Source organism: Ixodes scapularis, unplaced genomic scaffold (assembly GCF_016920785.2).
Source record: "Ixodes scapularis isolate PalLabHiFi unplaced genomic scaffold, ASM1692078v2 PGA_scaffold4__175_contigs__length_147842914, whole genome shotgun sequence".
In the NCBI taxonomy this organism is placed as follows: Eukaryota; Metazoa; Arthropoda; class Arachnida; order Ixodida; family Ixodidae; genus Ixodes; species Ixodes scapularis.
Genome location: NW_024609879.1, coordinates 65,721,210 through 65,865,388, shown reverse-complemented (window position 1 = coordinate 65,865,388; position 144,179 = coordinate 65,721,210). Strand labels below are relative to the sequence as shown.

At 45.5% G+C, this 144,179-nt stretch overlaps 1 protein-coding gene and 1 pseudogene across 1 annotated transcript; both read right to left on the bottom strand.

The window, feature by feature from the left end:
- Positions 1-8,961: 8,961 nt before the first annotated feature.
- Positions 8,962-10,038, bottom strand: LOC115327704 (annotated as a pseudogene).
- Positions 10,039-41,917: 31,879 nt separating this feature from the next.
- On the bottom strand, positions 41,918-128,102 carry LOC8037272 (medium-chain acyl-CoA ligase ACSF2, mitochondrial-like). Its single transcript, XM_040216690.2, has 15 exons — positions 127,905-128,102; positions 120,086-120,214; positions 119,939-119,992; positions 98,302-98,420; positions 98,110-98,157; positions 95,847-95,964; positions 94,111-94,206; positions 91,297-91,445; positions 90,071-90,162; positions 87,440-87,516; positions 87,237-87,344; positions 76,106-76,251; positions 69,671-69,812; positions 42,647-42,760; positions 41,918-42,199 (listed from the first exon to the last, which is right to left on the bottom strand). The coding sequence occupies exons 1-15, from the start codon at positions 128,100-128,102 to the stop codon at positions 42,080-42,082; spliced, it is 1,710 nt and encodes a 569-aa protein (XP_040072624.2). The 3' UTR covers positions 41,918-42,079.
- Between the last annotated feature and the right edge of the window lie 16,077 nt (positions 128,103-144,179).

Below are 144,179 nucleotides of genomic sequence, written 5' to 3'. Positions count from 1 at the left end.
GGGTGTCACGAACCAGCCGACGTTCGAGTTTGACCAGGTTCGACTTTTTCCAACTTCTTGCGAAAAGTTAGAAAAAGGCTTGACTGCTGTTCGCACGCGCGACATGCTGGCCAGTTGGCTTTGGATTGGATGGTCATGGCTAAGGGATGAATTAACGGGCAGCACCGATTGGTTATTCCAGTTAATACAGTACAAAAAAGTAAGTTATTAACTTCTTCAGTAGTTAGAGTTAGTTTCTTTTATTTGCAACTGTTTATAGAATTAAAATAACCCTTTGAGTGAAAACTTTTTTTTGTAGACCTAGACATGCTTGTATCATGGTCTTGCCACGCTGTCCACAAAGTCGAACAAGTCAAATCTGGTTAAAAGTTTCGAAGGTTTGTCGAACCGGTTTGACAAAGTCGAACCCCAAATGCTCGACCTAAAAATCCGGTTTGCCAAAAGTTTGCGGCACCCCTACTTTCTTGTGGCTGCGGTGTATTGAAGGCGCGAGCATGGAGTGAGTGAAGGCGTCTCCAAATGCCCCGTGGCGAGCCCAAGACTTCGTCGCTTCTACGCCAACGCCTCCTCGAGTAGGACTATGCTTGTGTTTTTGTCATGACTTTGTTTAGTAAAGCTAATGGTGCTTCGCACTAAGCCTATCATGGTGTTACGTCTTCCTCTGCACGTAACAGTGGCGCAGAGTTCTTTTTTTAAAGTAGAAAATGTTGATTTCGATCTGGGACAACTGTGCCACAGTGTGATCGCACAATGTTAGAGTTTCTCAGCAGTGTGGGGCCGCGAACATATTTGGTACGTCCTGCTTGTCGTTTGTGAGTGTGCTCCTTTGTGTGGATCAGTTCGTCGTATAAATCAGCCATCAATGAAGAGCGCTGTTCATTTTGAACTTGATAGAAATTAACTGAGCAGCACCATTTTGTAGAATGGCTAACCCACCTAAATCCCCTTGATGTGTTTGTGTTAGTTTTGGAACTGGCGTGTAAGTGCCAGTGCACGAGGCCCATGCAGCACTTGTAAGAAAATGGCAATATAGCCCTGAAAGGAGAGGTACTTGGAAGTGAATTCTTTGCAGCTCGGCATAAAACTATCTCGCCTCTGCCTCCTTTATAAAGTCGACTATCATTTCCCCGACCTCAAGAACTCTTTGTCATCACCTCCGGAATGAACATCATCTCGCCTCATCATCTCGTATTTCCAGTTCCACAAACGCATTCAATCAGTCTTTCCTTTCTCAAGCCATCTGCGACTGGAACAGCCTACCATCCACCATCGTAATCCCAGAAGTATTTCTAGCAAGCTTACGGATTCATTTTTCTTGTTAGAAGTATTTTATTGCCACTATGTATGATTAATGAGCTTCCTTTTCTTGTTTGTCTTGATTTGTATAACAATGGCATGTAAGTGCCAGTGCACGAGTTGCACACTGCACGAATCCTGACCGGGCCCTGAAGGTGAAAATAAATTAAATTAAATGATTGGCAACACAGCACTCACTCGTGGCACATGTCTCCCGCATTCGCACAATAAAGGCTGAACCGCATGTAAGCGCTTTAGCAAGCAACGAGACGAGCAACTGAGACTTGTCACTGTCGCTCGGTTTTTGGATTTCTAGAAAATGTCGCTCAATGACTTGATTGCTTGCTCCCGTCGCTTTCAAGCGATTTACCTTGTCACGAAACTGACTGAGTGATAGCAAAATGGTTGCCATCGCTTGTCTCGTCGCTTGCTCAATCGTTTACACATAATTTATACTTTATGGCTGTTGGCGCTTGCAAAAATGTAAAGCGTGAATTTTATTAAAGGCTTTGTTCTTGCTGACTCTCAGACTGCTGCGAAAACTTTGGGTTCCAGTGAAATAAGACCACATGATTTCTCACTTTGCTTATGAACCGAGGAGGAAAGCTGAGGAGGCAGTAGCTTGAAAATCAGCTCATGGTCTCCTCAAGTTGTTTGGAACACCTTTTTTTCCGTTGCCTTTGGCACTACTCAATGCGCGTTTTTTTTCTCCCGACCTTCACAATAAAGTATTGCCAGAGGGTTAGTAAATGAGCGCTACATATACAGCACTTTGTTTAAAAAGTCCGTGCCACAGTCCAAAAAATAACTCCTTATACTCTTCGCAAGCAACGTCACCAATACAGACGGTACTTTCAAAGGCGCAGGTCACGCAATATTTCGAGTAGTTTCCGAGGACGAAAATCGAACTTGGATCCGACCTCCCACAGTGGAAACAAACGGGGTGGAAATACGAGCGCTACGACACAAACTGGTACCTTCAGCAGTCATGGGTTCCGCAAAACACACCGCCTAGCTAGGTGGTACCAAGCCGCCACCCGATTTGCAGAACTCAAGCCTTGAACACCGATCTACGAGATAAAGCTCCCCGATCACTCACCAAGAGCCTCGCTCGGCGCCCCACGCCCCCGTGGGACCTTGCCTCTGGGTTCGTTCCCGCCATTTGACTGCTCGCTCAGTGACCAGGTCGGTTCCGGTACTTCCTTGGAAAAAGCTTGAGGGTCATCCAATGCGCAAAAAATGTGTGCGACAAGGAACCGCACACGTCCGCTTTCACGCTGCCTGCACACACAAGAACACGCCATACACGCTCCGAAAAGAAAGGGCTGGAAAAGTACTCACCAAGTAGACTCAAACCCACAGCTGGCTCTATGGGCACCCCGGCACCTGGGACACTTTGTTTCCCCACGAACGTTCTTCGATGTTTTTCCGTAAGCCTAAAGGCCTGAAACCGCCCGAAATACGGTGGCCCGAGAGCCCGAGAGTTTGCAGCTTGGTGGCTCGGTCTTGGTTTGTTTTCGATTTTGGTTACGATGACGATGGCGATGCGGTGACATTCGCTGGTTTGACGACAGGTGTTACGACGAAACTCATTTGACGCAACGTAAATGTTCCTGTTTTAATCGACTTACATTACAACTTTTAAACATAAATAAACTGTTTCTACATTTATATATTTATTTGTAATAAAGTATGTTGGAGTTAATTGTGTTCTAAACTAAAGCTTGGCCTGGCTCAGCCTCGTTTTATTTTAACATGGCGGCGACAATCGTCTCTGTTCGTGCTCTGTGCCGTGCTGAACCTTTTGGCTGTTCATTGGTTGTCCTGTTATCCACCTCCTGCGATCCGCATCAGCCGCAAGCGTGCTGTCTAAGAATTGTGTGCCCGCCGGAGAGAATATCCAGTCTTCTCGGAAGCAAGGCTGCAACTAGGGCTGCTCAAATCGTGGCTCGGACGTCGTCGACACTCACGAACCGCGTCCGCGAGTTTCACGTCGTCTGCTTGGTTCCTGCACGTTTCCGGCGTCGGATCCCCCAGCCCTGGCCTCAGCCCTACATGACCTAGCTGGTGAAAGACAATCTACGACAACCCGGCGTCTTTGGAATGCGATTACTACGATTAGTGGCTCTTAAAAACTCGGTAGCCCCCCTTTAGTGGTGAGCTCTTAGATGTGAATGCTGTTACCTTCACAGTGTCCCGACGCTCCGAACGGTCATTCTACAGGTGACGCTGCGAGACGCGAGCCTTCTGTGTTGCTTCAACTCTCAGTGTGGTTCTCAAAATGGGCACTTGGTCCCGAATAAGCTACTGCACCTTTACTCACTCTCGAGACTCATTCCACGACGGTTCTAGCGGTACGTAAAACGTGGATGCACGATTCGGTTTATGGCGGTCACCTTGTCGATTGAGACAGTGGAGAACACTGCTTACAGAAAGGATCGTTCTAAGAAGCGTAGAGCTGTGCTGGTCCTGGTACCTTTCCGATTACCCTTTTGGCAACGCCGTAACCTGGAATTGGAACCTCCCACAAGCATGGCAAGGTGCTGTTATGCTGCGAATTCTACCCCGCCTTCCGTGAAAGCTGAGTCCTACGGCTTGCCCAGCGAGCCACTGGTGCTCATTAACGCGAATTAAATGTGCGCATACTAGAAGTCTTGAAGTTGAGTCGCTCAGAGTGCGGTACATACCATGAAACTATTTCAGTGGCCCAAGTGCTGGACAGTTCCATGAGACAGTGTGCCCAGTCCAATTGTTCTCAACATATTTATTACTCGTAATAATCCCTCTCTGCAATCGACTCCACTGCTGTTACGGACAACCGGATGTTGGTGCCGCTTATCAGGTGACCCCAGAAACCACGAGGGTTTGCAGAACAACATTGAGAAGGTCTGCAATAAACATTCAGCTACATTTCTTCTCACAGCATGTCAACAATTTTGGCCAAAACGTGTGGAACGCTGAATTTTGTACTTTGCATGCCTAGTGGAACAGGCCATAACACACTTAGGTTCCTTTCACAGCCTTGGTACTGCAACACCTAGAGTACTGCAGCTTCATACAAAACTCCAATGAGGTTTATCTTGTAAGATCAGTTGAAAGTGTTCACCAAAGGGCAACTACGTATGTTAAAATTTCTTTACCTTGTATATTGTATATTGTGCTTGTGTCCTGTGTCGTATCTATATGTGGTATACACTGGATGCCATATTTGAGGTGACTGCTCGTAATGCATGCACGGCAGGGGAAGGAGAAATTATCTTCTCAACGGGGCTCTGTTTTGTGTGTTCCAGACTCGCCCAGACGTTCCTATTCTCCCTCTAGAAGACTAACCTGTCACTCAAAATTAGTACAAGAGCAGCTTTCCGCTCTCAGTCTTCCGTGGTGGTGCGAAATGGATGATGCGACGTCAGTGCAAGGCGTGTAGGCATGTTGGAAGCTTGCCAATAGTGCATGCTCAGCAGTAGCGAGCTCAGCTATGACCGCTAGTGAATAACACTTATTGCATATTATCAGCATCCCTTCTGTCATTCTTATTAGCCTCCTGCCGTCCGTGAACATGCCGAAGTTCCTATGCACTTTGATTTATGCCTTGTGAGTTTTCTGGCTTCCAGTAATTGTGTAATATAATAATTAGCTAAATATTGAATTTCAAAATAAAGCGCATATTTTCATCCACCTTAGACTACTTTTTCTTTTACGAACTCAATTTTGTATATAGGTGCTGATTTGGGATTTTTGATTAAGCTTATTTCTCATTTATATTTACATATATATTTTCCAGCCCTCCAGACAGCAACAGATTCCCAATCCTTAGCCAAAACGTTTGTTTGTAGGCCGATGAAAATATCGATCGGTCGTAGCTTGGGTGGGCGACCTTGTTCTGCTTCTCCTTCCTGGTGAAGTGTTAGCTGCATATTTTGGTTTGCTGTAGGTGTCCTTGTTCCATTGTCGCTAGAAAAATTTAATTGTATTATCCGTCAGCAGCTTATAGCAAAACGTGAACTGCAAGGTGAGAAACGCTACTTAGAATAGAATAAAATGGTATAGTTTATTCCAGGTTTCTTTCAAAAAACATTTTCGAGAATCGTTGCATTTATGCACAAGCCGCACCAAGCCCCAGGTCGCGCGGCGCTCTGCCTCGTACAGCTTCGAAAAGAAGCTGGGAAAGCCATAAAACTTTGTGCCGTGCTAATTTTTGTATCTAGTGTTTCATCTAACCACGCAGCAACTGTTCTGGCTTTTTTAGTGCGGAATAGCCATCTCAGAAACTACACCGCTAATCCACTACTATCGCTGCCGCTGCAATGTACAACCAACACAGCGACTGCAGAAGCTTCCCGATTAAACCGAGCTGTTTGCCGCTAGGGGTTCCCTCTCTGGTGGGGGCTTGTACATATTACGTCTGCTCGGTTCCTTATGTATCCTCCATCCCTAATGTGACAATATTCAAACATATTTTTAAACCTAAAAGTACAGGGAGATTCGCCGGTAAAAGTGATTTAAGCGGCGACATTGCTGCAATTTCTCTCATTCGTAACTGACTGCTTTTGTCAAAACTGCTCTGCTGGTTCCCCAGTCTAAACCTTGCCCACGACATGGCATATTGGTGCGATATTGGTGTTTTAGATGAATGAAAACGTGCCCTTAGTAAACTACCAAGATGCTGCTACTGTAGCCATATGGGTCTTATGGTTCTCTATGGTTTTAATATATAGAGTCCTATGGGTAGATAGAGTTCATACCGGTTATAATGCCACGAGTGTCGCCGACCAAACGCGCTCATGGCCGAATGGTTATTGTCTTTGGCTCCTATGCAAAGGGCTCAAGGTTCAATGCCTGGGAGTGGACGCGCCTTTTCGTTATATCTGTAAATGTTGAGTTCTGGTAAATTCGAGAACCCTGTTGCTTATTGGAGGTTAGAATGTTCTACGCACCGAACCTTTTATGCCAATTTTCCCAGACCGCAAGACATTCTTTTTCAATTGAGTAATTTCTCTCCGCCCTGGACAGTGTCCGACTTGCATAGGCGATGACTCGCTCAGTGCCTTCTTGCACTTAACCCAGTACCGCCCCGAGTCCTGCATTACTAGCTTCTGTGTGAATCTTGGTTTCTGCTTCCTGATCAAAGGGTCTAAGAACAGGAGAAGTCTGGAGTATTCGCTTCAACCTGCGAATGCCTGCTGTTGCTCCTCCGCCCATTCAAACATCTCGGCATCTTCCGTAAGGTTTGTAAGCGGTGCAGAAATTCTTGCGAAATCCCAAACAAACGTCAATGGTAGGCAGAAAGTCCAAAGGATCTTTGCATGGCCTTCTTGTCTGTCGGCGCTGGAAATCCCGCGACTGCACGAGTTTTCTCGGGCCCTGGGCACACGCCTTTGTTACTAACCATGTGGCCTAGGATTATCAACTCGTCAGAGGCGAACCGACAGTCTGACGGCTTGAGTGCGAGTCCGGCGGACTGCATGGCTTGGAGAACAGCTCGGAGTCGTCGCAAGTGCACGTCAAAGTGACTTGAAAATGCTATGACGTCATCGAGGTCGACAAGACAGGTCTGCCACTTCAGTCTCGCCAGTACGGTGTCCATGACACGCTGGAAAGTTGCTGGCGCCGTGCATAGTCCGAAGGGCATTACCTTGAACTCATACAGTTCATACGGCGTGACGAAGGCTATCTTCTCTCGGTCCTGTTTGTCAACTTCGATCTGCTAGTAGCTGCTCTTCAAGTCCATCGATGAAAAATACCGAGTGGCGCAGCCGGTCTAGCGTTTGGTTGATGCAAGGAAGTAGATATCTCTTCGTCACTGTGTTCAGCTGCCGATAGTCCCCGCAAAACCTAAGCGTTCTGTCTTAACCAGTACTACTGGAGAGGCCCACGAACCGCTTGATGGCTGGATTATGTCGTCGTTCAGCATTTCTTGTACTTGCTCCTGAATGACCCCCTTTTCTTTTATGGAGACTTGGTATTGTGACCGATGCACAGGGAGCACGTCATCCTCGGTAATGATGCAGTGCTTCTCAACGGTGGTGGTTTTGCTCACCTTCGACGACGTCGCAAAGCAATCCCGGTATTCGGCGAGGAGGTTAATCAACCGCCGTCGTTTCAGGTCCGAAAGCTCGGGTCAATGTCGAGCTGTGCGGGCGACATACTGTCTTGCTGAGGTGACGAGGACTCTTCAGTTCTTGCGGTGATTTCGGCTTAGTTCCGGAGTTCCTCGACATGGCCCACAGTGATATCTTTCGGGGGGTGTTGCGTTTTTTGTCGGAAGTTCGTCATGAGGACCGCAGTGCGCCCATCCTGAAGTTCACTTATTTCTCTTGTGATGCCTATTAGTTTTCCCCGGAGCAATTGAATGTTGCCTTCCAGAACAACTTCTCCGCGGGTAGCTGAATCTGTTACGACGGGTACAACAACATGATTGTGGCGGCAGGTTCACGTGGTCGGCAGATACTCGGACGGTGGCTGACGCTGTTTGGGGTTTTTCTGAAGGCGGAACAGGTGTCCGCAATGTCAATCTGTTCTCTCCAAGGTCGATGACGGCGCCGTATTCACACAAAGCCCATGCCGAGAATGACGTCTCTGGCACAGTCTTGTAGAACGACGAATTTTACAAGACAAGTCTCGCCGTGAATTTTGACGCGAGCAGTGCATCGCGTAATGTGTCCTTGAGCGGTTCGTATCTGTGACCGATCCCACAGCATCGTCACTTTTTGAAGGCGGTGAGAGAGTCTCCCACTCAAAACTGTGTAGTCTGCTTTTGTGTCCACAAGTGCTGATGCGTCGTGGCCCTCAGTAACGTTTAGGTTGTTGCGCACTGTTGCAGGAGCGTCATTGCGATACGTGGCTTCGGGAGAGTGGATGTGCTCCGGCGTTCTTGGAGGCTCTTGACTTTGGTCGTCTTTGGCAACACCACCTCCAAGCGTTGCCGCAGCTAGTTTTCCTGGTTCCGGAAGTAGATTTTGAGTGGGGGGGCTGAAGTCAAGCATTTTGTTTTTGCATATTTTATTATAGGAGACAAGGGCTGCAGCCGAATTTCTGTCATTTTTTTTTGTCACTTACTGTTTATTAAAATATCAAATATTATTTGCATGAAGTTCCTTACTTAGCATGTGCAATCACTTTTCCTTCCTGCTTTATAACAACAGTAGGGAGTTTTAATGGCTCGTACGCAATACAGTTGTGGGTCAGAAATGCACACGTGTAGAATGCAATACAGTTGAACCTTGATTTAGCGAAGTCACCGGGACCCCCTAATTATTTCGTTAAATCGGGAACTTCAACTTCGTAAAGTCGAGAAAGACATTCTTCGGGATAGGCTGCGCGGGGAATCCGAATTTGTTCGTTAAATTGGGAAACTCGTAAAATCGGGTTTCGTTAAATTGAGGTTCAACTGTACTGCTTTTTTGTGCATGCACTTTCTGACCCTCAAAGCTTTTACGTACGATCCAACAAAACTCACTAATATGGCAAAAACACTTACGCATAGTGCTTCAGACAATTTCAAAATTCCTACGGGGATACACAGCATTGCAAAAATAAGTTTGCGGAGAATCACGTTTATTATTATTAAAATGCTCATTCAAAAAGACATCCATGCTATGAAATGAACAAGTAAACCAAGATAATTACATATATACAATGACATCTTAATACATATTTTGAAAATGTGCACAAAAGCGTGATGAAGGAAACAGATCCATATGTAGGCCCCAAAGCCACGTGCGTTGATCGTCTCGTGGAAGATTAATAAAGGTCGCCAATCGCTCGGCGGTCCTGGAGACAAATTCCTTGATGATGTCATCCAGGTTGAGCTCGACACTCTTCCTTTTTGAATGAGCAAAATGAGCAGGCATGTTAGCCTCCCCTGAATCATGCGGCTGCATAGATGCATTTTAATGCGGCGTAAGGCACTAAACGAGCGCTCCCCCGAAGCGACAGATGCAGGCTCGGAATGAAGAAGTTTCATATATTTTACGACTTGGTCCAGGAGGTCACGAATTTAGTCGGATTTTGCCTGTAGTGTTGTAAACAACACTACAGGCAAAATGTTGTAAACAATATGGAGTCAATTGTGAGGGAATCAAGGTTGCATAAAAGAGTCGGCAAAAGTAAAAACTGCGCAAAGTCGGGCGACGTCAAAATCACATGCATGCAGCTCCTAGGGCTTCTTTCAGGTCATCTGTTGTGAACTGTCTTCCCCCATCAGCGTTAATCAAAATGCTCTCTAGTTTTACTAGCCTGCCTCATACCAGGCTATTCAAACCGCCGTTGAGTTTCACTCGGAATGCAGTCTATAGCCTCAAAGTACTCCTTCCGTAACGCTGCCTCGCAATCGAGTACAACTGGTAAACAAGGTTTGTTGCTCTTTTTAAGCCTTTTTGGCGGTTTTGTCCACTTTGCGCTGCGCAGGTCCTTCAAACCTAGCCGCATTGCAGTTGAGCTCGCGCAGTCCCACAACTCTTCAAACGCGACATATCAGACCGCAAATGGGACATTGCCTCGCAGAGTCTCTGTAGCCTCTTTGATACCTGCGGCGCGAAACGTTGAACGTTGCAGTACCCTCGCAGGCTCTTCGCATGGACCGAGCATAGCTATAGAAATGTTTATTCCTAGCAGTGTTTCAAACATTTTAAGAAGCCTCCCATAACCGTTCAAAATGGCCCTGCTGTTGTCTGCAATCGAATATTTTGTTTGTAGCAGCTCGTTCAGTGCCTCCTGAACTAGGTTTTCAGCGAACCTTTTCATTGACTTCATTCTGACAGTCCACCTTGTTGGGCAAAGCGGAAGAAGGTTATTTGGCGTTGATCCGGCCTCTTCTGCCGCCTCGCTGACTGGAGGAATTACAATAGATGAATAAACAGCTTTGCGTTTCTTCGAAGTCGGAGGGGGGGATCAGCCCCGTTCTGAGAAATCTTGGGGGGAATCTGGACCCCCCCTGCCCCCCCCCCCCCCCCCCCCCCGGTTCTGGAGTCCCTGGGATACAGGCTCTGTCGGCGAGGTCGTGGCACTGGACACGCTGAACGTCTTGGTGATGGTGAGCGGGATTCACAACAGAGAGGCGGTGGATTTACAACAAAGAAAGGTGAGGATGGCTTACATCGGAGGTACTCTTCGATGTTGTGAGGGTGTTCGACGTACCTCGGGCGTGGTCGTCCAGGTCGAACCCACGCAGCCCAAGTCCGCAGCAGGAGCATCCACGATAGATGTGGTTGGCTTCCTTGCAGATGTAGCAGAGCGGGCGTCGGTCGGCTGTTCGCCACGGGTCAGTCTTTCTTGACAAAGCTTGTTCTCGGCGGACGTGCGCCCAATCTTCCTGCTGTCGGGGATACTGCTTGGCGAGGGAGCTTCATGTCGGGGGGCTGCCATGTACGGATGCGGAGGTAGTGGTGTTCGGCGGACCACTGCAGCGTAACTAATTGATCAGTGATCTCCTCCGGTGCTGAAACGGTGACAGGAGCCTCAGGCTGGAAGGCTTGGTGAACCTCCTTTCGCACGACTTCGGTGAGTGAGAGAGAGGACGGGCGATCAGCAGTGGTCTTCCCAGACGATGTCGCAGACAATTTCCCAAAGTCCGTCGGCACCGGCAGTGGTTAGGTCCAGTCGGAAAGATGTTACAATTGGAGGAGCAGTCACGCCAGCAAGTCGATGGTAATGGCTTGCACAAGACGGCAGCGCGCGCTCGATGTTGCTGGCTGCAGTCACAAGACCGTCGACGGCTGTCGGGATTGCGAACGAGGACTTCGAAAATTTCACCCTTCACGCCATCCATAAGGACGCGAAGTTTCTTTCCCTCGGCTGCCTCTGGATCGGCTCGGGTACTGAGGCCCATGACATCTTCAAGAAAGCTGGTCATGGTACTGTTTGGGCCCTGCACCCTTCTTTGGAGAAGGTCCTCCGCTCACTGTCGATGGTGGTGGTTGATGAACGTTTGCTTCAATTCGGTGGGCAGGACTTCCATGTAGTGAAAGAGGCTTCGTGGTTATCAAACCAGTGCCTCGCAGTGCCTTCAAGCGAGAGGTAGAGGTTGTGGAGGCACTGCTCAGTCGTCCATTCGTTGTGGCGGGCCACGCTTTCATAGTGTTGCAGCCAATCCTTGATGTCCTCGTGGACCTCACTGAAGAAAGGCGTTGGAGTCCGGGGTGCGATGGGCACGTATACGACGGCGGGGCAACCGGGGTCTGCAACGACTGGTTGTCCATCGTCGGCCTCGTTGGTTGCGTGTTCTTGAGTGGCAAAAGTCAGAATTCCAGGGTTAGGCCTTGGGTGCAGCGGCTTCCTTGGGTCTTGGTAGTTTGTGCGGATGGTACTCTTGAGTACCATCCGCTTTGGCTTTGGCTTTGGCTGTGAAGCCTCGGAGGGGTACGCTTCATGGGCAGCGTTAGCCCGGACCTCCATCAGAATTTCACGAATGACGATTGATGAGGCGACGAAAACTGAAGCAAACTAAACAATTAATGGGGCGAACTTGTGCCCAAAACAAAATAGAAAAAGACTAGCGTCACAAACGGCGATGACGGAAGAACCGCAGGATCAAACGCGGGTGGGGCTATTTTGCGGCAGCTGGCACAACACCCTGGGAAAAAATGCCGGCAATATCGGACGGCGCGTGTATCACTGGAGGTCGTGTTAACCCCCCGCCTGCGTTCGCGCCGCTTCGCGGCGACAGTCTGCGGCTGCTCATTAGAAAAATATTAACCCAATTGGCCCACCCATACACGCTGCTTCGCGGCGGCCCGCTGGTGGCCCAAGCCCCACCCCCACTGCCCTCCACTTACCCCAAGAAAGGGAGTCCCATACCGTTTAGTTTAGCAAAGTTTCGTAGACAATAGTATTCGTTTTCTTTTTTTTGTGTGTCAATTGTAGAAAAGAAATGTTGTAAACATCGCCAAATGCCTCAGCAAAAAAAAAAAAAAAAAGAAAAAAAAGTTAAGCGTTGCAGGGGACTCCAAACCCCGGCCCGCTGGCCAAATCCGGCCCGCGGCTGGCTATGGTGCTTATATTGAGCTCCGGCCCACGGCCCGCTACCAGTATAGGCCCGCTGCTACCAGTGCGGGCAGAAGCGCGCGTATAGACGCGACGGCGCGACGAGCACCGAACATACCGGAAAGAGAGAACAAACACCTCATCGTATTTCTCGCCCGACGCCAAAGCGAAAAAGGCATTTTGAATGCTCGGTTCACACGAAAACTGGCAGTGCGGTGGAAGCTGCGTGTTCGCCGGACCAATCAACTGCATGTCTCTTATCGCCAGATCTCGCTCTCCACTCGTGAATAATATGCAGAGAGGGTGTGATCACGTGGTAAAAGAACGGGAGTTGACTGGTTCAGCGGGTATGCAGCTTTTAGTGCACTGTCAGCTTAGGGGTGAACGGAGGATAGAAGAATCTCGAACGCGGCTTCAGTCGCACAAGCGGTGCGTTGAGGGGGGAGGGGGGGCTGTATGATTCTTCAGCAGGCACTCTGAGGGAAATATGTGGACATGTCGTGTGTTTTAAAACCTGTGGTTTCAGCCGTGAATTACATAAGGTCGCATGGGCTTAATCATCGCCAGTTTCGTGAATTCCTAAAAGATGGTGAATCGGAGTTTGTAGACGTTTGGAGTGCGATGGCTGAGTTGCGGTAAAGTGCTGTCGTGTTTTTTCAACCTTAGAGAAGAAATAAGGAAATTTCTCGCAGACAAGAAGCGGCCCGAACCGCTGCTTTCGAACAGTAAGTGGCTTTGGAAATTGGCGTTCTGTGTAGACCTGACGGAGCACGTAAATAAGCTGAATGTGAGATTGCAAGGCGAGACACGTCTTATTCATGACGTATACATGGATATTAAAGGATTCAGGGTGAAATTACAGCTCTTCGAAAGACAAGTGTGAAACCAGACCTGGGATCACTTCCCCTGTTGTGCAAAGCTCCGTACAGAGGCCGATGTGGAATTCCCCTCATTCTTCGCAATGGAAATCTTCAGATACCTTCAGAGGCAGTTTTTCGAACGGTTTTCTGACCTCGATAGGAGAGTTAGTTTGTAGTTCGACTTACAGCTTGTAGTTTCCTTCAGAATGTAGTTTGACTTACAGTCAAACTACATTCTGAAGGAAAACTTCAAGGTAGAAAATTTGATACAGTTTTACAAATCCTTGGGCTCTGAGCAATTTCCAAACCTGAAATAAACTGCTTTTTCGCACTACATACCTTTGTGAGCATACATTTTCAAGGATGAAGTACGTAAACTCCAACTAACTTGTCTGTTGAACACCTGAAGTCCTTCCTAATTATTGGCTCATCAAGCTTGAAGCCGCAGTTCAGCGAAATAATAAAGCCGAAGAATCAGCTACATCGCTCACATTAGTCCTGCACTTCATGTCCGGGTAAATATGTCGAAATTGTGATGCATTCCGGCTCAAATACTGCTTAGTGTTTTGCGGCATATAGTCGTATGTTGTCATCATCAGGTTCACCGTGCTTAGTCTCCGGCTTCATATCTGTAACTACGTTAAAATTCCTTTGCGTTCTCGTGTATATCGTGATATGAGTCATGTGTGATTACTATTGCATATTGTCATCATAGTTTTACCGTTCTCGTTAGTTTTTTTATCTGTGCGAATATTCCAAAGTTCATATGCGCTTTGATTTATGCCTGGTGGGTTATCTGGGTCACACTTATCGTATGTCACAATTACCTATATGCTGAATTTCGAAATAAAGTATATGTATTAATCCACCCTTGATTGCTTCTCGTTTTTACTCTAACTTGAGTTTCTCTATTTAAATGCTCATCAGGGCTTATTAATATAGTTTTTAATGATTTAGAACATGTATTTGTTTTCCGGCCATCGAGACTGCGAGAAGTCCCCAATCCGGCCCCTTGGCCAAAAAGTTTGGAGACCCCTGCGTTATAGGGACTTGTCACAGAATTCGACTATTATTATTATTATTTATTTTTTGGAGTTCTCGCGAGGAAGCGCATCCGATCGCCGGACGCTCCCTTGCCCCGCGCGTTGAGCGGCAGGGTGGTTCGGGCCTCGTTCGCCTCACCCGCTTTCTGTTTTATGGCCCCCTGCCCCCCCCCCCCCCCCCCCCTCCCACTCGTCCCGAAGACATTTCTCGCGAGGTTGTTAGTTGGTAGCGATGGGCGACTCGCTTCCCGGAATGTTGGGAATAGCTTCCAGATGTCGGAGTGGGGGTGCGCTTTATGGTTAGCTGGGGTAGGCTCACTGCGGGGCTTGCCAGTGTGACGTTTTTTTGTTTTTTTTATGTATTTTGTTGTTACAACTGCAGAAAAACAATTATTTTTTTTTTGGCGAGGGAGAGTGGTGTCTGCTGCTAGAATTAGGCACAGTGAGGACCTCGGCTTGACTCCGAGCCGAGTCAAGGAATTGTGCGCGAAGACTTGGCCGGGGGGTGAACGCAACGCGAAGTTTGGGCGGGACTGCGGTAGCGACGGAAGGCTGAGCGCGGGAGGTGTTTGGGCTCCCTGGTCCAAGCGCTGCTTTGGGCGCCCAAGTGTGTGTGCGTTCGTGGGTGAGTGCCTGTGCCGAGGAGCCACGCCGACAGTGCACCCAAGCGCACATCGACCTCCAGAGTTCGGTCGACATCGCAAGAGGCCGCGTCACCCCCATCACTCACCGGACTCAGGTTCGCGCCACTCACCCCCATATTACTTTGTATAGTTTATCCCCCTTTTAATTTTTTTTTCTTTCTTTGAGTTTCCAGAAAATGTTCTTTGAACGAGCGCCGTGTTTTCATGATAAGTCGCGCCTGAGCGCTTCCTCTCTGGGGTGGTCCGTTGTGCCTCGCTGTCGGGAGTTTTGTTTGTTTTGTTTTATGTCTATCGAATTTTCAGTAAACCATCCTGTGGTTGAAAAGAAAGGATTCTGTGTTGTTCCTTCTCCCCTCACTGTGAGTCCGTCACCAGGGCGTAGACCTATCGTCCGGTCAGCGGTCCTATCAAAATTATAAATTTGTTTGCATAGGATATCTTTTTTTTCCACCGAACTGTGACAGTATTGAACCAGTGTCGCCAGTTTTCTACTGATTATGAAACAGACACCTTACCACTGCACCACTTTACAACTTCGAATTGCTGTTTTCACAATTTGTTTTATACGAGACCGATATGGGACAACGGCCGGTATTTCTTTTCCCTGGTGTGCCAGCTACCAGCAGAATATCCACTTCCAATCAAATGCTGGGGCGAGACTGACCCCGGCTCGCAACACGGACCTTATGTACACAAGTGGGCTCCTGAAAAAATCAGCGTAGGAGGTTCGGCCCATAGAACATTCAAACATCAAATAAGCAACAGGGTTCTCGAATTTACCAGAACTCAAAATTTACAGAAATAACAAAGGCGCGCCCACTCCAGGGCATCAAACCTCGAGCCCCTTGCGTAGGATTTAAAGATGATAAACATTCGGCCACGAGCGCACTTGGTCGGCGACGCGCGTGACAATAAGGTGGAATTGTTTGCAGTCATATGAACGTAGACGGTTGAGTATATGGTACTGGTGCGACCATATGAATGAATATAGTTTTGTATGGGGCAGACTATACATCCATACGGAACCACATGTGTATAGTATGGCTCGGTATGGTTCAGTCATATCCAACTATACTGAACCATATGTGTATGGTATGGCTCCGTATGGTTCAGCCATATCAAACTATACGGAACCATATGTGTATGGTATGGCTTCGTAGGGTTCAGCCATATCCAACTATACAGAACCATATGTGTATGGTATGGCTCGGTATGGTTGAGCCATATGGAACCGTATAAATCCATACCATCTCATATGGTTTGCCATATGGAACCATATAGATGCATACTATTCCATATGGTTTGCCATATGGGTTCATATAGTTTTTTTCAGTAGAGAAGCGCCGAAAAAATGGAGAAGGTCAAGAAGTTGACGTGAACATTGGCGCACTCGCAACTAACATTTATTGAAAAAACAATCTCTTACATTGCCGTGAAAAATGTCAGTCATGATTACAACCGGTGTAGACCTCTATCATGAAATTCATATTCTTTTGCTGATAAGGTTATGGATGTGTCGCTTGTACAACTCGTGCCTTTGGCTATAATCTCAAACAACTCGTGTAGCTTTCTAGATACTTTATCTGGGTATCTGGCCAAAAATTTGGTGTCATTAAATGACGGGAAGCAAGGGCAGCAGCTGATGTGCGTGGTCGTTGCACCTGCGGCCCTTGGAAAAGACAAATGCAAAATTAAACACTGCAAAAAATTCACAGAATGCACAACCAAAGTTGTGTACGAAATCCCAATGTCATATGGTTCTGTGTACACAGGTCAGACAGGCCTATGTATTAATGATTGCGCCCGCGAACATGAGGTGGCAACACGAGCAACCTCCATCAGGACATCTGGCCACACACTGCAGACGCTGCTTTTGCTCCCAGTCATTTAATGACACCAAATTGTGGTCAGATACCCAGATAAAGAATCTAAAGAGCTACACCAGGCATTTGAGACTACAGCCAAAGACACCAGGTGTACATGTGACATATCCATAACCTTATCGGCAAAAGGATGAGTTTCTTGATAGAGGGTTACACCAGTTGTAATAATGACTGATATTTTTCACAGCTATATAAGAAATTGTGTTTTATTAAATGTTAGTTGCGTGCCAAATTTTGTCTGTATTTTCCGGCGCTTACTACGATCGTGAAATTCGCAGCTTTCCCTGAATGACACTGCCTATCTACGTCAGCTGAGAGACAAATAAAATTCTAAGAGAATGACCACGGTGAGCTTTACCTTGCAAGTCTGTCTGAGTGCTTCAGTCAAAGCGTTGGCTTACGTTTAAAAACGGGTGACGCATTCAGAAATAGATGTGATTATGCCTGCATGCTCGGCGATCGCGGTCCAGCTCCCTCAACCGCAATCCTCGTACAAAAACATGCACTCTAGCAACTGCATGGTTGACACGCCAAAACCCTAACTGAAACCAAGACAAAAAAAAACAAAACTATTTGGTGCGCAAACACAGAGCCATCAGCACTGCCTGCCTCCTCCCTCCTTAGCTTTTCCTTCACTGCCAAAGAAAGTTGTGCCCAAGAAAAGATGGGTTGCATCTTTGTTCTAACTCAAAAGAATAAATTAAAGGCTTTGTAACAAAGACAAGCAAATGCGTAAGCAACCATTTTTTAGAATGTTACTTTGTAATCAAAAAAGAAAAGAAAAATAAACAGACACGTTGTTTTTACGTGTTTCCGCAGTCAACTAGCTTTGCAAATGGCAGCTATACGTAATTTTGCGGTCAGACCAAGGGACCACCCGACCATGTACAACTTTGCTTCATTACCTACCCTATCCTCTCCATGATCATCCCCAATTTAGAGTGGGCGCTTGCTCAGTATATTATAGTTTGTAATGGTGCTATTTGTTTAAAAAAAAACAAAATGTCAGATAAATACCAGTAGGGCTCTGCAGAAGCAGTGCATGGGCCCCGTTTCACCTCTTACAAAGCATCCTGTCTCAAATGGCAGTAGAGAAACGGGTGGGGCTGATTCGCCTGTAGGCCTTTGCTGAGTTGATGGCTACTATCCAGACTGGCAGCTGATCGGCAGCTTCCAGCCACCTGCAGTTTTTTCTTGATGATACAGACTTCCTGCAATACCATGAATACAAACAAGACTGACATTCTGAAACAAAAAAAAAAAACTTGCTTCACAGATCAACAAAATAACAAGTGCCAACATTACGCTTCTCTTGTTGTCGACAGTGCAAAGACCATGTTGGCACCACCATTAAACTCAGCCAAATAAGGAAAATGAGCTTCATGACGTAATTGCATTAAGAACCAGGCACGTAGCCGGGGGGGGGGGGGGGGGGGCATGCCCCCTTCCCCTCCTTGAAATCTTCAATTTTGCTGGGCACTCCTTTTCCCCTCCCCCTAATACAACACTTTGTCATAGGTGCCCCTCCCCCCGAAACAAAATCCTGGCTACGGGCCTGTTAAGAACAGTGTGCATGTAGAGCTTAGATACACCTTAAGAAATCCCGGGAAGCTATAAACAAATTAAGCACCACTTAGAAATAGCACAGCTCGCTTGATAGACACATGCACAGCAATCAACAGCCCTTTTGACGTGTTCTGCAGTGCAGTGATACAGATCAAAAACACTGGGGATGTGATTGAAATCCTTTGGGGCAGTGCAATGTGCAAGTTTATTCTGAAGCTACTGTTTGTGCATGCACCTAAGAGGCTTTAAATCTGGTTCACACTGATGTAACTGACTACGGCCGAGTTGAACAAAGCAGGGTTTTAATTAGAATGCAATTAATTGCAAAGGTGCAAGCGAGCTGGACAAGAATGATGAAAATAATCCCTGGAGAAGGGGAACAAGGGGGACAGAGGACAAACATAAATCTCCAAACAAAGCTAGGTGACTGGTGCGCGACCGAAAAAATTCGCCTGGTCCGGGTATCGAACCCGGGACCTCTCCATTACAAGTTTTAAGCCGCTTACGACTGCCATTACTTCTGGACGGCGCGGCCATAAGCCGTCACAAGAGGCTTAAAGACTGGTTTTGTCGGAGTCAGTCCTAGTCGGTTGCAACAATGTGGACCAGCTTTTAGACTAAAATTGTATCCAGCTTTAGGTCTTTCCACAAATGTTTTAAGAGACTTCCTTCAACTTTACCAGAGCCTCAGGTATTTAAAAGTTGTAGTAAGTAGGAAGCCATCACATTCAAAGCTGGATCTCCTTGATTAGTATGCGTCTCCGCAGTACATGTTAGAGTGCCTGCCAGATGTGTGAGTTTCGATTGCAACCTTTGTACCACTAAACGTTCTATACCAGATCGGAGCAATTTAATCAAATCATTCAATCTCTTTCCTCAGCCATGCAAAACTGTTTGCGCACCCACGAGTTCTACAAGTCACGAATGTAGCCGGGGTAAATTAAAACGTCGCTGAGGCAAGCAATAATAATCTTTATTAGCGACAGTAGTACTATGGGTGGCTCCCAAGGCTAGACATATGTGCAGGGGCGTGTGCGCACGATCGTCTGCTAGCCAATCAACTAGAGCAAGACGATTAAAATAACGAACAGACAACAAGAGAGAAAACAACAAGAACGATGAGAATAACAGGGTTCGGTCCACACTTTTAAGAAACTCTGGGCCCGCGCACCTCAAACCCAACGCCACGCACCGCGGGCTGGCGCGAGGCACACGCTGTACACGAGCGTAACGACGACGCCCAGCTAGGAGCGTGAGCTAACAATCCGTGAAACGCCAGCGCCACACCAGCACTCGAACCGCGCCATCCCGCTGGACGCGGCGCGAAAAGACAGAGAACGCAGGCCCGAAGTTTCAAAATACTGGGCACAAGTCAAGGCTGTCGCTAGTGTGAGAAAGGACGAGACGACACGCGAAAGTAAAAACCACCCAATCCTTCACGAGTGTCGCCCTCCCGAACACACACATGGCGTTCGTTCCAACATCCGTATTCAGGCGTTTGACAACACAGAACAGTTCACCGATAGCAACGCGTACTTTAGAAACGATCTAATCAGCGTCTCTCCAGTGCTCCGGTGTCGCAGAGCATTCACGGGACTCTCAACGGCGCCGCCGCCGCCGGTCAATGCTAAGACGATTTCACTTTTTTCGACTCAAATCGTCGAAACAAGTGAAAAATCATCCGAACTACGGTGGCAACGTGAGCTACGTTGCTCAGAGGATAATCTAGCGTATCTGGATGTTCTTCTAGCATGCATTATGAATATGAAATCGGCAAAACTTACCTAAACTCGGATCGACCGACACACTCCCAGAAACAGGCCCCTTTGCAAGGACGTTTAAACAGACAGGACCCGGCATGACGTCAGCCTGAGTGAAGCCGGAAGAGACGTTTAATCCCAGACTGCCTTGCGCACCCGTTCCGAGGCCGTGGGGTTGCGCACCGGCGGTATGGTGCCTGGATCGCGTTTCCGACTGGTGTGTTTAGCGTCCTATCCCGCCCATACATCAAAAGTGGTCCCGATGTGGCAACAAATGACGCGAATGTCATGCTGTTGCCTGTCGCGATCCTGGCGGTTGGCCGTAGAAATGCTGGCGAAAAGCACAAGCGAACGCGAGTGTCGCTGTCGTCACAGAGTCCCTTTAGGCGTCCCAACTCCGGCTGCACTAGCTTCCGTGAACTGTCACAGTGGAAAGCGACCTGCAGCAGAACAGGCACCTGCCACATACACCACAGCTGTTGGGACGCCGCCAGGGTCGTGACCGGCGACAGCATGACACTTTTATGACGTCACCAGGCGGAAATCGAGGGACCACTTTTTTGGCCGCGGTAAACACACCAGTCGGAGACGCGTTCCAGGCACCATACCGGCGGTTCGTCTGCTTTCTAATCTGCTCCGGCGTGTGCTTCACGAGGCTAGCTTTCGATGCGGTCGGCGTCCGCCGTGGGCGTCCACGATGCAAATGCTTTGCAGCGTGAGTGTTTATACTTAGTTCCACATTATGTGCGAGCGAAGTCAGAACTGGAAGCGCGAGCCCATTGTTCTGTGCGCCCCTGGCTTGCATGCGCGCTCGCGCGATCTGCTGCAGCTGTTTATTAAAAAATGCGTTGCGCACCGCCAAGTCCTTCACGGTGCGTCGTCTAGAGCGTCTCAATTCTAGCCACTTACTTTCTGCTGGGCAACCAGGCGTTCGTTTATAATAATCTCATCCGATTCCGACCTTCAAATAACGGTGGGTGCCGCCATTACTTTCGGTGCACACAGTCGTGTTGCCACGGAAATGTCATGGCAACGCGGTTGTTTGCACCGAAATTAATGACGGCGCCCACTCACTAGGCTTCCCATTGGTCAAGAAATGTTCGTTGCGGCTCGTGGCCACGCCTACTTCCGTTACACTTCGCTCCATGGATTGGGGATAGGGACGCCACCTCCTGGGGTGCTATTCTGGTCGCAAACGGGTACCTTTCGAGTTGTGACGTATCGAGAAAGAAGGGGCGGAGCCTCAAACTATAATGATTCTTGTTTGAGGCTCCGCCCCAACGTTCGGGTTCACGCACGCGGTCAGCTAGAATCTGACGATGCCCTACGTCGCGGTGACGTGTCCACCCAGTTGGGGCGAAGAAATCCCTGCATTTCCCCCTGTTCTTTTTGTTATATTCTTCCTTTCTTCCGGGACTTAGAACGAGCGAATAACGGAGAAAAGGCTACCTTCCGGAAAATGGAAGGAAACAGAGAAAAATAATATTATCCTTTTATAAAATACGAATGATTATTTCAATAATTATGACGTAAAGTAAATTTAGCTAAGATATCTCAGCTTTTTTTCTCGAAGTCTTTCGCTACGGTCTTTGAAAACAAACATGGCGAAAACCGCGGTAACGACCTTGTGGTGTTTGTGTCTCGCTTCCGTGGTTGCTTTCCCTGTTTCTGCACGATACGGATGGCATTACGATAAGAAAATATTATGTGAAGGTACGCTGCGACACCGTTGTCCTTTGTGAAGCCGTCGTGAACATAAGCTGCAAATGAAATTTCCTGTTCGCCTGTGAAGGAGACTCCAAATGGATACAGATCTGACGACGACTCTGTGGTAGTATATGACAAGTCATGAGATCGACGCAGAGTGCAACGGTTGTGAGCATTCTCTGGATGATGCAGGAAAGTTTCTTCGGGCAGTTTTAACAATGCTTTGCTCCTTTGCTCACTGCAGTGATTATGCCGGTATAGTCTCCATAAGCCAGGCTCTTCTCTTTCGGCGCTGAAGAAATGCACTCGACGGCATAATCTCGGGTAGTCTTTTTTACTTATTTTTATTTGCAGAAGAGCTCGTGCAAAAAAAAAACGGCTTTTACGTTTTTACACGTCCCTATATAGGTACCTCTAGAAGACACCCTAGGTACCTCGCTTTCCCAGTGGCTTCATTGCGCGTGACGATTCAACGTCATTTGCCATGGAAACGTTCGTGAAACTAGAAAGCCTCTGTTTGCCGCTAACAGTCATTTTTCGAGTTCGAGTTGTGACGACAAAATGACGTAAGAACAAGAATGCACGGGACTATTTGCATTGTTTTAACTCGACAACCGTACCCTTGGCGAGTTAAACTCGAAAGAACATGGCCGCGATGCTCGTCGGATCGACCGCGGCTGGGGTTTGACATGCGATCGGTCACTTGATCAATGCGCACACGAATACTTTCGTGCTGTTGGAGGAGCTCATTCGGCGACAGGACCGGGTCGAAGGGCACAGTGAGCTGGCGTTTAACGTCTCCGATGTAACGCTTGAAGAGATGCAAGACTTGGCTTCTATTTGTGCCGGTGTTATGAAGCTTCAAAGTGGTGGTGTTGTTGTGGCTCGTATGGTACCGTTGCTGAGATTATGACGACGGTAATAGACCTTTATTCAGCGTTGCCGTGCATTAAAATTCAAAACCTCACCTTGGCACAAAGGGAACGACGTTTCCGCGAGCACGGAGGCAGCAGCCAACGGTCTGAGAAAGAATTGTGCCGCCGCCACGACCGCCAGCGATCGCCCCAACGGCAAGAAAACAAACGACAAGCTCATTGAGGTTTGTGTAGTGCTGACTACTGATTCATCGAACGACAAAGGTGAATGATGTAAAACGCAACGTAAGTTTGCCAGCGTTTTGCAAAACGAATTCGTTTCGTTGAAAATTTAATTTGTGGAATTCGTTAACGCCTTGAAAGTTTGACGGGGACCGCATTGTGAACGCAGGCTTCACACAAGTGTTTTCTACAGTGTGTGCTTTGGCTGCATGCATATAAAGACAAAAACACTGCCTATATTGTGCATAAAATAAAATAAAATTCGTTGATCTTGATAATGTTGACTATCTATTGAGTGCTGTTGATAGTAGTGGCGTAGCCAGGAACTTCTAAGGGGGTGAGGATGGAGGGGGGTTGAGGTGGCTGGGATGTTCATGACTTGGGGTGCGAGGGGGATGGTTTCGGCATTTGTGTGTATATTCTAGGGCCCGCCGATTTGGGGAGGGAAGGAGCGAAGCCCTATAAACCCCCCCCTCGCCCCCCCCCCCCCATTTCCGGCTTTGCCACATAAGGGGAGCATCCTACATTCACAGGCTGCTATAAGCATGTGCATAGCCACTGAGCTCGTACCACAATGGCAAGATAGTTGCTGACATTCTTCACGTTACGTAGCAGTTCTTTCTTTTTTGTACATATGCTCGCTTTTCCTTCACACATCTACTCTGCCTCCGCTTGTCGTTTATGCTTGATGGTGATAGGCCAACAGTGCGTATTTGCTCTGCATCACAGGCAAATTTCAAAAATCCAGCTCACACTACTCTTTAATTTCAATGAGTTACTGCCACTTTTGAAACGACAATCTATTGAATTGCTATCATAACACGTATGTTGACTGTAGGACAATTCTATTTTTATTGTTTTTCTTGGTCACGAAGATGACAACCATCCACAAGACACTGGCTAAATTTCTCGTCTACAGTGGGTAACAATGTTACCATACTCTGTCAGACTAAACTGCTGCTGTATAGACAAGTAACGATTAATTTTAGGACAGACCTGTTCGTAGTTTATTGCAGGACATTGAAAAGTGTTCTTATAACTTTCCGATGACTGACTTGCAATTCCAGCAGCTTGGCGTGAAAAGGTAAAACATCTAATTGATACAACGAAATGCCATCAGCAACCCATCCAGATTTTATTGCGTAATTGACAGTAGCTACAGACCACAACAAATTGTCTACTAAAGACATAGGTACTAAGCGTGCACTAACTTCGAAGCGGTAGAAACCCTGAAGTTTAAACGTCAACTTACCACCATGTTGTTAATGGCAAAATGGTGATTGCGGCAAAGTGTTGGAGTCCTTCAGAATGGTGACGGTCTCGGTTCAGACCGATGATGACGGTGACAAGGGTTTAGTTAGAGTCTAAGTTTAGTCAACGCACCCTACGACGTCGGTGTGCTTGTCATGGTGGCGACGAAAGCCTTCTTTCGCACATGCCTCAGCTGCCTCGGTCCCGGGTTTTGTCGACCCTGCCGTCTCTTCCCAGCCGGTTGACAGCGACACTCACGACGGCCGTCAAGGCTCTGATCACCATCCACTGGGCATTAGCTATGTGATCATCGAAGGCAACCGCGCCCTTGTAGTTCCCCGTTGCGAAAAATCTCAGTGCGATTCAATTAGTAGCTGCTGCTCGACGGTCATCATCTCTCATCGTCGCCGTCTCTCGTTGTCACACTGCGATCACACGGTGCTTTTCGACAAGCGGTATTGTCGTCAGAAACAGTCGTCGTGCATCGCGAAGGCAACTGGGTGCTCGCGGAAAACCGGTCATTGTACGCGTAGCCATCGTTGAGCAACAAGCATCGCCGCCATTTTCTACGCTCTAGAATCCTGCCCAAACCTTGTTCCGCTTCGTGCAATAGAAAGAGAGGTTAAATGCACGAGCGCATCACCCCGAACGATCTTGCACGAACGTTGGCTTGCACTGCGCAAGCGCGCCTGCTCGACAGGGACGTTGAAAGCCCGGAGCACGTTCTTGTAGCTCCTACACCCGCACTAGCTCGCACTCCTAGTGAAACAGAAAGTAGGGTGTGTCGAGTAATACCGCAGTTAATCTAGTGACACGACTTCCGCTATGTGCTACGTAGGTCGGACGTGGTCATACGTCACTTTGTCGTCACGGTCCGAACTCGAAGAGAGACATTTACGGCAAACGGTTGCTTTCGTGTTTCGCGAACGTTCCCATGGGAACCGCGTGGAATTATCACGCGGGCTGTGGCCAATAGGAGCGCGCGGTTCGTAGGGGGGAGGAGTTTTCGAGAAACGCGAACGTGACCGTTTGTGACCAGAATAGCACCCCTGCCCATTATAACCTCCTTGCCCCTTTGTCTCCGTCTCCTCTCCGGCGAACAAGGATCCGGAAGCTTCTTGTGGCTTTGGATTGGCACGAAGCCAAGGAAGCCAAAGATTGAAATACGACTCAATAGTTTCGGTTTCGACCCCACTCTATCACAGTTCATATTTTTGAGGCCGGTGCAACTACTGTGGACATTACCGCTGTTATCGTGCTCTGTACGAACTTTGAAGTCAATCAAAGGCGAGCAGACATAATTTAGCAGCTTCTTCTCCTGTTATACGTTGCTTGATAACCTTTGCTGATTGAAATCTAGATCAACTAATGTCCATCACGTCCTTCATACATACGGTGTTCAATATCTTAATTCATCTTGATTTCTGATTTGTGAAGACACGTAATTGCTTAATCATTCACTGGATATTTATTTAAAGTTTTTATTTTTTGCTAAAAAAATACATATTTATGTTTTCTTTGTTTTGGTCTGATTTACATGCCGCGTTTTGCGGCTCAGTAAAACAGGTTCTTTTGAGAAATTCAAGATCACGTACACCCGACAATATACCAGTAATGTAGGTAGAGGGGAGGCGGGAGACGCTTTCAGAGACGCCCCCCCCCCCCCCCCCCTTGGAAAATATTCCTGGCTGCGTCGCTAAATGGGCATAAGAGAAGAGGCACTGCGTTTCTTGCCTCATAAACATACACACAAATCGAAGGAGACGTGCATTTTGTGCTTCACGTGGGATTTGCAGAGCATGACTTCCAGTTTTGAGATGAAGCAGCTCCTCCCATCTCATTCCAGGTTTTCAGAGCGAACGCTCGAGAGGAGCCGACCCCCTCCCCCCCAGCGTTTACTTTCAACCTGTCACCGAGTATGTTTTTTGTTTTCTTTTTTTTTTTTGTGGACTTTCCGAATCGCTACAGCTCGCAGTGCATACAGCCAGGCATGTAGCCAGGGGGGAAGGGGGACATGGGGCCTGCCCCCCCCCCCCGAAACAAAATCCTGGCTACGTGCCTCCGTACAGCGGCGTAATCCAGTTGCTAACGTTCTGTGAGTGTCTAAACAGAAGACATGCTTCCCTCCGGAGCGGGGTCGGCGGCAGAGCGTTTCACCTTATGTTGCACCGCAGACAAGGCTAGAAGCGTGAGCTCATAGCGCCGGGACTCGGGAGCTACTCTTAACGCACGAGAGCTTGTGCCACCGAGATGTGCCCTAGAGCAAGGAGCTCGTGCTTGTAGCCTTTCCTGCGGTACATAGTATTTACTGGCGGCCATATCAGTGTGCGCTGCTGCTGAGCGCGTGCTGACGGCGAGCTTCCGCAGTCCTTTTTGAGCGTGCATTTAGCACCATCAAGGTTGCCGGTCTCGGCAGGCTATTAATGTGAGCTGGTTCTGAGCATGCATTATAAACATCGCCCTCAAATATGGCGTCCAGTGAATACCTCCTCGGTTTACACACGCGCCAGATTGAGCCGCCATAGCCGCCCTTCTCTTGTCTTACCGAGATGCCGAGCCGCTGAAGCGGGCGTTGACGGGTCTTCACAAGGGCCTATGCTGGTCACAAGAACACAGTAGCATCTAAAATGGCAATAACCTGTCCTGCTGTGGTAATGATGAAGTGAAGCGAACGGAATAAGAGGGAACAAAAACTGAAGGTCAGTTATGGCCGCGCCCATGCACAGCTGCTGCAAAGCGTCCATAGAGCACACTAGCTCGTAGCACGTGGAGCGAAAGCTCGCGCTACAGAACCCAGGGATCCTGGGTTCAATCCGCACCTCCGCCCGTTTCGACCTGGATGAACATCCTACCGGCGAGCTGTCGTGTATGGGAGGCACTCACTGGATCGAATAACGTTTTAGCGAACGCCCACGTTTCATCGAATGACACTTTAGCGAATAGTCGGACGCCGCGAAGCGGCGTTTTCGGGTGGGCCTAATGGGTTCACATTTTTGTAATAAGCCGCCGCAGACTGTCGCCGGCGAAGCGGCGTAAAGCGCAGCGCGGCGGATGGGTTAACGCGCGCCCCCGTTATTCGCTAAAACGTCGATTCGCTCAAATGTCGCTGTTCGCTAAAATGTCATTCGCTCATGTGATATGGACCCGTCGTGTATCATTACTGCGTGATGCACGTTAAAGACCCCGCGCTATCGGTTGTACTGCATTGGCTAAATTTTTCATCTACAGCTGGGGGACTCGTCGGCCGTTGAGGCAGACCAAATTCTAGGCTGTATAAACATACACACACCCCATTTTTTCTCTGGAGCCATAGCTATAGGGAGTATTCACTAGACGCCATATTTGTGGGTGCTGTTTAGAGCGCATGCTCAGAACGAGGTCACATCAATAGGCTGCTAAGACTGACACTTTTGATGGTGCGGAATGTACGCTGCAAAAGAACTGTAGAAGCTCGCCATCAGCACGCGCTCAGCATTCGCGCACACAGCTATGGCCGCCAGTGAATGCTCCGTATAGGCTGTTTTCGGCGCACGCGGTCACCGCATTCTGACAATTAACAAGAGCACGCTCACGAGGCCTTGTGTTTCCTCTAATTTGCACGTGCTCACCCCAGCTTTGACAAAATTGGAGCCCTGCAGAAGTTGCGCTAACCTTGACGACGTAGAACAAATTAGTTCAAAACACGTCGACGCGTGCACGGCCGAAACGTGTCCTACATGTCCTGCACTTCGTTTCACGCTCAGTGCGAGCGAAAGCAATGTGAGATCGATGTTGACACCGTCACGAGCTCTTCTTCGCTCGCATTTGTGGTGAAAGAGAGAATAAAAAGTCATAGAGCAGAGACATGATTGCCACATATTTTCTTTTGTGTAGTAGATGGCAGGGTAAATCTATGTTTTGACTGCCTAAGCTAAGCCTATCGTGGAACTTATCCAAACGCGGATTAAAATACGGCTTGCTTAATTTTGAGATGAAAATAAAAATGTAAATAAATATTTACATTCGCGGTATCCCTTATTTTGTTTCGATTCCTTGCATTGTGCGCGTCAGTGACATTAAAGGGCCCATGAAACGTATTTTGGGTTGGAATAAATCATTTTAGATTGGGGTTCTACTAACAGGACATCGTTCAGTGGGCCAAACGAAAAAAGGTAGAAAGTCAAAAGCCTGACTTTCAGTGCGAAAATTTGAAAACACAGCGGACTATTGCGTACCTCCTCCCTTTCGTAAGCTCTCATCCTTTTCACTCTGATACATCCGCGGTCCCAAAAGCGCATCATCGGGTCCAAACGCCCGTCACACAAAACCGGACCTCACTTATTCCCTTCACCCCTAAGCTGACAGAGTAATGGAAGTTACGCGCTTACCAGACCAATCAGCTGCCTCCCTCTCATCACCTGCCCTCATTCTCTGCGCGTGGGTGTGCGCGAAGGAGCGTGATCACGTGAGAAAAGTGTGGCTGGCCCAACGAGCATGTAGCTTCCACAGCACTGTCAGCTTCGGGGTGAACGGGTTGGGAAAAGCAACTTTTGTCTGAATTTTGAGCGACGGGCTAATCTTCTAGGGGGAGAATGGCTCTGTCCGGGTACAGAAACCAGATTCTGAGCAACAAAGCCCTCCTCTCCTTTTGTCTTTTTGAACTGTTTGGTGGAATGCGCAATTTATGAGTTGCGGAGGAAAGCTAAACAAGAAAAAGTTGAAAACGCGTTTCATGACCCCTTTTTAATGCGATCACTGATCAGTGAATGCGATTTTCCATGGAATAAACTTCTTTTTTTTTGTACTTGATCACTAGCGCCACCTGCACATACAAAGGATTTGCTTTACGCTACGCGTGGCCGAGGCTTTCGTAACTTTCTGGTGCGGTTCGTGCGGACCGCATTCCACATGTGTCGGTGGGGTCAGGTGAGTCAGATGGGTCGTTCCCACTTTAAATAAATCTAAAAATCAGTTTCTCATACTGCGACACTAAGTTTTGACGTAGGTGCAGCAAGAGCAGTCTTGCCTTTTCTTGAACTTAGAAATACCAGCCAACATCTAAGCCTTTCTCGTGTCGAAGTTTTGCTTGTCGCAAGGCTTAGCACATGTCGGTTTTAGAAAGCATTTTTTGCTTGTAGCTTTTGAGGCAAGTTCGATTTTGCGAATAAAACGCACCACCAGGCTGCAATTACATAGCATGTAAAACTGATTTTTGTTATTTATTTAAAGTTGGAACGGTGAGTTTGACTCAAGCACCCGGTCATTTTTTTTTTTTTTAGTCTGAAAAAAAAAAACGCGGGGTTTGAGCGAACGCATAATTGAACACCGCTGCAAGGTATGCAGATTTATTGAGCAACATTTTTTACGTTATTTTTCTTGGAGCGCCGACTGATTTGCAATTAGTTACTTCGTTCTGGAATAAACACCGGCCTCTGGAATCTGATTAAGTGTGTTGTATTGTCTTTTCTAATTTACACATGCAGTGCAACAGTTTCTTGTTTTTGGCGTTTTTGTGAAATCAGACATGGGGTGCTGTTTTGCGGACCCTGCTTGCGGTTGCGACGTACTGTCGGCACGGCCGTGTCAATAAAGCCCGACGATCGCGTCACGCCGACAAGCGCGATATTCTTAAAAAGAAAAGGAGGAAACAGGTCCTGGCCAAAGGTCTAAGCGCAGAACTCGTAGACGAAGCTATGCCTCGGTCTATGTGATAATGAATGAAATTAAAGTAAATGAATATAAGCGCAAGCTAAAAACACATTTTAAGTTTATGTAAGTAAAAGTGGCCGTATCGAGTACTTCAGGGTCCGATGAAAAGCATGCTCCAGCCAAAAATAATGAACGGCGTTAATTGATCGTCGTTCCTTGGCGCGCTGAATCTTGCAAAGATAAACGACACCCGAAACCACTCCCCGGCAGTTCCGTAGAATCTTGGGGCCAGTGAATACAATGAAGCGCCACAAAATCCTTAAATGTTGGTAGCCGCCTGTCTACCCTGGTCGGCTCGGACCAAGACAATACAAGGAACGCCAAGGAAATCACTTCCCTGGCAGTTACATGGAATCCCGAGGCCAATCAACACACTGAAGCGCCAATAAGACTTCAATGTTGGTGGCCGCCTGTCTAGCGTGGTTGGCTCTGGCCAACAAAATACAAGGAACGCCAAGGAAATCACTTCCCTGGCAGTTCCGTAGAATCCTGGGGTCAATGAACACACTGAAGCGCCAATGTTGGCGGCCGCCTGTCTACACTGGTCAGCTCGGACCAAGAAAAGACAAGGAACGCCAAGGAAATCACTTCCCTGGCAGTTCCGTGGCATACCGGTGCCCGGGAAATACGGTGAGACGCCAGGCTGGCAGTTCACCGAATTCCCTGGGCGGTCCCGGTCCAGTCTACTACAGCCAAGGCCCAATCTTGGCTCCAGCTAGCCCAAGCAAGTGTGCTGCCTGGGACTTGTTGCGATTAGTGGTGGGAGCTGTGGGGGGTTATGCGCCATTGCATTTTCATGTTTGTGGGTGCAAACCTATCTTCAGTAAGACTGGTATCATTGGCAATGAAAGGGACAGAGTGAATAGAAAAATTTTAGAGGCAAATGCAATTATCAAATCAGGCGCGAACTGCGTAAGCCAAACATCACTGGGCTTCGGTAGTAAAGATATTTTTTTTTGGACACGTGGTGAATGTATCATGTGACATGGGGGGATTGCTGTTTTCTTTGCTTTGTTTTCATGTGATTAAAATTTAGTCCAGAGTCAGGGCTTGTCCTGTTTGCACAGCCTTTAGTCCCCTTTACTGTGCGCTGTTTGCCTTTCAAATGCTGCCCTTGCCGATGAAATTCCCTTGACAGTGACAGTCAGATGTCATCTGATGGACCATCAGGGCACGTTCCGCCAGGCTGCTGACTGGCAGTGTCCCAAATTACGTCTCTTGATCGAATTTTCAATAGAGACGAAAATGGCGACCCGGAGGAACGCGGATGGCTGAAACTCCAGGTGGCGCAGTAGGTTGCCAGCAGGACAGCAGATAACATGAAGCTCACGAAAGTGTAATGTAGATGGTTGAGCGTGATGGCTTCTAATTTATGATAAGCATCTACATTATACTTCCTCGAGCTTTATGTTATGTGGAGTCCTCCTGGTAACCCACTGAACCACCTGGAGTTTGACCCATCCTCGTTCTTTCGCGCCGCCATCTTCGTGTCAAGGATGTCTCCTCCGCCTGCAACTGCAACCTTTGGGAGTCTGACTTCTGGAGAACGTGGCCCCTCCCTCAGTTCTTCATCTCCTAGGTTTCGAGCCATCAAGTTGGCCTTCCACTAACAGAGTAATACATATAAACAGGAAGGAAATCTCCGCGAAATCCCTGTGATGAGGACTGGGCTGCGCCCTCTGACGACCGCATTCTTCGGCACCTGCTTTGACACGCACCCCGTCTTCGTTTTTCTACAGAAGTTTTCGTACCTCCTCCTTGAGACATCATGGAGACGCTGCTTCAGGTATCCTCGCGGGTTCTGCCTGCCGCCGCAAGGCAGGCCTGGGTTCCTATATCAATCTGTCAGACACCGATTTGTCGGCAGAGGCAACTGCCCGTCTACCAAAAGGCCACAATTTCACGCCGCCTGCGCCCTCATTATTAGTTAACCGCTGGCCTCCGTCTACGAAATTCCGGCGAGGGTCCCGGAGAGTGATCGACATGACTTTTATCGGCGTGGCGGCCGGCGTGGTTCGTCATCACGGTGGCGCAAGTCCCCCGGTGCGCTCGGAGGTCACAAGCGTCGTGGAGGAGCTCCGCCGATCCGATCTGGTGCGTTTGGAGGCGGACAAGCTGGACCGATTCGTCATAATGAACAGGGACGAATTCCGAGAGAAAGGAGATGGGGCGCTAAAAAAAACTTTGTCCGCCTGAAAAAGCGCCCATCTAATGCACTCCAGTCGGAAGTCAAATCTCTTTGTGATTGTCTCAGCCTCTCTTCCTTAAAAATGCTAGTTTCTGTAGCGTCAAAACAGTACCTTTACATCCTTTTCACGACAAAAACCCAGAAGCCAGACATTCCCCTCCGAAGCATAGTCTCTGAGGGGGGATGCTGGCAGAAACCTCTCGCCCTCTTACTACAAAAGCACCTCTCCTCTATTGATCTTTCCCACCCCTTCCGCGTTAAGCGCTCCCTTGAGGTGATTGATTTTATCCGACCTTTGCACGCCGCTCAGGACCACAACATGTTCGTGCTGGATGTCGAGGACATGTATATCAATATCTACTTCGAAATTCTTCTGAGCTCTGTGTCCAAGGCAATCGACCTGGATGAAATGACGAGGTTCGAAAACGCGTCCGTAATCCCAGTCGGAGGCTTCGTCGATCTCCTCCGGCTCTACCTGAGCTCCACTCTTGTGAAGCACGAGGAACGAGTCTTCGCTCAGAGGTCGCGCGTGTGTATCGGTTCTTGCGTGACGCCGATCCTCAGTGAAATTTATCTCTTTTTTGTGGATCGCGCGGTGAAATACTATCTTGCTCGCTCGGGTAATGAATGTAAGATCTTCTGGTACGTTGACGAATACCTCGTTCTTCATCATGTCTCCAACTCAGATCCCCGCAGGGGGCGCCTGTGAAAGCAGGTGTTTGGAGAGTGGCGTCTCCACGGACCCCGAGCCATGCGGGTTCGCCCGCCCACGTCTGGCTGTGCGTGGCTTTCCCGTGTCCGGAGAAAGGGGCATCCCTGTGGTTGATCCGAGCCCGGGGTAGGTTTGGATACTTCGGGGCCCCCCGGGCGAGGCAATACACCACTTCGGCCCCCGCTTCCCGTAGACGGGTGTCCTGGCTTGGCCCGACCAGCATGATTCAGTCAGTCGCCTTTTCTTCTACTATCCCCTCCCTTCTTTCTCCTTTCTCTGCTCTTCTCTTTTTCATTCTCACCTTCTTTGGCGGCAAGGGCTAACCTTGGGTGGAGACAGATACCTTTCTCGAACCACACTTGGTTATAGTTACTTGGTAGCACTGGTAGTGTAGCATACCCAGCCAAGCCATACTTGCTATGGGGTGCTACCTACCCCCTTGTTGGGCTCGGTGGTGGGTAATGCGCCACAGCTTCTGAACATCCTCCGCCTTTCATGGCTTCCGCAAACCCTAAACCCGGTTCGGGACGAACCTCTAAGAGGCAACGTCCAGAACCACAGACCATTGAAAAAGAAACTGTCGAAACATTTTCAAAGTTTTTTGTTATTCTCTCACATGACGAGCAAAAACCTGTAGCAAAGATGTCACCTTTTATTGTTGCCAAAGTACTAGAAAACCTTGGTGGATTTTCTTACACGGCCAAGAAACTGCCCTCGGAAGACCTTCTTGTTGAAGTGAAGACTAAAAAGCAAAGCGAAGCACTTCTCAGACTGACCAACATTGTGGACGTGGAGGTGTGGGTGAGCCCTCACCTTACACTAAACACGGTCCGTGGTGTCCTGTCTGAAGAAGCCTTTCTTTACACCAGTGGATGAACTTCTTGAGGGACTAAAAAGTTCAGGTGTCGTCAATGTCAGACGTATAGTGTTCCGCAAGAATGGTGAAAATATCCCTTCAAAACATGTTATTCTCACTTTTGAAAGACAGGCACTCCCAGAGACGGTCAAAGCCGGTTACCTCAACTGTCGCATCCGCCCATACATCCCCAACCCCCAGCGGTGTTTCCGTTGCCAGCGCTTTGGCCACGGATCACGCAGCTGTCGTGGGAAGGAGACATGTGCCAAGTGTGGAAATGAGGGTCACGTGTCTGATGGTTGCGAGGCAGAGGCACGCTGCGCAAATTGCAGAGGACCACATCCCGCCTACTACCGAAACTGCCCCCTCTGGAAGCAAGAGAAGGACATCCTCGCAATTAAGGTTAAAGAAAACTTGCCGTACGCAGATGCAAAAAAGCGCTTTTGCTTCCTTTCTAAGGGAGGTTATGCCGAGGTGGTGCGCAGGGGCCCTGCACCACGCTCGGAGACAAAGGCCACTCAGGTCTCTCCTGAGATCTTGGTTGCCGACCTAAAGGCCCCATCCCCACAACAGAGGCAGCATGCTGCTCCCCTGGGCAAGGACGGGCCGGCGATAGCCGTGCCCGCCCTCCCTTTCAAGACGGTGGCAAGGGGTCAGCGGGCTCACCCTTCTCGCGGAGAGGGCACTCGAGCTGACTCCTCTGCTCAGGACAGGCCAGCACTAGCTGTACCTATCAACACAGGCCGCACTTCTATGGAGGAGAAAAAGCAAGTTCCTCAGCCTCAGTCTCTGGAGCGACAGCCAGGAACCAAGGAGCTGTGTGGGTCGCATGCAGCTCCCTTGTCGGGAAACGAGGTGGAACAGATGGATGGGGTAGAACCCCTCCCCAGTTCATCAACCACCCTTCCACCCAGTTCTGGTCGTGGCCGTGGATCGGGGCCTCGCGGCACGAACCCTCCCAGGCCGGCAGGCAAGTCTGCCTGCAAGGCTCAGGAAAACACTAGCGCTGCCTTGTCTGCCCCCTCGTCGACTCCGGGTTCTGACCAGGACGAGATGGAGTGGCAGACTACTAAGAAACAAAAATAAAAAAAACCTGTAATTCCTCCAAAGTGAAACAACTGACTCACCTTTCCATCTGCTGCGGTTTTTTGTCCATAAATTGGCTTCAATGCTCGTCCAGTGGAACTGCCGTGGCCTTCTAAGAAACCTGGACGATGTAGAGCATCTTCTGGAGGAGTACAAGCCACGAGCGCTGTGCTTGCAAGAGACTCATTTGAGTCCCAGTCGCTCTAATTTTCTGAGACGTTACCAGGTTTTCCGGAGGGATCGCCCGGGCTCTTGCAATTCTTCTGGTGGAGTTGCGGTGGTCCTCCCGAGAGACGTTCCCTGCACTGAGGTTCCACTGTCCACACCACTTAAAGCAGTGGCAGTTCGGTTCATGCACCATAAAGCTCCGACAGTATGCTCTTTATATTTACCACCTTCTTTCACCTTGAAATGTTCAGATTTTAACTCGCTGTTAGACCAGCTTCCAGAGCCTTTCCTTTTGATGGGCGATTTGAATTGTCACAAGCCTTTATGGAAGAGCACACGTCAAGATGTCAGAGGAAAAATTGTTGAGTTAGTTTTAACCACACGAAGTCTCTGTCTTTTTAACACGGGCCAGCCAACCTATTTTAGTCCATCATCTTTGTCATCAACTTCCATCGACCTTTCAATTGTTCTGCTATTTTACTTCCAGATTTTTCCTGGAGTGTGGATTCCAATCCACGTGGAAGCGATCATTTTCCTACTCTTTTAACCTGTAGCGTAGCCCCTCCTTTAATTCATACACGCCCGCCTCGTTGGAAGCTTGACAAGGCTAATTGGGGCCTTTTTAAGCAGGCATCACTTCTAGCATATTCTCGTCTCGAAAGTCTCACAATTGACGAACTCAATCATCTTTTAACCGAGCGCATTATCACAGCCGCGAAGTTGTCCATCCCGCAGACATCTCAATTTCTTCCTAGGAGGCCAAAGCCCTGGTGGAATTCGGAATGTGAAGAGACACGCAAGAAACAAAATCGGGCTTGGGGTATTCTGAGACGATACCCCACTAGAGATAACTTCATATCCTTTCGGAAAATGAAGGCCCGTGCACGCTACGTCCAAAAAAAAGCCAAGCGGGAAAGTTGGCAAGGCTATGCTTCCACTATAAATAGCAGTACCTCACCTAAGGAGGTCTGGGATCGAATACACAAGATCAATGGTTCCTATCATGCATTTAAAATCCCCCTGCTTTTTAGGAATGGAACATGCCCAGACACACTCGAGGAACAAGTTGATATTTTTGGAGAACATTTTGAATATATATCCAGTTCACATCATTATTCATCAACTTTCCTTCGACACAAGCTGAAGGCTGAGAGCAATCCCTTGAAAACCTCAGGAGGTGAACAGGAAGAATATAATGCTACATTCAGCTTGCACGAGCTTCTCGCAGTTCTTCATAAAACAGAGCCCTCAGCTCCTGGACCAGATGGTTTACATTATTCAATGCTGCAGCATCTTCATCCTTCTACACTCGATGTTATTTTATATCTTTATAACCGCATATGGCAGGAGGGCTATTTTCCTTCATCTTGGAAGGTAGCACATGTCCTTCCACTTTTGAAGGCTGGTAAGGATGCTTCTTGTGTTTCCAGTTATAGGCCCATTGCTCTTACCAGCTGTCTCTGTAAGACACTAGAACGAATGATTAATCGTAGACTAATGTACTATTTGGAGCATGGTAAGGTACTCGACAAATTTCACTGCGGCTATTGTTCATCAAGGTCTACAGTCGACCACTTGGTCCGTCTCGAAACTGTTGTGCGTGAGGCCTTTGCGCACGGGCAGCACTGCCTCTCCGTGTTCTTCGATCTCGAGAAAGCGTACGACACGGCTTTGCGCTTTGGCATTTTGAGGGACCTGTCTGACCTTGGACTACGTGGTCGCATGCTTCGTGCAATTCAGAGCTATCTAGACAGGCGCACCTTTCGCTTTCAGCTGGGAAACACACTCTCCCGTGAATTTCTGCAGGAAAATGGAGTGCCACAGGGGGAGTGCTAAGTGTCACCTTGTTTATAGTTAAAATGAACTCCATTGCTTCAGTAATCCCTCCGTCGGTTCAGTACTCTTTTTACGTCGATGATTTACAAATTTCAGTTTCCTCCTGTAACCTCTCAGTCTGTGAACGCAGGGTTCAGCTAGGCATCAACAAACTTACTAAGTGGGCTGACCGTAATGGGTTCAAGCTCTCTCCTGAGAAGACGGCATGTGTTTGCTTCAGCCGCAAACGTGGAATCCTTCTTGAACCCTCCCTAACAATCTACAATAGTAATGTTAGTGTCCAACCTCAGCACAAATTTTTGGGTCTTACGTTTGATAGTAAACTGAATTTGTTGCTCATGTAAAAAGCCTGAAATTGAGAACTCACAAATCTCTCAATATCCTTAAAGTTCTCTCGCACCGGTCTTGGCGCTCAGATCGATTCTGCCTCCTGCGGATCTATCCCTGTTTGGTACGCTCCCGACTAGACTATGGCTGCTTTGTTTATGGGTCTGCCAGACAGTCTGTTCTCAAGATGTTGGATCCCATTCATCATCTTGGGCTTCGGTTGGCTACAGGTGCGTTTCGTACATCCCCTGTGCCCAGTCTATATGCAGAGGCTAACGAGTGCTGCCTCGGGAGACGTAGATTCGCATTGGGCATGATGTACTCTTTTCGCATCCGATCTGTACTCCAGCACCCTACTCGAGAAGTTGTTCAAGAAACACGCTCGGAACGACTGTTTCTTGCAAAACCTAGCGTGATCCCTCCGTTCAGCATGCGACTGAAGACCTTGGCCGAGTCTGTCGGATTTGATGTGGCATCCCAGGTAGTAGAATTTCCTGGCATCATAGCACCTTGGGCATCATAGCCTGACATACACTGCAACCTGTCTCTTGCACAGTATAACAAGAAAAACACTCCAAGTGCTGTGCTTCTGCAAGAATTTTATGAACTGGCTCAATCGTATGAAGATCATACAAAGTTCTATACAGATGGAACAAAATCTGAGACCTTTGTTGGCTGCTCTGTCATTGGCTCTTCAGTGGAAGTTGTAAGGCGGATAAACACTGCCGCTACCATTTTGACAGCGGAGCTGTATGGCCTCCTGCTGGCTACGGAACACATAGCCCGCCACAGGATACCGCTGGCAGTAGTTTTCACGGACTCTCTCAGTGCCTTGCGAGCCATCTCTTCTCTGCTGCCTACAAGGAACGCCCTTGTTGTTGAAGTTCAGAAGAAAGTTATTGTGGCAGCTAGAAAGCATTGCACCATTGTCTTTTGCTGGATTCCCAGCCATGTTGGTATCCCAGGCAATGAGGCGGCCGACCGTGCTGCTCGCACATGCGTCAGTAGGGAGGTAGACATAAAAGGAATCCCTTACGTAGACTACCGCTCTTCTGTAAGGTCTCGCATACAAGCCCAATGGCAAGCCGAGTGGAATGAAGAGATCTACAATAAGCTGCATCTCATTAAGCCAAACCTGGGTGAATGGGCAAGTGCCCGACACCGAGAACGGTTTTATGAAGTAATACTGTGTCGATTGCGCATTGGCCACACGCATCTGACTCATGGCTACTTGCTCCGTGGGGAGGATGCCCCTTCGTGTGAACAATGCGATAAACCTCTAAGTGTTCTCCATTTTTCAATTGAGTGCCCTTTCTACGAACGGGAACGCCAATCTCACTTTGCACAGTTGTACAGAAATCACACTCCCTTACACCCAATGTTGTTGTTGGCTGATGAACCATTCGTGGCTTACAAGCAGGTTTTTAAGTTTTTAGATTCTATTGGTCTTCTACATCAATTGTGAATTTCAGTTTCTCACTCATGCCCATTGCTGTTTGTGATTTAATTCAGTTTTATGTCTCATTCCTTTATTTTTAACCCTGACCACTAGAGTCCTTTCTTCTCACTTACCCTCAATGCAATAGTTTCCTTCTTTGGCGCTCTTTGGCCTCAGCAGCCCTTGCGCCATAAAACCCCAAACCCAATCCCCAATCCAACTCAGATGCTCCCATCCTTCAAGCTTTGAAAACTAAGGCCAACGGCCTCACTTTCAAAAGGGAACACCCTACTCAGGAGGGCCTCCGATTTCTCGATCTTCGACTAACCCACTCGTCTCCCCAAGCAGCACGGATTTCGGCCAAGCAATGGCTAATGCCTGGCGATGGTCTTTTGGCTTGTGGCCAGAGAGTGGCCACTCATTGGCCAATGCTTGGCCGATGGCTGATTGCCAGTGGCAATCGCCAATGTCCAGATAAAGGCCAGTTACCGGCCTGTCTCTGGCCACTGTGTGGTTACTTGGCCAAGGACCATTACCAGCCATTGGCCGAGGATTGGCGAAATCTGTGCTGCTTGGGTCAAGGTTTATGCTGGTCTTTTCAACAGTGCTCCCAGAAACTTGTCCAGAAACTTTTAAAAGGTCTGTCCCTTATTTGGGCAGATTCCTGACGAGAAATGCCTAAGACCGTCAGGCAGAAAAGAGAAAGCGATAAAAGAGGCACCTTCACAGAAGAACGAAGCACAATTGCGAGCCTACCTTGGATTGATTAACTTTTATGGAAAGTTCGTTCCTAACATGGCTGGCAGGTTTAAGCCTCTTTACAATGTGCTGAATCAAGAATAAGGGTTTCAGTGGTCACGTGTGGCAGAGGAAGCATTCCAGCAAAGTAAACCTGGCTCACGCAGGAAACTGTCTTAACGTACTACGATCCAACGAACGAGATTGGACTTTTTGTTATGTGCCAACTAATGGCGTGGGTGCCATTCTTTTTCATAAGATTGGAGAGAATGAAAAGCCAATCGCTTACGTGTCCAGGGCATTGAGCAAAGCACAGCAGGGTTATGCTCCCATAGAAAATGAGGCTCTTGCCGTCGTATTTGGTCTGAAGACGTTCCACAAATACCTGTCTGGACGCAACTTTGTCATCTATTCTGATCACCGACCACTAGCTGGTCTTTTGGGTCACGGCTAGTCCATTCCAGTGACGTCAGCTGCTCCCATGCAACGCTGGGCTTTACTGCTAGCGGCGTACGATTACCGATGGACTTGACGCAAAGGCAGCGAGGTTGGAAATGCTGACGCACTGTCCCGGTTGCCGTTAGCCAACGAGAAAGATGTCTCGGATTACGTACACTTCTTTTCAGTTGTTGATGAAGTGCCGTTATCTGCTGTCAAGGTCCAGAAGTGCACATGCACTGACAGTGTTCACTCAAAAGTGTTCATGTACACGATGCACGGTTGGCCCGGGTATGTGACGGACAGCAAGTTGTCTGTTTACTTTGTTAGACGGCATGAACTGTCGGGAGACCAGCAATGTGTCACTTGGGGTAATCTTGTGATCATTCCTCAGATATTGCGTAAGCCATTGCTGCACCTTTTGCAAGAAGGTCACCCGGGCATGACGCGCATGAAAATGCTCGCTCGTAGTTATGTATGGTGACCTCAGCTAACGGAAAGACGTTGAAAGTGCCGTTAAAAGCTACAGCACCTGTCAGTTGACGCAAAATGCTTAACCCAGTGTGCCACTACGGACGTGGGGTTGGCCGACTTGCAGATGGCAGCAAATTCATCTGGTTTTGTTGCTTATTGGTTTTGAATTACAGGCAACCAGTGGTTTTTGTTGCTTATTGACGCACACTCTAAGTGGGTGGATGTGTTTGTGATGTAGTCTACAACTGCAGACAAGACAATCGAAAAGCTGCGGAGCGTTTTCGCGTCATACGGGCTCCAGGAAGAAGTAGTTACGGACAACGGTCCCCGCATTACCGCAACGATTTTCGCGGAATTTTTGCAGAAGAACGAAGTACGTCATACTCGGAACCCACCGTACCACCCTGCTTCGAATAGAAGTGCCGAGAGGTGTGTGCAGACCGTCAAACGGGATCTTCTTCGCCAGCTTCTCGACAAGACATCTACAACAACGGGGCAGACACGCGCGTACTGGTACAAGGTCTTCATCCTGGTAAGGCAAAGTGGGTGCCTGCAGTCATCAAAGAGCGGTGCAGTGCTGCCACTTACATCACTCATGTTTGACAAGGACACAGGTTGTGCATGCAGACAATCTGCGGCTGTGCTCTTTTGAACGCGCCGAAACTGCCTAGCGTGTCTTCTTGTTCGGTGCCAAGTTCAATTGCAGACCCTGTGCCGGAGGAAACTACCACGAGGCCTGCCCTGCTAGGGCTGGAGTCTTCAAGCCCTGCAGCACCGCAGCCGGGGCTACCTGAAGCTGCTTCTCCGCATCAGCCGGATCCAAGCCAGCAACCAAGCCCCGCATCACAGTCGCCGCATCGAGCCTCAGCATCACTTCAACAACCAGAAGCTCTGCGGCGCAGTAGTCGTGCTAAAAAGCCCCCGGACTGGTACAAACCATAAATATTGCGTAACGAAAATAAGGGAGAAGGAATATGGTGTCATGCTAAGTGCGCTATGACGTCACTATCGCGACGACTGCTTATCAGCTATAAAAGCGCTGGCAGCACGAAGCTCTGTGTTCTTGGTACGGCTACACTAATCGAATAAGTTACTTCACGCTAGTCGCTCTGCCTCCTGCCTCGTCCACCGCGGCTACAACGGTTCCTGATATTTCTGCTGAATGTTTCGGTTGTCGCCAAATCGTTCAGTTAGTATCTGACTTGCATCTCTGTAGCAAGCTGCTGTAGCCTGCAGCCCGGAGAAGGCACTAGCGCCTGGCCCAATCAGATTGACCACAGGTACTTAAATTTTCTCTATCAGAGAGCTTGGTGTTCCGAAGTATTGATTCGTCGAATTGTTCCCAGAAGGGTTGCCATTGCGTGAGCTCCTTTCATAGTGTAGAAGTTGCAGTTTCGGGAGCTTCACTCCCGTAGCCTGGGATGGATGTCCCCTGTCGCCGCCGGCTCCCGTAGCGAGTGCGGTTGGCATTGCCAGCAACCGCGCTATCTTGTTGCGCATTTCGGTGAGGGTCCGAGGCAATTCGTCCTCATATACTGTGAACGTGATGTAGTCTGTCTCGAGGCCAATATTGCTGATGTGTTGTTCGATCTCCTAATTGATCTTACGGAATTCTCATTGCTCGTTACCAGTCTGTCTCGCCAGTTCTCGAGGGTAGCTGCATTAACGTTGACGGACTGGAGCGTGGTCGTTATCTCGTTGATTTTCTTTGTATGCTGACTGCGTCGGACTCTTGGTCTTGATCCGATCCATTCTTAAGCTGATTGCTCAAGTCAACGCGCCAGGGTTTTGCCACGAAATATTTCTTGTGCTTTGAATCGCTTTTTCGCTTGGTATTTGTCGATGCCATTGAGGTCAAGAAAGGATCACAGTAAAACCGGCTTGTGTTAAATGGTTTATAAGACTGCTCGTTCGCTCACTCTCGCGATTCCCCCATCCCCCTTGTCTTCTTCTTGATCCATACCAAATGTCTCATAGCAGTTGTATTCATTTTTAAATATTGAACACTTTATTTATTTATGATTATCCCACGCTCATTGCTCTTCACAAGTTCAGGAGTTGTTTGCTCTCCTCGCGCATCTTCTGCTTCTGAACTTTGCCGGTCTGAGTCCTCGGGAAAGAGTCCACGAACAGCACATACTCGGGCACCTTGTACCAGGGAAGCTGGAATTACAAAATATGTTTGAATTGCATGCACACTAGAGAAACAAAAAGAAAACCTCGAAATAATTGTTTTTTTACTATTTTTGCATGTTTTGATGGCACGAGAAGGGAATGCATAATTTTGCTGTCCTCGAGTAATTATACAATTTTAACAATCTCCCAGCTTCTTGTGGCAGGAAGCTCGCACGTGCCTTTATGCGAAAGAACCTGAATCTGAAATAACTCGCGATATGCAGGTCCTGGCGAAACTAATTGTCTCCAGGCACCATTGTAGAGGGCGTTCCCTTGAATGTCGGAGGAGTGGCAGTAAATGCTTTGGGATGGAAACCTCCAAATGTAAGTCAATTAAGTGTTCCTGCAATTAGAGGCAATGCTCGATTGTCTGCATAAGGAGTACATGTACGTATGTTTGCATTTCTTTTTAGGATGCGTGAACTACGGACATACCTCCTTGGCCTTGCAAAAGGACTTGATGTCTTCTGGGGTTAAGGTTTTATCTGATTTCACTTTGATCCAAACACATATCTTTTCAACCGCCACTTCGTCCGGTACTCCAATCACCTGTCGAGAGGTTGAAAAAGTATAAATACGTATAATTTAGCTTACTAAGCTTTAAGTAAACGCCAAAATAGTTAAAACTCTAATTTTTGTTCCATGTTGTGTTTTGCAAGAATCTAAAACAAAGTATGTTTTTTTCGAAGAAACTTTGTCTCAGTACTGCAGAACGAAGCTTGTGGCTGACATTTTTTTTTATTCTTCCACTATTGGAATATGGAAATATTTTATGAGACCCGCATTCTCTGACATCCATTCATCAATTAGAAGGCGTTCGGAGAAAGGCAGTTCGATTCATTTATATGCATACGACAGGGACATGATTATGTCATCATTGAATGCATTATCCTTATCACCATACTTATCTAGTCGAAAGAAAGTCAAGGGATTGAAGTTTTTTTGTAATATAATACACAATAAGACAGGGTTAAATTTCTTCAACGAGCTGAAATGCAACGACAGGCGTAACACAAGGCGGAAGCACGAGAATTTTCTTCGTGAGTTTTGATGTAAAAATACATTTTTAGGTTTTTTTTTCTAAAATTATCCTTGATTGGAATGACTTGTCTCAAAGTGTGGAAGTCTTGCTATATAATATCTTTCGCAAGAAACTTAGATGATTTTGTGTATATGTAAACCGCCATGAATTAATCGATATTTTGTATCATTAAAATTGTGAAATTTTGTAATCTATATTTTTACAATGTTTACCCTGCAACTGTACATGCAATAATGCTAGGCCCACAAGAGTGGGCCGACAGTATATCTGAAATAAATAAATAATAAAATAAACAAACAGAAATAAACTCGAAAATATACGAAAGAAAGCCCTCAGATGTATGTACAAAAACAAAAACAATTTATTAGATTCTATGATCAGATTGCATACACGCACTGTTATTAAGTACCTCTAAACGCACATAAAAATTAATACACTCATTTTTTATACGCCCACCTTAAAACATTTCTAAAATTGATGAATGAAACTACGCTACTCCCCAAACAACAAGTACAAAAAGCTATCATAGTTTTTACTTGCGGAATATAGAATGTCATAAATACTGTTTTTCATAATAATTGCTTTTTTTAAGTCGCTAAACACTTAGGCACACTGGTTTTTGACACAGTGAAGGTCACATCTGCGCGAATTTTAAAGCATCGCTTGTATCACTGTTAAAATATTCTTAAGGTTTCTTTCTAGTGAAGAAATCTTAGAATTCTCTCGCTTCTGTTGACTGTAGTCTTTTTCTTGATGATCTTCCGTTCTTTATTTGCTGTGTGTTTATTAGTACCGTAAATCTAGTATGAAGGAAAGTCCCCGGTTTCACTGAATCTGCTGGTTGATTATGCGCCACTTGTTTGCTGTTTGGTTCAATTTTCTAGCGTTCATATGTGATTATAAGTGGGTTCTGTGAGTCCGTTTGTTTCATTTGTTCTACTGTCGGTGATTTGACTGACAACTGACATTTTATTGCTGAAAGTGCATTACCTGGTTTTGACTCACGCGCAATGTGACTTACGTACAGCCATTGCGCAAAGTTGAGAGCCCACAGGGAGCTCAGCCGGAGCGAGAACCTTTTCGTGTCGCTGTACTGCCACCGTCAGGACTCGCTGTCTGCGAGATTTTTGAGAGTGTGAGGGAACTTCACTTTTGAGTCGCTCTCGCAGTGTTATCAAAGCGAGCGCAACACGAGAGAGAAGTACCGCCTCACTATAAAAACCTCGCAGCGAGCGAGTGCCGACGGTTGCAGCGCCTCCGCACAAAAACATTCTCGCTCCGGCCGCGCGCGCGGTGGGCTCTAAATTTTTTGCAAAAACTGTACACCAAATAAAAGAGTTTGCATAATTATTGCCTATTTTGTTTTGATACAGTTAAAGTATATTTATTGGATTCTTTATTTTGGGTCTCTAAACCCACTCCAACGACAACTTCTAAAGGAGAGTATAGTAGTATCTGCGAATAAAACGACAGAAAAACACAGACACGACGAAGAAATGGGTAAATAAATCAAGGGTATACTATAAACTGAATAATTTCATCGAGGAAATGTCTAAACACGAGCACGTGTTAACAGAAAAGTATGTTATATAAATACGTTTTCTTATGTATGACGTTTTATGGAATAAATCATACATTTGATGTTACTTGCTATCTCTTTCTATACATTATCTCTGATTTTTGAGGGGGCGTGGTGCGTGATGACGAAACACCTCGATTAAAAGAAAACTCTATAGTCACTTTGATGCACAGAAGTGAATTTTATTGTACGTTTGCAAATCTCGTATTAAGTCGGTCATGACCTTCTTAAATGACACGCTCTGGTGGCCAGTTGTCATACCTGGGGAGAACTTTCTGTGGCATTTTAGAAGTAAAGAATTCACGTAAATAATTACCGCCACCTGAAATACGCCAGTTGATGTCCCCATAGCTCTGCCTTTATTTTCTCGAAACCATAACCCCAGGTGTACAACCACGATATCAGACCGTTTGGAAGGCGTCATCGTCAGTGTTGGGGCGTTTAGCGCGTCCTTTGCTCGCTTTCCTATGCCACGCACACGCGCGTCTTTAGCTCTACTACGGACTCTCGGCAAAAATTCGGCGAGGAATTCGATCGCCACAGTTAGACAGCACAAGGTGCAAGCGCGACGCCGGCCAATCGCTGCCGTCAGATTCTTAGCCAACGTTTGCGTCAAGTGTCCAAATTAGAGTCCCTGGTCTACGGTGTTGTCGCGCCGCGCTATGAATTTGAAACTTTGGAAAGGTGCACAGATTTTTTAAATCTGTTGTGTGAGGAACGAGTGTTTGAAATTCGCTTTCTGCGATCATTGCTGACGCCGCGGCAGTCTTTGCCGACATGGTGCTGCTCGGCCATGGCCCAGCTAAATCTACAGAGCGGCCTTCCTTACGGTCTTTGCTCACGCCTAGGAGGGGTGAGATTCTTTCTAACCTTGTGGGTTGCGTGGCCCTGCTACTCTGCCCCCCAATCAAGGATAGGAATGCTGCTTGAACCACCTTGAGTAACTCATCCGACATCCGTGACAGAAAAGCTGTGGAAATCTACTTTTCTGGATAATCGAAACTCGCAGGTTTAAACAGTTCGCTGCTATACTGTGATACCATTGAACGTTTTTCGCTGACTGGTGTTATAAATTCAAAATACGAGTCATGGAATGAACTTGAACGATGAAATGAATGCAAGAAAACGAAAAAAGATATATATATATATATATATTTTTTTTTTTTTAATTCAAGAATTACAATCAAACAAAACAAATTAAATTTCCCGAGTATCACAACTCGTACCTTTAACAGTCTGCCACTAGCTGAGACGTGTATTACAGGGGATCGTATCACTATTAAATTGACTAATTATAACAACAAGATATTACTTGATGCGGTAAGGAGGTGGAGTGTGTTTATTTTCATAGTTATGTGAACTATAATATTATTTCAGGGCTCGCGAGCGTTCTTCACAATTAGAAATCAGTAGGTATGAAATGCAGTAAAATGGTATTGCTACATTCTAAAAGCTTCCCAGCGGACCCTTGAGTATTCTAGAGTATTCAGGAAAGGAACTTATGAGGATCGGTTGCTTTTTTTAATTCTTTTTTCATCATATTAGGCAATTTCAACGTTAGTATAATGTTACAACATCCATTTAAAGCAACATTTGCTGAAATATATTAGGCTTTGTGGGCGGAAAACAAATTTAATATGTTCACTGGAATGACAAAACATACGGACATTTTGACTTATCACTTTATTACTATTTCAGAAATTCATGGTGCAAGTACGGGATTACCTACGATCCGTAGGGGTGCTCATTTTTTATATTTTGTTTTATTATCTCTAAGCATTCAAGGAACATAAAATATAGCGCGCATGACCCGATAACCTTACCGGCTCACCAATAACAAAACGAAACGTTTTACCGTTTTACGCACTTGTTACAAATGACAACACGGACAGCATTATAAGCCACATAAACCCTCATAAGACGTACGCGACTCATTTCGTGACTCATTTCTTACTCTAGCTTAAAATAAAAAGGAGAGAAACTAGAAAGAAACCTTCTATTTTTTCTACTGCTAAAATATAAAAAAAATAAAGGAATGGACTAAACTATTCAATAGAATGATAGGGAAAAAAAACAGGAACATCAACACTCTAGTAGAGCATGAAAAAAATCTGCCGGTTTCAACGAAGCGCACAGGGCGCACTCCAACGGAGGACTGAGGCTTTCATTTTGACAACCTGTTGTTTATTTTTTACCTGCAACCGAAAGATTTCTAAAAACAGCGCGTTCTCCGCAAAAAGCCTCCATCAGTCGCGGGCACGTCGACCGGGATTCGAACGCGCCAACGGTTTCTGATCAATGGGATCTATGGGCCGCCTCTTCGCATCGGAACCACAATGGCGGTGCTCCAAGTCAACTATAATATTTGACGAAATAACTTGGCTTTAGATATAAAGAAGCCAAAGGTTACACACCACTGAATGATTTATCTTCTTTGAAAAAAAAAGAAAAAGTGAGAGCCGTTTACAACTTCCTGTTACGCCGAATTAGAGCGCAGCTCTTGAGGAGGAGGAGGGAAGGGTACTGGGGGGGTCAAGTGACCTTGGGAGGGGGGGTCACGTGACGATGCCGATGACGTCATCAGTAACTATGACGATGCGGATACCGATGACGTCATCCGTGACGATGATGATGCGGATGCCGGTGACGTCATCAGTGACGTCACTGATGACGTCATCGTAGGTCACGTAACCCGGGGGTCACGTGACCTCGGGGGGTCACGTGACCTCAGGGAGGGGGTCACTTGACTTTGGGTGTCACGTGACCTTGGGATGACCTTGGGGGTCACGTGACCTTAGGGTGACATTGGGGTCACGTGACTTTGGGATGACCTTGGGAGGTCACGTGACCTTGGGGTGACCTTGGTTACGCCGACGCCGACGCCGACGGCGACGCCGCTCAAGCCGGGAACGGGCCCCTAAGAGCTGCGCTCTAAAAAACATGAAATCAATAGTGAACGCTGGGAAATAACTAAAAGTTTCAGTCCCTAACGTTATTCCAAACGAACAAATTAGAAACGGTCAGACCTATTCCCACAAGTCTTTGGCTGAAATATCAACAATAAATGTCTCACGGTGGCTGATACTGTTCCCCTATTAATGAATAACACTCAGTACCAAACATTATAAACATGCACTCAAAGAACTCCCTTTTTACGCCCACGAATATTCTAGAAACCCGCGGTATGCTTCTATCATTGAGGAGCAGTTCCGCCCTTACGTGGGTATGATGAACAAACGGTAGCCCTTGTAATGCAATAAAAGACTTGAGGCCAGATTCACGAAACGATCTTACGCCAAAAATGTGCGTAAGGCAAAAGAACAAATTCGTATTCACGAATCGAAATTTTTGTAAGTTTTGCGCAGGTTACAACGAAATCCTACGACAGCCCCGAAGCTGTCTTACGCACGTCTTACATCATATCAGCATGGCCGCGCTTCGCATGATCGCGACGACCAACGGACGTTTATTGTTCTACGTGCGCTTCTCACGCGTCGCGACTTCAAGAAGCAAGAAAAAAAGTGAAAAGCACTTTAAACAGATCACGACGAACAAGAATGCTGGATCCACAAACACCCGGGAAAAGCTCCAACGGCCACGAATCCACCGACCCCAAACAAGCGAGCTCGGCAAATAGGCCTAGTAGGCACTCCGACTCGGCGCAGCGGTGCTCCGACGGTCCTTGGCCAAGACCGTCTGCCCACGAGCGGCTGGTGTGCTGAATGGAATATGCCCGCGCGACCCTTGTGAACCCTTCCGTATTGTAGTTTGATCGCTGACCTCAATTTTAGATTGAGAGGCCAATCTCTCCCTTTTGTCATCTCCTTATTTTCCGAGGCAGCGGTGACGAACGCTGTCGTCGAAAGGAGGCTCTCATCGATTTTATATTTTTCTTTCGTGTGATATGGAGCTCAAATAAATGCCGTATGGATTACCTTCGCAACACTGTATGTACACTTTGTAATTAGTATACACTGTAAAAAATTTCCGTAATTTTACAGACACTTTGTCGTAATTCTGACGGACAGTGTGTCCGTTTCTTAGTTAACGGACATAAAACCCGTTTTTCGTTAGGTTGAATAAAATAGTACAGTTGTGTGCCAAAGAGTACCATAGTAAAAGATAAAAGCGTTAGAAGTGCTTTTATCGTCTAATCCTGCTAAGAGCAATTCGTTATAGTAAAGAGGCCAAAGACTATACCAAGAAACCCGCAGTACCCTGCAAAAGGAACAAATAAAAGTGGGGGGAAACACAAAATAGAAATCAAGTAAAAGTCTGCAATTCATGTTAAAGCACATAGGCACTGCTCTACCTCAGTGGGAGTGAAGGTAGCGAGCTTCCTGTCTACAGATGTTTTCGAGCTTGTCATGATTGTTAGGGGGGTTCTGCGTGAGTGCAAATAAAGGGATTGCCAGAACAGTGAAGACCACACCAAGAAGGAAGGCTGTTGCTCTACAGTACGAAACGGTTGAAAGGCACCAGCACAATTCTTGCAAACAACTCCCTTCAGTGCTGTCTCATGAACTTGCAGTTCCACAACGCTGTTTAGGAGGCATAATAAGACAACCCGCTGGAGGGCCACACTTGAGATCAACTCTGGTCGTCCAGTGAAGGGCCAGAATTCTAGCCAATGCCAAAGCAGTGAGTGATCCGGAGTGAGCCTACAGTTCTTAGCACGATCCTTTCTGTAAGCAGTGTGCTCCACTGTAGCAATTGACAAGGTGACTGCCATAAACCGAATCCTGCACCCACACTTTACATGCCGCTAGAACTGTTCAGGGATGCGTCTCATGGAGTGAGTGAAGGTGCAGGAGCTTATTCGGGACCAAGTGCCCTGTTTGAGAACCACACTGCGAGTTGAGGCAACGCAAACCAGGGAGTACAGGGATGGGGTTCGTCTGGGCGGGCCAGGGTGGTGGAACACGGGGGGCAGCGTCGCTGGTTGCCCGGGCTGGCCAGAGTGCGGTGTCCATACTCGACACAGCTGTTGCAATGATGGGCTCGAGGTTTGTGGGGACGGCAGCAAAATTCAAGGCGGCGGTAGTACACTGTGTAAGGGACATGGGTTCCGATGAAGGTGATGATGGCTGAACCTGTTGTGCCTACTCGCCTTGCATGAAGGATGTCACCTTGATAAGACTCCAGATCATTGATGATCTCGTCGGGGGTGGCCTCGGAGGCAATTCCACGTATAACACCTCGGCAGGAGTTGTTTGGAGCGGCTAGGTAGGAGTGGACGGGAGGGGAAGTGTTTTGTAAGGTGATATTGGTGATGCGAAGTAGCCAGTTGACGATGCTTCGTGATGGGTGCGGAGGACGGTTATTTTGCCGGAGGTGGAGCGACACGTTGGTACATGTATGAGCAGGGAGCTGTGCGGCTTGCAAGAACGCCGGCAAACTGTCAAGAGGCAGCGCAGCTGCGCCAGCAGGACGGACTGGGAAATGCACTATAACTACGTGAAGTTCGGGGTCAAAGTCGGTCGGAAGACGAGATTGGCGGGGCTTTCCAGGGGTGATCCATTTCCCACCTTGGTCGTCTCGCTTTAGAGAGATTTTCATGTCCTGGCTCAGGATGGAAGCAAAGATATTGGTGAGCTGCAAAGCGGCGATGTCGGCTGTAGCCGTATTCGAAGCAGAAACGGGCGTGCCGCTCGCAGAACGAGACTCGAGCGAACCGATCTCTCGGCGGACATGCTGCGGCGGGCCGACGGAGCGCGGCGATGTTTATACCAGGATCACGTACAGTCGCGTACAGTTCTCTGGGGTTTGCGGAGCCCGGAGAAGACGTCCGCTCTCGTCGGAGGTTTGCAGCAGTCTCCGGACACTGAAGGTAAGGACGTTCACATCGAAGAGTTCACTATTGAAGGGGGGCTACTGAGGTTTTAAGAGCCACTGATCGTAGCTATCGCATTCCAAAGACACCGCGTTGTCGTAGATTGTTTTTCACCGGCTACGTCCTGTAGGGCTGAGGCCAGGGGTGCTATGTTGCGCTTTTTTCACTCCCAGGAGACTTGGAAGAGGGAAGTGACGTCAACGACTAGAGCAAATCAGAATGGATGTTGACAGAAGAAAACAAAATCAACATTCAATCTGCATTTGCTGCGCTGTTGACGTCACTTCCCTCTCCCTAGTCTCCTGGGAGTGCAAAAAGCGCAACATAGCCCCCCAGGGCTGGGGGATCCATCGCAGGAAACGCGGAGGAACCAAGCAACGACGTGAGGCTTGCCGAGTCGGTTCGTAGGTGCCGACGACATTCGAGCAACGCTTCCAAGAAGACTGGATATTCTTTCCGGCGAGGACACAATACTTAGACAGCATGCTTGGGGCTGATGAGGATCGCAGGAGGTGGATAACAAGACAACCAATGCACAGCAAATAGGTCGAGCACGGTACACGGCACAATAGTGGTCGCCGCCATGTTAAATTGAAACGAAGCTGACAAAGCCAAGCTCCAGTTTAGTACAGAATGCTCTTCGACATGCTTTATTACAAATAATTTTATAAATCTTAAAACAATTTTTTTGTATCTTAAAGTTTTAATTTAAGTCGAATAAAACAAGCAAGTTCACGTTGCGTCAAATAAACTCGGTCAGAACTCGGAACCAACGAGCATCGCCGCATCGCCATCGCCATCGTAACAAAACGCAAAAACTTTCGAAAACGAAGCGAGTTTCAAAACTTTCGCAACTTTCGCAACTTTCGGGCGCTTTCAGACTTTAGGAACAAACATCGAAGAACGTTCTTGGAAAAGGGAAGTGTCCTAGGTGCCGGCGCGCCCATAAAACCAGCTGTGGATATGAGTCTAATTGGTGAGTGCTCGCTCACTCGTTTTACTTTTTGAGTCCTTTCTGTTCGGAGCGTTTATGACGTGATCCTTTTGTGTGCAGTCGGCGTGAAAGCGAACGTGTGCGGTTCCTTGTCGCACAGGTGCTTTCCGCATTGGATGACCCTCGAGCTTTTGCCAAGGAAGCCACGGAACCGACGTGTCACTGCACGGGCACTCAGATTGCGGGAACGCAACCAAAGGCAAAGGTCCCACCGGAAGCAAGGGGGGCCAAGCGGGGCACTTGGTGAGTGTATCAGGGAGCTTGATTTCTGCAAATCAGGTGGCGGCTTGGTACCAGATAGCTAGGCGGTGTGTTTTGCGGAACCCATGACTGCTAAAGGTACCCGTTAGTGTGATGACGCTTGTATTCGCTTCCACTGTGGGAGGTTAGATTCAAGTTCGATTTTCGTCCTCGGCAACTACTCCAAACATTGCGTGACGTGCGCCTTCAGAAGTAAGGTCTGTATTGATGATGTTGCTTGCGAAGAGTATAAACGAGTTCTCTCTCGACTGGGGCACTGACTTCTTATAAAAAAAATTCTGTATATGGTGCACTTATTTACTAACCCTCTGGCAGTACTTCACTGTAAAGGTTGGGAGAAAACAAAAACGTGCATTGACTAGTGTTGAAAGAAACAGAAAAAAAAAATTCTTTTAAACTACTTCCTCCTCAGCTCATAAGCAAAGGGAGAAATCACGTGGTCGTATTTCACTGGAACCCAAAGTTATCCCAGCAGTCTGAGAGTCAGCAAGGGCAAAGCCCTTAATAAATTGCATGCTTCACATTTTGGCAAGTGCCAACAACTATAAAGTATAAAACGCATGTAAGCAATTTAGCGAGCAACAAGAAAAGTGATAGCGACCCTTTTTTGCTATCGCTCGATCAGCTGCACGACGAGGCAAGCCACATGAAAGCGACCGAGGCGATGAGCAAAGCTTTCTAGAAATCCAAAAACCGAGCAATGAGAGCTCTCCGTCACTCATTGCCGTCGCTCGCTAAATCGCATACATACGGTTGAGGTTGAATTGTATGAACGCGAGAGACACATGCAACTCACTTCCAAATGCCTTTCATTTCAGGGCTACACTGCCATTTGCGTCCAAGTGCTGCACGGGCCTCGTGCACTGGCACTTTGACACCACTTAAGAAACTAACACAAACATATCCAGGGGTTTTAGGTTAGGTTAGCCATCCTACAGAAAGGTGCTGCTCAGTTAATAGACGATTCGCTATTTTCCCGAGGGCCCCGGCCCGCCCGCGAGGAATTGTGGGAGAGATTGTCCTCGCCTGGCCGCTCTGCCTTGAGATTGCATTGCCTTGTCGCTTGCCTTCTCTTAATCTGATTTTTCGATTCCATTACATATTTTTATCTATTCCAGTGTATTGTTTATCGCTTCTAAGGGTTTCTATTCTCTTCTGTGCACAATATTTCTTGTATATACGTATATAGTATTTGTAGCTTTATTTTGCCTTTTTCGACGGGAGTGCCGACGGACAACATGCCACTTTGCGCGTCGTTTCCCGGGATGAGTACTACCATTGCTACAGATTCCTATCGCGCTGTTAGCTGTTTGTGTTGGTTCAATTTGACCCGTGTACAGTCGAGAGGAGCCGTTTATGAACACCTGCGCACATGTCATAGGGATAGGCACAGCTCTGAATCAACTATCGTGACGCAAGAGCCGAGCGCGCTGTGATTTGGCCACCCACGCTTGCTCCATTTACTCGCACTGTAGCGTATGCCTTCGAGTGCCGCTTACTTAACTAAGATACAGCACACCGCTGTATCTTAGGGGGGCAGGGCAGGGCCCGAGGGTGGGGCCCTGCCCCCCTCTCCCCTCCGCTGATCTCACCAGAGGGGGGCACGAGTCCCGATGCCCCCCCGAAGTCTACGCCTATGCTTAGAAGCAATAAAAAATACATTGGAATAGATAAAAACAGGTAATGGAATCAAAAAACAGAGGATTAAGAGGAGGCAAGCGACAAGGCAATGCAACCTCAAGGCAGAGCGGCTAGGCGAGGGCAGTCTCTCCCACAAATCCTCGTGCTTGGGGGATTTTGCAAAAGGGCTATTTATATCAAGTTCAAAATGAACAGCACTCTTCATTGATGGCTGGTTCACACGACGAACTGATCCACAGACGGATTGATCATATCCGCGGTTCGTCCGTCTCCCAAGCGCATCCACACGAAGGAGCAGACGCGCAAATGACAGCCAGGACGAGCCGAACATGTTTGCGACCACACTGTGGCACTGTTGTCCAAGATGGAAATCGACATTTGCTGCTTTGAACAAGAACTGCGCGCCACTGTTACGTGCAGAGTGAGACATAACACCATGATAGGCTTAGTGCGAAGCGCCACTAGCCTTACTAAACTAAACCATGGCAGAGACAGAAGCATGGTCCTGCTCGAGGAGACTTTGGCGTGGAGGCGGTGAAGTCCTGGGCCCGCTAAGTGGCATTTGGAGATGCCTTCACTCACTTTGCACTTGCGCCTTCAGTACACCAGAGCCACAAGAAAAGGCTTGCTGGGTGAAAGGTTGATTGGAGATTCAAAGTGATTGCGGCGTGGTAGACGCGTCTTTACAGAAGCTTTTCGACGCAGATGAGTACCAGATTCTGCGTCGTGTCAGTTGGGCAAAGTTCCTCATGCCAACCTTTTTGGTATGAGAAATGAAATGAAAGAATATTTTGTTACAATAGTTTAGGTCATTTTTCTTTAAAAGTCTTACTTGCAACTTTCAGGAAACCACAAGCATTACAGACCAGCTGCCCTCACAATCATGACCCCCCGCCCCCCCCCTTTCTCTTTCTGGTAGTTGCTGTCGGTGAGCAACCTGATAGCCTTGGGCTTTTCCGCTTTTCTAATAGAAATTAGCGGTTCTGTACATGTGCAAAAGTGAAAAGTATGCTACTGCCATGTTTGTCAGTTTTGTAACTCTTTATTCCCTCAGACCGCAAATTTGTCTTCAGCTTGGTTCACATGCACAGCACATTCATGGCATCTTCTATCCAAAAATATCGATTGTGGGTTGGATGTGTGTTGGGGGGGGGGGGGGGGGGCATTACTTTGCTGGTTGAGTTGGTAGGCAGGAGATTGCGAGAAACAAAAGGGTAGATAAAATACAACCGTCACTTTTACTATGAAAACCTTTTAATACAGGACTGGCGAAAAAATGAGAACATGAAAAGTTATGACGTCCCGTCCTCCTCTTACTCTTTATTTTCTGTAACCTAGTCTGGTAATTTAGGATCATATACTACTACATAAGATTCAACGACGTGGAAGGTGTTGGTGCACCTTAACCCATTTCGGACGAGCCTCGCTCGTCCACCTAGGGCCGTTCCTAAACCGTTTAGGATGAGTGTAACTCATCCGCGCACTATACCTCGCCCCTTGGCTCTTTTTGGACATCCCAGGCTTGTTCCGAGCACAGTTTGCGGTGCTGCTCAGAGATGGCAGCATGTATTTTTTTTATTGTACACATTTTTAAGGGTGACGACTGATTGTGGAGACATGTGCAGCTTGGGCCGTACGTGCAATAAATATAGAAAAAACAACTTAGGATCAAAAACTGAAGAAAAAAAGAAACGGTTAAGGTAAACAGTGTGTGACATTATTATGCAGTTTCCTTGTTCCTTCGACAATGTCTAATTGGATACGAGACACACTTTTATGACGTGCAGGCAACGTCAACAAAAATGTTTGGCGTGAAATGACACGCCAAAAATACAATATAAGATAGCTATACTGCTAGGACCCATTGTATGTTCCTGTAACCCTGCTAGATTTGTTTTGAGAATGGCGCGATAATTTCGTGGATAAATCCACTTATATGTGAATCCCTCGGAGGGGCGGATCCGAGCAAAACTGCCAGCCTCCAGCGCGATGTCTCCTTGCACGCACTCACAGATTTGGCTATCTTGGCGTCTCGAGCTTCAGTTTTCTCGTTTACCTTCCACGTTTCGAGCATGCGGTTAAAGTGTTCGACATTGATTGCAGCAGCGATGAGTATGATTGCTATCAAGAGATGTTGAAAGCTGTTCATTTTGACTGCGACCCGCTGGCGACAAACTCCAGTGACGGCGAGTTACAAACAAACTCGTTGTGGTCACTGTCGCCCGGGAATATCTCGCAGGCGCACGCAGGGTGGAAGGTCAACGGGCCGGCGGCAAGAGCGAGAAAAGCATTTGGGTTACCGAGTTGCGCGAGCGTTTTTGATCGTACCGCGGCGAGGAGAGCTTGGGCGATCATGGGGGCGCCTAGAATGAGAGAGCACTCATGGTCACATGCTTTATGGGCACCATGATGTGACTAACTTGGGCAGTGTTGCCTGGTCGCCAGATGAAAATGATACAAATTCGTAAATTGAGTAGTGCAATTACCAGAGCTCTAAAATTGCGTAACTTGGTGTATATACTAAGTAGTCTATGAGCAATCCATTTCAAGAATAATGGATCCGTTTAATTTTCGTGTCATAACCCCATTAAGTCACTGCAGACTCCGCTGTCCATTTATGGCCAATTCACATGATGAACTTATCCGCAGATAAATTGATCAAGTGACAAGACGTCTACGGAACATCAGTCCCCCAAGCACATCCATACGGAGGAGACGAGCAGATGACAGCGAGGACAAACTGAACCTATTCCCGGCCCTGCATTTCCGCAAAATGCCAACATCGCACTGTGGCAGTTTTCCAAGGTCAGAAGTGATGTTTGCGACTACGATCACTGTGCTATTATGAAAAAGTATTGTGTGCTGCTGTTACATACCGAGCGAGACAAAGCATCATGACAGGCTTAGCGTGAAGCGCTACTAGCTTTACTAACCACATGACACAAGTATCGTCCTGCTCCAGGAGGCTTCAGCGTCTAAGTGATGAAGTCCTGGTGTTACGGAGGGGCATTTGGAAATGCCTTCACGCACTGCTTGCTTGTGCACCACTCTTCAGCACACTACAGCCGTAAGAAAGGTCTTGGCTGGGTTGAAAACTGGGTGGACATGCAGGGAAGCTTGCAACTTGCTAGGCAAGTTTTCACTGAAGCTTCTTAACACCAACCCGGAGGAGTATCAGAACCTGCGGCTTGTGGGCTGGGCAAAGTTCTTGCAGCTTCTTTCATGAGTGGAAAATAAGAATGGTTCGACATAATGAAACTGCGAATGGACAAAGTACAGTGCACTATCTTTGTTTGGCTCATTCGAAAACCAAAAAATATTGCTCTGCTGTTGGTGCTCTACCGTAAACGCTTTTACTGTTACTCACCTGCTAAAAATCTGGGCATGGAAGGGCACTTCGCCCTTAAAGGGATACGGAATCGAAACTTGAAATATAGAGAAAACATCAAGAAATGAGTTCAATATGATCAGCTAAGCCTGTAATGAATAATCGCACGGTCGTATTTTGAGCAGATGGCTATATTTTATGCTCTAAATGCCGCGATTTTGGCGAGCGCTTCAAAATCAGCCATGGAGGAGCGCGATGCATCTCGGGATATCCGGCAGACGTCTTGACGTCATCATGCCTCGGACGACCAAGCGTACCGTAGTGACGAGTTTTGCCACTTGGAGGCGTCAACGCGTTACAATCTCGCTTTGTCTAAGTACCCAAGGGCTGTAGATATCGCGGGGCCAGCACGCGCACCAAACCTGAGAACAACCGAAGCACGCGTTTGCACGTCGCGCGAGAGCTGAAACCAAGGTGGCTCACTTCGTTTTGGCTCTTTCCACCAAGACGCCTCAGTATTGCGTTCAGGCCTAGGCAGTCTATACCAGTGAGCGGACATACCGCTGCGGCGCTGCTTTCAGAGGCATGTTGTCGTCACGACATTCCATTGAAGCTTCATAACCAACTACCAGGTGGTTTTTGATTATCGTTTAATTCACTTCAAAATATGTTTTCTTGTGTTTTCTAGCGCAATATGTATGTTTCTGTGGTTGTGCTGCTACCTGCGTCGTGTTGAAACAAAGAAATGAGCTCCAGAATTTGGTTTCCGTACCCCTTTAAGTCTGGGCGTCTGCTGACGAGGTGCAAATCGGAGGAATAGCCGACATGATGGTAACGTGACAAACGGTCCACGGATGAAAATTGCGATTCAATCCATCGCGTCAATCTGCCATTATTTGACGATTGTCCTAATATGATTAATTGATCCTATTAAAAAAAGAACAATTGTTCTCTGAAATAATGTAATGAAAGGAAGTTTTTATAAACAATGCCTGCTCCTTTAACAACGGAATAGTACGAGCCTTGGTATAACAGGAACTTTCCGTAGATCAGACATACGTTTATTCCATGCTCAAAGTAAAGACATGAGTTTGCCTTGGCAATGCCAACCTCCTGTGTATGATCTGTAAAAAGTCCTTAATGACCGTGGTCAAGGGAGAGGAGTTTTTGCTTTCAAGAACAGGATGGGGTGAAAGAAAAAGTGTCTGGATGAACAATGAATGCTCCAGCTTATCCACTCAGCCCAGTTTCTGCAACATGAACTAGGCTCTAAGAGAAAGACGTAGGATAAGCAGTTCGAAATCTTAAGGATTTGCCAAGGGTTGAAATTAATTAAATGCACAAAAACGTAGGGGGAGGAGGATGGCAAGAAAATTTTGGGGCTTGTGTTCTTACACTTGAATTGTTTGTGCAGGAACCATTACTGAAGCAGCACTTCATTCCTGAGGCAATAATTTATTTCTAGTCAAAGCCTGTTTCCACAAAAGCCCATCAGGTGAGCGGCTTTTTTTTTTTTCTCTTAAACATGAGGTGCTTTTTAACGTTGCCCTCCAATCCCAAAATGTTGTCCATCCGTCCGTGCGCTTTGCCGCTAAATTTAGTGGGGACATTTTTGTTGTGTGACCTCTGCACAAGTTCAGTTTCGTCTCTAAATTTAGCAGAAAATTGATGTCACAGGACCTACAGACAATTTCAAGCTCTCTGATAAATTTAGCGGAAAAATGAATGTCACGTGAACTACGCAGCAATTCAGTTTTCCCTCTAAATTTAGCGGAAAAATTGATGTCATCTGACCTATGCACCAATTCAGTTCCCCTGCTAAATTTGGTGGGAAAATTGATTTCACATGATCTGACGTCATGTGACCTACAGACAAATTCAGGTTACCTGCTAGATTTAGCGGAAAAATTGATTTCACGGAACCTATACACCAATTCAGTTTCCCCACCAAATTTGGCAGAAAAATTTATATTGCGTGATCTGACGTCATGTGACCTAGAGACAAAGTAAGGTTCCCGCTAAATTTAGCAGAGCGATTTATGTTACGTGACCTTTGCACCAATTCAGCTTTCCCACTAAATTTGGCAGAAAAATTGATGTCGCGTGATCTGACGTCATGTGGCCTATACACACATTCAGTTTAAAATAAAATGAACAACAAAAAAAACAACTACCTTTTAAATACTTCATTTCATGCATTATAGAACTTTGAAGGTAAAAGTCACTTCCAATTTTAAATAATGTTTTTACTTTAAAGAAACAACTTTTCTCTAATTGTCTTGATTGAGCATCAGTGCCGTAAACTGCTAATAGCAGCCTTCAACAGTAAAGTTTGCACATCAGAAGTGTTGCTGATTTTTAACAGTATCTTTTGTCTCTTCCAACTCTTCAGTTTGGGGGGAATAAGTCATCGCTAGTCAATGCCTGATTCCACAGATGCATATCAGGTGAGCACCTCTTAATGAAACAACTTTGCTCTCATTGTTCTAATTTAACACTAGTGCGGAAAATCTTGTTTTACTATGGTTCTTGAGGTGAAAACGGGTATAGTATTTCAGGTTAAAAAATCAAATTTGTGGGTTTTACGTGCCAAACCAACGACGGGCATCTGGCACGCCCCAGCGGAGGACTGAGGATTAATCTGGACCACGTGGGGATCTTTTAACGTGCGACCGAAAGCTCGATTACACGGCGCCTTCTCCGCAATAAGCCTCCGTCAGATCGCGGGCTCCTCGGCCGGGATTCGAACCCGCCACGTGGGGATCCACCGAGGCGGCTATTTCAGGTTAATGAAGTACTTTATAGGCACCCTGTTTAAAGAAAAACTGAAAAATCCTTGAATTAAAAAAAAAAAAAGTTAGAATGTGGACATCTTAAAAATGGTGTCTTAAAGGGAAACTGAAGCGGTTCTCTATTTGAGAAAAAACATTTCAATGGCCTTCATTCTACCTCCAGGATGAGGAATATCAAGATTATTTTTCTGGTGCACGGAGGCTTCAGAAATTAATTTTTAAAGTATCGCCGAAGCCCCTCCTTCCCGGGGCGTGACGTCACACTAGGAGCCTTCGGAATATCTGCTCTCGCGCATCTTCAGCGCCTGTCAAAGCTATGCACGCGCACTCTTGCTATTTTCAGAAAGGTCAGAAAGAGACGTCACGACTGGTGTCAGTGCGGGGAAATATACCTGGCAAGCTTGCGTTGCACGCGCTGAACACACGAGCGACACGCGCTTGGCGGCCCGAAGATCCTAGTATGACGTCACGACTGGTCGAATGTTTTTTCGCTTTTTCTCGCTTTTAGTTGCATCTTCAGGGAAAACAAAAGTGATATTCAGATTCACGGGATAAAAATACGCCAGAATTCACCTCTAACTCGTTTTTTTCAAGAAGTGCTTCAGCTTCCCTTTAAGTTTTCTTTTGATCTTGTTAGTAGGAGTGTCATAATCATTCATGAAAATTTCAGCGTAGCCCTGCATGTTGCGGCACACCGAACAAAGCAGAGCGCTAGAACGGTGAAAAGAAAAACTGGCAAAAGTGACGTCATTGGCAGGGTCCGATAACCCTTGTTCACCAATCGGCTGACTTGGGGATGCCAACAATGACGTCACGACGCTTTGGACAGATTACAGGTGGAAGAGAGACTCACTGCATGCCCTGCTGCAATCACTGCACATATTTTTGAAAAAGAAATGCAGTTTACGTTGACTTTCGCCCAAGTTTAGTGCGATCGCTGCATTCATGGGACAAAATGCTATGGAAGTCCACCCTTAACTCAGATTTCTTAAAAAGTGCTTCAGCTTCTTTTTACTGCTACTTTGACTTAGTTGCACTAGCCGGTTCCAGTTTACATTAAGCCCAAGAAGCTAAGCTATTAATTTAAATGTGACATACAGTAAACTCTCATTAATTCAAATTCCAGGAAGCCACGAATTTTGCATGAATTGTCAAAAGCTCGAGTTATCAGTTCATCAAATATGTTGGAAGATAAATTATGATTTGCTACATGGATGGCTGCACACACGAAACAGATATCTGATGATTTCCTCTAGATAGGCCTACTAATAATAAGCAGGTATGCCACTCATGAAACATTGGTACAATTTATGACACAAGTTTATTCAACCCTCAAAAATGTTGTTTATCGGGGACTGTTTAGACAGCGCACGACACCTCAAAACAAAATTTTGTTCAACCAGCAAAAATGTCTCTTGTACAGGGTGATGCAAGGAAAGGCCTGGCTCTTTAAATCGACCGCAAAATTCGGTTTCTTAACCTATCGCGCTACGACTTTGTGCAGCTTTGCCCACAGATGGTGCATTTTTTTTGTAAACTTTGCAAAGAGCGAACTTACCTGAGGAAAAAGTAAAGAAAGAAAAAGGCTTAACTCCTATGGAAACGCAGCGAAGCCACCGGTCTGCAAACAACACGGCGCCGTTTCGCACGGGAGACAAGAGATGGCGCAATGAACGCCGCCAACAAATGAGCATACGGTGCCGAGAGCGGGCGTCTTTTGCAGACAATCTTTTCGACTCAAAAGCGGTGCGCGTTCCGCAGGCGGCGACATTCGCAGAAACAAAAACAGGCGCTGTAACAACAAGGAACTGCAGTTCCTTGTCTGCTAAAGACGCCGGCTCTCAGCGTCGTCTGCTGGTTGGTTGGCGTCGCGACAGCTTGCGCCATTTCTTGTTTCCCGTGCGAAACAGTACCGTGTTGTTTGAAGACCGGTGGCTTCGCTGTGTTTCCATAGGAGCTAAGCCTTTTTCTTTCTTTACTTTTTTCTCGGGCAAGTTTGCTCTTTGCAAATTTTACAAAAAAAAATGCACCATCTGTGGGCAACGCTGCACAAAGTCGCAGCGCAATAGGTTAAGAAACCGAATTTTGCAATCGATTCAAAGAGCCTGGTCTCTCCTTGAATCACCCTGTACTTGTGTGAATGCTGTGACGTAAAGCCATGCCTCCACATCACAGCGTCCACGCAAGTTGCTGTTGAAACTGCAGTGCAGCACTCCTTTTTGTCGCTCATGTCTCCTCTGCTTCAGAGACGTATATAGGGAGAGTTTAACCATTCGTTGGAATGTATACGAGGCAAATAAGGAAGCACCATTGGCCGAAGGTGGGCCGGGCATGTTCCAGAGCATTTTCAGAAATGCAAATATGGTCAACCAGAAGCTGCGCATAATACCCTGGTAGTGGTTGCAAAAAGCAAAATTAATAAGTGCGTCGTGGTAACTCTCTGTGACTGGAAATGTGGTGCACATGATGTTTTGATCACGGTCATGCAACATCATGGTGGGAGATACATAAAGATATAGAAGATATAAAAAGCATGCACGACCAACAGAACGATTGACATAATCCGAGCGCCGGGAATCTGCCGTGGAAGCAGTCCGACTTTGTTTGAGCAAAACAGAAATCATGTAGCACAATCGTTTCTTACATCTTCTTGCATAACCATAATGGAAACATTTTGTGCACCATAACCATGAAGAGGTACTGCATTTAACCCTTACGCACTTATTAAAACTGTTTCTCACTGCCACGGCTAGGAGATTCTTTTCGGCTTCTGGTTGGCCAAGAGATCTTGTCAAGCCCTCTATTTGTGTCCCGGTGTTAGGCATCTGCATTGCCCTAACTTCGTTTGCACTTTCTTCTCTGTTCTAAACTCCCAAACTTAATTTGAGCAACGGGCATCGATGGCGACAGTCCCTCGGTCATCGTGACACCACTGCTCGGTTTTAGGGTACACGAATAACGACAGAAAGCGTTGAATGCTGTCTGAGGACCTATGTATCTTGCACGGAATTTGGCAAGGTGAGTGCGGCTGTTTCTACATGACCCCAATCTCCAGTGGCAGTGGTTTGCTTCCGTAAACTGAAAAGACTTTTCTTCAACGTCACCCTCTCGACCGTGCTCGTAACATTTTGTGAATGGAGCGCACACCGAACTTAACGCTGTACCGTCGATGAACATGGGGTACGCTCGCAAGGTGCGTGCAAGTTTTCTCGAGATAATTGCTGCTTCAGCTTGTAACATTTTCTAACTGAATTTATCTTAATATTGATATTTCAAATTGTTGACAATTACTCAATTTTATTAACTACAACGCTGAGTTGAAGGCTCATTTTCGCCGCCGGGTGTGGCTGAAAATTGTCGAAAAGCTTGTTCTATTGGTTTTCCTGAATCACGATCTCCTGAGCAATACCAGAGAGCCATGAACCTATGTTGACCGTCACAATGCGACTAGATTCTTCTTATTTTAAAAATTAGTACATAATGTAGCCGGGAAGAAGCCTTCAATTTCTGTTGCTGAAAGTTGAAATATGCTCATGCATCAATTCCGAATCGTTGAATCATTGACCGACTCGCTCCGGCAAAAGGCCCATCTCGACTTTGCTGTTTTCAGTTCTCGACAAAAGACACACTCGTTGGCATGGGATCCTCAAATAAAACGTTTATAAACACCGATGCATGAGCATGTTTCTATGTTTATAAACAGTGATGCATGAGCATGTTTCTATGTTTATAAACAGTGATGCATGAGCATGTTTCAACTTTAAGCAACAGAAATTGAAGGTTTCTTTCCAGCTACATTATGTACTAATTTTGAAAATAAGAAGAATCTAGTCGCATTGTGACGGTCAGCATGGGCTCATGGCTCTCTGGTATTGCACAGGAGATTGCGATTCAGGCAAAGCAACAGAACTAACTTTTTGACAATCGCTAGCCACACCTGGCGACGAAAATCAGCCTTCAACTAAGTGCTGTAGATAATAAAATTGAGTCAATGTCACCACTTCGAAATATCTATATTAAAATAAATTCAGTTCCAAAATGTTACAAGCTGAAAGCAAATATCAGGAGAAAACTTGCACACACCTTGCGAGCGCACCCCCCGTGTTCATCGACGGTACAGCGTTAAATGTGATGCCCACTCCATTCACAAAATGTTCCGAGCGCAGTCGAGAGGATGGCGTTGGGGAAAAGTCTTTTTGATTTAGGGACGCAAGCCACTACTGCCGGAAATCGGGGTCATGTGGAAAGCGATGGAGCTTAAAGACACTGCAGTCGCACTCGCCTTGCCGGATTTCGTGCAAGCTACACAGGCTCTCGGACAGTATTCAATGCATTCTGTCGTTATTCGTGCACCGTATAACTGAGCAACGGTACCTTGATGACCGGGGGACTGTTGCCATCCAAGCCCGTGGCTCTAATTAAGTTTGGGAGTTTAAAACAGAGAACAAAACACGAACGAAGTTCGGGCAATGCTTACACCGAACACCGGCAAAGCCTCTCACCTGGGGCTTTCACTGTCTTTAACACTCCAGCAAGGGGGAAAGCGCCGGTAGCCCTTTCCCCTTTTATCTCTCGCACTCTTTTAGTAAGACAGTTTATACACGGTTCTGCTCTGCTTTAACCCCGTTAAACAAACTTCTTACCAAGCACCGGTGCACTGCGGAAAAGCAACACCAGCGGAAGCAAGCTCCACGGGTGTTGCTTCTCCGCAGTGCACCGGTGCTTTGAAAGAAGTGCGCTCAACGGTGCTGCGAGAACAAAAAGTATGCACGAAAACATTGTTCGAGTTAAGCGGCTTATGAATGCATTGAAAACATAGCGGGTCAACCAAAGTTTTGAAATTTGTTTGACTTAACCAGAAGTATTAAATATCCGAGTTTGAATTATCGCGAGCCTACTGTAGATACTAAGGGAGATCTGGCTCACTCCAATGTGCTTAATATCACTGAATAGTTGTGCGATTTTAATTGGCTAGTTTTATTTCTCAAGCACTTGATATGTTCGGTATTCAAATCAATGCCAATTTTTACTTTGGTTCAATTTATGGGGGGTTTATTTTATATGTCATGTTTAGTAGGAGCTAGGCTAGTTGGTAAGCACGTTGCTCACTTACTTTAACCATGCATGTCATATACAATTTGTTGCAATTGTGTTTGAATGCAAATCCTCTTCTGCTCTTTATTTCAAGCTGCTCTTACATGCACCATGAAGATACCGAGGAGGTCTTCAATTGAATGACAACTTCAAGCACAAGTATGGAGGGGCATCTAAATGGCCAGCACAAGGACAACTATAATGTAAATTTTCTCCAAAGTTAAAGCAAGGCATGCCTTCTTCCAATAAAGGTATTGTGGCGAAACTTCTTAATTGGTTTGTTTGTTGAGCTGTCATCTATAGGAACAGCCGAGTTCACACAAACAAAATCCTGGCATTGAGAAGTACAGGTTGTGTGCTCTTTCTCTTTTGCAAAACATGAACTTTTTGGCTGAGGATGAAAGATTATTCAAGTTCATATATTAAATGACGGAGCTATGAACTCTCCATACCAATCTACCCCAAAAGCTTCATGTGACTTAGGCTTGCTTGAATATGGAAGCTTTTTGCACTAAATAATGAAGCACTTGACCTTTACGTCTTTTTGAACTGGACTCTCCGTAAAAACAAGGCATATAATTTTATAGATTGGCGAAATGTCTGTAGCCCACATTATGGACAGCTATCCATATGAAATGTGAAAGCTGTCCGCACTAAATAACGAAGGACTATACCTTTCCGAATTATATAAGGCCAAAGCTACGAGTCATCCGCACCAGTCCTGCACCTCTGATACGTCAGGTGACACCCCTGGCAGATCTAGAGCTCTGCCAGGTGAGTCGCATGATGTATCGAAGGTGCAGGTGGTACGGATGGCACGAGGCTTTGGCCTTATAAGGCGGAAAGGTATAGTCCTTCGGTATTTAGTGCAAATAGCTTTCACATTTCCTACGGATAGCTGTCCGTAATGTGGGCTACAGACGTTCCGTCGTTCTACGAAATTATATGCCTTGTTTTTACGGACGGTCCAGTTTCTAGATTACGGCAAACCATACCGGCAATATTGAACCAGCAACTTTTATCCGTAAAATGGAAAACGGATAACCGTCTGTAAAGTGAGCTACGGACGTTTCGTTATTTTACGAAATTATATGCCTTGTTTTTACAGACAGTCCCGTTTTTAGATTACGGCAAACCATACTGGCAATATTGAACCAGCAACTTTTGCCCGTAAAATGGGGTGAAAATTTTTTACAGTGTACCATTTGTATTCTGACACGAATGCACCTCACTGTCGATCGCTATAACAGTTGGTGGGTCGCAATGCCGGTCCAACCTTTCTTTGCCGGGTGTCGCGCCAGCATCGGGTTGCAATCGTAAAAGATCGGTCCCGAAGCGCTTCCCAATTCGCGGTCCAAAAGCGCGAATCCAGCACTTCGATCAAACGCGCGCGTCCGCTTCGACTGTGAAGAGGCATTACGTGGCTCTTGCTGAGACTCTCGAAGTTCAAACGTATCTTTCTTAACGTCGGCTCGCTCCTGCATCTCCGAGGCCCAGAAAAACGCCGCGGCAACTTGTTTTCATCTACGTCGCTTTTCAACCGACTGACACAGGCCATCCTTTACCAACGATGACAGTTGTGTTGACTTCGTAACGATCGAGTTTGTAGCACTCAACGGAGGCGGTTACGCATCCCGGCCTCGGCATTCGGGCGTGTTTAAATCGAGTTAGCGTCGACATATCACTGCACGGACACGAACCCCAGACAAGCGATTTCAGAAAGGCCGCCTGTGTTTGTTATTAAAAATCCACATGCTCCGAACGGCTCCGGACCATGCCGAGCTGTCCGATTGGTTGTTCCTGCTGCCGAAGACACCATCGCCATAGCAACGGCACCGGTGAGCTCTATACTTCGCTTCAGTTTAGGTCCGAGCGCGGCCGATATTAAGAGCCGAAGGGCCAATCAAACAGCCAGAGGGGGACAACGTCATGGAGTGCTCTCTGCAGTTGATAGGACCAGCCGGTATTCGCCGTTTCTCTGTGGGTGCTCCTACGCCGGCTAGTCCTATCAAGCGCAGAGAGCACGCCATGACGTTGCGCTTTTTGCGCTGTTTGATTGGCCCTTCGGCTCAAAACATCGTCCGCGCTCCGATATAAGGTGAAACGAAGTATAGTTTGTCCGTGCGAGAACGTCGCTTTCCTCCTCTCACTTAAGAACGCGTTCGTGAATATCGACTTCTCGTCTTACGAACTCCTTCACTTACGAACTTCTTAGCTAAGTTGTCGTCAACTAAGAAGCTCTTCGTTAATCTTGCCTTTTGTACTTTTTCCTCTTGTGCATTTAAGTGTAGACCACGTTTGGCTACTCACGCATGTGATGGCGTCATCTACCCAAAGTCTGCGGGGCTCGTGCGTGCACGTCGCGACCCCAACGAGAGCAGGACTTTGATTCCCGCACGCACGCTCGCTCGGGACGCTGGAGCAGAGGCCATGTCGGTCTATTTGGTTCTCTTTAAGCATCATTAAACCCAGTTTTATTTTCCCTAAATCTTGTGAGTGAAGTCAGGACTAGGCGGGTTGTTCATTATAATATTCCTCATGTGCAACAAATATAATTTTGGGAATTTCAATCTGAATTTCATATTCACAAGACGTTATATTGTCCTAGTCTAAAATATTTCGAAAACCTTGCGTAAAATATTTTATTTTATTTTTCACATAATTGTAGTACTAATTGAAGCCTGTAGTGTTTGAAGCTGTTGAGTGTATTCCCTTTGAGTACGACAGAAGCCTTGTCTATTTTCAATTAATGCGCAAATATACCAGTTTGAATAATTCTCTGACATATGCAACATATGCCAGAGAATTATTGTGTTATACACAAAGGTGATACACTAAACAACCTCAAAAACTACATACCTGTATTAGTGCTACAATTATTGGAAAAATAAAATAAAATATTTTCCACAAGTTTTTAAATATTTTGGACAAGGACCCTATAACGACGTGTGAATATGACATTAAAAAATGAAAATTTACAAAATCGGCCTTGTTGCCTATGAAGAATATTATAATCAACAAAGTGCCTAGTCCCGACTTCACTCACTCAGGCGTGATATTTCTCTTATGGAACTACAAGGGTATGGTACACGTGGAATAGACTTAGGCGTCACAAAGATTATTCATTAACCAGAACCTAATTTACTATTCTCAATAAGGTCAAGTCAAAAACTTTCAGCATCCAGCGTTGTATTCTGCCGAGCAGAATTCAAGGACCAATGCCTTTTTTTTATTTTATATCAACGACGTAGCTAATGCACCACTAAGTCTCGACATTATTTTGTATTAATTTTAATGCAATTAAATGCAAGGGGCAAGCGAGCTGGACCAACAAGGGCTTTCACCCTTGTTGGTGTTAGACTGGTGGCAGCTGATAAAACCCGTTTGCTCTACTGACGTCTAACCCCTGGTTAGCTCAGTTGGTAGAGCGCTCCACTTGTAATGGAGAGGTCCCGGGTTCGATACCCGGACCAGGCGGATTTTTTCGGTCGCTCACCAGTCACCTAGCTGTGTTTGGAGATTTGTGTTTGTCCTTTGTCCCTCTTGTTCCCCTTCTCCAGGGATTATTTTCGTTATTTTGTATGCTGATGACGCCACCCTCTATTTTGAGGGTAACAATCATAAGGAAGGTAAAGAAAGTGCGACAACTGGCCTAACAAATTTTCATTATGACTGTATTCTAAACAGGTAGAGTTGAACGCAAAGGAAACGAAATATATGATATTGAGATAAAAATACAATGTTGACTACATATATATTTCAAAAGTTCAAAATCAGAGTGCGCTGTGGAGCACAAATTTCTGGGAGCCAAACTTGCTAAAATGTTAAGTTCAACAAGTCGTGTAGGCACTATTTGATGACATATGTCGCTCTAAATTGGATTCTTGAAGAAAACAATATATATGTTACCAGACTGCCTTCATCTCCAACTTAATGTATGCTTTTGCATAATCCCGGTAGAAAAGTGTTTTTTACTTTGGGGAAGAATGACGGGAGCAATGAAGAATTATTTCTTTTACGAAATAAGGCGGTTGGGCTTATAGACAACCTAGGTTACGTCCGACATACAGCACTACAATTTGACAAACACTAGGCACCATCCATTAAGGATGTTCACTCAATTCAATAATTTGCATTTAATCGTATAAAGTCTGCAGAATTACTCTTTCTCAGTACCTATATTCTTCTGAGCACACGCTTATAAATTCGAATTATATTCTAAAAGAATGTTAAAATATTATAAAAAAACTATAAATCAAAAATACCCAAAATTGGTTTGTGATAAAAAAAACACTCAGAGATAGTCGAAAAGTCCAAGAACCTAGCACGCCCTACATATAAAAAATAGAGTAAAAACGTATTATCTTAAACTGAATTCCTAATGCCGTTTCAATGTGCCATGATGAGAAAAAGATGATCATGCATTCATAGATTGCTATATTGATATATCGAAAATTTTTGCTACCTTGGTTTCTTCATGTAAACGCGGTCCGTTTTTTGTATGTTGATTTTTTGATAATGCAAAGCGTCCACCACCGTATCCACCTTTCCGAATTTCTGAACATAATCGCCATAAAGGCCAGTAGGTAACCGGGATACTTAGACGAACTTAGTGGAACCAGTTACGTATGCATTAAATGCCTTCCTTCGAGATAGAGAAATAGGCAAAGCACGATTTCTAGTCACACGTTGAAAGAAACCTCGGGTTACGTGACGTTAAATTCTCCTTATAACTTTAGCGACTAAACTGACGTTAATATAACCCGAAAATGCCAGTGGCTTACTTTGAATAAAGCAAAATGAGTTGGGGCAGCACGGTCAAAATACAATACCCTGCAAGTAATGGGTCTACACATGGACGTCTCGCTCTGTCTACCGCACCTTTGGAAACATACCTGCGCCTCCTCCACGTCGGGGTGCGAATTCAGGACATTCTCGATTTGCAGTGGCGGCACTTTTATACCCGTGAAGTTGATCATCTCTTTAATCCGGCCCACGAATGTAAGCCTACCGTCTTCGCTCATCGTCCCCTCGTCCCTGCGAACGGGTGTTCAATAAGAAAAAAAAAAAAAAAAAAAAAACTTCTTGAACGTAGCAATTTTTTTATTCTATTTTGACATATCGTGGTGACTATAGAAGGCATTACGGAGAACATTTCGTTTATACACTCGAATCTAACAATATAAAGAAATAAAAACACATAAATGCGATGTCCAAACAAACATTGAAATCCTAACATTTGTTTTTTAAAGAACGGGTTGAGGCGCTTGGGTGACTAAATTCCCCATAAAAACAATATTTTAGAGCATTATTTTAACCTCCAGGCGAATTATGAGTGAGAAGCGTTTTCGAATGTTCTTCTATTTCCAGACGTCGGCTGCGGAAGGAAAACACGTTTGGAAATCGGACGAATTTCTTCCGCGGCGTAAATCTTGCTCTATTTAAAACTGTTTTTCTTTTGTTCTTTAAGGGAAATATAATTTTGTGATAAATGTGTCTTACCCACGCACTTGAAAACTAATATTTCTGATTTCCGCCTTTGTTTAGGTGTCAGTGACTTCAAATTTCCTAAAACATCAGGTAAAAAAAAAAACAGTACGCGTGGAAGGGCAATACTAACCATAGCGTTCAGGTAAAGAAAACAAATACAAGTTCTGCGATGTGGGATCGCCAGTTTTAGGTGCCTCGGCGAATTGTTTACCTTTAATATTCCATTGTCTCTCAAACATGAGTGTAACTCTACATAAGATAATACTACCAAAATAAAGAGCCCAAGGTAACAGACAGTGATGTACACTTAAAGTAGACACCAAACTGTACGACATAGAACCATCAAGGAAATGGGCAGCAACAGGTGCAGTGATAGCGAGTTCCCCGATGGTGACGAGGAAGAGATCATAATCAAAGTGCCTTTGTTTGTGTCAATCAGCAACCCACAAAGGTCTACAATATGGCAAAGTGAAAAAAAATTGCACAGCTGTAAAACATGCTCACCTGATAAAACTAGCATGCAATAAAACACGACAGTACATTCTTGGCAACGGAGAATAATCTCATATAATTGTTTCCGGAGATTTACGTTGCTATCACAAATAAAAAAGTTTTCATGCGGAAGATTGTTTACACTTGTCTGCATTCTTGTTGTTGGTGATATAATGTGTTGATTGTGGGGATTAAAAGGGAGAGCTCTCCTATCTGAGCGAGTCGGTACGTTTAAATTCACTGTGAACAAAAGAGTTGAGTCTGTGTCCCTGCGAACTATTTTATACAAAAAGGCTACATCGCGCGATAAGCTTCTGAGTGATCGACACTGTACGCCAAACTTGCCGAGCAGGAGTTTACATCTAGACGGTGGTTTTGAAAGCGCAAAAGACTGAGAAGAGAAGGAGGGGACAGGACAGAGCGAAACAAACAAACAAATTAGTCGTTAGTTGTTTATACAGCAGGAGTTTAGTCTGTCAGAACATGGCGACATTGTTACCCACTGTAGATGAGCAATTTAGCCAGTGCGGTACAACCGCTAGCCTGGGGTCTTTAACGCGCACCACGCAGTAGTGATCCACGACCGCACGCCGGTACAATGCTCATCCAGATCGAAACGGGCAGGGGTGGGGCTCGAACCCAGGATTCCTGGGATTTGCAGCGCGAGCTTTCGCTCCACGCGCGTCGAGCTGGGTGTGCGCTTTAGCCCACTCGGCCACCGATCCCCCAGGACAGAGCGCTTAATTACAACTGTCAAATTTAATAAAGCATCTAGAGAACGACAAGGTGGAAGTGAAAAAAAGAAAAGGAAGAAAAGAAAGATGAAATAAAAGTCACTGCTGCTAAAAAGAACATATTTAGTTTTATAAATCGAAATAAAAATTATTTTAACTTCAGCCAAAGGCAAAGTATTTGTCACGTAAAAAAAAGCTCTATACTACAAAAAGCAAAAGAAAAAAAAAATGAAATAGAAGAGAAAAAAAACTACGCTGAGCAAACGGCTAAAACGTCTTCAGATAAAACACCGCTAGAACTGAAGTTCTCTCTGTGTTTCAGGTCTTCAGGGGAAACACCGAAGGAACTGAAGTTCTTTTTGTGTTAGGGTCACTGATGGCGCGCTTATGCACTTGTCGCCACTGGTGAGGATGACTTGAGCCTCGTACAGTTCTCTGGTGTTTTTGTCACGGAACCGCTTTAGAACTTTGGTGTGGTTGAATGTTGGTGAGCATTTGCAATCTCTGACATACACCACACCAAAGTTCTAAAGCGGTTCCGTGACAAAAACACCAGATAACTGTACGAGGCTCAAGTCATCCTCACCAGTGGCGACAAGTAAAGCCCCTTGATAAAGGCCTTTTTTACAATTACCGCCAACCATTGTTGTGGAAACGCGCGAGACACGTGCCGCGAGCGCGTGCTCCGGCGCCATTCGCTTCCAAAGGCCGCTCATTTCAGTGCTGCACCGCCATTTGCTTCCAGGGGCCGCTCGAGACATGGGCCTCGTTCGCTCGCGCATTTGACGCTACTTGCAAGACACGTAAACACATCGAGGGGCTTTAGCGACAAGTGCATAAGCGCGCCATCAGTGACCCTAACACAAAAAGAACTTCAGTTCCTTCGGTGTTTCCCCTGAAGACCTGAAACACAGTGAGAACTTCAGTTCTAGCGGTGTTTTATCTGAAGACGTTTTAGCCGTTTGCTCTGCGTATTTTTTTTTTCTCTTCTATTTCATGTTTTTCTTTTTCTTTTGCTTTTTGTAGTATAGAGTTTTTTTTTACGTGACATATACTTTGCCTTTGGCTGAAGTTAAAATAATTTTTATTTCGATTTATAAAACTAAATATGTTCTTTTTAGCAGCAGTGACTTTAATTTCATCTTTCTTTTCTTCCTTTTTTTTTCACTTCCACCTTGTCGTTCTCTAGATGCTCTATTAAATTTGACAGTTGTAAGTAAGCGCTCTGTCCTGTCCCCTCCTTCTCTTCTCAGTCTTTTGCGCTTTCAAAACCACCGTTTAGAAGTTCAACCAACTAGCCTCCCAATTAATTCTGATGCAGGAGTTTACAGTTGTAAAAATGCCTTCGGCCAAGGTATTTGTCATGAATTATGCGCACAAGGCGTTTCTGAAGTTTAAACTGACTCTCTTTTAGCTGCATTACGTGGTGTCAGTGAATTCCACACCACAGAGCCAAAGTCTAGTCTCGATCTTATAGTAGAACAAAATAAACGGAGGAAACAAGCATAGTTCGGAAACTTTCTAGTTAATCGAGAAATCATTTTAAGTAATCTAAATGCAGAAGAGGCAGTATGGGAGACATGGGCAGCCAAACGATAGAGTAGTGTCAAAGTACACTCCGAGATATCGAAGCGATCATACTCTTAAATTGCACTTATCATCAATTGAGTATGCATACTGTATAATTTCACGTTTTTTACTAAAATACATGACATTAGTTTTTTCTGGAATAATGATTCAGCAATTTTCCCGACACCAGTTTAAAATACGCAATGCGTCACTCTGAAGAAGCTCATAGTCGTCGATCAAACTAATACTCAAAAACAGCTTGATATCGTCTGCGGATAACAGCACGTTTGAGTTTAATACGCAAGTAGATACCTCAGTGATAAAGATCAAAAACAAAAGTGGACCCAAATTTGAGCTTTGTGGTACTCCCGATGACGGATAAAAAGGATTAGAGAAGTTATTTAAAATCCGTACGACACAACGACGGTCAGTCGCGTAGCTTTCAATTCATAATAAAAGAACAGGAGAAACGCCATTACGCGACAATTGGTGCAGAAGCAAAGCGTGGTTCACCTTATCAAAGGCTTCCGAGAGGTCAAAAAAAAAAAAAAAAAACATGATTGCGATTACAAACAAAACTATTGTGTCCCGACTCATTTTGCAATAACAAAAAATCTGTGTTCTGAAAGTGAGAAAGAAAGCGGGGATAAGTTGTTCCAGCAGTAATAAGTGCCAAAGCCATTAAATGCGCCCCGAAAAGCGCCCTGAAGTGGACGAAATTCTGTCTTGAAGGGGATACAAAAGAAATTGAGTTCATCGGGGATGTAAGAACCTTCAAATATTATGAACCTGAAAACTCCAGTTCAGCTTTTGAAATGTCTTTGTCCTGATGACGTCTTCACAATGATGTGTGAGGAGACCTTGCTCTACTCGACTCGATGCCTTCCTCAAAGACCTCAATTAACATCAGTAGATGAACTGAAAAGGTTCGTCGGTGTGGTGCTCTATATGTCGATTATTCAGCTCCTAAGCACCCGCCGCTACTGGTGCTCTAGCACTAGACACGACAAGGTTTAAAGGTGATGGGCTTGAACCACTGGGAGACTCTGAAGCTGTTTCTCTACTTCAGCAATAACGATAAATTTGTACTTCCAGGTTAAGCTGGGCTTGACAAATTGCACAAGGTACGACTACTACTTGACATTTTACGTCAGCAGTTGAGCCAAGAACCAAGAGAAGAAAAGATTCGCATTGATGAACAGGCCGTGCCCTTCAAGGCACGTTGCTCGTTGATGCTCTACAACCCCAAGAAGCCACACCGCTGGGGCTACGGGGTACTTGTGCTGAGTGGAGTATCCGGCCTAGGGCATAATTTTGGAGTGTTCAGCGGTGCTCTGGACAATAAGCAGCTCCCAAGTGAATCTGACATGGGTGCAAGCAGCAGCGTGGTATCGAAGCTGGCCCATAATATCCCTAGGAACATTCACCACCAGCTGTACTTTGACAACTGGCTTACGCCCGTCGCTCTTCAAGTAGCTTTGGACAAAGCGGGAGTCCATTGTCTCGACACTGTGCGGCGAAATCGAGCGCCTGGCTGCACACTCCCGAAAGAAAGTGCAATAAAACAGAGAGGAGCTTATGATGGAAGATTGTGCGAGGTGGTTGAAGAAAACTTTCTGCAGTGGCATGGCGTGAAAACAAAACTTTCACTTTGCTGTCCACGTTTGCCGTTCATGATCCTGCTGGAGAAGTCAAGTGTTACTTCGCGATAGAGAAGACACACAGGATGGTGACCTCTCCTAGCCTTGTTCTTGTTAACAACATGGACATGAGCGTAGTAGAACTTCTAAGCCCGATGCTGGGATATCATCAGATCAAAATTCAATTAAAAAATTGGTATCCCCGCTTTTTGTTATTTTGCATATCATGGACCTGACACTGCTGAATGCCTGGCTTCTCTGGCGAAGAAAGGGAAACAGAAAGACATCGCAGCTTGAATTCAAGTCGTCTGTTGCAGAGCCACTCTACAAAGCAGGAAAGCCGCATCAGAGGAAGCGTGCTGGGTGACCCAGCTGTGAGCAGGACGAGCTCATCCAGGCCACCAAGAGGAGGTCCCCGATAGCATCACTGCCGGTAATTGATATCCGCCGAGACAATATTCACCTAATGCCCATCTTGCTAGAAGAACGACTGCGCTGCAAGGTGCCCTCCTGCGATCGCCTCACAAATGCCTCGTGCCACAAGTGCAACATTGCGCTCTGTTTCACCAGAGAGCTCTACTGCTTCAAGTATTTTTATAAAAAAGCTCAGCATCGCGACTCTCAGCACTATGGAGACACACCAATACGTCATATTCTTAATGTTTATGTGCAAAACTAACTAATTCTGTTGCAAAAAGAATTGTGTTTTTAAAGGAAAATTCGCATGCTTTAACCTTTGGACTAATAGTTAAGTTGAGTACCATTAAAAAAATATTTTTCTCGTTTTTATAAAATATACCTCTAACTGCATAGCGTATCATATGTCATACGTGACAGTATTGTGACAAAAGAGTGAGAACCATTAGGTCTTTGTAAAAACTAAGGTTTGTTTGGGTCTTGTAGTCTTTATAGATGTCGGCATGAAAGTTGAGGCGAAAATAAATATGCATGTGGTAAGGGGTTAATTAATTATTGCTCGCCTTTACTGCCCAAACAACGAGTAGGGCACATGTTCGTAATCTTATGAGTATATAGTTGAAACTAAGTGTAAAATTTTGCTTGCAGTTTAACTTGTCATGTTATGTAAGTTTGTTTTCAAAAGATTTACTACTGGGTCTTTTGTTCTGCTTTTAATTCATCAAAATATTAATGAAGAAAAATATGTGGATAAAACGCAACGCTCCGCAGTTTCACAAAGCCTTCAGCGTACCGGTAAATCTTGTTCAGGATTGGATATACGTTCTCCGCTGACAGCAGTTGCCTGGATTTGTTGGTTTGCGCTATCTTCTTCAGCAAGCAGTCTCTGGGAGCCGCGCAGTGCGAAATATCGGTATTCTGTGTTTAGTGTTGCGGTAGCTTTCACCCTAGCTGTCGCCGCTCCGACTGACGTTGCTGTCTTTCTTACCCTGTGTGGTACCAGTTGTCTCGGATGGCTTCATTTGTCTTGGCGTCATCGTTGAAGTAGCCCCTAAATACATGGGGGCCTCGGGTGCACAGCTCTCCCCTCGTGTTCACGGGAACAATCCTGCCTTCAGCGTCCACAACCTTCACCTGTAGCGATGGGAGGTGTCACGTTATTTATGACTTATCTTGAATGACTTAAGGCTCCGACGTTGTGCGCACATCGACTACTCCACTAAAGTGACTGCCGTTCCTAATAATTTAGTTAATATCAACTTCGCTGCTATTTCGATAAATAGTAGTTTACTTTAAACGCTTCTCCGAGTAACTCCTTCTCAAACTACAACAATATATTTTTTTAACCAAAAATATGTTCACTCATAAAAAAAAAAAAAAAAAAAAAAATTACAGGGCAAATAAATTTAGATGACTGCAATTCAGTTGATTCTTCGCAAAAAAGCAGGGAGGACACTAAATAAAAAAACATTAAACAATATATATATATATTTAAGCGCTTCTTTGTCTGCGCCTTTTTGGAAGCGGGCGGAGTTTCCGTCCACGTCAGTTGAAACCCGGCACAAAAGTGAAGGTGTGTTTCGGACGCTTTCAGTTGGTTCTGGCTATTCACAAAAAGAAGCTTCTCGGCGCCACACCTTCCCATTTTGAATTAGAGAAAACCAGCAGAAAGGGAAGAGAGCCAAGAGTATCCCGTCTACACCTTTCCGAAAAACGCTCCAAGGGCGTCGCCATGTTGCTGATGATGATACAGCTGGTGCGACTAGACTCTTCCCCCCCCCCCCCCCCCCCCCCCCAAATACGAACTAGAAAACATATGCCACTCTTTTAGACCATCGAAACCTGCTCAGGGCGATTTACGTCTATGTTTTGCGGTTTTGAATTCCAAGTTTTTCGACTTCTCTTGAAAATGTCCACTCTATTTTCCTCGTGTATGCTGTGTACCCTTTTTATGCTATCTTACAGTGTTACAAGTAAGGCTGGTACGTGCATGCCGCCTCAAGCGTCCCTACTCGACATTCAAAAGTAACAAAGATAAGAATGTCCAACGGCCCTCGATGCCATTTTACCTAGAGTGACAACCGTCCTCCCCGCCCCCAGAGATAATCCGTAAAGAAACATTCACAGGTTCGGCCAAAAATAGCTGTTCTGGTTGGGTCCGAAACGAACGAGCTGTGACCGTTCCTTTTCCTTCGTGCTTGTGTTGTTAAAAAAAAGGAGGCTCTCCCCCAGACATATCACTATACAAGGTCCTGTGCAGTTGTCTGTAGTTGGGATGTGAGTGTGGTCGACACGGTTGTGCTCTGCCATTTTTGACACGTGCTCACCGCGTGCACACCAAGTTTTTGAACAATGCTCAAGCCACTTACGTTTCACGCTCGAGTTGCCGGCGGGCTGCGCATTGTAGTTCTTGGACTTATGTTTGTTCGTCAATGATTCTGACGACATCTGTTGTATATACAAGTAGTAAAACGGCGTATCGCCATCCTATGCCTCTGCTCGGCTTTATCAACGTCCTGTGTCCACGCCGTACATGAGAGCTTCGACCGTCACCTACACCGCCTGAAACTTTTGGGTTTCCCTCCTTTTCTGGCGAGAGGAGCGGCTGAATCTATGCTCACGAAGATGAAAAATCCTGACACGGCAACTAGGAAAAAGTCCAAGCAAATTTGAAGTGCTGCCCTATGTACACAAGATCTCACAGAATCTGAAATGAGTACGAGCAAAATTCAACGTCGACTCTGTTTTCATGGCCCCCTGCAAACTGTCCAAGTTGTGCGCGATGTCAAACGAGATCAAACCTAGGAACGGACGGCCCTTGTGACACGAGGCATGCCAAGCAGTTTGTGCCTTGTGTCAAGGAATTCGTCTACGAGATCCCTTTAATCACGTGATATCACTGATGACGTCACGTGATGTCACTGATGACGTCGCACGTTAAGCCACTGATGACGCCATCACGTTGACGATGACGTCATCATGATGACCTCATCGTCATCGTCACGTGACCTCACAGGGGTTACGTGACACCACGGGGGTCACGTGACACCCGCGAGGTCACATGACCCCCGTGAGGCTACGGTGACGACACTCCAAGGGAGGAGTAGTAGACAGGACGAGGAGGTCAGGAAGAGAGACGAGGGGTCTACCTTCCCCTCAGTGCCCTTCCTTCCTCTTGCTCAAGAGCTGCGCTCTAATTCGGCGTTACAGCGAGTTGTTAACGGCTTTCATTTTTTTTTATGATTTATTTTGGTGACTCGTTTTGCAACGTTCTGCTAGTGCGGCTGTAGAACTTTCTTTTTCTTTTCACATTCTTTTTTCTTAAGCTTTTCTTTACTAGCATTTATCTCTGTAGAAAGAGAAAGAAGAGCTAGTGCTTGCGCGTGCCACTGTACGTGCGTGAAAGTTCTGTAAACCTTTGGTTGTTAGTCAGCTACTTGGTGTACCGTCCTTTTTGCGCTGTTTTTTATTATATCGTTCAACCAACCAGGCAGCAATCTATCTTGTTGAAGAAAGGTACCTCGTAAGTAACTCCCTTCTTTCTTATGAAAGTTAGCGGTCTTTTCCTTTGATATAGCTATAGTGTGATATTTACTCGACACAAATTAATATTAACGCCCTTACTCATTAGTCACTCAGGCTTGATGTTTTCTTTAGTAACATTTCCATGCTTTGCCCTCAGCTGCGCGCTGCATCGACCCACAAAAGTCACATTTATTTTGATTGACTGAGACAACGGACAAGAATATCGCTTATTTCGCGAACAATCGTCGGATTGCGTTTAGTGTATAGGATAATGCAGTTCTGAAATCTGAAACATGTAAATAATTCTCTTCTGGACATTGTATAAAAACATTCTACCTTGTCGTTGATACACGGAAGGAAGACTGCCAATACACTCAAATGTGCCTTCAACTTTTCCAGATTGCGACTCGTTTTGCTGTGTTTGGGAGTATTCTGCAGTGATCATGTGACTCTGGCGACCGCTAAAAAGCCGGAACCCTTTCCCGGTTGTATTCAGGAGGTCCGCTTGAACAAAAATGTTAGCATACGACAAAAGTCATTTTCCTCATGCAATGCCTATGCAAAATGGCCTCTAAGGAATTAATTCAAAATGTGTGGTCTTTCGTGCATAGAAATATGTCGTGTGGGAAAAATCAAGAAAGCACAAGTGCTAAAATATTGCTGTGCAAGCTCGCTATCACCAAGCAAAGTTCAACATGCCAGCTTACAACGATAGCAAGATTATCCAACGGATACGTTACATTCAATCCCATGCGCGTGTAAACCATTACTTAACGCAAAACTACTGCATGAAGTTCAAAAAAAAAATGAAAGAAAAACATATTATCCTTATTTGTAGCATGCCATAAGTATAGTGTTTCAATACGGGTAAGACAAATCAGAGCTTATCGTAAACATTAGGTCCCAGAAACGTATATTAAAAACAGACCAAGCGAACACAAGAACAAGTGGAAGAAGGGACACAGACACAGCGCTGACTCACGACTTACTCTCGTTTTCGTCTTCTTAAAACGCATTAACACAAGAAGACAAAGAACGGGAAAAAAAAGAAGAGTCCCCCGTGTAGGACATCATGTTGATGTCTTTTAAGTAGACGAAAAAGAGGAAGTCGTGAATCAGCGCTGTGTATGTGTCCCTTTTTCTACTTGTCAAAGTGTTTGTTTGCGATGTTTTAATTATATGTTTACTTTGCACCACCGAGTAGGTCACCCATTTCAGAAACGCAGCTGGAAACGTGACTCAAGCGCGGTCAACATTTGCCGGAAAGCTTTTGCAGAGTCTGTTTTCTCACTATTAAATTATCGCGCTCAAAATGCATACTCGCAATACAGTTCACGACACATATATAACATAAGAAAAAAACAAGTAAAAGGACGCGAAAATTACGCACGAAGCGACCTTCCTCCATCGCGCTGTGAGCCGACGCACCGACTGAGGAAAAGGTGCTACGATGTTAATCCTCCAGTTATTTTTTTTTCTCTACTTAGTTTTATTTTTATTTGGAAACAGGGTATGTTTTGGTGCACCCACAAGTAGCGTAACTATTTTCGTCAAAATTGTTGTAAACAATTCGCAGCAAGGAACAATTTTTAAGGCATATTTGTGTTTTCTTGGATGTAGACCATCGCGTGAGACTACTTAGGTCACGCGTGAAATTGAGCAAAAAAAGAAAAAGCCGTCAGCCCGGAAACCACTGCCACACGTACGGCGGCAAAGTTCGCTTTTTTTATATATAGATATATTTTTTTTTTAGTTGGTAGTATCTTTGGTAGTAGAGTATTCTAAAGCCCCGTGCTCTCGCCAGTTATTATGGGTTGTTTACCGTGTTTTTTTTGTAGTTTACTACTTTGGCAGAAAATTAAAAAAAAAGAAACAGGGGAAGTGGGATGCTTCAGGCCCACCATCTACGTATATAAATAACGAAAATTTCTTTCACACTCGCGTTTTGTTTATTATTATAAGTTTTTTTTCACACATTCGGTTTGGCACAAATCACCCATGCAGCTGAGGCGTCTTGTCCATAAAAAGTACTTGGGTAAGTAATCGAGAGGCAGTCTTGCACAATTCACTATAAGGACGGAAAGAAACAAGAGCTTCTGCGCGATGTTAGAAGTGCATAAATCGCGCTGGGGTTCAGGCAGCCTGGCCCTTCGAAGCGGTATATCTTCGTACAAGGGGACCTGGGTAACATCCAATTTCTGCTCTGCATACCTTGCTGCTTGCGTCACATATTTACAGCGTGAAAGCGTTTTGAGCCGAGGTTTATTTTTGGCCTTAGTTTCGTACAGTTCAATGTACGGTTTCTTGTCGTTCGAACCCCAAGTTTCCACTCGGTGCTTTAGCGGATCAGTTAGCCCAGTTTTAATATCGCAAAAAAAAAAAAAAGTGTTCGATTTTTTATGAAAACAGAGGAACTTATATTCGCCGGGAAATCCCAAATCCTGTTTTGGTTCCACCTTTGTATATTGGAAAAACATGTAGAGACTTTCGATTTGTTTTGAATTTTATCTGATGTAATAGCACAATAACTTCTTTCAACAATAATTATATAGGCCTATCAATGTTATATAGTATATCTCACACGCGTAATATTTCTGTTCATGGAGAATTCATTATAGGCACTGAATTTAAACTACTTGTTAAACGTCCTTAGTCTTGTCGGGCATATATGCCGAATTTGTTTTTTTTTCAGTTAGACCATTTGGCTGACTCTTGTGTCTTGTACTGGATTGATGATGTGTCTTAATTCCCTAGTAGCCTTAACAAAACTAGTGTGAAGTGAATTGGCTAACCTCCTCTAATCATCATTGTCCAGAAAAATAGTACTTGATTTTATACCAATGTTAATTTTTTTTTTTCAATTAATATATCGATGAGTTTTCTAATGTACCGTCGGTTTCTAAGCTTAATAGAATAATACAATTTTTTTTATTAGCCGTATTATGGCTGTTCATGTATTTCGTATGTTTTGAAATGAGTTTTTATAAAGCACATATTCCGGGTTTTGTCTATATTGTTTGGTCAATCATTTTCAATTGGGACAATATCGTTAATTTCTTTCACTAATATACAGATTTTCAGGTAGAACGTTTTGCCTTTTTACTTTTCTAAAGGAATGAGTGAAACTTGTCTAGTAGCACGCTGTAAGCCGCAATATAGTCGTGTGACACCAACAGGTTCCTGTAATATGCCTAAATTAGGTGGATAAATATTATGTATAGAACTGTTTTGAATCGCTCATTTATTATGACTCTCCATATGAGACTCACCCAATATCCCTAGAATGGAAGAGTAACGGTCAGTAACCCTTCCCCTTACCACTTCCATCAAAATTGTATGACTGCAGAGAGTGGTCGCTAAATGACATGAATTAGTAACTGTATCGTTGACCATACCAGAAGACAATGACGACAAATTGCGTACTTTCTTACTAAAACTCCTGTACCCATGTACAGCTTTCAATACAGACTCACCATTGGCCCCCGTAAATCATGTACCGGCCAAATAATACCGGTTTTAGGTGCACATACGAGTCTGCCGGTATCAGAAACTCGACTCCTCCACAAGTTTGCTCGACGCTCAAATGGATACTAGAAAATGAAAGCACTGTTTAAAAGACGCTACATGTGCATCCAAGCGGCCGGTATCCTCGTACTAGCGCCGGTAGCTTCATTAGGGTCACCGGTATCGCTTTCCGGTGGCCAATAATTATGTACAGATGGGCCGTACCGGCAGGCCTTTATAACATCTATTATAACGACACAGTTTTTGAAACATTCACCAAGAATTTTCTTTGCGAATATTTTATATTTAATGTGCATTTGCATCGGCTCCAAAAAATTCAAAAATACACAAGCTAAACAAAACCAGCGTATCTAAGTGTTTTACAGGAAAGCAACGAATCTAATCTCAGACAAACATGTAAACACCTGCCGAGAACGACGCAGCATTGGTAGGATGGATGGATGGACGCTAATGGCCATAACCTTTATAACGGGCAGTAGCTTGCGCCACCTAGCATAGAAACAACAAAAAAATACAATTCCTTCCCTCTCAAATCTAAGGTGATTCGCTTCCGCTCTGCATTTTCGGAGCTATTATCAGGCAGTGTAGAATGTCGCCAGGTTGACCTTTCGGGGATCGGGATAAAAAATTAAAAACATTACTCTTTGCCTACTATCGGCGAGAGAGTCGTTACTCTTCCTCTGGTCAAACCTAGTCGTCATTACGCCAACACCGGGCCCACTAGGAGAAAAATTTGGGGTATTTGACCGGAGCCACGCGGGCAGTAGTCAAAATTGTTCTCCGTCCCGCCTGTCCAGCTATGCACTACTCGTTTTTTTTTTCTTTTCAGTTTTAGCCTGAAGATTTCCACCAGTCTTCTAACCTCCTCGTTGTGACAGTAATCATTTTCTTCTCCGTGATTATATTATCACCAACAAAACCCAGCGCCCTAGCCAGAACTGTTACCCCTTCAGGGAGAGCAGGGCAAAAATCACGTGAACTTCGAAACAAAAAATGTAGCGTCTCGCTCTGAGTATGACTTATGGTACACAATCTGTCTATTCTGTTTTTAAGTTTCGCTCGATACATCTTTGTTTTTAACACTCAAATCCTCACCTGATACAACAAATAACATAGTTGTTTAAATTATCAAACACTATTTCCCTTTTTGTCTCTTGATTTTGTGCCCTGTATATTGTCAAAAGTTGAAGATTTTTGTACTTTTCGCCCAGATATCTTTTACGTTTTATTTGGATCACTTTATTTTTCACTGAGCTACTCTTCTCAGTCCATTTCCTAGTGTGCCGATAATTAAATGTCAACTTTAGGAGTCGGCTTGTCAGTTTTGTGTGAACTTTTCATGTATAAATGCTTACTTTCCGTGCCCACCAGGTGTAATTCATTTCGGTTAAACTTCCTTCGAATTTCAGTTTTCTAATTAACTCTGCTCTCAAAGATTAGCCCATATCCCCTGCAGTCCTTCCATAGGTGCGTTCCCACGCCCCCTAACTGCTAACTTGACCACGATGCTTTGTAGAATTACCAATCCTGAATGAACATCTCATCTCACTCACTGTACAAATTTCACACAAATAGTCCTGGTGCCATTACTGCTACAAATATACCATTGAAAACTCTTATATGTATTATAATTTCATAGTGCCAAGTGTTTCATAATAGATTTTTTTTCACTTTCCTATTCATATTGTTCGCGTTCACCTAGAGATATCTTTCCCTTAATAAGCCATACTTCCAGACATTTGTATTTTTCAACATGGACTATTAAAATGTCTTGTATGTTCAAGGGTTTCCCTTTTCGTTTCTGAGCTTCATTGTTCCAAACCGGTCACTTCTGAATCGCACGCCCAAGCTGTCCCTTTATCGTGACATATTCCAATAAGTTCCTATACTGCATAATTGGTATCTGCCACGAGTACTATGTTGCTTACATAAATTAGTCCTGAATTTATTCGCATTAGCTATTTTCCCCTTCAACATAGCTTACATCAAAACCTAAGTTGCTCAGCTCACAAACCTTCCATTCCACTTAGGTATATAATGAAGAGGAAGGGTGAGACTGGACAGTCCTGTCTGAGCCATCTTTTATTGCTGCTAGTTGAGTAGTTTCTGCTTCCCATGTTGTAGCTACCTTATTGTCTAAGAACACCTTTTAGAATAATCTGATGAAATTTGCATCAAAGTTATAACCGTTCAGCAATGAAGATAGCAATGATGGTCATAACACCTATAGAGTGATTTGGCTTTTTACTGTTATCTCTATATATAGTGCCACGAAGAATAGCTTATTTTGAAACCTTTTTTAATTTCAGAATTTATTTTGAAGCCCGCGCAGAGTTTGCGTTCATTCCATCGATTCCTTTAATGTTTGCTTTACTATCTGGAGGAGAAATTCGACTGAAACTTGTGTTACTCTTATTGAGTGGTGCGACTTGATGTTGTCTTAGCTTAATCTGCCTTGATACCGGGCGTCCGCGAGAAAACCGAACCCTGTTTTTCGCACCGCAAAAAATAAACTAGACACCGCGGAGAGCTCAAACTCAGCCTGAACGTACTTCCAGACGGCAGAGTAAGATGACAAAGTTTCAGCACCATCAGTGATGCCGCTTAGAAGCGATACGCGATTTCTTTTTAAATTTTTATAAACAAATGGCGCCCGACGGAGTTCTCGAGTACATGAAGCTCTATGGCGCCAGAAACTGAAAAAGGGAGGAAATTAACCCCATTTACCAATTTAAAATTCTAAAAAAAGTTTACAAAATTTTTGGATAAGACAAAGGTTAGTGCTGAAACTTTAGCATCTTGCTAAACGGCCGAGGCTTCGTTCTGACGGAGTTTAAGTTGTCCTTAATGTCTAGTTTATTTTTACGGTGCAAAAGACAAGGTTCGGTTTTCCCACGCTTTCATTTTGATTAGTTTGCAATCGTCAAGTGCGTTTCCTCCAATAATTGTTTGCTTAATTACACGTCGTAACTTTCCTTTGCTCGTTTTCCCCAGAGTTTTTGAGTGTCATTGGCATGACGTCTGGGCCTGTCGCTGTACCCGCTTGGTTTTCGGTTTGTGTCCTACGGTTTTTAATTTAGGCACACAGATATTTGTATTTAACTATTTCAGCTTCATTAGGTCTTCAGATAATACTAGATTATGTGCCGATTATTCTGGAAAACGTATGACGACAAATCAGTTTGAATTCTCAATTAGGTAGCTTGTATTTGTTTTTAAATTGGTGACATGACTGAAAGCCTTTCATTACCCAATGGCTACGATAGACACTCGGATGGAAAAGGTGTAAGTAAAGATCGTACTAATATTGTTCTTTTTAGAAAAACTTAAAGTAGATAAGCGTGTAAAATTTTCATCTGCGGCCCACCAGCACATCTGATAAATGCACAAAACGATTTGTCATAGAATTTTTTACATAATATATTTTCTCGGCCACGGCACTTCTGACCGGACGAGGGTTTTTTGGAACAAATAGAAACACGTAACGTTTTAGGGGGTTCTAGAGATATAGCGAGTAAATTTGATTGAAGTATAAAAGTTTGAAAAACTCCTCGAATGTTTCAATTCAATTCGCCGAAAATTTTACGCTTAGAAACTTCAAAACCGTTATATCTGCGTTACAGCTGAGAAACCATGCTGAAAGGTAGTCGGAGTACGGAATCATTTCGGTGTCATGCAGCATAGCAAAGATTATGGGAAGTAAGGTAGGGCTCTATTTGCAGAATTTCGGTTTTGATCAAAAGCGCGAACACCAGGTTCAGATAAACAATATAAAAAGCCAGTGTTTAATACTTTTCTTGTTTCGAGCTTTATTGCGCAATCTCGCCAAGGAGGAAGCTAAAATACAATTGTCCAAGAAGTGTTTTATGCACTGTAACAGTGACCAAAAAATAAAACACTGCCATCTAAAGGTGCAAGCACGCCCGCACGTTTGGCCCCGACAAGGGTATGTGTAACTCAATATTACAAACAATGAAACTACTTACTCAACTCAGTGTTCAAACCACTTGTCATAGAAATGAGTATTATATTTATGGTTTATTTGTGTGGCTGGTTTAGTAGTACAATATACCACCTCAGGACTGCAATTTATTTTTAATGCAACTGTTTTTTTTGGCATGTATTAATGAGCGGACAAAATTAAAGGAAACAATTTTTTTAAAGTGTTTTGACATGACTAGAAAACAAAATTTACAATATAGATTGGCTTATGAATACACTAGGTGAGTCATGAAGAGACACATCTTCAAGAATAAGGACACCCGGCGTTTAAGAGGGGTTTCGTAAAGTGTAGAGTTCTATTATAATGGAGAGTTTTAGATAAACCAATGAGAAAGCAAATATTTGTGCGGGTCAAAAATGGAAGGTTCGCCAATTTTTCTGGGAACGGTAAACGAAGCAAGAAAGCATGTTCACTCTGCCCGTTGTAGAACGTCAGCCACCATGATGATAGATACAATAACAAACATGAACACAAAAATGCGTTAATCTGGATGCCTTTGCAATTACCGTCCACAGAACTCTCCTCAAAAAGTGGCTGCCAGAAATCTCGCCACTAAATTTTGTCTCTCTTTGTTCCAAATTAACTTGGTGAAGCAAACGTTCCAGGGCCTGACTCCCAGAACTCCAGACAAAGACCTCTTTAAAGTAACATGATATCTTCTTGTCCCGTGCCCATTTTTTTTTAAATTTTCCTACGCGTTTTTTTTTTATTTTTATATTTTTTAAAGATTTCTTTTCACCATTTCAGAGTTACAAGAAAAACTCTGCTATATTTCGAGTGCAGACACATCTGTACTAATGTTTTTTAAGCGCGAGACACATGAAAGACGAAATTAGCCGGATACCTAGATTTTCCTGGACCTTGCCAAACTCGGACTGCCCTCGGACGCGTTGTACAAACCGTCGAACTTCTTGTCTCTAACGTGACACATCTATAAGGCAGGCTAGAGAGCGACCATTTATGTAATGGTTGATAGCTCAGTTAGAATATTCGAGTGAGTGTAGATGTCACTGCATATTACTGTTGATCCCTAGTTGAAAGCGAGCAGCGACCCGTGAGTACCGACCTCAACGTGCTCCAACGGTGTCCCGATTGTCCGAATCCAGCGATCTGTTGGCTCATCAGGGTTCGTGCTGCTGAACGCTGGACTGGTCTCGGCGCCACCATACATGATCTGAAAGGTCACATTATTGTAAAGTGTAACATGGCAATCCCATGAGACAGGAAAGCATGTCGTAATAGAGACTCGCTTCAGAATAGTTTACGTACGTATACAGCTTGGGCGTTCAGTCTTGTTCTTATTTTTTCCACAATGAGAGGATTACATAAAGACCCAGCCATGATTGCTGCGAAAAGAAATGACACACACCAAAGGATATTAAAAAAGCAATGGATAGAGGTAATATCAGGCAAGAAACAGGCAGAATGGCGTAAATACATAGTTAAAACAAAAAGACAAACAAGCTCGTAGCTACTCCAAGGAATCTGCAACCACAACCAATTCTTTAGGTATGAACCACATCCCAGTAGCGGTGGAATATGTTTCGCAGTTTCATTAGAGTATTGAGGCCAATTGCAGATTGCTGTAAGTCCCTACGAAGGAAACCTTGTGAATAAAAGCATCGTCGATGACTTCGATTTCAAAGAAAACTCTATTACATAAATTGTTTGACAAAACGTTCCGCATGGCACTCGAGCAAGCTAAATTAACGGCTTCCAGTGACGGTCATTTTATTGTATACAGGTTGGCATTTGCAAGTTTTAAATAAAACAGGTACAGTTTTCCTTTTGCGCCACTCAATGCTAGATTCCTATATAACTATGCAGGGAAACCTATTTTGACGTAGACGGGAGCAGCGCTTTAGACATTCATTAGACTTGTCCTCAAAGAGAGTCTGACCGAACAGTCCCCTCCAGTACCACTGTAAAGTCATGGTCATAACAAATAAGACGATCGGAGCACGTGCTGTCCTGAGCCTACAGAACCTTCTGGCGGAACGTGATGTTACTCCTCTAGAGAGATTTCAGGCTAATTCGGCCAATTCCATAACATACCCCAACATCCCAACTCCCGCGATCCCGAACGACCGCGCATAACACTGTGACCCCGTTAGATTCTGGATAAACCGCAACTCAGTAAGAGCGGTGTTGTCCTAGACGATTCTAAACTATGCCAGGAACGGGGACAGTTCCCCTTTGTTTTCCCCACAGAATGAACAGTTGCCATTCGTTTTCGTGTAAGGGGCACGCTTGACCCATTAAAGATGTATTCCTTGTTTCTCAATTATCTGTTATTTGTGACTATACGTCGCTGAGGCAAAGGTGCGTCAGTCTGTGCAGCTTCACGTAGCCCCACGCTGGTGTTAATTGCGGCAGCCATGCCACAATTTTAACGCAGAAGCAAGCAGCTGTGTAACTGTCAAATCACTCCCCCATTTTTGTTTAAGACTGTAAAGAAGCAAGCCTTTCCGACAAGTCCTGCGGCCGATGGAACATTCTGTTGATGAGGTGTTTCGCGCTTAAAGACCAAGATAGACGACTAAATGCCCGACGCGTCGTGTGAGACGTTGGAGAGATGGCCTTATGCTACCAGACGGCGGGCAATCACATAGTGACCTCCATTTGCTTGACGCAGCAATTGGCTGAATCGTGGACGGTGTAGACGACAATTTCTTATACTACGTTGTGTGTCCCATGATAAGTGCGATATCCTTGATATTGGTATCCAGATTACAAAATGGTCAATTTTAACTCGTAAGGGTTTCCTCCTCCCGTTCTTTGTTTCTCTTCCAGCCACAATGGTGTCTCCCCCTCTACGTTTTATACGCATGCGCGGGTCATGGGTTGTTCCGCGCTTGTGTCATTTGAAAACGGGTAGCGTGATTTGCAGTTGCTAACGGTGTGTATGCGTATGTCGCAGTTGGCTCTGGTCTAGAATGAAAGGCAGACGATTGCTGGATGTGCATCGGTCGTCTTTACGGTGCCTCGCAAAAGGGGAAAAAATATAAAACGGATCGAAGGGGATGCTGCTGAACAGAACCGGTGGCGCACTCAGGATGAAAGCGTTAGCCATGACAATGAGATATCGAAAAAGAAGAAAAATGTTTCAGTAGAGACAAAGAAGCAAGACGGGATTGTCGGATAAAAACACTACCAAAAAACCCTATATAACTTTTTACTATTTGCATTTGAAACTGAAACTTTGTTACTGGAACCTGACATCCAGATTGCAAACAAAGGATTGATTCTTAAAACGCGTAAATCCAGACCGAATCCAGATAGAATCAGATGAATTTGCTGATCCATAATCCCGATAGTGAAATTTCACTCTGGATTTTCGTTAGGGAATGAGACCCGATTTTGGGAATGAAGTTCATCTCACTTTAATCAGCACGATATGGTAGTTATAGTGAGCACATTGAGTGTGCTGCGAAGCACAACTAAAACGCAAAACGGGTTTTATTTTAACAATGCTATTGTTGTGGAGAGTTGCACTACAGGTTGGATTCAGCCCGGAATAAAAGCGCCAATGTGCAAAATTCAAAATTTAAGCAAATAATTGCACACCCATTTTGAAGTATAAACCACACGAGAATATTTGAGATACGAGAATTCCTAACGTGCTTTTAACAAGACCCTACTTGCAGTTTGCTTACATTAAACATGCTTTCTTCTCTTAAAGCGCGTGTAATAATTTTCGCAGTTCCAATTTTTGCATAATTCAAGCCAGATTTTCGCAGATGTGTTGGGGCTTTTTTGAGCGTGAATCTATCCAAAGTGATATGAAAAGAACGCATCGCACGCTTGTTGTCATCAATGCATTATGCGATAATGCGAGCCGAGTTATAGGCCATAGCAGAAACTATGCTGCTAGACCATTATTAGAGCAAAATTGCATACCTTTTCTAAGGGAAGAAACGTCGTATGCTCCTTCGTCAAACTCACGTATGATATCGGAGAATATGGTGGTTGAACCGGTTGCGATCGTGCATCTGGAATATCGAGCGTGCTTTTGGACATAGGCTTCCGATGCATGGACGATCAGGCTTAAATTTTAGGTTCATAAATGAGCTTTAGTGTGCGCTTGACAAACTTTGAATGGAAGCACAGGTGAACGCTGTAGTTATTTCATCACTGAGGATACTTGGCAAGGCATCCACAAATACACAGAACTTTAAAGCACCAAAAACTGAAATATTTTGTATAACTGTTGCGTCCGCTCGACATTGGAATTTGCATCCCCTGCGTGAAATTCCTTGACTTTGTCGAAGTTAGAGAAAAATGGATAGCCAAAACAGGTTATTCGCTTGGTTTGCGACCAATACCTGGGTAGGAAATATTTTCTTTTTTTTTTCTAAAGTACTACTCTGTAGATTCGAAAATGATCACACTTGCACAGAAAAAAAAAGAAATATTAGGGATTTGTTATTTTTGCACGAACTAATAAATGGCGGAGTTTTTTGCAAGGGCCTGTTAAGAGCCATAAGCATTCGTGTACCATCTCGTTTCTTGAGATATAATGAACTTTTTTTTTATCTTCTTAGACATTCAAACTTCTTGCCTCGCACAAGAATGGTGGACCTGTACAACAATCTTACGTAACCTGCTACATATGTCTTTGTGAGATTTAACGATTCTGAAAACGTAGTGGTAGCGGAAATGACATTGAAAATCTGAATTTCAATTTTGTCTTTCTTCTTTCATTATTGCACTGTTCGTATCGAATGTCTCGTGTCGAGTGTATTATGGTGTACCACCCGTAAGGCGTTTAGTTGTTTGGTGGACATCTTCAACGGAAGAATAAATAAACAAAATAAATAAGTAAAAAGAAGTTGTTCGCACAATTGTACATCACAACTGACACCGGAGGGGCGATTCTTTTCTTAACAAAAAATGACGTTCTAGAGTAGTTGTCTCAGTGTAATTCACGTCTAATTGCAGACTTCCTCAAAGTGAACCAGTAGAAAGATGTGAGCTAGATTGTCATAGTTAAAAATAAGTCGAGTGTTAAGAGCGTGTATTTGTAGTTTGGCTATTACCCCACTGTCACCTTGGGGTCATTGGTTTGTATTACCAAATAGGATAAACCGGGTAATAATCGAAAATATATTGAAGGATTGTGTAACCTGTGCTTGGTGATGGCTTCCAGGGTCGTTTTTGTTGAGAATCTAGCTCCCGGCATAAGTAGGGTGGAACCAAACATCGATGCACCCAACACGCCCAGTGTTCTGCCGAATCCGTAGATCAAATCTGCGTTCATGCATATGATTTCATGCTGCAAACAAGAATAATCGTATTTGTTTTTTTCGTGAAACAATTAAAGGTAAACACTTCATTTATGCACATCTTCCCAATTGTCCAAGCCTCGCAGATAAATCAAAGTGACCGATACTGTAAAATCAAACCTTGTATAAAACTGCGCCCGCACACTGAGATCGTAAAAGGCGTACAATAGATGGATAGGTTTTGTAATGCTTGAACGTGTGTAATTCTTGTCTATTTGGCGGATTGAAATTTAAAGTAAAAGCAAGAAACTCGTTTTCTCATTGCAAGTTACACCAGGATAGTTTCCCACGTGAAAGTAAGTACTCGTACATTCCTGAAATCATTTTCTCTTGATTTATAGAATTATAGCAAGGCCCTTTACGAACTTCAAACGTGTGACGTCAAAGAAAATAATTAGAGAATTTTATTTTTTATTGGACTTGAATAAGTAGGTTGGCAAGTGTTAAAAAAAAAGAAAAAAAAAACAACAGTAGCCTGTCGTGAAGACAGCGTGCATAAGTGTTCAAAACTATTCGGCACAATATTTGAATCGGATGTTTACTTCTATATTTGATGCAGAGCGCTACAAGTCATAAACATTAGAAGTTAACATAAATAGCTCGGCTTTAGCGACCAAGGAGCCGCTAGAGAGAACGCTTTTCGGTTGCGCTTTTCCGAAGAACTGGAGCGAAATATCTGATGACGGCAAGAAACGCATCTCGCCATCTAGTTTGTCTCAAATATAAGGTACTGTCGAGTTGCTACAATTCTTGACGACGCAGTTCGTATACTTAAAAGTATAAAATAAATAACACCGGAATGTCCACTTTTCAAAGGGCCGCAGGTTTATTCTTATACTAATGTATCATTCAAAATGAAATTCTGTGATATTAGCACGACGGCATCGCTCGGAAAGAAGATCGAAGTCAGCTCGTGCGCGGAAAATAGAACTAAATTTAAAATTTTTCTGGTTTGTTTGTTTTTTATAATAATAACAATATTTTTTTCGAACAAGGAGGGTTGATGTGTGCCATAAAGGCCGGAGGTCCGTACCAGTTCGCTTTTTTTGCGAAATAAAAATTTGTTGAAGTAACTCAATGAGCAGCTCATTTAGTTTCTGTGTGGCACGTCGTGTGCTATTTCCCTAACCCGTGCGACAATGTTGCAGGGTCAAAACCTGCTGAAGGGACTGCTTACTTGTGACAACGTTGATCCCCTGTTTTGAATATCTAAGTTTTTATGTATACGTTTTAATTCGGTCTCGCGTTTTGTGAACTCCTGTACCCTACGCTATCTCACTGCACATCTGCTAGAATATCGAGGTACATTTTGGCAAAGTGCAGATACCGAAATTCTACACTCTTGGATAATTCAGGGGATAAGAAGATGCGAATATTATCTCGAATAAAAATGTTCAGTTCCGCCATGCAAATTGGACGAGAGGTTTGAAGCGTGATAGTAAAACGGTTCGGCAGAGTGAAAAGCACTTTACAGCGTAGCTGCTTATAGCTAGGGTTCAGTGCATTTTTGGCGTGCGCCAGCAAAAACTCGGACGATATCTATGCTGCAACTGCCCTCTTTTTGTCGTCGTTTTAAGCGCTTCCGTGCTAGTTTCCTTTCCTTACCCGGGGGGCGGTCCCGTTGTGCGTGTCTAGTTTTCTCCGACTTCTCGGGCGGCGACAAAAAGGCACGCACATGTGTGTGCGCACCTTCCGTCACAATGACCACCGATCAAGAAAATAAATGTCTTCGTACCTTTGTTCAAAGTTCGGTGTCACGTCTGAGTCGTGTGCAAAACATCTTCGCTGCTCATCCAACCTCACAAAGTGGAATGGCTGACGATTTTTGACCAACGAACGGACGATATTTTCTCTCCTTTCGGTGCCCATATGTGCCCTTCCACTCTGTGGAATGGCTTTTACCGTAACACGGTATCAATGACTCCAAAATATTTCGAACTATAGAAAGACGAAAAGTATGTGCCACGTCGGCCGTGACGAGTATTGCTGAACTCAAGTGTTTAATAAATTGAACCCTCAGGGTAAATGAAATTTAAAAGAATATACAGGAAAGTGCAGAGTAAATTATCTTTTACACCTCAATCAATTTAAACGGGGGCTCTGAATTTCGAGCCAGCTATGAATTCGGCTATAGTCGCCACCAGTTAGATGAAACTTGCAATGGTTATATACACCTTTCCAAACATTATAACCCACACCATAAAACAATTTTCGTTTACATTTTGTGTACTGCCTAGAAAGTTAACATCGAACGAAAACAGCCCTACATGACTAGTGAATAGCGCCAAAATATATATCGCTTTCTATCATCAAAAACTGCGATAACGTGTTTGAATGACCGTCAACGCATCCTTAATTAAAACGTGTCAGATAACTAAAGATTGAAAAGTTCGGTTAGCTAGTCATAGGTAATTATATTTCTTACTCCTTCAGTTTGTACTTCGACCTCCGTCCAGGTTGCGAATGTTAGCACGAGGGAATCAAAACTTCATTTGAATTGTAATTGCCTATATTTTTTATAGTTTTTAACGGAACGCCTTGTATATGAATTGCCCGGAATCGCTAATTTCGTAAACTGCTTTTTTAGGTTTAATGTAGAACGTATAATATTTTGCTCAAGCTATTATTTCTACTGGATTAGGAAAAGTACGATACCTTTCGATGGTATCCGATACAGCGGCCCCCAATGTTGGCGTTGTTGACAACGTTGAAGTGACTCAGTCGGACCGGTTTCGGCAGCCCTGTTGTACCCTGAGTGCATAATAAATGCTGATAGTTTACAATACTGGCAACGTTTGAAAACAGGATGTTTGTGTTTTGCAATTAGTTTTTATACTCCATCAAGTCGTGTCTGATCAGAGCCGCAAGGTGTGCTTCTGAGTAGCTAAGTTTGTTAATAGCACCACACGCAGAAAATTAAAAAAAACAAAATGCCGATTTATTTATTATCTGTATATAGAAACTGTATTCTCAATATACCTTTACCTAATAAGATTGCATAAGGGATTATTATTAATATTGTTTATTATACCAGTGTTATCTGTAAACATGGTTACCGGCCAATAAGGCCTCAAATACCCGCCTAAATTTCGGCCGCCATTGCAGTTCCTGTATTTCACTTGCCACATTTTTATATCCTGGTGACCAAAAGCGGCAGGCCACGTGGATCTCGGGTGCTGCCTCAATAATGCCGCATTCGCACTAGAAGCGGATCCGCAAGCACGAAGCAGATCTGAGCGTTCTCAACCACAAAGCAACTGGGATCGAGCGTTTGGAGCGCGTTTTTGTCAGCCGCGCTTCGGGACCGATTTGCCCCAACCGCTTTCGCGAACCGCGAAGCGACAACCAATCGGAACGCGGCGCTGACGTGACGTTCGTGGCACTCGAAACATAATGGTATCTTTCGCTGGTGAAGCGTCCAAGGCGCTGTAGTCTTAGCGTTGCATCAGACAAACCGACAAAGAAACGTGATGCTCACGTTCGTCCTTGAATCTACCGCGAAAAGAGCCTATGTAGACTTTGCTTGTATGCGAAGTCGAGGGACCCGCAGGCGAGTTTTGCGGGTGCATGTCTCTTTTTTCGATGCCTGAACTCGTGATCCGTGCGAACACCCCGAAGCCTTTTAGGACCTGACCTTTCAGGACGCAGCAATGATTCCCACGATGTCACCTCGTGGAGCACCTTAAGGACCCAAGGACGGCGGGTGTACTGCACTGGCTAAATTCATAAACTACAACTTTGAGACATGCCGCAGCTGACTAACATTCTGGGTGTCTAAACAATCTACAACAAACTTACCAGGTTATAAAATTCATAACAGCGCTCCTGCAATGCTTCCATTCGCAGACGTGGGGAGCAGGAAGAGAGGGTGCTCCGATTTGCTTACCGCATCGAGATAAAATTGGAATGCTCAGTCTCACATTCGATAAAACGAACCCTCTGGGTTATGCCATCTAATTTATTTTTATAGACCGTTTTGTATATATGTGTCACGTTTCTATGCCTGCTCGACCCATTAAGACACTGCGATGTGCAATGTATACATAAATACTCATAAATAAATTAAAAAAGTAAAAAAAAAAACCGTTTCTTTTAGTTTGTGACGATAGCAACATATCTTTCGGCCGTTTTTGAGTTCTTTTTTTTTCTGGCATTCTCTTCAAGAGTGAATTTATAAAACCTGTAAACACCTCGCTCGATTTGACGGCAACATTTGTGATCAAATCGCTGTTCGAAGCAGGCAGTGGAACTCCCATGACCATTACTGCGAGGCCTCCATTTACTCTTCTGCTTCATCGAAAACATTGACATTGGTGTAGTTTTTGAATTTTTTTTTTTTTTGTGGGATGCTAATATTCCCAAGCTTAAAAGAATTACTTTCAAACACTTACTGAGGAAAACTGAATAAAAGCGTCTTGGTCGAACTGCACTTTGGCAGACAGAGATTTCATTGTGGCGTGGTCTTCAGCCGTTGATGAATTCATCAGGTCTTTGAAAGTAATACTGCCTCTGCGGGAGATGAATGTGTAGATTTAACGGCATTTACATGCTCTCGGAAAGTGTAGCTGCGCGCAGCACAGTCGTCACCATTTCTTTAGGCGCCAACCACTAGTCTGCTGACAATTACATCATTGTAGATGGCTTTTAATTCTTGCCATTAGGTACATTCTTAATGTAGCTAACACTGAAACAAATTCTTTTTGCGTAATGTAAATAAACATTCACAAAAGCAAACAAGCACAAGTACATTCCACATAAGAAGGATGTTTGAGTAGTGAGCCTTTCTCTAATAGAATTCTCCCAAGCGAACGGCAATTTAGATCTTGTTCACGTATCTTCGATTCGGGTATGATCTACTTCTTTTAGAGGGCCTCCAGTGCTGCCAACCCGTGGAGAAAAGAAATATTAACTTGATCATATGGATTGAATCGGTACACACAAAATGCGTTGCAGCAGAATACTTTGGAACTTGTTGCAGACTTCGCAGTGACTTTTTTTCTGCCTTCTATCGTTATACAGACCGGATACTGAGTGAGAGAAAAAGGAGAGACAGAGAGGGAAGTGAGATCGCGTGAGGAGATCGGTCCACCAAGCTCTGGTTGGAATGATTAGAGGTTAGACGAAACGCTTGCAGCTTTTGTCTCTAATCACTGCTGTAAGGCAAACACCGAACGCTGGCGCTTGACGTTCGCGTTTAAACAATGAGTAGACGGGTTCTTTCCTCTTCGCAAGTCTTCCTTCTGGCGCAGTGTTAGTGTGAGGCTCATTATCATGGCGTCATGGGGTTGATTCCTGTCGGGTAGAGTTTAGAGTTTTTTTTTCTCTCTTGGCCTATATTTCTTCTTCATTATGTGTCCCTTTGTATAGATTGCTCTCTAAAGTACGTGTCGAACATTTATTTTCGGTTTCTGTGTCATTCCCTCGCACTTTCTCCTTAAAGATCACAGCACTTGAACGCATTCTGCGTTCAAAGACCAATTTGTATCTGTCCTCAAACCAGTCAGATGCTGCGAGCATGACGGCGTTGTCATTACAGAAATGTTGTCCTTTCGCATGTGGTTTCAGGGAAGGAAATATATGAAACACTGGCGGGCAAGGGCAGACCATCCTCTCATCGACTAGATGTCCAAACACCTAATCTGTAATCAAATTCCGGAAGGGAGGGCTAACATACTCATATTTAATTAATATTAAATTTAAAATATCACTTTTGTAAAAATACATTTAACACATACATTTTGCAAGTTGCGGTTAGATACAAAACACAAAAGATTGAACGTAACTTAAATATTCGTACTTTCAATACTGGTATCAAAAATAGAGTCCAGTTCCCTGCAAAGTTCCGTTTAATTTTAGACCACACTTTTACTAAGGCAAAACTTATATTGCGCAGTAATTCAGTTACCACAATTGAGCTTAAATAAGCGCCATTACCGGAGTTTGTATTGGTCCAATTTCTGCATATTGCCGCAATCGTGGCGTTGTTGAACGCTCACGTGGTTGACTCGCGAAGCAGCGCAGTTCAAACCCCATCAGGCCAGAACTTTATTTCAGCAAAGGTTGCTTTTCAGGAATGTTCGAGTCTATTCTGGTCAATCATTGCGTGTTGAGAGTACTAATTATACTGAAAATAGCGCGTGTATGATAGCAGTCATAGCAGGCTACATAAAGTCAGTAGTCCTTCCAATGCCGGCGTAAGAGTTCAGCACCTTTATTGTGAACTGTGCAGCAACGAGTTTTCTTTATAAACCCTTATTTCGAGTTCTCAATTTATCTTCATTTTTTATGCCTTACACACTCGTTAAGCTGATGTTCATATTTACTTGCATAGTTTTATTAGAGTCGCCACGCACCGAGTCATGTGTACCTTAATTACAGACGGGTCGCCGTTGACGTTAGGCTGACAATTTTATGTTAAGAGATTGAAGACATGGAAATTAAGGCCAACATGTTCGAAAGAGTTGATTTATAGGAAAGCGTTTAGTGATTTATTGGGAGTGAACTACTCAGATGTGGAGATTTTATCTAAATAGCGATAAAAGGAACTAAAAACATATTTTAATAATAACATTACACAACAGAAACAATGCGGAGTAAGTCACCCTATAAAGCAATCATAGCACTCACTCACATCTGTAATTTTATGGTACTTACGGCATCTGGTCATTGCCGATGGTAATGACGTGTTTCAGGAACGGCAGCCTGGAAGGATGCCGCAAAAGTTACTGCACTTTGAAAACAGCCGGATGTCTTCTCGCTCTCAGCCAGTTTCCCATGGTTAAAAAAAAAGGTACAGCCAGCAGAAAAGTTTCAAGGTTCTAGTTAATTAAATCTTTGAATTGTCACCTTTGGCTGTTCAACTCTCTCGGCGACGACTTTTCAAGTTCCGGTGCAATTTGAACTAACATCTTGTAGTACTTGTTATCAAGAAATTTTTCCCCGAGGATCAGAGCCGCACATTCCGTCTGAAAGCAATGACTCCTGCTTTTACATAAAAACGACACTAAGCAGCGAAATCTCTAAGTGTCATTGGTGCCTGGAGAGGTAGTTGTGCAAAAGGGCTCTCCGAACCGGACAAGATTCTGGCCTGCGGTTAAACAAACACATGTGTTTTCATGGTTTTCGGGACTCGTTCTAGGTTGAAATAGTATGGTTTTGTCCCGGATGATTCAGCGGTGCGCAGAGGGTCGGAAGTGCGAAGGAAACCACTCCACGGCGGGTGGCCGGGCGGCCAATAGAAATATGTTCGATTTCAGGAACAATGCCGAAACGAAATCTATGGGGGAATTGAAGATGTGGGTTGTGTCGCTGGCCGCAGAGGGAAAGAGAAAAACGCACATCGCTAAGCACGCCACTGGAAGGGGGGGATGAAGGGGGGACGCCCTCAATTGTAATAATTTTGTGTCGAAAGCTCATCATTTAAGAGGATAATGTAAAAAGTTCGCAGCTAGCTTTACGTTTACAGTCGTATAATGCATAAAATGCATTATGGGTAATTGGTGAGAAAATTGGTGAGGGAATCAGTGTGTCGCGTGAGGTATATGTTCCAGCCAAACTTAGAGGGCAAACTCAATGCTTGTGCAGGTCACGTCACGTCAGGCCACGTGACGTCGAATTCCACCGCTACATTTAGCGGGGAAACCCGACTGGTGTATAAGACACAAGACGTTAATTTTCCAGACTAATTTGGCGGATGACTCACCTGGTGGATAGGTGACATAATGTTAATATTTTTTTGCTAAATTTGGGGGAAACAGCATTGACGTTGTGACCACTATACGAAACCTTTCCCGCTAAACTTAGCGGGAAAACTGAAGCCGCCTCGGTGGCTCCGAGGCGAGAGCGCCGGCCTACGGATCTCCATGTAGCGGGTTCAAATCCCGCCCGAGGTGAAAGCAATCTGACGAAGGCTTATTTGCGGAGAAAGGTCCGTGTAACCGTGCTTTCGGTTGCACGTCAAACGATCTCCAGGTGGTCCAAATTAATCCTCAGTCCTCCTCTGGGACGTGTCAGATGCCCGTCGTTAGTTTGGCACGAAAAACCCCCAAATTTGACTTTTAGCGGGAAAACGGAGTTGGCACTTTGGTCACTTGACGTCTGCTGACGTCAGGTGACACTACTTTCCCGCCAAATGTTGCAAGGAAACTGAATTGGCGCGTAGGTTAGGTGACGTCAATTTTTTGCGAAAAATGTAGCGGGAAAACTGAGTTCGTCTCTATGTCCCGTGACATCACGTTCCATAACACATAATTTCTCGCTAAATTTAACTGAAAACTTTAGTTCGGAGATAGGTCCCGTGATATCACTTTCCGCGCTAAATTTAGCGGGAAAATTTAACATACATTCAATGCCGAATCCAGCGAGGAGGGGCCAGTGTATTTTACCGCTGACGTTGAAGTTTACAAAAACAATTCGAGTCACCGGCTTAACATAAGTCGGAATACAGCATGGGTTGATCCACACACTACAAAGTTATTCCGTCCGCGACTTATCTAAGTCGCGGGTGGAAGCAGGATGCCAGAGAGGGTGTATAACTCATCTTCCCGATGCCAAGAGTAGTTCGAGCTCCTGCCTCTTCAGGCAGAATGACAACTTAAGTTCCATTTTTTTCTAAGAAGCACAAAGTCGTAGAATACATTTAAAATTTCTGCTAAGCTTATAATGTTAAAAACGGATTGTTTCGAACAAGAAAAATAAAGCAAGATGAGACACAAGTTTTGCTAATACCGCTGTTTTATTCGCATATACCCTGCATGGCGGAGAAGTAGCTTGGCTGAAGAACGGCGCCTTATCGCTTCGGTTTGAGAATACGAGCGCTAGATCCTGAGCCGAGGTTAACCATGACACTGACTTCAGTGTCACGAAAGGAGTTCAGGCCAAAGACATAAAAACTGCTATCACCAAGCGCAATCTGTATAGAAGTTTCGCGTTCAACGAAAGCCCATTCTTTATTTTCTACTTCGTTCCTTTCTTCTGCTAGCCCCAGGTGCGCGAGATGAACACTCGTCATCATGATGGCATGTGCGCTCCGCAGTGACTTCCTGTACAATCGTCATCGTCTTCGAAATAAAAAAAAGGCGGGGGATAATGGTGACCACGGAGGATAGTAAAGCAAGGCATGTAGTTGGGCTAGTTAGTGGTACATACTGTTTGGAGGGAACAGCGCAAAAAGGACGTAGGACGAGGTCCAAGAAACACACAGACAGGGCGCTGTTTGAGGTGCCTGTCGTCTTCTCGGCGCCATCTAAGCTTTCACACCTTTGTGCTGCTGTTAGTAGAGAGGGACGCCCTTCCGTTGTGTGCGACGTCAAACATCGCACCCCGTACGTCGCCTGTGTAAGCGGGGTCGGGTACCAGATCCCCCTGTCCTGCGGTAGGGTGTATATTGGTCAAACCGGGCGTTTTGTAAACGTAAGGGCAAGGAAACATTCCCTTTCTTTGCGTTCCTCGCCCTCAGGAAACCTAGCGGTTCATTGTGACAGGTGTGGCTGCACGCCGTCATTTCGTGACATAAAGATTTTGTCTCGTCACAAAAACAAAACTGCGAGGGAGATAGACGAAGCGTTTTTTATCGCGTCTATCGGAGCTGACACGTGTGTGAGCGCTCCTTCGGTTGCCCTTGCAAATGACGAGGTGGATTTTGTAAGAAAGTGTGGCAGTTTCGTGTGACGGAGCGTGGGCGTGGGTGATGCCGCATGTTATTGGTTTGATTTGTTTGTTCTCTCCCCTTCCTCCTTTCTGTGTTTATTTCTCTTTCTTCAGAGCAATAAACTTTCAGTTGTAACAGCGCCCTGTCTGTGTGTTTCTTCGATCTCGTCCTACGTCCTTTTTGCGCTGTTCCCTCCAAACAGGATAGTAAAGTTCCACGTAGTGGGCGTCAGCCATTCCACACTATACACCAGAAACAGGATCACCATACAAAAGTCGTTGGTTCCGAGTTGTCTGATAACTCGGAGTAGACCTCACAGTTCACATAGAAGTTTCGCTGCATTTTCATTACTGTCCTTACAAAATGTGTGCGGATGTCTCAAAACTACGTCATCAGATTTAACCGCAAGTATGCCGGTCTTCGCTGAATTGAATTTTCTAAATTGCTTTGGCATTTTTTTTCTTTTTTTACATTGGCGACAATAAACTGCTGGATAGTTTGCGAAAGTTCGCGTGCAAATGAAGGTGCCACCGCAGCCGGTGGTTCAGAGTCTTTCAGTTCACGTGATGTTTCATGCAGGGCAACAAAATTCTCGTTTGTAGCAATGGAATGCCGGTTTGGTCCCGGTTGTGACGCTTTGCGACAACCTCAGAGCAAAGAAGATTTCAGCAATATGCCGATCCTCATCTCGATCGGTATTGCAATATACCCGAAGGCACTTGTTGACAGTACCGTTGCAGCGCTCGACAGCTTGACCCATAGGATCATTGGGAACAATGTGACGGCACTGGATGCCCCTTCGCTTCATGATACCCTTCCAGTGTGCGCCCAGGAGCGGTTCTCCGGTGTCGCTCAAGCAAGAATTTGGAAAGCCATAAGAGGAAAACAAGACAACCGTTCGGTCCGTAATGTACCGGCTAGTATTAGTCCGATAAGCATAAAGTTCGTTTTACTTTGTGGATTTGTCGAGGACAATAAGCAAATACTCGTGCCTGTGGCAAGTAGAAGGCGGATGACCTATCATATTTACACTGAGCTCTTCCGTTAGACCTTGTGACCGTTGGCTACCATTGAAAACGTGGGGTTTCTGACGATGTGAACTCATTCGCTGACATACCTGGCAGCTCGTCAGATCCAGTTATATATGATTTCGTATTTCAATTCAATCAATAGGACTGGACGTGCACCAGAATATTTTCAAGCAGCTAGCGTGAGCACTGAGGCGGTGATCGTGTCCAATGTTAAGTACCAGGGCACCAGGGACCTAAGGTGTTATTAAAGTAATCGCTTTTATCTTTTCATTTGCACTAGCAACCCGCTTGGCGCAGTCGCTGTGGCCTCTGCGAAGTCCCGCAGTAGTCGTGTTTCCTCCTTTTGCTTTAGCGCAGTGCCCGTTACTTGAGCTTTGAATAGAGGAAGCTGTTTATCTCGAGTCAGTTCAGCCACTAAGCTGTTGACGTGACATAGGGTTGACGTGTCTTTTACTGTCATTGTCACCATCCTCTCAAACCTCGTTTGAAAGCTGCAGTTGCCGTGCACTCTGCCAAGCACTACAAAATTGTGCCAGCACGCCTAAGGCGATGTTAAGGCAACTGTTGAATTTAGGAGGGCACTTTTATCAAAATAGTTCAATAATGTATGTTACACCTAGTATGGTATATCATGTATGCTCAAGAACATCTACGACATTTTTTTGTCTGCATTAAAATTTCTTGATGCCAGGAGATTCAAAGGAGAGGTATTTTGCTATTGTGCTGCTTCTGGTACGATAATATTATTCACAGCCACACAAAATAAGCGCTCGCGACACGATCAACCCATAACGGTATTGGGAAAAATCGCAATGCCCAGTGCATTAGATAAACCACTCACCCGTGCAATACGTCACCACAGCACATCGTAGACGTCACCGGCCGAAGCGTGAGACACCTCCCGCATCAGTCGAGGCATCGCGCGGTCTGACGTCAACACTTATATGAGACCCAGCGTGACATAACCGGACATGTAAGGTGAAGCGGGCGCAGACCTCTCGGGCGGTGCTCTCTATCATATCAGGCTCAGCGGGAACGGTCAGCCACACGCGTTAGGCTACCCGAAGTGATGCTAAACACCTACCAAATGCCAGCACCATTGCGAGCTCGCAGTGGGGGATTGTCATCATCTGGATTTTAAAGAGTGTCAGCAAAGTTGAACGAAGAAGTTGGTAGACTCAAAGAAAGCGAAGATGAAGATTTCGCGAAAAGAAGAGAACGGGATTGGAAAGAGACAGGAGGAACGGCCTGCTGAGGTAGGGTTTCAGACAGGCGTAAAATCTGTGGCGAGAACAGTGTAAATATATGCATACACAGGCCGCACTTTCTATAGGGCCAATATTGGGAATATCTATGAAAAAAAGGGCCATCATCGACCCATTGTGTCCCCTATATCACCAATTTTGAGAACCCATTAAAATTAAATTGGGCACATTGGAAACCACTTCTAATGTGGTGCCAATGAGTTTCCAATGTCCCCCAATATTGGACGGTCATTGACATCCCAACGGATGAATTGGATACCACTTGCAATAAAGTTCCAATGGGATTCTTATGTTGTTTTATATTGGGAAGTAATTGCCACTCTATTGGATAAACTAAACTGGACATAACTTTCAATGATGTGCCAATGGGCTTCTAATGTTTTGCAATGTTGTGCTGCCATTGGCGCCCCATTAAATAAATTCGAAATCATTTAAAATAAAGTGCCAATGGGCATCCGATGTGGTCAAATATTAAGCAGTCATTGACATTCCATTTTGTAAAATAGATATCATGTTAAATAAAGTACCAATTGCCTACCAATGTTGTCCAATATTGTTAGTCGTTGTCACCATATTGGATAAATTGGATACTATTTCAAGTTAAGTGCCAATGGGCCTTCAATGTTCTCCTATATTGGGAAGTAATTTGCACCCTACTGTATAAATGCGAAACCACTTCCAAAGGAGTGCTAACAACCTTCGTGTATTTTCAAATATTCATTAGTCAACGACACCCTAGGGGATAAAATGTATACTACATCCAATTGATATCTCTGAATTATAGCTTTGACGTCTTAGCTTTCACAAAAACATGCAAAGGAGCAATAGTGATGAGTTTGCATTTCCGGAGTACAAGTGTGAGGAAGTGTGCTGAACGAACAAAAGGGGAGGAGGTGATTTACTATATTTGCGTAGCGACATTACATATCACGCCATGCCCGATTTTTATCATTCTTATTTGATTTATTTAGCCCTCAAATACCCAAAGGGGGCTTTACATAAGGAGGGGAAGGGTAGAATTTAAAAACTAAAAAAAGGCACAAGAAACAAACAAAAAAGACACGGGCAAACTGTACTCTAGATGGTGACAAGAGCGGAAATGGCAGATCTGAAGTTATTGCATTCTGGGATACTCACAGAAGGTTCTGAGAGGTTGTTCCAATCAGTAATAGCCAATTTTAAGGAAGCAAATTCCAATAGGTTAGATCAAGGTGGAGTCAGTTGAATTTTGAGTGGATAGGTTGTGCGGGGGGAGATGTGGGCGGGACTCAAACCGAAAAAATATAACGTTTCAGTTACGGTTACGGTTGCCGCTTCCTGTTCATAACGGTTTCGTTTAGGTTTTTTACGGTTTTAAATTTTACGGTTTCGGTTACCGTTTACACATTCCTAATCATTTTGTTCTTAGCCCGAGACTGAGGCAGGAAAAGAGGAAAGTTTCAAAGTAGAAGAAAAATGAACAGTCGAGGACGGGCGGCGGAGAAAAGCTCACCGGAGAAAAGCTCACCGTAAAACCGGCAGATGCGGAAAAAAGCTCACCGGCCTTTGAGGGGATGCGAAGAAAAGCTCACCATTTTTTTTAATTTAGCGAATTCTGCGTCAAACGTGCCAATTTAAAACAATTCGCATTCGACGCTTCATTAAAAATATGTACTCTTTTTTGTAATATTCTTGGAATTCATTGGGCATATTTACTGATTCCCCAGAAACCAATAATAACCGTTGTGTATATTAATGAAGCCGCAAGGTATAAAATCAGAACATCGAAGACCGGTAAAAAAGACAACAATGTATTGAGAGCTGACAGTGCGCCGTCGGTAGGTCTATCAGATAAAGAGGTTTCTTCTTTGTGAGCTAATATGAATACCGGTGTGGTGAAGCGGTTCAGCTCCAAATATTGTGTAGTGCCTAATAGATGTGTTTATGTATGTGTTTATGTAATCAGTGTCGGTTCCGCAGTTTTCTTTCTGTTAATTTCACTAATAAATCTTCAGTTGCGAGAACAGCTTCGTCCTGTAGTGTTTGTTGTCTTCACCCCGTCGTCGTTGTTTGAGCGGTTTTCATAATGTATAAAGTTTACCAACTCACCCAATTCGCTACCATACAGGAGACTGCTTCTTATACAGGTCACGAGTAACAATGGTGCCAGTATGCAGCTCTTAAGTTCATGGGTGGTGGCTCACCGTAGAATGGCGCTATCGCAAAAGGGCAATGCGTGGAACAATTAGCACGAACGGCTAGAAAACGTGCATGCCCGTGGAAGAAAGAAGCCTCGATATCCTACTTACTGTTTTATCGTGTTTTTGAAGAGTAACAAAAGCTTCAAAGAGAATTTCAGGCACATTCACTTTCGGGCGCATGCACTTTCGGATTTTCGGCATCTCCAGTTTTGATTTTTAGGTTTTAGGCAGACTTTATTAAGTTTTCAAATTTTTTCCTGTACTTCAAATTTATTAAGTTTTGAGTTAGACTTTCGTTGCCTAGAGAGTAAGCCACGGAAAACACTCGCCCGCAATTATTATTTTCGGAGCGATATACCCAATAAGGTTTACAAATATTACAAAACAGGACATTTCCTTTTTTACAAAGCTTACAAATTTTAATGATAATAAAAATTATTATATGTTACGCATAATTCAACAGCCTCCATATAAAAATGATAATAATAAAAAAAAACGGTGAGCTTTTCCCCACATACGCTCAATGGCCGGTGAGCTTTTCTCCGCATCTCCCGGTTTTGCGGTGAGCTTTTCTCCGGTGAGCTTATCTCCGGTGAGCTTTTCTCCGGTGAGCTTTTCTCCGGGATTCGTCGAGGACACATCTCTAACACAGCTAAAACAAGTTTATTTGGTCACCCTCTTATATACACTCCACGAACTTCACCACAGAACAGTCTCGACCTTCTCGACCTCCAAAGCCAAAAGATTACAACCACACCACCACAATCGTCAAACGACCTTGAGCATCCTTGACGTTTTCCACAAAGCAACACACCCTAGCTCCCCTCTCCCGGAAGATAATTGACTGAACCTTCGCGTACATTGCACACCCTCACCCTCTACTCTCCGGCCCGCATTCCCAAAGCATCCCGGCAAAAAAAAGATACCAATCCACCTGATCCCTCCTTAAGACAAAAAGGAGGAAACCACTTACACCCTTTCACATTCAACAAGCACTTTACAAAACTCTCAAATCCGCAAGAATATTTTTGCACTGCTGCTAAGCTGTAACGACACCTGACTAATACAGTTGCCCATTGATTTCATTATTATTGTTTCTTTTACAACCCTTTTGATGTCGTTTAACTCCCTGTGTATTTTCTCTGTTTCGGACCAGCGTGGTATACAATTATTACATTCTTGAACATGTTTCGCTATTTCCGAATTAGCCACGTTGTTTTTGACGTTTCTTTTGTTGGGATTGTGGGCCGGAGAGTAGAGGGGGAGGGTGTGCCATGTACGCGAAGGTTCAGTCAATTATCTTCCGGGAGAGGGGAGCTAGGGTGTGTTGCTTTGTGGAAAATGTCAAGGATGTTCAAGGTCGTTTGACCATTGTGGTGGAAAGAGATGAGACCTTTGTTATCTTTTGGCTTTGGAGGTCGTCGAGAAGGTCGAGAAGGTTCTGTGGTGAAGTTCGTGGAGTGTATATGAGGGGGTGACCAAATAAACTTGTCTTTAGCTGTGTTAGAGACGTGTCCTCGACTGTTCATTTTTCTTCTACTTTGAAACTTTCCTCTTTTCCTGCCTCAGTCTCGGGCTAACAAGGAAATGGTTAACATCCACCAGATCGCCTGTGCACTGACTACATTATCCCATTCCTAATAATTAAGTATATTTCGGTTTTTTCATTAATTTGTTTAAATGAAATGTTAGGCAGCCGTTTTATAATAAACGGTTTAAAGTAGGCCCAGATATCCAACAACGCGAAATTCAAGGAACTTAGGAATGTCTTAATACTTCTAATTGGTCAAAAGTTGCACACGTTTCTAGCTCTAACGCTTGTTCACTACATCTACTTACATTGTATAGTTTGACACTCGAGCATACATGTTCCTTCCGCTACTCGCGAAACCATTCTATTTAATAAAAATAAAAATTAACATCTCTACTTTGTCGTTCCGCAGCGTTTGTAAACAACCCCAAGAAAGTTCCCCAATGGGTGCTGGAAGAATCATTTGCACCTTCTCGTCGCTATAGTTTATTTCAACCTAAAACATGCCGTCGAGTCTTCGCCCACACTGAAGGAAGGAGCAGAACTATAGCCATCCTGTAGTAAAATACCGGTAAATAGAATAAAGTAATAAAATTGAGAGCTGGGCTAGTTGGTGAAAGTCAAATATGATGGAAATGCAAGAGCCAAGACAAAAAAAGATTAGGGAGAGTAACGAACAACACAGTAAGAACATAGAAAGCTGTAAAAATAAGTTATGTGTTGTTCGTTACTTTCACTAGTCTTTTTCTGTTGCGACGCGTAGTTTTCGCAATATCGAATTTGTCCACCTTTCGGCAATCACCCTGTAGGTATAATTATATATATCATACAAAATGCCAATGTCAAACCTCTGACACTTTTTTTTTCTTTTTGTGTTGTTCCAAAACCGTCACTCGCGACATGTTTCAGACTAAATGAATACCAGGTTTTCTTTTCCGCCAGCTCTTCATGATGGTCAATTTACCTTGTTTCTTCATAGTGTCTACTGCATGTCAAAGATATCGGTGCTTTTGATAGAACCGAGTTTGATGGACATCTGAGAATTCTTATTTATTAGTTAATACCCTGAAGGCGAGACGTACTGAACACATGTAGCGATGTAAGAGTGTGGCAGATTTGGAAATATACTTTTTTTATTTTAAGCTCGACCACTGATTCCAAATAAGCATTCTCAATTATAAATTTGGAATAAACGGAAATGTATTAAAAGATGCGCCACTCGATGACAGTAACTGTATCAAATGGACACGACATTTCAAAATCCCTGCTCCAGGTCACAGTTGAGAAAAACTATTTTTATTTTTCAGTTATTATCGGTTAGAACCGGTTTCCGATAAATCATTTACGGTCACGGTTACGTTTGCAGTTTTTATGGGTTTCAAATAGCGGTTTAGTTTCGGTTCCATTTACTGAAAACATTTCGTTTCTAAACAGTTTTCGGTTTCGGTTCGGGTATGGTTTGAGTCCCTGGCTATTACCACTGCAAAATGCGAGTATTTTGATAAACTATCTGATGGCATGTAACTTAGTAGCAAAGAATTTTGGAAATACCTCGAAAAGACGCGTATGGAAAATATGGGAATTCCGAACGCATTTTATCTTGGGGAAGTAATTGAAGAAAGCTACAACAAGTCACGTTGTTTTAAAACATACTTGCAGTGCATTTTTGCCTCTAACGTCAGAACTCATTCTTAACCCCATCTCAATGAAAAAAATTGCGAATAAAATGGCTCCTGTAGTCATCACTGTGAAGGGGATAAAGAAGTGCCTAAACGAGCTTGATATTAAAAAAAAGTGAAAGCCGTTTACAAATCCCTGTAACGCCGAATTGGAGCGCAGCTCTTGAGGAGGAGGAGTGAAGGGTACTGAGGGGAGGGTAGACCCCTCCTCCTTCTCCTCCTCCTCCCCTCATTCTTTAATAACTCCGGGGGGGGGTCACGTGACCTCGGGGGGGGGTGTCACGTGACTTCGGGGAGGGGGGTCACGTGACCTCGGGGAGGCTTGACCTGGGGGTCACGTGACCTTGGGTGTCACATGGGGGTCACCTCAAGGTCACGTGACCCCTAAGGTGACCTTAAGAGGGGTCACGTGATCTCGGGGGTCACATGACCTCGGGGAGGAGACCACGTGACCTCGCGAGTCACGTGACCTCAGAGGGGTCACGTGACCTTCAAAGGGTCACGTGGGGTCATCTTGGGGTCACGTGACCTTGAGATGACCTTGGGAGGGGTCACGTGACCTCGAGGGGTCACGTCATCTTGGGGGTCACGTGATCCCAAGATGACCCCACGTGACCCCCAAGGTCACGTGACCTTTAGGGGTTCACGTGACCTTGAGATGACCTTGGGAGGGGTCACGTGACCTGGAGGGGTCACGTGACCTTGGGAAGACCTTGTTTACGCCGACGGCGACGCCGACGCCGCTCAAGCTGGGAACGGGCCCCTAAGAGCTGCGCTCTAAAAAGGCTGTAGGTCCTTATGGTTTGTCGCCCAGAGTACTAAAATTGTGCTCATTTGTTGTGTCTCGCTACTTAGAGATTATTTTTAGAGCGCAGCTCTTAGGGGCCCGTTCCCGGCTTGAGCGGCGTCGCCGTCGGCGTCGGCGTAACCAAGGTCATTCCAAGGTCACGTGGCCCCCAAGGTCATCCCAAGGTCACGTGACCCTCAAGGTCACTCCAAGGTCACGTGACACCCAAAGTCACGTGACCCCCCTGAAGTCACGTGACCCGCCGAGGTCACGTGACCCCCCCCGAAGTCGTGTGACCCCCCCCGAAGTCACGTGACACCCCCAGGTCACGTGACCACCCCCAGGATCACGTGACCCCCGCCGAGGTCACGTGACCTCCCCGATAATGTCATCGATGACGTCACCGGCATCCGCATCGTCATCGTCATCATCACTGATGACGTCATCAGTAACATCACTGATGACGTCACCAGTGATGATGACGATGACGATGCGGATGCCGGTGACGTCACTGATGACGTCATCAGTGATGATGACGATGACGATGCGGATGCCGGTGACGTCATCAGTGACGTCACTGATGACGTCATCAGTGATGATGACGATGACGATGCGGATGCCGGTGACGTCATCGGGGAGGTCACGTGACCCCCGCCGAGGTCACGTGACCTGGGGGTGTCACGTGACTTCGGGGGGGGGGCATCCGCATCGTCATCGTCATCACAGATGACGTCATCAGTGACGTCACTGATGACGTCACCGACATCCGCATTGTCATCGTCATCATCGCTGATGACGTCATCGGAGTCCGCATCGTCATCGTCACTGATGACGTCATCAGTGACGTCACTGATGACATCATCGGCATGGTCACGTTACTCCCCAAGGTCACGTGACCCCCCCCCCCCCAAGTCACTTCACCCCCCAGTACCCTTCCCTCCTCCTCCTCAAGAGCTGCGCTCTAATTCGGTGTTACAGGGAGTTGTGAACGGCTTTTACTTTTTTTGTAAATCCCTAGAGCAAAGTGTACCCCCGGGTCAGTGGAAGGTGAGGTGCGTGACGCCAATCTATAAGCAGGGATCAAAACATAAAGTGGAGAATTATCCCCCCATCTCACTGAGCTGCATATGTTGCAAGATTTTAGAGCATATTATTAAAAGCAATATTTTGAGGCATTACAATACAAACGGTTATTTCTCTTCTACCCAATACGGTTTTAGAAAGGGCCTCTCATGAGCCACACAGCTCGTAGTACTTTATCTAAACATGGTTTCAACGGCAGAGAGGGGGAGGGCGGGGGGGGGGGGGGGGGTGGAGGAGAAACGCACGCCATCTTTCTTGATTTGAGCGATGTTTTCGGTAAAATGTCCCACCATTTGCTGCAACACAAACTGAGCTCCCTTAGCCTTGATGGAAACGTATAATACCGTTGGATAGAAAGTTACATCTCTGAGAGAAAGCAGTGTGTCGTCGTAATTGGTGCAAGCTCAGACTTTGTTGACATCACTTCTGTCGTGCCATAGGGGTCAGTGCTGACGTCTTTTATTTATTGTGTTTATTAATGGGATATCTTCGACCATTAAATCGTTCGTAAAGCTGTTTGTGGACGATTGTGTTTTGTATAGCAGGGTTTAAAGTGTTAGTGATTCGGCTTCTTTACAGATGCATGAGAATATAATATCGGATTGGGGCAGGATTTGGGAGTTAGGCTTGAATGTGGGTAAGTGTGTGCAAGTCATTTTTGGGAGGAAAGGTAACCCGGTCTCATCATGTTATTTTATTGGTCATCATAAATTAACTAATAACATTGATGTTAAACATTTGGCGATTACCTTGTCAAGCACACTTTTTGTAACGTTAAAGTCACTGGAACTGCTAAAGAGGCCAGGCAAACTTTAATTTTCTTATACGAAATTAATCCGCTGCTCCACAGCAACTCAGGGAGACAGCCTACTGCTCTTTGGTTAGACCAACACTGGAGGGCGCATCTGTTTTGTGGGATCTAGAAGTACCTTGCAGGTAAGTTAACAAACTTCAAAACCGTGCGGCAAGATTTGTAATGGGAAATTATTGTAGGAGAGAATACCGTTACAGAGGTGAAATATATACTTGGTTGGGAACTTTATTGCTAAGGCGCAAAGACTTTCGATTGAGGTTCCTGCCCGGAATTTTTGACGATTTGACAGGTATTGATAAAAGGATATACCTAGCAATACCTAACTATATTGCAAATCGTGTGAATCGTTCCATAAATATAAGATAGATTTTCTGTAGAACAAGTCATAAGAAGTTTTCATTTCTTCTACAGACAATCGCTCCGTGGAACCTGTCACCCGAGTATCGTTTTATTTATTAATGATGACGTGGGACCATTTACTTCAGGGAATTGTCTTGATTTCTTGTGTGGTTATTTATTTTTATCGTTTATGTATTCTCTTTCCTGACAGCCGAGGCTGTATATTGCCGCGCGCAGGGTCACAGACTTGTAGAAGGTTCTCGTTTGTTCTTGCTGCGGACTTGGCTTCTATTGTTTATCCCTGTTTTTTTTTGTCTTTTTTTAGAAAGTGCGTGTTCATTCTCACCCCGAGCGCGCTACGCTCGAACCTTCTTTGCCGAATCTTCGAGATCGTGACTCACTCTTGATAAGAGACCGCCTGCGACCTTGCCGAGTCAGTTTTCGCCTCAGCGTTCGACTCTGTTGTCGCGCCGAAATCGACGCCCGCGACGCTTTGCTTTCTTCTGTAACCTTTTTTTATTTTTTGTGCACAATTTCGCCCCCATTAAGCATTTCAGTTTTGCCCAGTTATTCTTTGTTTCGCCCTCTCATGCGTGACATTTTGGTGGAGGTGCGGGGTACCGCACGTCCGTACAGCGCTCCCCTCCTAGGGCCCGCAGTGCAAGTTCGATTCCAAGCCCGGTGAGAATACCACTCGACGTGGAACCTGAAACTCGGACCAGCCGACGCACCAAGGGACAGGATCCTGAATACAGTTTGCTGCTGGACAAACACAAGCCGAAGAAGACGACGATGGCCAACCAGTCGCCGAACACCGCCGACCCTGTCGTCGTCTACCTGCCCGTCGCTCCTCGTACGCCGACTCCCTTCCATGGCAAGATCCACGAGGATATCGAAGACTGGATCGAGAACTACGAGCGTGCGGCGCGCCACAACGAATGGACTGCGGAGCAGTGCCTCCAGAACGTCTACTTTTCGCTGGAGGGTACTGCGAGGCATTGGTTCAAGGCTTCGCTTACGTCGTGGGACATCTATGTGACCGAGTTGCAGCGGACGTTCGCCACCCTACACCGACAGGAGAGGGCAGAAGATCTCCTCCGGATTCGAACGCAGGGCCCAAACAAAAGCATCACAAGCTTCGTAGAAGTTGTCCTCCGCCTGAACGCCCATGCCGACCCACGAGCCACAGACGACAAGAAGCTGCGGGTCCTCATGCGCGGGGTGAGAGATGACATCTTTGGAGGCGTCGTGCGCAACCCGCCGAGCACCGTAGAAACCTCTGTCACCGAGGCGACAAAAATCGAGCGCGCCCTCCAAGAGCGCTTCCCACTACCAGCGACTTCCAAGCGTCGCTGCAACCGCGATGCTTAGCAGCAAAAACGCTCCTGGTACGGACATCCGCGAAATTATCCGGGAGGTCGTCCGGGAGGAACTCCGCGAGTAGCTGCCAGACGCAAGTCGTCCAGCGACACTCTCCATCGTCGAGGCTCTGCGCGAGGAAGGACAACGGGCGGTCTACCCAGAAGTTCCCATCAACACGGCGACACCGCAGCAACCGACGTTAAGCTACGCCGCAATGGTCCGCCGAGCACCACCAGCACCGCGTCCGTATATGGCGCATCCCCGACGTGTGCCTCCAGAGCCGCAGCATTCCCGACGCCAGTTAGATCGGGCGCACGTTCGTCCAGAACAAGTTTCGCCGAGGAAGACCGACGTGTGGTGACAGCTGGTCGACGCCCGTTGTTCTACCACTGCGGGGAAGCCGACCATATCTACCAACGATGCCCCTACCGCCAGCTGGGCCTACGAGGGTTTGCACCCAACGACCCTCGACCACGTGTTGGAGAGCAACCTCGGGACATCGAGGACTACCTCTGCCGCTCGTCATCGCCTGAGTCGTCTCCCCGCCGAGGAGTCCGTTCACCATCTCCGAGTCGCTTGCCATCGCCCTTCAAACGGTCTCGTCGAGACAGTCTGTCACCCCATCGCTTCCCGTCTGGAAAACTAGGCGCAGCAATGCCGGGAGGTGGTGTTGCCGAAGACGAACGATGCAACGATCCTCCAAGATCGTGGGAGCACTCCCACTCTAACGCCGCAACGCCGCGAAACGACGGTTCTGCAAGAGTATCGAATAACCTCAACGTTAGCATCGACGGCCACGACGCGACAGCACTCGTTCACACCGGAGCAGACTACTCCGTTTTGAGTGGGAGGCTCTCTCGTCGCCTTCGGAAAGTTACGACGTCGTGGGACGGACCGCAGATACGAACCGCCGGCGGATATCTCATCACGCCTGTCGGAAGGTGCACTGCTCCTGTTGAGATCCACGGTGAAACCTGCCCTGTGAAGTTCGTCGTTCTGCAAGGCTGTTCGAGGGACGTCATTCTCGGAATGGAGTTCTTGTGTGAATACGGCTCCATCATCGACCTTGCGGAGAACAAGCTGACGCTTCAGAAACCTGTCCCATCGGCAGAAGATCCCAAAGCGACGTTAGCTCCTGTACGAGTCCTTACCGGCCACGTCAACCTGCCGCCGCTGTCGAGTGTCTTTGTGCCCGTCGGGGCCGAAGAAGCCACTTGCGGTGTAGCACTGCTCGAAGGAAGCGAACAGCTTCTCCTCGAACGAGGGATTGGCATTGCAAGAGGCGTAACCGAGCTCCAGGACGGGCGTACCGTAGCCCTTCTCACCAACTTCCGCAAGAGTCGCAGCACCTTACAGAGGGTACAGCTGTGGGCTACGAGGAAATTCAGGACTCAGCCGCTATTGCCGTGATTTCAGAAGACGCCTCTCCGACGCAGCATAAGAGAACCACGCCATCAGAGCTCGACATCGACCCAACCCTCCCCCTTCCCCACCGACGACAGCTGCCTGACCTCCTCGCCGAGTTAAACGAGTGCTCTGCCACGTCAGCAAAGGTGCGCCAGACGACGGTTGCGAAGCATCAATAAGTTACTGATGACGACGCACTTCCTGTGCATCAGCCACCGTATCGAGTCTCTGTGAAAGAAAGGGAAGCCATCCAGAAGCAAGTTCAGGAAATGCTTTATGACGACATCGTCCATCCCTCAAACAGTCCGTGGGCTTCCCAGTAGTCCTGGTGAAGAAGGAAGACGGAACACTGAGGTTCTGCGTGGTCTTTTGCCGACTGAACACAGTAACAAAAAAGGACGTCTATCTGCTGCCCCGCATCAACGACACCTTGGACCGGCTGCGCCACGCCCCATACCTTTCGTCGATGGACCTGAAGAGCGGGTACTGGCAGATTGAAGTCGACGAACGAGATCGTGAGAAGACGGCCTTCGTCACGCCGGACGGACTATATGAATTTAAAGCAATGCCCTTCGGGCTGTGCACAGCGCCGGCCACCTTCCAGCGCGTTATGGACACAGTCCTTTCCGGCTTGAAATAGCAGAGCTGTCTCGTCTACCTTGACGACGTTGTGGTATTTGCGAGCGGATTCGACGAGCACCTGAGGCGACTGCGAGCCGTGCTACGGGCCTTCAAGGCTGCTGGGTTGATTCTCAAACCTTCCAAACGTCGGTTCGCCTATAAACAGCTGAAATTCTCGGGTCACGTCGTGAGTGCTCAGGGCGTAAGCCCTGATCCTGCAAAGACGTCGGCTGTCGCCGAATTCCCGAAACCATAAGACGAAAAGGCCGTCCGAAGATTCCTTGGGCTGTGCGCCTACTACAGACGTTTTGTTCGTGACTTCGCACAGATTTCTGCACCGCTAACGCATCTGGCGAAGGACGACGTGCAGTTCCAGTGGGGAGAGGAGCAAGAACAAGCGTTCAACGAACTCAAGCGAAGGCTCCAGTCGCCCCCTATTCTCCGACATTTCGATCAGTCGGCGGAGAATGAAATCCGCACGGACGCTAGCAATACCGGTCTTGGTGCGGTACTCGTTCAGCGTCAAGAAGGGGCAGAGCGAGTAATCGCTTACGCAAGCCGGGCGCTGTCTACGGCAGGAAAAAATTATTCAACGACCAACAAAGGATGTCTTGCTGTCGTCTGGGCAATAACCAAGTTCCGCCCATACATGTACGGGATCCCGTTCCGCGTTGTCACGGATCACCACGCTCTCTGTTGGCTCGCCAATCTCAAGGACCCATCGGGACGCCTCGCTCGGTGGAGCCTTCGACTGCAAGAATTCGACGTGACCGTTGTGCACAAGTCTGGCCGCAAGCATAATGACGCCGATAGTTTGTCCAGATCCCCAGTCGAATATCCTCTCGACAGCAACGACGACGACGATGACGGCCGTTTCCTCGGAGAAATTACGTATACCGATGTGGGAGCACTTCAACGAGACGACCCCGAACTTCGCGCCGTAATCGACCACCTCGAAGGTCAAGGAAATTCCGTTCCCGATTCTCGGCCCGATGCTTGTCAAGCTTCGTTCTGCGGCGAGTCGTGCTCTACAAGAAGAACTTCGGAACCAGCAACCCTGCTTAGGTGTTGGTTGTTCCTGCCAGCCTGCGAGAAGATATTTTGCAAGCTTGCCACGACGACCCGACGGCTAGACACCTTGGCTACAGCAGGACGCTCGCCCGGATTCGTGACAAGTACGATTGGCCGAGACTCCCGAAAACCGTCCATTTGTATACACGGTCGGGCCATGAGTGCCAACAATGTAAGAAGCCACCGACAAAGCCAGCAGGACTCCTGCAGCCGATATCTGCTCCAACTACGCCCCTCCAGCAGGTCAGAATGGATTCACGTGGGCCGTTCCCAACATCGACGCAAGGAAACCGTTGGATTATCGTCGCGACCGATTATCTTACACGATACACCGAGACGAAAGCCCTTTCGTCGGGAACAGCGGTGGAAGGTTCCAAGTTTTTCGTCAAATCTCTTCTCCTTTGACGTGGCACCCCCGAAGTCTTGATAACCGACCGAGGGTCATCGTTCTTGGCTCAGCTCACGCAAGAGATCCTTCGGCTCAGCTACACCAGCCATCGTCGGACAACCGCGTACCATCCGCAGACCAACGGGCTAACGAAGCGGCTCAACAGGACGATCGCCGACATGATCTCCATTGTACGTCGACGTAGAGCACAAGACGCGGGACGAGATTTACCATACGTCACGTTCGCCTAAAACACCACAGCTCAAAAAACGAGCGGGTTGCACCCTTCGAGCTGGTGCATGGCAGAAACGTGACGAGCATGCTGGACGCTATGCTGCCCCATGAGCCAGTGGATGACGGATGCGATGATGCCCACGCGGTAAGTCAGAGAGTAGAAGAGGCACGCCAACTATCCCACATTTGAATCCACGATCAACAGCTTGTCGATGCTCGCCGGTACAATCTTCGGCGCCGCGCCGTCCACTTCCAGCCCGGAGACAGAGTGTGGGTGTGGACACCAATTCGTCGTCGCGGTCTCAGCGAAAAACTGCTGAAGTGCAATTTTGGGCCTTACAAGATCACCCGACGCCTCAGAGATCTGACTCATGAAGTTCTTCCCGACGGAACACGACCAGCAAGAAGACGTCAGCCGCGACCCGAGGTTGTGCACGTCGTCCGGCTGAACCCGTATTCCGAACGATAGCAATTTCCACCGCCGTCAACGTGTGAACTGTGAACTGTGGCTCGCGATTCTGCTGTCCTTTAGTTGTGGATTTGTTTTTCGGTTTGTGCTGCATCGGGACAATGCGCTTTTAAAGGGGGGGGGGGGGGTAATGCCGCGCGCAGGGTCACGGACTTGTAGAAGGTTCTCGTTTGTTCTTGCTGCGGACATGGCTTCTATCATTTATCCCTGCTTTTGTTGTTCTAGAAAGTGCGTGTTCATTCTCGTCTAGAGCGCGCTACGCTTGAACCTTCTTCGCCGAATCTTCGAGATCGTGACTCACTCTAGATAAGAGACCGCCTGCGACTTTGCCGAGTCAGTTTTCGCCTCAGCTTTCGACTCTGCTGTCTCGCCGACTTCGACGCCCGCGACGCTTTGCTTTCTTTTGTAGTCTTTTTATTTTTTGGGCACACGTTCGCCCCATTAAACATTTCAGTTTTCCCCAGCTATTCCTTGTTTCGCCTTGCCATGCGTGACAATATTCAAGATGTATTGCTTTTTAGTTTTTTTGTTGAGCGTCCATGGTCTGTACCTACTACAATCCCGAAGTTTCGGCGCTGTCGGTTTCCTTTTGTAACTAAGAAAAATGACCCTCGGTATTGAGTTCGCCGAACACATGACGTGGAATCTTCATATTTCTTTCTTGCATACACAAAAACACTTTGTAAGGTAGTAGGAACATTTAACAAGTATAGTCAAGTATTTTCTGTAACTATTAAAAATTCTTATATGATCCCCTTTTTAATTCAATTATATGTTACTGCCTCCTGGTCTGGGGCACATCAAAAAGTAGCTTAGACGGGTTGAGTTTAATACAAACAAACACAATAAGGATAATTAAAAATATCCCACGCAATTATAGTTCCCTTCCCTTACGTATAAAGCATAACATTCTTGACATATATAAAATGTTATCTACGACATTAACTGCCACCTATCAAGGTGCCTTAAGATAACTTATAATAATTTTAGACCTCGCCAAACTCGGAAATATTGCGTCATTACAGCCGTCACGTCATGGCGAAAATTTCTGTTTTATGACTCTTATATTTATATCCTTCAATATGTTTAAATGCAATACATTTTATATAATATGGTAAATAAAATACTTTCATTGTGTTTTTCTTTCGTGTTTTCATGTCAGTGCCACTCTGCCCTGTGTTTAAGGGCAGAGTGGCACTGACATCAAGGTGCAAACTTGCAGGTTTTGTTTTTGACCCCCTCGTCACATGTTTTTAAGCACTGACAAAATTAACTGATTCTGATTCTCATTTGTATCTTTCATCGTCGGAATGAAACGTTCCCTCTGGCGTCCCACAGAGATCAGTGCTGCCACCTACTTGGTTTTTACATACATTAATAATGTTGTAAAAAAAAGCTAATGTAAAAATCCACCTCTTTGCTAACTATTGCGTATAGTTTTTTACAAATTATTTAATGCCAAGGTCAAAATCATCCTCACTAATGCGCTACATTAAATTGGGAATTAGTGTCACAATTGGCAGATGGCAATAAATTTATATTAAATTACTTATGGCTATTACTAACAAATATAAACCCCAATTCTTTTTTTTACCACGTAGAAACTAATCCCCTTAATACTGTGAAAGTGTATAGATGTATAGACCCTACACATAAGTAATAACTTACATGGAACCAGCACAACAAATTATAATCTATAAAGCATCGAAAAACTCCATTACCTTAAAAGAGTCCTCAAATTTGAGTCCAGTGAAAAAATATATAATCCTACAAGACACTACCCTCATCCTCAAATATATCAATGTTGTATGTTTTCCCCATACTGTCTGTATTAATAGGTTCGAAATAATAAAGAATTGCAGCCAGGTGTCTATGAAAGGAGTATATAAAGCCTGGCTGCCCCACTCAACTCTGCGGACAGTTGTAACTTGTATATTCGAAAAAAAAGCAAGGCTCAAGTTTTTATGAATTCGCAAACAACTTCAGTATTCCCCTAGAAAATTACTTAATACTTACTATACTTCGTTTCAGCTGAAGTTCACAGGCAATTGACGCTACGAAATAATGGGATCAATCAAGGAGCGCCAAGAGAGCAAGGCAATAGGCCTTTCCTGTTTATGATTGGTTCAGAGATAATAGAAACGTACATAAACATAACAAAGCGGCGAACACAATGATGATGACATTTTGACACTGTATAATAGGCCCCATCAGCTTGTAGCGTTGGATACGTGTGGACTTGAGGTGAAACGAAGTATAGTAAACGATAACCATGGTATAATTGCGGTAAATGTTTGAGAGAGGTTTCTTTCAACTTATCTTTCATAAAGGATTGAAATAATTTGTTGCTAAACATCGTACATTCCACTGCTCTAAAGTCATTTCATGTCAGCATAAAAGCGCATCTGTCGACATTAGCTAACACAACTTTTATCAAATGTGCGTCATCGACCCTTCGACAGTTTGTAATCTGTTCATTTCGTACCCCCTAAAAGAAACCGAATTAAAATTTGAAATATTGAAAGTAAAAGTAACATATATGCAAAATCGTCTGTGAGCTGGAAATGACTTACCTTATTCAAGCAAAACTCAAGTTCAGAACGCGTGCAGAATGTGTGGATGCCAACCTGTAGAACAGAACACACGCGAGTCAGAATTCAATGGTGCGCTTGAAGTCTTCACACAAAGCATATGAACCCAAATAACTGATCCGCATTTACCATGACAAGTCCCGCCTTGGAGGCCGCATAAAGGAGCTGTGCTCCTTCGTAAATTCTCGGAGCAAGTATGGCAACCCTGGAGCCCACCGGAAGTTTGAGGGACACCAGGCTTGCAGCTAGTTGATCTACCTATAAGAAAATAAAAGCGACACTGTCTCAAAACAGATTTTATCGTCGCTCCGGATGTCAGCATCATTCATTGTTTAATATTATAAGGCGAAAGCCATACTTGTCCCATTGACCAAAAAAGTGTCATATAAACCGATAAAAAAAAAGATTGAGCGAGACGCGCCGCTTAATCGGCGACTCTACTCGTCCCATTTTCGATGTGTCGTCCTTGGAGTCGTTTTAGAGGGAGTCCCAGACCTCCTGAACGACCTCACCTGTTACATTAAGTGAAAAACAACTGGCGGCGTCGTTGTGATTGAAAGATTTTGCTGATATTGGGAACGATTGGCAGCCGGTACTGGGTACGAAACTGGTCACGTATTGCCATGCTGTTTGGGGAATCATGCATAGCCATTTATTTTAACAATGTCATTTGGTAGTGAATTACAATCTGAATTGTTCCTGGGAAAAACGAAAATTTGAACGAATCTATCTGGCACACATACCCAGACCGGGCTATTTAGCTCTGAGTCTTTGATGGGTAATGGGGAAATCGGCGTAGGCAAATATGGCTTGTTCTGTCTCAGTTAAATATATCCTACGATTCATTGAACAAACATTTGAACCTGCTGATACTGTGCCTATTTACGAAGGGCACGAGTCCAGAGCTTGTATGGGGTTTTAAAACAAAGACACTACGTCGATAAATGTTGACGACAATACATGTTTTGGGGTCCCTTCAACAGTTTTCTTTGAAAACTTTGGATAAGTTTTAGGTCTGAATAAGTGTAATTATCTAACATCTTGTTTACAAACAAACAAAATGCAAGCTTTTTTACCAATTTTAATAAAATTGTTATTGGAAACCGTAAAGGGGTCTCATACCACGCCTGCGTTTTTGAGAACTGACCTGACAAAAGTTTTATAAGCTACCAATTTAACTTAATGTTGAATTTATGTTTCATTTTAGGTACCAAAATTTGTTCCACACCATACGTGTAAACGATTGATGTGTGCATTTTATCGTCGAACGTTTACAATGATGACTCGAAAGAATTTATTTGAGGTAACTTTGAATGCTGGCGACTGTACAAGCTGATGTTAAAAGATAAGTTGTATTTTGCTGCGTTATGTGCATGAATACACATTTTTTGCGATTTAAAGACATTTGTCACTCCGCGCACCACTTAGCAAAGTTTATTTATGCTGACATTATAGTCTTGACCCGAGAGCGATCTTATTTTGGTGTACATATTATTTTCAATGACAAGGAAAAGTAAGGTAATTGGAATGTGAAGTACTATATCATTCTCGACATAAGAAAAAAAGTAGGGTCAAAGGAGGAACACCTGCAAAACCCTTAAGGATTCAACAGACTGCGAAAATTTACAGATCTTCACATCAACAAATGTCGTATGAGACAATGTTGATCTTGAAGCCATGATAATACATTATCGTTGGCTGCAATTGAAAAAAAAATGTTTGGCAATGAGTTTCAGGTGTGATGCTTTTGGAAATGGCTTGGCGATCTCCGATGGAAGAGACCACCAGAAAATTTGGAGAGTTTATTAAATGTTATGGATTATTCATCATACATTTTTATTGCCAATAACACCTTCTTGGCGGACCGCGACACCTTCTTGACTGACCATCACGCGTTCTTCATGGTCAAACATACCTTCATGATGGCCTAATCTACCTTCTTGATGGTCCATTAGACTTTCTTGATGGTGTGATGGGCTTACTTGGTACTGTCTGATGGACCATGAAACATTTTATGTAGGCTGCTGGACCATTAACGGCCTTTGCTTGTAGCTCGAAAAACTGTCAAAATGCACCATCAAAAGGTTTTGATGTTGCCCGTCTGATACCATCAGGATATCTCAATAGATAAATCGTCAAAAGGCTAATGGTGCTTCTCATGACACATTTCGGTGCTGGGAAGAACCTGACTGTCTTTGGCCGATTCCAACAATGTCCGAGAGGAGGCGCCAAGGATCTCACGTCGTCGCGCATACGTGAACAACATTCGGTGTGGAAAGCTGCCAGCGGCGCAGCTTGATAACCGTAGTGTTCGATCCGTTATAATACGCCATAACATTAGTGCTATGGTACTCAAAACGTCCCGACGAGACATTTTTATAAACTCGGTATGCTTTTGCTATAATATCTTTGCATTATATTGTGTTATAGTCGGTTTGTAAAACAATTTGTTGATCCGCTTTGCATGGCAAGTAGATCATGTCTACAATCTAAGTGGCAAAGAACGTGACCAGTAATGCACTTAGCTTTATAAAAGTTAATTTACTAGGCGGACCTGTACAGTTAACTAAATGTCTTCAGAGATAAAATGTTTACACCGACACGAATGCGCTAGTGCAAGGCTTACCACATCCTCGTCCTGGCAAGGCTTAGTGTATTGCGCGGTGTCGCATGACGCCTTCATACCCAGCATGAACATGGGGTGAGATTGTAGATAGCCACGCAACGGAAACCGCTAAAGTTGCAAGTTTTGGAGTCTCGAAAGTAGCGAGTGAATTGTGCGCATTTACTCTTCGGTTGTGTTTTTGTAGTCTAATTATTCAGCGTGTAATGATTTCTATCTAGAAATAATGTCATATGCCATAACCAAAATACAAACCTTGCTTTCAGCTTTCCATTGAGATTTCGGAAGGTATCCAAAGCTTCGCATATTACTTGTTAAAATATTAATGGGCCCAAATGAAACTTCCTATTTGTCTGTGATGCAATCATTGTCTTCTGCGTTTACATAGGTGTGATTATAAATTTTTAGCGACCATTAGATCAGCAAACCGTGAAACCTTTAGGCCATCAGATGTCCCAAAACACGACAGACCACGAGATCATCAATCCATAAACCATCACTTTATTACACCATCTAACCACCAGACCAGAAATGCCCCTAAATAATGGTTAAATAGCGCAACAGGACAGCGGACAGGAAACCACGGCGCTACTTACAACTAAACTTTATTTTCCTTGTCGCTCAATATATATACCGGTGGCAACAAAACTAATTTAAGAAAAATATACGAATAAACATTGTTAAAAGGCTAAAATTGTGACATCACAAATCGCACCATCTCAGACTAGTCATTCCTTGTTGAGGAACAGCAATTCTTTATCCGACAGACATACAGAGAGTGGGCTGACACACTGCAGCCTGTCTACCAATATCTTGGGCCTCAAGTATCTCTTGTGTGATTTGATTTCTGTTTTCGTTTAGTAAAGTCCAGTCAGCAAAAGAGTGGAGTGCAGCCACAATCTCGGCAGTGCACACCGAGATGCCCTGACAAGACGCTATCTACGATTGTAGCGGTGCTCCCTCAACCGTTCATTCAGACAGCGGTGTGTTTGACCCACATAGCGAAGCCCGCACGATGATGGGACGGAATAATCAACCCCGTCTACACACTCAGCGAAGCAGGTTTTGTGCTTCTTCAGGCAGCTGCGTCCGCCAACCAGGGATAACTAGTCTGAGATAGTGCGATGAGTAATGGCCACAATTTCAGCTTTTTATCAATGTGAATTTGTATAATTTTATTAACTTGGTGTTGTTGGCGCCGATATATATATTGAGTGACAACGAAAATAAAATTCAGTTGTATGTAGCGCTGCGTCTCTGTCTTCCTTTCTGACCGTTGTCCTGTTACGTTTTTTAACTATTATGAGTCCCCAATTCGCCCAACACTCAACCCTCGTTCCAAAATACGAGAGATCATAAGATTGAGTCGTCCTGTACCTCCAGTTCTCCCGCCTCCGAAGCGTCTCGACCGGAAGTGTCGTGTTCGCCCGTGTCCCGCGATGAACCGCGCTTCTCCGAGCGTGCCGCCTATTGCTGTGAGCGGACGACACTTCAGTTTCGAGCTCAAAGTTCTTTTACTGCCCTTTCAGCTATCTCAATTCTTTTTTTAACGGTGTCAGGACGACGAGAACGCGCAGAGGACTTCTGTAAGATATGTGAGGGTCCAGGCCGAGCGTATCTACAGGGTGCGGCCGTAAAAACTTTCACATTTGGCACGCCTAGCAAATATCGAATTTCAAACATACATACCTGAAATTGGGCACACGAACGTCGTTTATTCCAAAGTTTTTTGCCTATTTTTTTCAGACGTCAACTCGGCAGTAGCGAATTATCAGAAAGATAACAAAAATGGCAGACGTGCATTTCCTATAGCCTATATCCGCCCGTTCGCCGTCTGCCATCTGGTTCGCGACGCCGCTCCCAGGTGGCGCACTGAACGCAAAAACGCGGGAAGCGCCGCACGAAAGGCTGGTGTCGCGCGAGATAATCGCGATAAAAAGTGATTTGAACGAAATATATGAAAGATTGTTGAAATTACCTGTTTCAAGTCAAGTTTTGACAGATCGTCATGCAAGCAAGAAGACACCATGATGCGACGAGATCATTTATTTCCAGCTGCTCGTCTTGTTGACAATTGCGGGTCGCTCTCGAAGACAGCAAGCACCGCTTCAATGAGCTCCTCATTTTTCAGCAGGCTCTCACGTTCACTGACTGGATTCTTCTTTTTAAAGTCTTCTCCACTCACAAAACGATCCGCCCAAGTCAAAACAGGCGGGCGTGAAGGCGGGCGTTTATGAAATGCAGTGCGAAATTTTCGCTCTGTGTGGCCACCGAGTTCCGCTCCACGTACCACTTGACTGCCTGGGCACACTCACTTGCCTAGTATTGCGGCATCGCAGGGCGGCGCGGAAAATATTTTGATAATAACTGCAGAAGATAGTGCAACAAATACAATAAATAGGAACAATCAAGATGCCTCAGCAGCGGCAGTCTTGATTCCAAAGTTGAGCTTTCACCGGGAACGGACCCGTCAACAGATAAGCAGACGACAAAGGAAGACACACGTTCGTCTGCTTTAGAACATATTTTTATTAAACGAGGGCGTCCGCCAGTTTCTAGGTTTCAAGTAGAAGGGGATAATCGTTCACATATTTCGGTAAAATCACTTTTATCGCGATTATCTTGCCAGACACCAGCTTTTCGTGCGCAGTTTCCCGCGTTTTTGCGTTCAGAGCGCCACCTGGGAGCGGCGTCGCGAATTAGATAGGAGACGGCGAACGGGCGGGTATAGGCCATAGGAAATGCACGTCTGCCATTTTTGTTATCTTTCTAATAATTCGCTATTCCAGAGTTAACGACTGAAAAAAATAGGCAAAAAACTTTGGAATAAACGACGTTCGTGTGCCCAATTTCAGGTATGTACATTTGAAATTCGTTTCTTGCTAGGCGTGCCAAATGTGAAACTTTTTACGGCCGCACCCTGTAGGTAAAAGGCTGCCCCGACAGAGTCCCGACCGAAACCGCGGGCCACAGACGCCAAATCTCTATGTTCTGACCGTTTAGCGATCTCTTTTTCGAAGACTGCGAGTCCGTCGGGCACAGAAAAGAGAGCTTCATCCCATTTCATGAGTCCCGATCCTCCTCAGTGCTACATCGGCCAAGCACCGCCATATTTCCGAGTGAAAATAAAAAGCCAGGAGGCGACAACACTTCCGGACTCCGATTTTTGATAATTCTAAAAGAAGGGCTGTAGTGCGTTCGCAATTTCGTTAAGAACACGTTTACGAATATTGTTTTTAAATAATATATAAAAAAGGTTGGTTATAAAGCTTCTAAATTTCGTAATCGACAACGTAAAAAATAAAACGAAGCGAGGGAGTGAGAAGAGAGAGAGAGAGAAAAACCCAAAAATTTGAAAAGGAGCGCGCGCGCGTGTGGGGGAATCTTTTTTTGCGTTGTGGTATTCCTTTTTTTTTTTTTTTTCGTGGATACGACTACAACTTGCATTGTTTCAGGCAACAACATATACAACTTTTGGGGCTGTCAGTGTTCCTTTAACCACATTACCTGATGCTTAAAGGGCAATTCCGCTTCATTTTTGTTTTTGAAAAAAACAATGCAGTCCTCTTCAGTATCGCCTAGGAAGACCACACGTCAAATATTACGACGAAGTTCTGTTTAAATGTTTCTTAAACGGTCCGGCAAACTTTGCAACTCGCCAAGTTGCCGAAATTGGCTGACTCGAGCGGGCGAATTCAGGCGCAACCAACAGCGCAGTCAAGGCTATGGCATGGGCGGAGCCAACATTGAGCTAAACGTCACCATCATGGCCCCCTTTTGCTTGTTTTTACTTCTCCGATCAAGCGTAGCGCATGACGTCAGCAACGTTGCCTCTCGGCGCTCAGCGGTGTCCACGTGATTGGCGTACGCGCCTGCGCAGCGCGCTTCTTGGGAGCAGACCAACCGCCCGCCGTGGTCCCGCCGTTACCGCCATCTTCCGCGTCACAACCACCGTCGTCGTCTCACCGTTTGTGATTATTGCCTCTCGGAGTTTCGTCCGCACTATGGACACCACGTGCGCAGAGTCGCAGACTTATGCCGCAGTTGTGCAGACGTCGTCGAATGCCGTAGACACCAAAACGTGGCGAAGAGTGCGGTGCAGACGACACTCGCGCCTGCCGCACGCCCACCACCATCCCGCCCGTCGTTGGGCCGAGGATCACGTGACATCTCGTACCACGTGATGGCCATGTACTTGGCGGCCCGAGGCCAATGTTGCCGGACGGAGCCGAAGTTTCGGTTTCGATTTCCGCTCGTGTTTAAAATTAGATTTAAAAATATATATCCCATTTTTTGCGAAGCAAACGACGTAGTGTCTTTTACTAGGGCTCTTTAATGCGAAATCACTCATTATCCCGAAATCTTCGGAATTGAGCGGAGTTACCCTTCAAATGAGAATGAAACTACGTTGTTTGTTTCAATTTCTGATCCAGTCATTATAGTTGTTTGCTTGAAACCCCAGAGCCAGATTTTTAATAATCTCGAACCCAAGAGTCAGGTCTCAGACGGATCCAAGAGAACACAAGTGTGTCCTCTGGGATCCACTAGCCTTGGCCACAGTGTCATCTCGTGATAATTCTATCCTATATTTCAGAAAAAATAAACTCCCAGGTATATTATTTTTCTGCGCTCTCAAGCAAGGCAATTTTTAGTTATATTGAGTCCCCCGATATTATAAAAAATAACTGCCACTCTCTTTGGTATATGCCTAAGGCGCTCTAAATAGACAGCTGTATGAGTTCTCTCTGACGTCATGGTGCGACCTGACTTTATTCTGATACCACTATGTCACAGTGTCACGTCACCTCAAGGTGCAACGTGACGTCACAGGGCGAACGTACATGGTCACGCGGCTCTACCGCACATGGCCTTGTGAAGAAACGTCAGGTCAGGGGCAGTAAGTTCCACATGGCGTCGCGATGTAAGCTTACATAATGCAGATACGTAGCGTAATATTACGATGTCTAGATATGGTGTAACCTAATGTCAGGGTGTCACGTAACCTTAGGTAAGGTGCCGTCGCGATGCCATGTCATAGTGTTCCGTGATATCTCAGCTCCACTTGACGTAACAGTGAGTGTGCCGTCATGGGGTCACGTGACGTCACAGCGTGCCACCAGCAAAGGCTCTGTGCGAATTTGACACAGCGTGCCATCAATGAAGGCTAACAATGGTGGATCTTACACGGCTTATATTCCACGAGGGTTGTCATTGTTAACAATAATATTAGGGATCCTGGTCTCCCCCGTCACGCCTTCCGTGCTATGTATTGAAGCACTAAGGAAGGCGTCTCGAGATAAAGAGATATTCTGAGTATGCACTGACCTCTTTTTTGTATTCTGTGTATGTCCTGCTGATGTTCTGATGTGGGTACACGACGCCTGTGGTGTCCCCGAAAAAATCTGCCGCTCTGTCGATGACATTTCCCGCTGTCCACGTCAGAAGTGGCTCTTTTCCGGGATTGTGGAAGTAGCTGAGTTTGGAGAAGTCCCTGTTGCGACACGAAAAGAAAGCGTCTTTCATCACAGAAGTGCACGCAAAGATAAGAATATCTAATCAGTGTTCGTATCAGATAGGATCAACTGATGTTTTTTTTTTTTTAGTACCGCAGGTGCACAATATGCTTTCACTGATTTGTTTGCGCTGCAGAAGTACGGCATTTTTCTGTCCGTAAGAACTTTAGAGAAATACAAATTTTTCCATGTAGGCCCGTGAAGTACATACAAATTTATTTTAAATTGCTGTTCACAAACTGTTCATGACATACTGTCGCAGAAACATAAAAACACATATATTTTCTTCCGAGGAAATAATACGTGTTTAACAGTGGGAAAACAAACATGTATTGTTTCATAGGTATATAGGTCCCGTGGCGTCTTTTTTCCCCATATATTACGAGGAAACCGAATTCATATATAGATGTGACGTCAAGTCAAGTGACAATAATGTTCATTCTAAACGTAGCTAAAAATGCTCGGAATGAGGGACGGAAAAATATCTGGGATTATGAGGTTTCGATAAAAAACGGTAATGCTTTAATTGCCGCCTGAAGCCACTCCTATCCAAAACGACATTAAAAACCACGGAATTATAATAATAGTCACTAATAGGGATTATCGAGCGATTTAAGCCAAGTTTGTTAATATATGCTAATAGCCAGAAATAGCCGTTCGAAGTGCTTGTCACCTGTTAGCATAGAAACAAAATTATGTTGCCGCTAATAAGCGCTAATGTCTAGCCACTTGTAGCCATCGTCAGCGCGTCAGGTCAAAAATAGATGACAGTGTCGTATAATATCCTGATCAAACCAGTCCAACTTGCATTGCCCGATATTGCGCATATTGTGCATATCGATCAGTTAGTCATTTGTAGCCATTCCAAGTCAACCAGCGCAAAACTAAATGCTTATAGTATACATTAACCAGTTGAAGTCGATAAAATTTATAACCTCCAATGCGCGGAATTTACCAATAAGAGTCACGGATAGCCCGGCATATCCACATAAAGCGAGCCTGGCCAGGTACAGATGCATATAGGCAATAATAGCCGCTCGAAGTCAATCCTACCCTTAAACATAAATGCTACAAAATAGGAAAGTCGTTTAGAGCCAGGTGTTTTAATCTGGTGACGGCTTGAAGCTGAGCTAGTTGGTTCCTACTTGTTAAAATGCCAGCTGAACGTTTGAAGGTTTGATAATGGCAGATACCAGCGGTGTGTCTGCCTTTTTAGAACGCGGCTCTTAGGCGCCCGTTTCCGGCTTGAGCGGCGTCGCTGTCGCCGTCGGCGTCGGCGTAACCGCGCGGTGCATTATGGGAAATGTCTCGTGATGCAACGCGCGGGGAGAAGGAAGGGAGGAGGAGGAGTGAGAGGAGGGCAGGAAGGGAGGAGGGGGAGGAGGGGGAAGGAGGGGGAGTGGAGGAGGAGTGGGAACAGGAGGGGGAGGAGGGAGGAAGAGGGGAAGAAGAAAGGAGGAGGGAGAGAGGAGAAGGACGACGTGGGAGGAAGAGAAGGGAAGAGGGGAGAAGGAATATCAGGGAGGATGAGGAGGTGAGTAGGGGGAAGGAGGGGTATACCCTCCCCTCAGTACCCTACCCTCCTCCTCCTCAAGAGCTGCGCTCTAATTTGGCGTTACAGCAAGTTGTAAAAGGCTTTCATTTTGTTCATCTCTGTGTGTGTGTGTCCTTCAAACGTTTAGGTGGCTTTTTAAAAATATGTTAAGCTGATTTGGACAAGAATAGGTGTCAAGCGCCCATATTACCCACCGGAAAGAGTTGAGCACGTTGGTTACACATACTTAATAGACACCAGCTGAACAACCCAAGCACACAAATGTAAGAAGGACGAGAGTGACGCATTCAACCGCTGGACTACCAACTGAAATTTAATGAAACACTTCATCTTCATCGACAGGCTAGGATCAATCATACCTAGCTTGCTTCACTTCTTCCTCTTTTTCCTCATTATTAAACTAAGGCATCCTCCTCGTCTGTCTACTTGTGGGCGGTACTTCCCTTCGCAAGAACGTTCTCTCTTCTCTGGTTAAGGTCACAGAGGGTGAACTAACACACATGTCCCCTTTCTCTTGTCATGGGAAACCATCGAAACCGGTTTGCACGGGAGGTTTTAGAAGCTTTAAACATACAAGAGAAAGGGGACATGTGTGTTAGTTCACCCTCTGTGACCTTAACCAGAGAAGAGAGAACGTTCTTGCGAAGGGAAGTACCGCCCACAAGTAGACAGACGAGGAGGATGCCTTAGTTTAATAATGAGGAAAAAGAGGAAGAAGTGAAGCAAGCTAGGTATGATTGATCCTAGCCTGTCGATGAAGATGAAGTGTTTCATTAAATTTCAGTTGGTAGTCCAGCGGTTGATATGCGTCACTCTCGTCCTTCTTACATTTGTGTGCTTGGGTTGTTCAGCTGGTGTCTATTAAGTACCCATATTACCCCTTTGAAATCAATCACATATATAAAGCACAAAGAGCACAAACGTTTCATAATGGTCACAGTGGCTACTGAAAGTCAGCCTGGTTCATAGATAGCCATCGGACTCTAGATAGCTACTAATATAAGTAACAGTGGTTTGGAACCATTTCAGTCCCCAGAGTCTCAGAATTAACACTAATATTCATTATCATCATTCGAACCTCCTGTTGCCTTTAAAAAAATGGTTGCTAATACGCACTCATATTCAGTTGGAGCGTGTTTCGTCCATGACGATTTTAATAACACCAAAAGTGACCAATGGTCCAAAGTAAACATTAGATGTCAGTTTGTTTATTGGTACACAAATAATACAAAACAATTAAATAAATAATGGTCCATACTACGCACTTGAAATCGACCGAGTTCGGAAACGGCGAAATAAAATAAGATGCAGTAACTAACAGTAAATCATATTTATTGAATATAAAGCTGTTCAATAAATTGTCACTTAATTCGAATATGTCATAATTAAGACACAAAATAAATGCAATTATATTTTACTGATTAAGACTGACTTCAAGATGACCAGAAATATAGTTAAATAAATTGATCGAATAATTAACCGCCTGAAATAATGAGTAAATGCAATAGGGTAAATTTAACAGTTAAATGGATCGCAACTAAGCCCTCTGCCACATGTCAATTAATGCAAAACGCTTTCAACAAGGGTTTTATGAAAATCGATCGCTACATGTGAATATCAAGTGCAAGAGTTCAATAGTGGAGCACACTGATGATGTCAATCTAATTTTGCAAACTAAGTTGACCATTCTTCGCAAAAAATGGCACCGCCTTTCGTACGTCCCAACCACCCCATTCATCTTGGGTTCCTTTTCCTGTATTAGTCTACGGTAATCGATAAGAGCATAAAAGTGTCAATTGTACTCACAAATTCATTTGATATCTAAATTTAGAGAATAACTCGGTGGCAAGTGTAGCAACAAGTGAGTAGCAATAAATTAAGATAAATGGTTATTATTTATTAGACTAGGCAGACCAGTTAGAATGGGATCTGAAAAGTTTGATATGTAAGCTGTTATTTTTGTGAGTGCATCAACTAACTGGGGTAACTTAAATAACCCACGCCCTAAGCCTTCACACACTTAAGCGATAAAACAAGGAAATCAAAATTGAGTGCAGCCCTAAACATCATGCGGTAGCCGATAACATCCGAAATCCCCTACGGCGCAGTAGAAAAGCGTGTTAGAATTGTAGTAGACAGCATAATGCAGTTCGTCATCGAAGGCAAGAACACATGGACGCGTTCAATGGCAGCATTCTGGGAACATCATTCGCTGTTGAATGGTAAACATTATCGAGTTACGAGCGACAGTTGGCAACACCAATTAATATATTGATAATCCAACGCCTATTCGTAGTCCCCTGTTTGCCCAAGTGCACTACATTGTTTTGTTCATGGGAACAGCTCTGTACCTTTTGTTTTTGCCCAATGTTATGTCTCGGTTAACACAACGATATTAGCATTGCGACGGTATTAATCAAGGAACACGTTTCGTCAAACCAGTTAATTATGCTCCGCATATTAGCGGGGAAAAAAACATTGGGTTATATATCTGACTGCTAACTGTGCCAAGGGTAAACAGGTGCAGTCTAAAATGTCGGGACTAACTGCCCCACGGTGCGAATTTAAAATGCTTGTGAGTATAGTCATCAGACCGACGTTCTGATTGGCACGTTTTTATGGACGTCGCCTGTGTTACAAGACAAGCAAAAGGCTCCAGGCTTGGGTAAAGGCGCTCCAGTGTTTTACGGTCCAGTGTTTTGCCGACTCCCAGATCAGCTAAAGCGAAAATAGTAAAAGAATCAGGGAGCCGACTAATGGTTATAGTCCGTTTCAACTCAAGAAGGTAGGGCGAGGGGGAGGAAGGCCGTGGAGGAGGAACCAGACGGAACGATGGAGATAGGAAGACGCTTCCTTCTCTCCTCTGCAGCGTTCCGTCAGCTTCCTTTTCCCCGGCGTTCCTTCTCCTCGCCCTACCTTCTTGAGTTGCAACGAACCATAGCGCGTAAATCACTAAGGCATGTTTAGTTCTACCTTAGCCGCCCCCTTCACTCCCTCCCCCAATGAGCAAGGCAAAGTTACGGTTAAAAAAAACACTCCAATATTATTTTTTTCGAAATTAATCCAGCAACTTTGATAACTCTCATTATCCAAGTGAATGGTATTTTTCTAAGGTAACGGTGGCCTTTTGTTTAATCATTTGACATATTATTAGTCAAAGCTACGGACTCCACAGGACTGGTAATTACAAACACATTTTGCAAAAACAAGAAAAATGGAAACAGTAATCCAAGCACACGCCGAAAAGTCGGTACACAAAATACAATTAAAATAAACAGATAGACGGCATCCCATGCTCAAACGAGTATAGATATTGGCATATACATAGAGTTATGTCGTGTCTAAATAGGATGAAAATAACTCAAAAGCTGTGGGAAACCTGGGGTTTAAAGCGTTAGACCAGGTGGCCTGTGTGCCAAATCGTGCACAGTCCTTTCCGCCGCGAGGGGGTCAAATATGTTTGTTCAGGCGAGCTCTGCTCCGCCGCTTATAAAAGGCCGTTGCAGTGGATACGCGGAGGTCTTGGGATCGCGGCGCGGGCGACGGCAATGAATAAAACACTACGTGTTGTTAAACCAGTTCGTCGTGTCGTTCTCTGAGACGGGTAGCAGCAAGCGAATTCCAACAAGTAATTGTGTCAAACAACATTATCCGGTAGTGCATTTCGCTCTCGCACTCTGCGTGGGAAAAAAGAAAACTTGAAACAATCTTTATTAAGCGAGAATTCATGCAAGTAAACCGAGAGCTTGTTCCGAGTGATATGCGACTTATAAATGTCGCGTAAGTTGATGAATCTATGAGAAGTGAATCAGAAAGAATAATGAAAGGAAACTTCAACATGTTTTTCTGTCTAAACCCAAGGGAGGGGAAATTAATAGAGCGTACAGCTCTGTTGGTGAATCTAATCTACGATAGATTGAAAATAATAAAACGTGAATCGAATCGTTGCTCCCGTTCAAGATCAACGACAAGGTTTTTTTTGTGTGCGGGTCCGATACTTCAGACGCGCACAGTAACAGAGGGCGTATCAGAATTTTGTAAGCGAGCAGTTTCGTTTCAGTCGTTGCCGATTTCAAAGACCGCAGTAAGAAGGCCAGTCTTCTATTAGCGTTTTTAAAGATATTAGTTACATGCACGTTCCATCCATTACTTTACCCACACGCTTTTACGAAGAGGTACCCCGTGTGGCGTGAGAGTGAAATAGTTCCGAGACGCGGCACATTTTATGAATGTAGATATACGATTATGTGTATTGGAACCATTTTTTAGAGTTAAGCTTTAATATAAAACCATGACATTTTCCAAGCTCAAATAGGATCATTTGCGTCAAACGTCTCGCAAAAAAAATCTTCGGAAAAACCGATGTAAACTAGTTTATTTTATACCTTAGACGGATACGGAAACGAAATTAAATGAGGACGAGCTCTAAAACACTCGCTGTACCCTCACTCCAAAGTCGGCCAGCGAGCAGCGCAATACGTATCGCGCTCATGACGTCAATAGTTCATTCACGGCCAAGGAAACTGTAGATGCAAGCCTCGCAGCTTGGTGGCGTTAACGCGTGACAATGTCGACTATTAATGTCCGAGAACTGCTCGTCCTCTGATCTATACATAGCTTGCCCGTAATGTCATTAGCGGCCATGTTGGTATTTTACGTGCCAAGAGCGTTCAGTACACCGTGTCAGTGTCACACTGCAGATGTAGTACCTCGTGGGAACCAGTAAGTACAAATAATCGTCAGTGCCCACGATGGTGACACCTGCAAGGAAACGTTTTTAGATGAGGGTCAGTTAGAGAAGAGCGCGGGTTCGGCATGGCAACGATAGAGTTATTAACAATAATTGCTAGAGCTTCAGGTGGCGCTAGTGTGCTGCTGCATTTGGACAAGACGGCAACCTATATGAGTTTGACTTCTGGTAATGCATTGCTATAAGGAAACGGAGATGCGTTTTCTCATTGCACTACATTATGGGAGAAAATATTGCTTAGTGTTGTGACAGAATGAAACGTTTGGAACATTTTACACGATGATTTTCAAAAATATGTCAGAGTTTTTATTAGCATTTATGGCGTGGGACACAGCACTGAAATAGCCCAATACCGATGTATCATACGTGATGATGTTGCTGACTGCTAATATAGGGCACGTATTTACGTATATAGTCAATGCAATGAAGCACACAGAGTGAATCAGTTTGACAAAATACCAAAGGGAATGTAGTATATGCCAAATCAAACAATAAAAAAGACGACAAGAACGAAGCATGGAGTTATGTAACGAAGAACACGTGCTGATTAGTAACAAGCTATGCATGAATAATAAAAATAAGCCAGCAACCCAGTATAGCTGTCTGAAATAATTCCGATTGTTGTTGCTCTGTTGCTTGTCAAGTGCGTGTATTGACATATCATGCTTCACAAATTAGACCTGGGCCTCAATTTTCGCTAACTTAAACATCGCTCAGTAATTAAAAAAAAACATCAACTAAATAAATTACACTTTTATAATGTGAATAGAGCTACGAAGTTTCCGTTACGAGTGAAGAAACTGCGCTGATTTCTATTATTTCATGGCGAAGAAAACAATATCATGTACGTTCTCCCATAAGAATACGCAGGAAGATGGAAAAGTAGACTGCTTGCTGTCTGCTTCCATTTGGAACCGGAAGTCCCGTAGACACTAGCGCCAGCTGAGCCTCTAGCGCTCGTTGTAAAAACTCTATGATCGAGGCAACGAAGCGCGCCCCGCAGTAGCCGGCGAAGCGGTGACGCTCCGATTCCGACACTAGCGTCCTGCTCTGAAAGGCGTTGACACGCGGCCAACCAAGCCGCCTAGGACTTGTAAAGCAAATATTTATCACTGAACGAAGTGTTTTTAAGGGTAACCTGCGCACAAAAGCAAAAAGTAAAATGTTATTATATTATACGACTTTTTCTCGGGACGAAGTTTCCCTACCAGTGGGTTTACTTCTTTTCTCTGGGGCACACCGGAAAGGGATACTACAAGAAACTTTTGGCGCTCATTTTTTGGTCTATATGTGCTCAAAGGTGTAGTATCACATCGAACATACCAATATCTTGTTTAAAAAGTCTCGAAGAGGAATTTTAAAACGAATTAAATGATTAGCAAAGAGCACCTAGTGGATATCGCTAATGCCTCGTTTGTAATGCCCGTCTAGGAACCTTGACAGCTAGTGACGGTGAGTGTCTCGCCTCCGTCCACGACGACAGAAGAGGGGAAGGGGGAACTGCCATTTTCCCGAGAATGCCTTTTGTGTTTCGCAGAAGTCGCCATTGTCCCCCTACAAGATTATAGAAGATTAACCCGGCAGTCAAAATTCGTACAAAAGCAGACGCTTCGGTGGCTGGAACGACTAGGCCATCCTCTCGATGTCAGCCTCGCCGTAGCTTTGCTCGTCCCGAGACGACCTACGTCACGGTTGCGTTGGATGTCACGTGGTCTCCCCTGGGCCTTCTCCGAGCGCTTGCCAGAGTGGGCCGTTTATAACGAAAAATACAACCACCAGGCTCAAAATACAAACGTGCCATTGTCGTTTACGGATATTATGGATCATATTCAACCTATTCTTGAACACGAGGGTAATATTTCAAACTTCGTTGTGGTATCCCTTTAAAGCGTAGGTCAAATAACGGAGCTTTTCGCTCGCGCGTCCGGTCAGCAAAGTAAGTCGCTGTTAAGAAACAATGGGGACTTTTAGCAAACCGTTACTGTTTTCAGCGTACCGCACTATCGGAGCATTTGAAGGGTGCTTCTAAGCGCGCGTCCGGGTAATACCGTGTCTGCGGGGCGCGCGCTTAAATCGTAACGGGACGCTATTGCCGCCTCTCGGAAAGGCTACCAAATGGAACCACCGGCTCCCGGGAGTTTCCTAACGTAGCTTAACCTAAAAATGTTGGTGCAAGCTATGCATTAACGTTTGCAAGTCCTGTCTCAGTGCGCCGCCATCTTGCTCATTTGGGGAGCGCTTGGGCGCGGCCATAGTCCGATTACGACTCCTTAGCAAGGCTTCGTTATCGGATTATGACTCGTCCAAGCGCGCCACAACCGAGAAAGACGGCGGCGTCCCGAAGCCGCATTTGCAAACGTGTAATTAAGATATTCAGTCCTTGAGATATTTGAGCGCGTATTAACAGGGCACCCGGGGGAGACGGCGGCGAGAGTGAGGGGGGAGGGATGAGGGGAGGCGGGTATGGTTGGTCTTGCAGAGGTCCCTGCCTCCTCAGATCACACTCCTACCTAGCGTCTGCAAATAACGGCGGTCTTGGTGGTGTTGAATGCACGTTGCGGAAGCGCTGTGTAAGTTTTAAGAGAAGAAAACGTGCGAGCGTTCTTCGCCGAGTCACATTCAGCACTAAGTAACTTCATGAGCGAGCCATACGGCCGCGAACTGGCGCTGCTTTTAGAAACTCATGAGATGGCGGCATTCCAACGGAGCTTCACAGATCGCCACCAGACGCAATCTCGAAATCCGTTAATTTATAATAAAATGAGTTTTCTTGACTTCTCTGCCGGCAGCCCATAAACTTTAGTCTAGGGGAGCTAACCTGGTCGCAAACAGGAACGTAACGTAACGAGAACGTAACGAGCGGAGCATCAAACTAGAAATATTTTTCTTAAGCCTCCGTCCCAACGTTCGTGTTCATGGACGCGGCCAGCTAGAATTGGGCACCCTGCGTCCGCTAGGAGCCGCAACCGATCTCCCAGTGAACAGCGCCGCGCGCGGCCACTTTTGAGCCAACGTAGGGAGAGCGGTACAGCGCCGCCACAGCTTCCGCTGCTCCCGCGCTTCTGCCAATGTGGTAGCACAAGCAGGCATGTCGACCATGCAACACATATTAGTGTACCACTCCAGTTATGCTGCAACTACCCAGGTCGCTTCCCAATAAGTATGCGCGACGCCGCCGCAAAAGGCGCGCGTTTCGGCACTGACTTAGATCTGCAGGGAGCACTTTGACGATCCCCCTTCGTCGCGACGACGTGGCCACGCATGATGATATTGATCCCTGGCCTAAAGGAACAAGGGGGACAAAGGGTAAACACAAAGCTCCAAACACAGCTAGGTGACAGATGCGCGACCAATCAAATCCGCCTGCTCCTGGTATTGAACCAGGGACCGCTCCATTTTCAGTAGTGTGCTCTACCAACTGAGCTCACCTGGAGCCCTAAACTCGTCAGACACAAAGTTGTAGCCGAAAGTTCGCGGAGCGCGCCGATTGGACGTCGACGAGAAAAACGCCAAGTCATCGTCGTGATTGTCCAATCGGCGCACTCCGTCAACTTCGGCTCCAACTTTGTGTTTGACGAGTTTAGGGCCCCTGGAGTTATACGTGAGCAAACTGGTTATATCAGGGGCCACAAGTCTCACACCAACCAGGGTGAGCGGCCTGCATTTCAAGGCCTGATGAAACCCGTTTGCTCTACTGAAGTCTACCTCCTGGTTAGCTAAGTTGGTAGAGCGCTCCACTGGAAATGGAGAGGTCTTTGGTTCCATACCAAGACCAGGCGAATTTTTTCAGTCGCGCACCTGTCACCTGGACGCAAACAAATTTCACCTACTGTGTTTGTAGGTTTGTGTTTGTCCTTTGTCCGCCGTGCTTCCCTTCTCCGGGGATTATTATAATAATTCTTGCCCAGCCCGCTTGCCCCTTTGCATTAATTGTATTGCCATCGTGTCCACGTAGTTGGGGCGTCAGAGTCCCCGTATTTTCACCGTTTTTTTTTTCGCTCTTCTTTTTTTTCTTTTTTGGTGGGGGGAAGGGGGGGGGGGCTGCGTTAGAACGAGCGAAAAATGGAGAATTGGCTAACTTCCGGAGAATGAAAAAAAAAGGGGAAAATAATTTTGTTCCTTTATAAAATACAAAACACTATATCAAAGATGATTGTGTAAAGTAAATTTAGCTAAGATATCTCAACTTGTTTTGTCGAAGGCTTTCGCTACGGTCTATACGGCCTATAAAAACAAGAATGGCGAAAAACGCGGTAACGGCTTTGTGATGTTTCTGCCCCGTTCCCGTGTATCAGATTTCCTAAATCCCTCAACGGAGCGAGGAAAAAAAAAAGAAAGAGAGGAGGACGTCCTGCAGTGATACACGCCCCTAGCAACGGCGCTTACGCCAGATTGGCTGGCTCGCGGAGATAGACGCTGCCGCCGTCCACATGGGCAGCGGTTCCGAAGCAGTAGCGTAGCTTAAGGGCGGTTCAAACAGACTCGGAATACGGAACCCGGGAGCCGGAACCCGTACTGACGTAATCACTTCCGGCTCCCGTTTACGGGAGCTGACGTCACGGTTTGATTTGAACGGCGCGCGGCACGGGTCTCCGTATACGGGAACTGATGTCACGGAGGCTCCCCAGGCAACCAATCAGCGGCTGTCGTCAAGCCGGGTCGTCGCTCGGACAGCCCGGGCGCGCGGCGCGCTCCGTCTCTCGCTTTGTTTCTTGATGGCGTCGTCCCGGCAGGATCCCGGCTACGAAGCTCGAATTGCCTCACTTATGAACCTTTTTGTAGTGATGTGCGCCACAAATGCAAGAACTATCACCGGGCGTCGGCTGACTACTTTCGCGGCTGCGTGTGAGCAGTACCTACGGAGCGTGAAGAAAAAGAAGAAGCGAAAGGCCGTCCGCGAGCTCCTGAAGCCTCGAAAAATGCTCGACGAGTATGTCACCATCGTGAGACAGATGTTCGAAGACCCCGACGGCCGGGAATTTTTTGAGTGCTTTCGAATGTCACGAGCCAGGTAGGGTGTGCTGCTTGTTATTTTGGATTATTTTCATGTTATATATCAAGTGGCGTTCCACATGGGCCCGCGCGTCGCTCGCAGGAATACTCACCTGGAGCGTGCGCTCCCGCAGTGAAAGCACGTTTATATCATTTTTAACGCGGCAGGATCACAAGAGCAGCTTTTGCAACGGTCACATGCTTGTCAAATTTTACTGCGTCTGTGCTATAAAAAAATAGCAATGGCATGCACATGTGCAGCTCGTATACGACACACTCTTTCGGTCCACTAAATTTGGTCACGGTGTTGTGCTCCTTTGAGTGCATGTATGGTCACGGTGTTGTGCTTCCTTGTCCTTTGTGCTAGCTAGGATGTGTGCTTACAAGCTGCTTCTGAGTGAACTCTGCACGAAAGCTCGCGCTGCAGAACCCAGGAATCTTGGGTTCCATCCCCACCCCTGCCCGTTTCGATCTGGATGAGCATCGTACCAGCAGACGTTCGCGTTTCACTACTCCGTGACGGGTGGTAAAGACCCTAGGCTAGCGGTCGTACAGTACTGCCTAAAAACTGGTCTACAGCGCGTACCTGTGTCGTTGACATTTTTAACATTTTAAGTGTCGGATATAGCTCGCACTCACAATGGTTGCAGCTAGGCACGTAGCCAGGATTTTGTTTCGGGGGGGAGGAGATTTTGTCGGTCGCAGAGTGCCCGAGGCTGGTAAAACATTGAGTATAAAAAAAAATGAACAAGTGAGTTGCTTCATTACAATTGTAGTGAACAAGCATGCCCTCAAAGCTGGAAGCTTAGCACATTTGCTTATTAATAACATCCCACTACCTTTCCGGTCTCTTTGCAGCCAGCAAGCCAACCATTGCCTGCCTCTACAAACGGCCTTTCTAAAGGCCACTCACATTTGCATTGAAGAGGCTGTTTCATCGGGTTGCAACCACCTCCCGTGTCTCCGAAACAGTGTCAATAAATTATTAAAAGCAGTATCGAGTTCTTTCACTTGTCCCGGTCCTTGTGGTCGCTACGATACCTGTCGTAGATCGAGGGGTACCTCTGAACTAGCTAACTAATCCATAGGCTTCCTCAGGTACGTCAAACGCAGCGGCACTCTTCTTTGCAGCTTGAGCTGCTTTCCTCGCGTCGGAGACGGGCAAGAAGTTCATCGCCGGAGCTTTCCTTGCAAGCAAGCACGGAGCGACTGAGGCATTCGCACGCGGAACCACGTGAACGCTGGTGGCAAGAAGGGCGGAGGAGGGAAGCGCACCGCGCTGATTGGCCGCGGAGAAAATACGGAAACCTGCGTCACGACCCGGGCAGGAGAAAGTTGAAAAAATTTCAACTCTTCAATCCGGAAGCCCGAAGCCGTAATTACGTCACCACCCGTACGGAGGGAGCGCTGACGCCACTACGGGTTCCGGCGCCCGGGTTCGCAGTCCGGGTCTGTTTGAACCGGGCTTTAGTGGTAATTCGTCTGCCTCATATCCTACGCACCGAACCCCGATTCGATCCCCAGTGTGGGCTTCCTTTTTTTTCGAACATTTTGTTTTGGTGGGGCATTTGGTGATATTTACGAAATTTATTTTTACGATTAACACTGAAAAAAAAAAAAGTAATGTTGTCGACGACATTTCGCTCACCTCAATGGTGTGGGACTCCCTTTCCGGAGGTGCATGGAGGACAGCAGCACTTGTGTTGTCGGCTGAACGCCGCGAATCGGCGTGTACGGGGGGGGGGGGGGGGGGGGGGGCAAGTGGCCTTATTTGTTTTCTAATTAGTATCAGGTGAACGCAGGCGGGGGAGTGGGCTAATGAGCACTTCAGTGATACACGCGCCGTCCGAATCCGAAATCCAAGTTCTCGCGCGTTGGCGAGCAGCCGATCCGGCGTGAGCGCCGTTGCTAGGGTGTCCTCCTTTTCTTCTTGTTTTCCCTCGCCGCGTTGGGCGCTTAGGCGATCAAAATTACGCGCCCCGTTCGGGTCGTTGGTTCCCCTGTTTTTGCACGATACGGATGGCATAACAGAAATAAAATATATCAAGGTACGCGGCAGCACCGATCATGCTTTGTGAAGCCGCCGTAAACATGAGCTGCAAATGAAATGTCCTGTTTACCTCTGAAGCAAACTCCCAGTGGACAGCGCCTTGGCGACGCCTCTGTGATCATTATTGACAGGTCAGGAGGTCGACGCAGAGTGCATCCGTTGTGAACATGTGCACGCTGTGAATGATTCAGATAAGTTGTTCGGGCAGCCTTAATAATGCTTTGATCTCCTTGTTCACTAGAGTAATTATGAGTGTAGTCCCCATAAGCCGTGCTCTTTTCTTTCGTCGCTGAAGAAAGGAGCGCGACCGCATAATCTTGGGTCTGCTTTTGGCATGATTTTTTATTTGCACGAATATTTATTCTAAAAACCAAAAAACGCCTTCCACGTCCTGACTCGTCCCTACCTAGGTACCTCGCTATCTCTTTGGCTCTAGTGCGCGTGAAAGATCAACGCTCTTTGAAATGTAAATGTTCGTAAAACTAGAACGCCTCTGTTTGCTGATAGTTTTCGCTTTTCGAGTTCGGGTTGTGACGACGAAAAGATGTAAGAACAAGAATGAACGGGATTTTTTGCATTGTTTAAAGGAGCCATTAAGGGTCCTTTAAACAATGCAATACTAATTAGAATCACTCTTTAACTGATGAAACTTGCATTAGTTTTTCTTTTTTAGGAAATGGCAGTCGCCAACAAAATGGGAGAAATATCAGCCTCCTTCCTCCTCTCAAATCGGACCCAGAGCAATCGGCCACCGTGCAGAATTCAGGATCCTGGGTTCAATCCTCACCTCTGCCCGTTTCGATCTGGATGAGCATCGTACCGGCGTGTATCACTACTGTGAGATTCACTTTAAAGGCTCCATGCTAGTGGTTGTACTGCAATGGCTAAATTTCTTATCTACAACTGGGAGACTCGTCGCCCGTTGAGGCAGAACACCGTTCTAAGCTGTATAAGCCTACGCACAACCATTTTTTTTTAACAATCGGCTGGGTGGTTGGGTTCCTATCCTATGCCGGCAACGCTAATCATAGCTACGCGCTGGGGTTGGAAAATTAGAAAACGCGTGCTGAGCTCCAGGCATTGTTACAGTCTCGCTATTCTCATCACCTCAGTGGTTGGATAAGGGCCAGTATCTGAGTGTTTGCCAGGGCGTTTATCGTTACCAGCTGAAGTCGAGTGCTCACGAATTTCTCGTGTCCGCTCCATGAGCCGAGCTCGACTGTTGTCAGACGGTTGGTTTTGATTCTGCAATTACGTCATCAAGTTTTCCGAAGGCAAGACTGAAAGGAATAGTCCGTTTTGTTCTCGCAATTTCACCGCGACAAAAGAGCTTCTGAATCGCTGGTACCCTGTGCGAGTATATTTGGGCCAGACTAGGACCAGTACGCCTCTGCCAAGCCATGAACATTCCAAGACGAAGTTGTTTCATGACACCTTTATACTGGATCACCGCACCCTTGGCGAAATAAACTCGAAAGTCATTGGCCGCAAAACTTGAAAGAATATGGCCGCGATGCACGTCGCGGCCATATTCTACCAACTCTACCAATGCACACGCGAATGCTTTTGTGATGTTGGATGAGTCAATTCGGAGGCAGGACCAGGTGAAAGAACACGGTGAGCTGGCGTTCAACGTCGCCGCTATAACCCTTGGCAAGACGCATGGCTCGGCTTCTATTTGTGCCGGTGTAATGAAGATTGAAAGAGGTTTTTTTGTGGCTCCTAACGGCGTCTCTGCTGGCTCACAAACAGGACCGTGCCCGTTTCCTGCCGCCGCCATGTTCTCAGTTGTTCTCTCGCGCCCGCAGCGAGCGCCTTCTCTTAATTCCCCGCGTTCAAAAATTCGGTGGGACCTCCGTTTACATGTGCTGATACAATATACATTCGCTGTCTCGATCCAATTCCGACTAGTGACACGAATGCGGAGCGCTTTCCGAGCCCATTATGCCGTTTAAATGACAGTAGAAAATATCACAAGAGGATCTGATGTGACTAAGTCGCATATAAAAGCATAATACAAAAAAAAAAAAAAACCTTCGTTGGCGCCGATGAATTTTTAGAGCGCAGCTCTTATGCGTTCGTTTCCGGTTTGAGCGCTGTCGACGTCACCGTCGGCGTAACCGCGCGTTGCATTATGGGAAACCTCTCATAGTGCGAGGCGCGAGTCTCACTTGTGACCCGCGCATTGCATTACGGGAAACTTCTCATGATGCAACGCGCGTAACTTTCGTGACCCGCTGGTTGCATCATGGGACATTTTTTCATAAGGACATCACACAACGTCACGAGGGTCACGAGTGACGTCACGAGGATGGAGGAAAGGAGGGGGAGGAGGAGGGAGAGAAGGAGCGGAGGAGGAGGAGAGAATGGAGAAGAAGGAGAGGGTTCAGAGGAGGAGGAGGAGGGAGAGAAGGAGCGGAGGAGGAGAAGGAGAGAATGGAGAAGGAGGAGAGGGTTCAGAGGAGGAGGAGGAGGGGCATACCCTCCTCTCCGTACCTTCCCCTCATCCTCCTCAAGAGCTGTGCTCTAGTTCGGCATTACAGCTAGTTGTAGACGTCTTATTTTTTTATGTTCGACTTTGAGAAAGGTTCCGTCGTAATTTTGGCGGTGGGAGCCTTTTTTCCCCGTGGTTTCTGTGGGCCAGCACAGAAAAAGTCCAGCGAGTCGACTTTTTGCTCTCTGTGTGTTGTCACGTCATTTGACTTGCAGGAGTCGCTCGGAGCTCCGGTTGATTTGCGTG

Bases quoted from the DNA above. Each gene is read 5' to 3' on its own strand.
- LOC8037272 (XM_040216690.2), bottom strand. From the start codon at position 128,102: ATGAAAGACGCTTTCTTTTCGTGTCGCAACAGGGACTTCTCCAAACTC. The intron at 94,207-95,846 runs GTAAGTGTTTGA...TTATGCACTCAG, and splicing joins CTTTTATTCAGTTTTCCTCA to GGTACAACAGGGCTGCCGAA. The intron at 42,761-69,670 runs GTATGTTTCCAA...ACCTCTCGACAG, and splicing joins CCGACGTGGAGGAGGCGCAG to GTGATTGGAGTACCGGACGA.